The sequence below is a fragment of the Podarcis liolepis genome (genome assembly GCF_965112155.1).
Source record: "Podarcis liolepis genome assembly, chromosome: 18".
NCBI classification, from domain to species: domain Eukaryota; kingdom Metazoa; phylum Chordata; class Lepidosauria; order Squamata; family Lacertidae; genus Podarcis; species Podarcis liolepis.
The window spans coordinates 1,583,073-1,714,398 of record NC_139572.1 but is presented as its reverse complement, the minus strand read 5'-3'; the positions used below and the strand labels follow the sequence as shown (position 1 = coordinate 1,714,398).

Below are 131,326 nucleotides of genomic sequence, written 5' to 3'. Positions count from 1 at the left end.
AAATAGGGGAGAGTGGGGCAGCTGCCATTGGTGGCTGGCACTCATTGGTCCTTGATGGGCTGGGAGGCAGGGAGCTGGACAGCAGGTGGCGCTAGAGCAATGAAAATTGGAACCACAGGCTGCTACCTTGGTCCCCATCCTCCTCCTTCCTTCTGTTGAGGTCTGCAAAGGCAAAACTTAGACTAAGGAGGAAGGGTGTGTCAGGGCTGACCCTGGACTGCTTGCCGGTAGGGAGGAAGGCAGGCAACAGCTGTCAGGCAAAGGTTGCTGGGACAGGGCACAGTTTGCCCTCATAGATTGATTATCCATTGTTTTCTGCTTTCATTAAATGGATCGCTGGTCTCGATAGATAGCAAAATTCATCTCAGACTGCTCAAACCCACAGCGCCACCCGTGTCCCTCAAACTGCTGTTTTAGGGGTTGTTTTTCAAAGTCTGGAATGGATTAATCCATTTTGCATTGCTTTCCATGGGAAAGCAGCACGCCTTGGTTTTGGAACGCTTTGGTTTTGGAACGGAATTTCCGGAACGGATTACGTTTGAGAACCAAGGCACCACTGTAGTGATCTCCCCCCATGAATAAACAAATAATATGTGCCAGCAATAAATAAGCAAACCAACGAATAAGGTGTGCCAGCAATTTCCACCAAATTAATTCGTCTTTCTACACACTCCATCGCAAAATTCAGAGCAGTGCAAATTTAAAAGGCGGCTGCCGTGTTTCGGTTTGCAAAGGGTGAACAGAGCGGTTTCTGATTAAAAGGGAAATGAGGTAGAGAAATAGAGTTTCTGCCTGCAGCCCCAGTCTTCTGGGTCTAAAGACGGACGGCTCTCCCTGTTCCAAAGTTTGAAACTTTGGGGGAAGTTTTCTAATCTACACTGGCTCCCAGTACGTTTCCAGGCACAATTCAAAGTATTGGTGCTGACCTTGAAAGCCCTAAATGGCCCAGTATCCCTGAAGGAGCGTCTCCACCCCAGACACCGGGGTCCATCTCCTGAGGGTCTTCTCCCTGTGAGAAGCGAAGTTACAGGGAACCAGGCAGAGGGCCTTCTCGGTGGTGGCGCCCGCCCTGTGGAACGCCCTCCCACCAGATGTCAAGGAAATAAACAACTACCTGACTTTTAGAAGACATCTGAAGGCAGCCCTGTTTAGGGAAGCTTTTAATATTTGATGAATTATTGTATTTTAATATTTTGCTGGAAGCCGCCCAGAGTGGCTGGGGAAACCCAGCCAGATGGGCAGGGAATAAATTATTATTATTATTATCATCGTAGCATCAGTGGCAAAAGTCAACGACACGGGTGAACTGCAGGAGCTTAGTTGAATGACCAAAAAATAATTTATTGAAGGAACCCAAAAGCTGTAGGAACATACAAACACACATGGAACAGCAGATAGCAATAAAAAAAACAAATAGAATTATTTTCTCTCTCTCTTAGTTTTTTTTTCTTTTTTGGTTTCCTTTCAAAAATCGGTCGAGAAGTTTCACGCAGGGTTCTTGAATGCTGAAAACCAGCTCCAAGCAACATTGTTATTTCCCCTCATAATGGTGGTGTTTTGGTTTTGGGTTTCTTTTGGATAAAGTGCCAACAAATAAGACTTTTTTTATAAAAAAAAAGAGAGCTAAAGATTAAACTGACATCTTGAAAAGAACCGAAGTATAGAATGGCAAAGACACAGAAGGAAGAGCGAATAAGTATGTGTTACCCATAACGTTAAAAACAAAAAACGAGTTTCCTAAGCCACCTGGGTAAAGAGAAGCAGGAATGAAACACAGGAGCTTAAACCGGCACTGGAATTTTGAAACAGGGCCGTTTACGTTGCTACGAAACAACCTTCCTCGCCCACTTGTTAACAAAACCCCAAATACTTGGTAGATTTGGTGGGCAAGGCATGGTACCCGTGCCAAAGTTCCAGGTCATGCCAATGTTGGTGAACAGAGCTACAACCTCCAGGCTTCTCGCTGCCCGATTTGAAATTATATTATGAAGCCTCTTGCATTTGCTGGATTCGAGACTGGATAAAATTAAAAAATACAGATTTATTAGATTTGGAAGGCAATGGTGGCTGGGTCTGATTGGGCAAAAGGCAAGGAGGCCAACAATAGGTGGCGCTACAGCCAATAATGGGATGGAGGCAGAGCCAGTGAGAAATGTAGCCACCCCCTGATTGATTTGTGAGTACAGTGGAACCTTGGTTCTCGAACTTAATTCGTTCCAGAAGTCTGTTCGACTCCCAAAACTGTTCGAAAACCAAGGAGCTCAAGCGGAAGCCATGTCAGATGTTTGGCTTCCAAAAAACATTCGAAAACTGGAACACTTACTTCCGGGTTTTCGGCATTCGGGAGCCGACTTGTTTGGCAGCCAAGGTACCACTGTATTATTATGTTTCATTTTGTCAAAATTCCCGGCATGGCAGCCTTGTTACTTTCTTGCAGCGAAACTGCAGTGCCTTAAATTTCTTGTGCGGTAAGCTTTGTGGACTTTCAAACCCACCTTGTCAGATGTAGAAAGTGAAATCTGAATTGGCAGGCATTTGAAGTGTGTGCTGAATAGCAATGGAATATGGCAACATTCAGGGACAGGGACGCAGGTGGCACTGTAGGTTAAACCACAGGGCCTAGGACTTGCCGATCAGAAGGTCGGCAGTTCGAATCCCCGCGACGGGGTGAGCTCCTGTTGCTCGGTCCCTGCTCCTGCCAATATAGCAGTTCAAAAGCACGTCAAAGTGCAAGTAGATAAATAGGTACCACTCCAGTGGGAAGGTAAACGGCGTTTCCGTGCGCTGCTCTGGTTCACCAGAAGCGGCTTAGTCATGCTGGCCACATGACCTGGAAGCTGTACACCAGCTCCCTTGGCCAGTAAAGTGAGATGAGCGCCGCAACCCCAGAGTCGGCCACGACTGGACCTAATGTTCAGGGGTCCCTTTACCTTTACCTATGGCAACATTACAGCTGGTGACCATTTGTTTAGGCCGACATTAAAACCCCTGCCCTAACACAGGTCATCTCAGCCATGTGGAGTAAATTATCACCAATCTCCTACTCCAAGATGTATCCTTCCTCTATGCCTTTATGTCCCGGCTATCGCTGACTCTCCCCTTGCTCTCTGTTCAACTCTCAGCTTACAATTTTATCCTTCATATCTTCACCAGCCTGCTAAGGTCTGGTGAGGCAGGATCCAGCCCACAAAAGCTCATGCCGTTAAAAATATACATCGTTTGGGGGACCTGTTCGTACCCGGAGGAGGCCCACTCAAATCGATAGTCATGATAGCTCGTTTCAATGGGTCCAACTCTGAGAACGACTAACATTGAATATCACCCTTACCTGCCATTGAGGAGATGCCAGGCACCTTCTTTTGGGTCAAATTAAAACAGCTTGGTGGCAATCAGCAAGAAAACCATGCCATTAAGCTAAACCATTGGACATGGATAAGACATGGTGATTATATTAACTCTGCTTCACTGGCTAAATTAACAGGAGAGGCTGGCTGGTTCGTGTGTGTCTTCCTTGCTAGAACAACCTTCTATATCTCCAATGTATCTTGACCTGCTATATGGTTTTCCATTAAGGCAAATGACCCATTCAGCCAAGAATTGGTTGCCCCTCCTGGCTAGCTCGACGTGTCAAGTGTCACCCGTTCAGAAAGATTGCATTTGAGAGATGAATGCCCCACCTGTGACATTTGACGTCCACCAATTCACCCTGTTTCCTGACCCATTCCGCCATTAAAGCAGACTGTCAATATTATGATACAATCATAGAGTGCGAAGGGAGCCCAGAGGTCATCAGCCTTGCAGGAATCTCAGCTAAAGCATTCATGACAGATGGCCACCCAACCTCTGCTTAAAAAGCTCCAAGGAAGGAGAGGTCACAACCTCCCAAGGGAGACCGTTCCACTGTCAAACAGCTCTTACCATCGGAACGTTTTCCCGTATATGTTAAGTCTGAATCTCCTTCCTTGTAACTTGAAGCCATTGGTTCGAGTCCTGCCCTCCGGAGCAGGAGAAAGCAAGCTTTCTCCATCTTTCCAGGCTAAACACACCAGGCTCCTTCGACCGTTCCTCATCAGGCTTGGTTTCCAGACCCTTGGTCATCTTGGTCGCCCTCCTCGGCTTGTCAATGTCCTTCTTAAACTCTGTGGTGCCCAGAACTGGACACAGTCTTCTAAGTGAGTGGTAGGACAGAGTGGTACTATGACTTCCCTTGATACGGACACTAGACTTCTTTTGATACAGCCTAGATGAACATTAGTTTCTTCTTCTTCTTCTTCGGCGCATAAGAGCCTATGAAAGAGCCTTGATGACTCAAGACAGTCACCCATAAAGTCCATCAACTTGCTTCCCACAGTGGCCCATCAGAGCCTGCTGGGTAACTCAGCAATATCAAAAGCAACACAATGGCCATAAACAATAACAACGTGAAAAACTTTATGGAATAATTCAAAACATCAAAACTAACAAACTGAAGTCTCTGGAAAAAGTCCTTAAATGAATCACGGTTCCAGACTTTACCTGGCAGAGAGCAAGCTGTGAAGCTTTGTATGTCCAATTCTGTTACAGTTTATAATTTCTACGCTATTTGAAGTTGTTGTTATGTGCAGGTCATCGTTTGAATATTTTATTTTCAGTTAATGAAGAAATGACATATCTTTCGACTTACAAGTGTGGAACTAATTGGCTGATGAGGAATTCAGCGAAACAGGAGCTGTTATCCGGAAACACCGTTCAGCAGAGTTCAGAGCTTGACATCAGAATTGGATGTTTGCTGATCATAGAAAGGTTCACAGCTTGCTCTCTGCCGGGTAAAGTCTGGAACCGTGATTCATTTAAGGACGTTCAGAGACTTTGGCTTGTTAGTTCTGATGTTTTGAATTATTCCATAAAGATCATGGGCTCCATGATCACTGCAGTCATGAAATTTAAAGACGCCTGCTCCTTGGGAGAAAGGCGATGGCAAACCTAGACAGCATCTTAAAAAGCAGAGACATCACCTTGCCAACAAAGGTCTGTATAGTTCAAGCTCTGGTTTTCCCAGTAGTGATGTATGGAAGTGAGAGCTGGACCATAAAGAAGGCTGATCGCCGGAGAATGGATGCTTTTGAATTCTGGTGCTGGAGGAGACTCTTGAGAGTCCCATGGACTGCAAGAAGATCAAACCTCTCCATTCGGAAGGAAATCAGCCCTGAGTGCTCACTGGAAGGACAGAACGTGAAGCTGAGGCTCCAAGACTTTGGCCACCTCAGGAGAAGAGAAGACTCCCTGGAAAAGACTCTGATGTTGAGAAAGATGGAGGGCACAAGGAGAAGGGGATGACGGAGGACGAGATGGTGGGACAGTGTGGTTGAAGCTACCAAGATGAGTTTGACCAAACAGTGGGAGGCAGTGGAAGACAGGAGGGCCTGGCGTGCTCTGGTCCAGGGGGTCACGAAGAAGCGGACATGACTAAATGACTAAACAACAACATAAAGTGTTTCACATTGTTACTGTTTCTGGCCATCGTGTTGCTTTTGGTATTGCTGACTCATATTTTGCAACACTGGGGTTCGCTTGGGTAACTCCAAAGACTTATCACGCCTGTTCTCAAAGCAGTTCATCAGATGCCTCTTTCGTGGTGCTCACGAGCAGGAACTGAATGCAACCTCCCCACACGTAATTTCGAGCAACTGGTATTCAGAGGCTTTTACTGCCCCCCAACAGTGGAAACGGGACACAGGTGGTGCTGTGTGTTGAACCACAGAGCCTAGGACTTGCCGGTCAGAAGGTCGGCGGTTCGAATCCCCGCGATGGACAGGGTGAGCTCCTGTTGCTCGGTCCCTGCTCCTGCCAACCTAGCAGTTCGAAAGCACGTCAAAGTGCCAAGTAGATAAATAGGTACCACTCCGGTGGGAAGGTCAATGGCGTTTCCGTGTGCTGCTCTGGTTCGCCAGAAGCGGCTTCGTCCTGCTGGCCACATGACCCGGAAGCTGTACGCAGGCTCCCTTGGCCAGTAAAGCAAGATGAGCACCGCAACCCCAGAGTCGGCCACGACTGGACCTAATGGTCAGGGGTCCCTTTACCTTTACTTTAACAGTGGAAACAGCTAGTTGCCATTGAGAGCCTTTTTCTCCAGGAATTTACCCCGTCCTCTTTCAGAACTATCCAAGGTTGTTGCCATCACTGCCTCCTGTAACTCTAGGTTCTGTGTGAGTAAGTCCTTTCTTTTCTCTCTCCTGAACCTTCTCACATTCAGCATCATTTGATAGCCAGAAGTTATAGCGTTATGAGAGAGAGAGAGAGAGAGAGAGAGCTTTCCTCCATCTGCTTTCTTCTCCTCTGCCTGTTTCCTCATCTTTTTGGTTTGTTTGTTTTTTAAGTCTAAGAAAAATTTCAAAAAATCCCGGGTGCTGGTTGGACTACAACTCCCATCACCCCCAGCCAGCTCAGGGTTGGTTGGATTTGTAGTCCAGCAGGATTCGGGGACCCAAGGTTGATCAACACTGATGCAGACCAGTAATATCTGGAGGAGACTCCATCGCCTAGCCTGCGGATCTCAGGTAGCAAGGCGTGTGGAAATGGTCCCAACTCCTGAGGAACTTTGCTTCTTTTATTCTTACCTGTCTTGCAGTTTCTCGTGGTGTGTGTAGACCAGATTTGCATCCAAAATATTGCTTTGATAATGGTATAAAAATCATTGCACTCCTAGGAGTTGCATGTGAGACACTTATGGACTTCCTGTGGACACCTGACGAACGCTTCACAGAAGGAGCAATTTTGCAGGGGTGGAGAAGCAAATCTGGGTCAAAGATCAGAGGCAGGGCCTTCACCTTCCCTCAAATGCAATGCTTGCTTGATAGAGTCCACTTACGCATTCATTCGACAGGTGGCTTGCTGTCTCAGGCTACTATAGGAAGCTGCCTATACCAGCTCAGATCCTTGGTCCCTCTAGTTCAGTGCTGTCTACACTGACTGCCAGAGGCTCTCTCAGGAAGGAGCTGAACTAGAACCCACAGCACCGAGGTTCAAAAACCTTTCCCTCTGCCTCCCAAGCTAACTAGCTGGCCCGATGGTTCAGGGATAGGAGGAGGACAGAAGAAGTGCTTGTTTGCCTTAATAGACTGAAATTCTCAAGAGGGATGAAGGCCAGGTGAGGTGGACTGGAGGCAGATGTTCAAAGGCCGTAGTCTACCTCTGACATTTGCCACCGAGAGCTGTCCATAGTGCTGACCTGGAGCACATTTCTCACTGGGAGCTGTCCATGGTCTGGCTAGGGGCACGTTTCTCACTGGGAGCTGTCCATGGTCTGGCTAGGGGCACGTTTCTCACTGGGAGCTGTCTGTGGTCCTGCCTCACCCCACTCCAAAGGCTCTCCCGCCACATCCAAACAGGAGGCTCTGGATCAAAACACACATCCAGCCAACTCCAAAGGGCCCTGATGAAGAACCTTAAACAAACGTATCCCCGTCCACATTGGCTGTGCCCGGTGAAACCAGCATTGGTTCAGAGCACATGCACAAAATATCCCACCTACCGTTAATGGATAGTCTGCAATGTCATAATGCAATCGTTAGGTGAGACAAGGTTGGGTAGGTATGGGAAAACATACTGTATTAGCTTTCCATTAACAACAACAAAAAGTAATGAAAGAAAGGGTGGAAGTCTGTTATTGCCTTGAAAGTCTGTCTTCTAAACCATTGATATGCTCCTGCCTCCTGTCAGATGGTGGCATATTCCATCCTGCTCTCCTTGATGGCTGTGGACAAAACCATTTCTAATAAAAAGGGGGGGGGGAAACGATTCCCTCTTCCTCCTCACAGTTCCCAAAATTTATACCTGAGGAACCCCCACCACCACCCTTCTTGTGGTAGAGAGAATTGTCTTTATGACAAGTTTGGATTGTCGATACCTCCATAAGGAAGGAAGGAAGGGAATGAAGATCTTTGGTATCCTGGAAAGATTGTTCCTGAAATGATTTGAGAACTGAGTGAACGATGGAGCAGGTGTTGATAGGCAGGATGGCAGAAAGGAGGAGAGACAAAAGGATGTTTGTTTTGGTGTCGGGTCTTACAAGTCTTCCATCTACTTCACTTCAGGGATAAAAGGCCAAAGTCAGAACTTCTAGAAGTTGACCAGGCTTTGGGGGAAATGGATCTAACCCCCTATGCGCTCAAAGTAAAATCTATCCAGACCAACTGAAATCAATGGCCTCACATATGTCATGTCCTTTACTGGTCCCATTCAGGACAGCCCCATTGAAAGTAATGGGCGCAAGTAACTCAGGCCCATTAATCTCAATGGGTTTGCCCTGCACAGAGAACTTAGCTGGCCATAAACTCGACTGGTTCATTCTGAGCACGGCTTAGTCAGAGACATTCCTGTTCCCACATTATTCATGGTAAACTTTAAAAAAACTTGGCTGGGCTCTTGGACCACTTATTGCTCACGTGTGGAGCAACCTATGTTATCTCGTGACCCTTTGGGCTTATGAGGTCAACGAGATGGCTCAGAAGAGGGCCTCTTTGTCTCAAGGCTGAAAGCCAATTTGGGGTGGTCTGTGACCGGGCAGCCCTTATTGTACAAGGGCCAATCTAAATGTGGTCATCATCCGAGGACAGAAATTAAGAAATAATTTGGCTCCTAGCGCTTATTACAGACATAAATATCTGGGATACTTTGAGTATGACTAATGTTGGCTACAGCCCATAGGGCTGCAGTCAGTGTTTGCCCTACCCAGAGAAGACCTATTGAAATTAATGGGTGTGACTTGGTCAGGTCCATTAATTTTAGTGGGTCTGTTCTGAGCATACATGAATTGGATATAACCCTGTCTGGATACTAACCCTGTCTGGAGACAGACTAACAGCTGGCTTTCAGATTGATGGGTTTGTTTTCATTCTGAACTTACATATGGACCACTTTTCTGGCAAGCATTAAGCACCCTCTCAATTACATTCAAATTCTCTTTGTTTAAGACCACCATTAATTTTTTTTAGAACTTCTTATGACCCTCCTGGATTTGATATTTCTGGTGGTGGGTCCTTTAAACATCGGAGCATGGAAATGCAGAAGGTGTTCTATGTCACATCAGACCATTGGTCCATCTAGGTCAGCACTGTCCACACCAGTGTGTTCTTCCACCTTGGGTCTCTAGATGATGCTGGACTCCACAACTCCCACCATCCTTGACCACTGGCTAAACAGCCTGGGGGTGATGTCCCAACAACAGCTAGGGACCTGAGGCTGAAGAACCCTGGTCGACAAGAAACTTGCAGCCTTGCAGATGTTACTGGATGACAGCTCCCATCATCCCCAGAGGGGAGAAATCCTCTCCCAAACCCTGGTTAGCTGCTGGGACCTGACTCAACAACATCTGGAGGACTTCAGGTCTTTGTCATCACCGGTCTACACTGACTGACTATCCAGGGTTTTGGAGATGATTCTTTGCCAGCTGTAGCTGAAGATAACAGGGATTGAACCTGTGACCTTCTGCATGGAAAGCAGATGACCTTCCACTGTGCTACAGGTCCCGTCGAATTGGAAGGCCTCAGAGACCTGTAAGACACTTTGTTCCTCAGAGATGGAAGAGGTGTGGACACTCATCCTTTAGAACAACAAAAACTTTACGGACACCCACTTCTCCCCATGCCCTGGTTGCAACTTTCCAAACTATAGAAAGAGGACCTAGAAGCATCGATTCCTGGAGATATTTCTGCCCTGATCTGAGCTTGATTTTGGTCCAAGAGCCCAATGCGCCGTGGTCAGAGGACAAGCACGTCCATGGTGCGTGGTTCCCCTTGACCCAAAATTCACAGTGGGAGAGGTCTATCCTAAAAACTTGATATTGGAAGCGCCCCGGAAGATCAGGCCAAAGACCCATCAGGTGCAGCGTCCTGTTCTCACAGGGCATGAAGGGAAGAATTCGTCTCTCATGCTGTTCCTTAGAGGATGAGCTGAGCTCTGCTGGATCAAGGAGGCCCATGTGGTCACAGAAGCCAACCAGATGTCCCAACGGGAAGCTCGCAATTGGGACCTCAGCTCAACAGCAACCCTCGCTCCCTGCCGTTTCCAGCAACCGGTATCAATGCGGTTACGGGTTCAGTGGAACTTTACTTGTTATTTTGGGCAGATGATTGTCTCTTTCTCTTTATAAAGACACTTGTGATTGGATGCTTAAAGGGGCACGGGCAGAGCAGGGTGGAGGAGCTGATGTTTGCTTGCTGGAAAGGCAGGGACCGTGTTGGGTTGACGTTGGCTGAGGCACCATTCCTTCGTTGTAGCCAGCTCCAGCCCTCTTGCCCTCACTCTGCTCCCAAGCTGTTGGGGCCAGTTGGTCCAGCTAGCCCAGTAGCGCTGACACCGACTGTCAGAGGACCTCCAGGGTTTCAGAAATGGTGTCTATCCGCAGCTGTACCTGGATCAAACCAGGGGGGCTTCTACATGCGAAGCTTGGTGTCCCACCACTAAGTTGAAGATTGCATAAGGATTCTGGTCCTCATGATCTCGAATGAGAAGTTGGATTTCAACAGGGGACCTAGGAAGCTGCCTTGTACAGAGTAGGGCCACTGGTTCCATCTAGCTGAGCGCTGCTTTCCTGGATTTCGGGCGTGGGGGGAGATCCCCGGCCCTGCCAGGGGTCTCCTACACATGAGGAGCTCCAGCCTTTCCCCCTCACCTCGGATAAGCATCGTCCTCGTTGTCATTCGAGAACGCGCAGACAGACAACACGGAAGAAGAAGAGATGGCGGGATAAACGAGAAAGGAGGGGGGGAAAGGAAGAGGGTCAACGGTCACATGAAACGGATCCGGCCCATGCACAGACCTTTTGTCAAGTCGAAATGAAATCTTTTGTCAGACAAACAACACATCAATTCCCTCCTCCCCCGCCCGCCCCGCCCACCCTCCCACCCCCTCAATAATTATTACGTTACTTCAAGAAAGAGTATATTTTTTTTCCATGCATAAATCAAATTTCCATTTCATCTCTCTTTTTTTTTTTTTGTCTTTTTCTTCTTCTTCTTCTTAAATTACAATTTAACACATAAACACATATAATAAATACTCTCGTAAGACATGACTCAGCAGGAGAGGAGAAGAAAAGAATAACATCCCCGAAAGCAACAGGTATTAGTATTATTTGTGATTTTTTTTTCTTTTAAAGGACTCGTTTAAATATGAAATCTGTAAACGCCAAGGAACCTTCGCTTCCCTCTCTTCGTCTCTCTCCCTCTTTAAAAAATCATGAAACGAACCAGTTTTCCCTTTCCCTTTTCTTAACATTCAATACGTCTCCCAATGAGGATCTTAACATAATTACAACATGCCGCCCTCTGCAAAAAAATTATAATTTAACAGTATAAAGCTTCAAGTTGCAAATTCCAAAAACTAGCTAAGTAATTATTATTATTATCATCATCATCATTATTTTTTTTGTCACATAAACTATACATTAAATATTTATTTTATTTTATTTTTTGAGGTATTTCAGAGAACATTGTCAAAAGTCTTGCCAGGTTTGTGATGGAGAGAGAGGCGGTGGGTTGGGTCGATTTGGCTGGGTTTATGTAAAGGGTTGTTATTTTTTCCTCCTGAGCGGAGAATTTCTTTGGTATCAACAAGGCTATTTGGGTGTTGGGTCAAAAGATGGAGGGGGTGTGATTTAGCTTGGGAAAGAGGGGTCTTGGGAGAGAAGGTGGGTCGGTCGCTTGTGTTCTGGGGGGTCTGGCACCTGCAACCCACAGAAGGTGATGATAATGCGAGAAAAAACGTCAATTTCCTTCTCAGGTGGAGAGAGGTTCTGGAGAACCTCAAACGAGACCTGCTGGGTGAAGCCAAATTCCCATCAGGTCCAGCCACCTGTTCTCTTGGTAACCAATCAAGATTCCTTCAGGAAACACATGGGAACAGCTGTTCTGTCTCTCTTTCTCTCTCTGTTATTCATAAGAACATCTGGAGAGCCCTGGACAACAATTGCGCACTGGCAACAGCGAACAGGTTTCAGCTCCTGCTCATTCGCCAACTTCCAAGGTGTTTTGAAGACCCAAACTTTGGAGCTTCAAAGCACCTTGAACCAGGCGATTGGCAGGTGGGAGACCCCACGAGGCTCTCCAGGGTCCCACAGAACGTGACAGAGAGATGATTTCCTCCTCACTGGCTGTGTGAAATACGCTTCAAATCAGAGATGTTTGGGACCGGACCTACAAGCTGATCATGTTCTCTGCCACTGAGCTATGGAGTCTCTTCTCACCCGATCCATTGGTACAGACAAAGTTCCAGAACATTAATATCCATGAACGTTAAGAGCCCACTAAGCACATTTTGGTTCTCGTGCGCATTCGCAGGCACTCCAGTTGGGGAGGAAGAATAAGTCTCTTTGGTGGTTGGGCGAGAAGGGAGGGACAAGGAGGGAGCAAGGGGTAGACTGGGCTTGTGCCCCATCACCCAAAAGCAAACGAGAGTATCCGGGATCCGTCCGATTAAGAGAACTGAGGTAAGTTACTGTGTGAGTTTATAGGACAAAGAAACGTGGACTACCACCTTTGGTACAGGAAAAGGCACTCTATCACTCTAAAGATCATGTTCTCTCTCTCTCTCTCCTCTCTCTCTCTTTGTCTCTGTCTGTCTGTCTTTCTCTCTGGGGGGAGCAATGGAAAGAGCAAGGAAGGTATGGGGGTCTTGGGAAGGAAGAAGGTTGGCTATAACATCTATGGGTCATGGTGGGTGACATAACCATCTAGGAACGGTTATGGCGGTAGCATGGGAACGAGGATAAGGAAGGTTGGGGGTGGGGGTGTTTAGATTCCACCACAAACCAGGCAAGGGGAACAAATCTTTGGTATCAGGTGTGATTCTCAAATCACGAAAAACTCGAAAACTCAAGTGAGGTAGCCTATATTTTTTTGGGTCTCACTACAAACGTCTTTTTTTTTTTCACGCTCGGGGGGCCAGTCGCTCGTCGACAGCTTCCTTGTCCTTGTCCTTGGGGTGCTCTCTTTATTTATTTTTTAGCCAAGGTCAGCCCCCCGTTTATTACCTTTCTTCTTTTATTTTCTGGCGTGGCTTCTCAGCCCTTTAAATACTCCACAAAATCAGGTACGGAAATCCACTGTCTTCGCCCTCCATCGTCCGTTAGCGTCGACACGTCACGACAAAGACAAGACAGGATGGGGGGGGGGAATTGGGGGCGCTTGGAGAGGCGGGTGGACACTGGGCGGAGAGAGAAATATATATATATTTGCTTCCCTTCCCTTTCGCACCCTCTCTTTTTCCTTTGGCAAAACACAGCTCGGCATTTGCTACATTCCCCTCCTTCCGTCGTCTGTTTGGGTTGGTTCAATCATCTCTCCCCTTCTGGCACCCTGATGGTTACACCCGCTCAATAGATCGGGGCATAATCTTGGGTTTCTGGTTAAAGTTTCTTCTCTCTTTTCTTTTCAAAGTTCATCCTCCTTTCGAATCAAATAATGTTATCCGATGGCGTGGCTTTCCTTCTTCTCTTCCTCGTCGTTCCAGAAGTCGCCTAACCGTGGATTCAACACTTCGCCTTCAACGTAAAGTGAACAGGGGGGAAAAGACCTCCACACAGACCGTGCTATTTGTACCCGCATCAATTTGGTATTGTCCCATTAAAAATCAAAAAACAAGAAGACACACAGACACACGGACGCACAGACACACAAAGAAACCCCACGTTTACTGGGGAGGTGGCGAGGGTGAGATTCTCTCGCCCCCCTGGGCTTTCTCAACGTCGTCTCCTCTTCGGCCCTTTGGGTTCAAACGTTTGGGAGGCTTGGCTCGCGAAAGCGTCCCTCATCCTCTTTTGACCCCGCCATTGTCTCGTTTTATTTAGCCTTTGCAAGTCACTCGTGATTCGTGGTGCCGGCCCCTGTTGAGGACACCGGTCCTTCCAGGAATGAGGAAGAGAATAGTGGTGTATCTATCTTGTAATTATTATTTTTTTAAGGCAGGCTGTTAATTGGCACACATTCACCCATGCACACACTCAAATAGTCAGTTATATTTCATACGTTGCCAGAGATCCATTATTATTATTTTTGAGCTTGCTGTAGAGTTTTTCTTTTTCCAGGAGCAGAGGGGTGGAATGGGGACAGAGGGTGGTTGAGAAGGAAGTTTACATTCCTCGCCACCCACAACGTCAATCCGTACTTAAATATATCTCTATCTCTGTTCTGCAAGCAGATTCACAATTGGGGCCTCCGTCCACCAGTCCAGTTCTTATCATATCGGTCAATTCTCATTCCCCACCCCTCTCTGTTGACAGCAGGATAAAGGAGGTGGGGGGCTTGTGGGTACTCTGCGAGGAGATGGACAGAATCGGTCCAGTCTGGGGCTGTCTTCTGGAATGAAACCAAGGTCAAGACAGAAGGCGAGACGGCGGCCCAGCGTCCGGAAAAAAGAACGGAAATCCTGTCCTCTCCTTTCCTTTGGTTTCGTTAAAGCTTTTCGCTTCTCTCTCTCTCTTGTTAAATACCCGAATTATGTACCTAAAATGTGCTTCGTGACCCGCTTATATTTTCTCTCTCTCGAGGTGACACAGTGCAACTTAGCTTTAGACCCCCTTGCACGACTGATTCCAGGGGGGAGGAAGGGGGTATTTTTTCGTGTGAGTTGCTACTCTCCCTCTTCCTTTCCATACTTTGGCTTGGAATTCCTTTGAGAGGAATCATTGATAGAACAAGAAGTCTTCTCTTCGGCTGATTCTCCTACACTTTTTGGTTGCTCTTTTTTTTCTTCTTTTTGGTAGACGTGAATCATGTTGTTGTGCAGTTGACCATTAGTTTTAGGGTGTATATTCATGGAGGGGTTGGTTTGGAGAGTAACGCCTTCTGTACATGAGCTGCGTAGACGATGGGATGCAAGGAACGGTGTTGAGCAGGTGAGTGGGGAACAAATGTGCATGAGGACAGCATGGTAATGTTTTGGTGATGTTTGCAAATATGGTTCTCCATGCTTTCCCCTTGTTGGTCCTACGAATGCCATGCTCATTACTGGTTTTATTATTATTTTTAAAAACTTCTCAGCCCCCTTTTGGTTTGCAAATTGAGAAACACCCCATAAACACCATTCATGCAGGCCGCCATTGATTCCACTCGCCATTGCCTAGGATGCAACAGCTTGTCCCCAAACGAATTGCAAACCGTCCCCACGCGACACGGTCGTTTGCCTTTTCCCTGCCCCGCATCCAAAAGGGCTGTTATCAGCTTCGCAACAATGACCCTCGTTTGAAATGGAGCTGTGGGGGCAGGGGTCTGGAAACTTGGGGGCTCAGCTGTGTCCTAGAACGCAAGACCATTGCTGGTGCCAAGGTAGCCATGGTAGGAAAATAGAAAGCTACCTAATACTGAGACAGACCATAGGTCCATTTCACTCAGCACTGTATACACTGACTGGCAGCAGCTCTCTGGGGATTTCAGGCTGGGCATTTTCCCCAGCCATACCTGCAGGTGCCTGGTATTTATTTATTTTTTGCATGCAAAGTGGATGCTTTACTACTGAAAGGTGAATGGTCTAGGGGTTGAAACCCAGGGACAGGGAAAGGGCAGAAGGAAGGTGTACCAGTTTGACATGGTTACATGGTTACTTGCCCTCCCAACAATTGCCCAGCGCTGGCCTGTGTTTAAGGCATCCAGCACACACTCAGTTGGCCAAGGCACCCACCGCCCCTCAGCGATATGGCTTTTGCCTCCCCCATAACGGGGACTTCCTTGAAAACGTCTGCAATTAAACCAGCCCCTTAATCCCCTTGCCCAGCCATCAGAATGGCACAACACCCTCTGGGCTGTTTGTTTGTTTGTTTGTTTATGGGGCAAGTGGCGTCTCTCACCTAAGCCAAAGATTTTGGGGGCTGCTTGTGAGATGGCGCCAAGCAAGTAACTCTCTGCAAATCAGGCACCAGTTTTTAGATGGCGGCCGGAGGCAAGGGCTCTTGTGTATCTAAGACGCATGGCAGTTGTGCATCTAAGATGCATGGATGCTCCCAGAGCTCTAGCAGCATTCCAATTGCACCTGGTGCGGATGGCTATGCTTGAGGGATGAGTGGCTGGTTGCTCAAGGCGTGCGCATGGCGGTGAGGAGAAGGAAAGCCAGCATGGAGAAGGCAATGAGTTTTTTGGCTGCTGTGTGGTGTTGGACAGGAGGGGGGAGATGTAGGGAGAGGGTGAGAAGAAGGAGGAGGAGATCATGCTTTGGAAAAAGTGCTTGTAGATGAAGAGGGAACGCCGGGGTTGGCGCCCGGGTCTTCCTGCCAACGGTTCATGCATCTCCGGCGAGCGTTCATGAAGAAGTTGCTAACGGTGTTGAGTTCCAGGCCCAGCTGCTGAGAGATGGTCATCTGCATCTCCTTGGAAGGCCGCTTGTTCTCCTTGAAGATGGCGATCAGGGTGCGGCGCTGGAGGTCCGTGAAGACGAGGCGCTGCTTCTTCGGCTGTAGGTTCCGGTCCTTCTGCTGCTCCTGCTCTTTACGTTTGCATGCTATATGTCGTCGTCGGAGGAGGAAGGGGAGGAGGAGGAGGAGGAGACAAAAAGAACACAGCCATCAAACAAGATGCAGAACAAGGCTTCTTCCAACTTTTCGGGTGGCCCTCCCCAATACAGAGGACAACAAATCTGCTCTGACCTTTCCTCTGGCAAGAGACCCCACCCCATTAATTGGTACTTCTGTGGTCCTTCAATAAGGCTACAGTGGAACCTTGGTTTTCAAACATCTCGGAAGTCAAACACTTTGGCTTTTGGACGCCGAAAACCCGGAAGCGACTGCGGTTTCCGAACGCTTTTCTGAAGCCGAATGTGACACGCGGCTCCCGTTTTGAGTTTTCCGTCAGCAAACACTTCCGGAATCGAAGCTGCTTCGGTTTTTGAACGTTTCAGAAGTCGGGCGGTCGTTTGGTATGGGTTACGTCCGAAAACCGAGGTTCCAGTGTATCTGTGTTCTGTATTCCTTTTTTTTTTAATATAGAAAAAAGATTCACCCAGTTTCCCCCACTTCTGCACCCTTGCCTACAGATGGTGCAAATCTTACATTTGGACAAAACCTCCTGCTTCTTTTGCAAACGGAGGACCACAATTCAAGAAGGACACTGGCAAACTGGAACGTGTCCAGAGGAGGGCAACCAAAATGGTCAAAGGCCTGGAAACGATGCCTTATGAGGAACGGCTAAGGGAGCTGGGCATGTTTAGCCTGGAGAAGAGGAGGTTAAGGGGTGATATGATAGCCATGTTCAAATATATAAAAGGATGTCATATAGAGGAGGGAGAAAGGTTGTTTTCTGCTGCTCCAGAGAAGCGGACACGGAGCAATGGAGCCAAACTACAAGAAAGAAGATTCTACCTAAACATTAGGAAGAACTTCCTGACAGTAAGAGCTGTTGGACAGTGGAATTTGCTGCCAAGGAGTGTGGTGGAGTCTCCTGCTTTGGAGGTCTTTAAGCAGAGGCTTGACAACCATATGTCAGGAGTGCTCTGATGGTGTTTCCTGCTTGGCAGGGGGTTGGACTCGATGGCCCTTGGGGTCTCTTCCAACTCTAGGATTCTATGATTCTAGGACTAGGCGCCAACCTCTGAACGGTTATCAAACCCCTTGCTCAGAAGCCCGTACCGTTTAACAATCCATCCCTCTTCTCAGAGATCTCGGGGAATTGTAGTTCTGTAAGGGGGATAGGAGGCGGGTCTTGATAAACTCTCTGCACCCTTAAACAAACTACCGCTCCCAGGATTCATTGGAGGAGGAGGAGGCCATGGCTGCTAAAGGGATATTATATAGTGCTTCAAGGGTTATCGATTCCAACCCCTCTGCAAAGAAGAAACCACATCTAAAGATTCCCTGACAGATGACCACCCAACCTCTGTCTTAAGACCTCCAAGGATGGAGAGTCTATCTTCCTAGAGAGTCCATTCCTAATGTTTCGCTGGAATATCCTTGCTTATCATTTGAACCCAGTGGTTGGGGTCCTACCCCCTGGGGCAGCAGAAAATGAGCTTGCTCCGTCTTCCAAGTCTCCCCCTTCAGATACAGTGGTACCTCGGGTTACATACGCTTCAGGTTACAGACTCCGCTAACCCAGAAATAGTACCTCGGGTTAAGAACTTTGCTTCAGGATGAGAACAGAAATTGCGCGGCGTCAGCAGGAGGCCCCATTAGCTAAAGTGGTGCTTCAGGTTAAGAACAGTTTCAGGTTAAGAACGGACCTCCGGAACGAATTAAGTACTTAACCCGAGGTACCACTGTATTGGAAGACGGCTATCAAATCTTTGCCAGGCTAAATGTACCCACCTCCCTCAACCGTTCCTTAGGACTTGGTTCCCAAACCTTTCTGGTGTGTAGTGCTGATGCGTCCTCTGTCCCCAAATATCATTAGTTATTAGAATTAGTATGAATTTTAATTATTAGTATTTCTCTCTCTCCCTCTCTCTCTCTCTCTCTCTCACTTCCTTTTTTTTTTAAGGTTGGGCGACTCTCTCTCTCTCTCTCTCTCTCTCTCTCTCTCTCTTCCTTTTTTTATTTTTTAAAGATTGGGCGAAGCTTTGGGTGTTTCTCCATCCAAAAACCCCCAGCAGAGGAATTAAAAAACCTACCCTATGACCATCAGATGCTTGCAAGGAAAACAAATAAAAGATATAAACCTTTTTGGCACATCAACAGGTAATATTTACTCATTATTTAAAAGAAGTCATCTTTTTAAAAGTCATTTTTTAATTGAAAAACACACACACACACGAAAATTTCAGAAAGCTTAAAAAAGGAAAGGGAGGAGGGGGGAAAACAAGATTCGCAAAATTAGAAGCTGGGTCAAAGCATTTGCGACAGGCAGAACACCCGCCACCAATTCCTTCATCCCTTCTCCCCAGCCCACAACCTCCCCCCCCCCCAGCAGCTTTCCCATCAACTCCCAACAGACAAAATCGATTTGGTCATTTTCCATGTATGCATTGGTACTTAACCTGAGGTACCACTGCGCTCCTTGTTGCCTTGGAGCTCTCCGTGGTCCTGAAACACCAGACCTGCCTTGGAGCTCTCCGTGGTCCTGAAACACCAGACCTGCCTTGGAGCTCTCCGTGGTGCTGCCTCAGGAGCAAGCGGCTCACTTGGAGCTCTCCGTGGTCCTGAAACGCCCAACTTGTCTTGCTGCAGGAGCTTCTCCATGGGGCCAGAACAGGAGATGCCAGCCCTCCAAGCTGGATGCTTCCTGAGATGTTTCTTACTGATCATGCCGAAGATCAGACTTAGAACATTCTGCATGCAAAGCCTGTGTTCTGCCACCGAGCTATGGGTGCTCCTAGTGAACAAGGGGTATGTGGCTATGTATGCATTGGCGTCATCAGTGATCCCCAACCTGGGGCTGGGTGCCCCCAAGATATTCCAAGGGGGCCACAGGTGAAAATGTGTAATGGGGGGGACGACAGCATGCTAGGGGGCCGCAGAAGGAAGTGAGAAATGCAGGGGGGGAAGCATTTTTTTAAAAAAAATCCTCAATGGCTGGTTATCCCCTTGGCCAGTCATAAGCAGTTAAGGGCAGTGGCGTAGCGTGGGTTGTCAGCACCCGGGGCAAGGCAAGCAATTTGCGCCCCCTAACCTGGTAGGGGCAGAGAGCTGCGAGTGCGAGCGCGCCACCCAGATGTTGCGCCCGGTGCGGCCGGCCCCCCTGCACCCCCCACGCTACACCACTGGGTAAGGGGGCGGCCCACCAAGGCCTAGCGCTCTTTTTTTTGCCACGCGCACTTCCTTGGAGCACTCCTGGTTTGTTTCTGGCAAGAGAGGGCGATCGCTGAGGCTCCTGTTTTGACCAGTAGAGTGCGTGATCTAGAACCGCCAGTTCAGGTAAGTGCGGTTGGTTGGCAATAGGTAGGGCTGGGCGAGCCAGAACTCCTTGTTGCTGCTGTCAGTACTGGGCCCGGGGGCAGCTTGGGCCTAACTCTGCAATCCACCCCAGCGCCTACTGGATCACAGCCTTCGGATGGTGCCAAGGGGCGCAGGGCCCGCCGGCAGCGTCAGCCCAGCTCTACGAGGCACAGGGTGAAACCCACCCCAGTGCCGCTCCCAGTGGGGTCGTCTGCTGTCAGAGAGCGGGCAGGCTGCCCACCGAACCAGCAAAAAGAAATACAGTGGTGCCTCACGTTACATACGCTTCAGGTTACATACGCTTCAGGTTACAGACTCCGCTAACCCAGGAATAATGCCTCAGGTTAAGAACTTTGCTTCAGGATAAGAACAGAAATCGGGCTCTGGAGGCATGGCAGCAGCGGGAGGCCCCATTAGCTAAAGTGGTGCTTCAGATTAAGAACAGTTTCAGGTTAAGTACAGACCTCCGGAACGAATTAAGTACTTAAGCTGAGATACCACCGCACTCCTTGTTGCCTTGGAGCTCTCCGTGGTGCTGAAACACCAGACCTGCCTTGGAGCTCTCCGTGGTGCTGCCTCAGGAGCAAGCGGCTCACTTGGAGCTCTCCGTGGTTCTGAAATGCCCAACTTGTCTTGCTGCATGAGCTTCTCCATGGGGCCAGAACAGGAGATGCCAGCCCTCCAAGCTGGATGCTTCCTGAGATGTTTCTTACTGATCATGCCTTAGAACATTCTGCATGCAAAGCCTGTGTTCTGCCACTGAGCTATGGGTGCTCCTAGTGAACAAGGGTATGTGGCTATGGGGGTGTGGATCCGGTGGCCTTGCCACTACCTGTGCTCAAGAGCCCTTTTCATGCTTTAGCCACGCCTAGGTGCCAGAATCAAGACCTAGCCCAGTCAAACCATTTCGGCCTTTTTATTTTAGTATTTATTGAATTAATATACCATCCTTCATTGAAAGATCTCGGGGCATTTCACGGAATAAAACACATGCTAAAGCACAAGTAAATAAAGTAATATAACAAACCCACCCCCTTCACACAGACATATTTAAAAGGATGTAAGAATATTGATTAGCCTGGAGGAAGAGTAACATTTTCGCCAGGCACCTAAAATATACCGTATTTCTTGCTCTATAAGACTCACATTCTCCTTCCTAAAAAGTAAGGGGAAATGTGTGTGCATCTTATGGAGCGAATGCAGGCTGCGCAGCTATCCCAGAAGCCAGAACAGCAAGAGGGGTTGCTGCTTTCCCTGCGCAGTGATCCCTCTTGCTGTTCTGGCTTCTGAGATTCAGAATATTTTTTTTTTCTTGTTTTCCTCCTCCAAAAACTAGGTGCGTCTTGTGGTCTGGTGCGTCTTATAGAGCGGAAAATACGGTATGTAATGAAGGCACCAGGCGAACCTTCTGAACATGTGCAGAGTGCGTCCCCTTTTACAGCTGACGAAACCACCACCCTTCTTCATGGGGTTACTCTCTGGACAGAGTGAATCCCAGCATCTCTCATCTTAAGCACAGATGCCAGTAAATCTCAAATAGATTATTCCCTTCCTTTTGGAGGGGGGTTGGGGTGTGATCTCTCTCTCTCCCCCTCCGAGAGGCGGCTTAACATGTCCCTTTGCAATTCAATATAATTACAGCTCAGCAGAGCTGGAATCAATAGCTGCTAGTGTCGGATCTATACACAAGAGCACCACCAAAGCCTCTGTTCATATTTCTCATTCTTTGTGTATGACGGTCTAGGCAGCCTTTGGTCTAGCCGCTCACGGGCTCCAGGGGGCATTTGTGTCGAAGGCCACTATGTTCCTTTGCTCCACAGACTCGCCGGGGTCTTCCCTCTTCAGCAAAAGGTAGGATTAAATAACACGGTGAAGCTTCGCTTACAGCTCCAGCTGCATGCGATTCTACTTAGAGTAGACTGATTGAAAACAATGGTGAACCTGGGCCCAGTCATTTCAGTGGGTCTGCTGCTGCAAATAGGACTTAGTTGGCTAAGTCTATATCTATCTATCATCTATCATTCATCTATATCTATCTATCTATCTATCTATCTATCTATCTATCTATCTATCTATCTATCATCTATCATCTATCATCTATCATCTATCATCTATCATCTATCATCTACATCTATCATCTATCATCTATCTATCATCTATCTATCTATCTATCTATCTATCTATCTATCTATCTATCATCTATCTATCTATCTATCTATCTATCATCTATCATCATCTATCATCTATCATCTATCATCTATCATCTATCATCTATCATCTCTCTATCTATCTATCTATCATCTATCTATCTATCTATCCATCTATCTATCTATCTATCTATCTATCTATCTATCTATCAATCATCTATCATCTATCTATATCTATCTATATCTATCTATCTATCTATCTATCTATCTATCATCTATCATCTATCATCTATCATCTCTCTATCTACTATCTATCATCTATCTATCTATCTATCTATCTATCTATCTATCTATCTATCATCTATCATCTATCATCTATCATCTATCATCTATCATCTATCTATCTATCTATCTATCTATCTATCTATCTATCTATCATCTATCTATCTATCTATCATCTATCATCTATCATCTATCATCTATCTATCTCTATCCTCTCTTTCTCTCTGCTCCTGCCCACCTAGCAGTTTGAAAGCACGACAAAGTGCAAGTAGATAAATAGGTACCGCTCCGGCGGGAAGGTAAATGGCATTTCCATGCGCTGCTCTGTTTCACCAGAAGTGGCTTAGTCCTGCTGGCCACATGACCCGGAAGCTGTACACAGGCTCCCTCGGCCAGTAAAGCGAGATGACCACCGCAACCCCAGAGTCGGCCGCGACTGGACCTAATGGTCAGGGGTCCCTTTACCCTTTTTACCAGGAACGTACAATTCAATCTGAGACAGATTGAATTGTATCATAGTGAGAGGCTCACACGAGCCTGCAACCAGCTCTCTGCTGTGCATGTAAAAAGGGGGGTGTAACTCTGCTACATAAAGGAACTTGCTGGCACAAGTTAGGAAGGATATTAATAAACAATATATCCACTCCGGCCACCCTGAACATTCCCACAACTGGCAGTGACTATCCAGCCGGGGACTGACTCTGACACCGTCTGTGTGTAACAAGCAGGCTCTACCGTGAAGCCAACCTCCCTCTACTCTCCAGAAACCTGCCTTGCACAAAACAACGGTCTGCTGTCCTCCATCTCCCTCCGTTCTTTCTTCTGCAAGTCTCCGGGCGAAGAAGAGAAAGAAGAAAAGTAAAGGGGGAGCGGAGAGGAGAAGAATTGTTCCTAAAAAGAAGAGGGTATGTAATGGGGGAATGGAGGGGGCCAGCCATTGATAGGCGGCGATTATCTCTCCCTGTGGGAGCTCCTCTCAGCATTTCGGCGACTAAATATACCTGATGCCTCCCTGCAGGGCGAACGTGCTGAGAGACCCAGCACCAGTTTCCCCATTGTACCCCTAAATGCATACGTTTATCTTCAGCCCCGTTTGCAACGCAGCCTGCAGTTTTCTTCCCTGCACACAGACACACACACATGCATGCAATTGCATGGCTATTACTCAAGCGCCGGCAATTTAGGCAAACGACAAAAGGTTGGCGATACGAGGTGGGCTGGCTCTGGTTGTTTGTTAACAAGAGGGGGTGTTTTTTTGTTCCGTGTGTTGACAGCAACAACACAGTGGTTTTGGCGCAAGGGCGAAGACTCCTGCAAGCGATGGGTGTGCGTGGCGGATCAATGACGGCGAGACCGAGGCCCGGTCATAGAATAGTAGAGCTGTAGACTTGGAAGAGACACACACACACACACACCTCCAGGGTCATTTAGACCCTGAAATGCAGGAATCACAGCTAGAAAATGCTCTGACGTAAACAGGACCCCTGGACGGTTAAGTCCAGTCAAAGGCGACTCTGGGGTTGCAGCGCTCATCTCGCTTTCAGGCCGAGGGAGAAGACGTTTGTCCACAGGCAGCTTTCCGGGTCATGTGGCCAGCAGGACTAAACCGCTTCTGGCGCATGGCGGAAAACAGAGCGCACGGAAACGCCGTTTACCTTCCCGCCGCAGTGGTACCTATTTATCTACTTGCGCTGGCGTGCTTTTGAACTGCTAGGTTGGCAGAAGCTGGGGCAGAGCAACGGGAGCTCACCCCGTGGCGGGGATTCGAACCGCTGACCTGCCGATCAGCAAGCTCAAGAGAGATTCCTGTAAGCCCATCTCAACTGAAAGCATTTTGTTGCAATGTATTCTGCTGGCCACCAGGTGGAACTATGGCTTCGTCTGCAAACTAGGCTCTTTCACCTAGAGCTATTCACAAACTGACCTCTCAAAATCCACCAGCCATAAAAAAATTGGGAAAACAGAGGAGGTGTGAGTAACAATTTCTCAGGGCCATTGGGAGTGTGGTAAATGCACAGATTATTTTTTCCTTCCACCCTAAGAATTCTTATTTTTTGCTACACGAGTGCATCACGGGAGAAATATTGGAAGGGATGGAATAGGACGTCCCTCTTTTCAGGGGAGAAACATTGGAGGGGATGGAGTTATGCAACCCTTGAGCCAAGGAGATAGGTAACTGTTTACGAGACATCTGAAAGCAGCCCTATAGAAAATGTTCGATGTTTTATTACATTTTTATATATTTTGGAAGCCACACAGAGTGGCTGGGGCAACCCAGTTAGATGGACGGGGTATAAATAATAATAAAAATTATTATTATTATTGAATAGGACGTCCCTATTTTCATCAGAGAAATGTTGGCGGTTATGCTACTGCGGGATAGATAGGTGATAGAATATCTGGGTTCTGTTCCCTCAACTCTACTTCCTTTTACCATCCTCTGTCAGAGACAGGGTACTGGGTTAGAGAGACCTGCAAGCCATGCTTTCAGGATTGGTTCCCTTAGAGAAGTGGGAGCAGTTTGTGATTCGTATGCAGCCGGCATGCCCTGAGCTCCCGCGCTCTCCCAAGCAGACTGTCTGCAGCGACGCAAATTAAATCTTCCTCTGAACTCTGCAAATTAGGATGTAAGACAATACAAAAGGCTTCTGAGCTTTGCTGCGGAATCTATTTTCGCCTCTCTCTTTTTTGGGGTGGGCTGGGGTGGGATAACTTAGTCATCTAAGGAAAGGGGAGGGAGGGAGGGAGGAAGGAAGGAAGGAAAAGAAAGAGGAAGGAAGGAAGGAAGGAAGGAAGGAAGGAAGGAAGGAAGGAAGGAAGGAAAAGAAAGAGGAAGGAAGGGAAAGAAAGAGGAAGGAAGGAAGGAAGGAAGGAAGGGAGGGAGGGAGGGAGGGAGGGAGGGAGGGAGGGAAAGAAAGAGGAAGGGAGGAAGGGAGGAAGGGAGGAAAGGAGGAAGGAAGGAAGGAAGGAAGGAAGGAAGGAAGGAAGGAAGGAGGAAGGAAGGAAGAAAGAAGGAAAGGGAAAGAAAAAGGAAGGAAGGAAGGAAGGAAGGAAGGAAGGAAGGAAGGAAGGAAGGAAGGAAGGAAAAGAAAGAGGAAGGAAGGAAGGAAGGAAGGAAGGAAGGAAGGAAGGAGGAAGGGAGGAAGGGAGGAGGAAGGAAGGAAGGAAGGAAGGAAGGAAGGAAGGAAGGAAGGAAGGAAGGAAGGAAGGAAGGACTTCTGTAGCCAAGTTTGGCACAATATTCACATGGCTGAGTATCATTCCGCACGATGCATTTTGTATGATACCCAGTGCCGTATTTACAAATAAGCTAAACAAGCCATAGCTTAGGGCCCCACTCTCTTGGAGGGGCTCCCCCAAAATAAAGGAAAATAACCTGGATGTACATTTCCAAAATATAAGATAACAAACAAATAAAATAAAACCTACATATAGTGATAGTGTTTTGTAGGCTCCTATTTGTTGTGTGCAAATGGCTTTAGATACCTGTTAGGTCCATAAATTACCGAGCACAATTCAAAGCGTTGGTGCTGACCTTTAAAGCCTTAAACGGCCTTGGCCCAGTATATCTGAAGGAGCGTCTCCACCCCCATCGTTCTGCCCGGACACTGAGGTCCAGCACCGAGGGCCTTCTGGTGGTTCCCTCGCTGCGAGAAGTGAGGTTACAGGGAACCAGGCACAGGGCCTTCTCGGTGGTGGCACCCTACCATCAGATGTCAAGGAAATAAACAACTACCTGACTTTTAGAAGACATCTGAAGGCAGCCCTGTTTAGGGAAGTTTTTAAATGTTTGATGTTTTATCGTGTTTTTTAGTGTTTTTAATATTCTGTTGGGAGCTGCCCAGAGTGGCTGGGGAAGCCCAGCCAGATGGGTGGGGTATTAATAATAATAATAATAATAATAATAATAATAATAATAATAATAATAATGTTATTTGCCCTGTGTCAGTTTCAGTTTATTGGTTAATTTTCTCAGTAAGGCTGTTTCCCATACTATTCGGTACCATTGTTGTTGTTTAGTCGTTTAGTCGTGTCCGGCTCTTCGTGACCCCCTGGACCAGAGCACACCAGGCACTCCTGTCTTCCACTGCCTCCTGCAGTTTGGTCAAACTCATGCTGGTAGCTTCAAGAACGCTGTCCCACCATCTCGTCCTCTGTCATCCCCTTCTCCTTCTGCCCTCCATCTTTCCCAACATCAGGGTCTTATTCGGTACCATTGGTCCATGGTTACTCCTGACAGCTCTCTGCAGTGTCTCGTTCTTTTCTTCACTCCAGTCGTTCTCCTTTCCCTCCCTCGCCTCCTTTCACTCTCAATCTCTTCTTCTGAACCAGCCCCAGCTAATGCGACGGGAGCCAATTGCTCCTAATAAACTGCCACAGTAACACAACCTGGCAAGAGAGAGTCTGCGACGGTGCCAGAGGGTACCTGGAGAAACCAAGTGACAGCTCAATTTGTACCTGGTGTGAGGAGGAGGAGGAGAGACGCTAGGAGAAGGATAGATGGAGACACAGACGAGGCTCTCTAAATGGAAAGAAGTTGGAAAGAACCACCAGGAATAACAGTCCCCAATTTTCAGGGATAGATCACACACCCGCCTACTATTAAAAACAACAAAGTACGGGCAATCAACTAGGTTTTACTCACAGAATCGTAGAATTGCACAGCTATAATAATAATAATTTATTATTTATACCCCGCCCATCTGGCTGGGTTTCCCCAGCCACTCTGGGCAGCTCCCAATAGAATATTAAAGACACCATAAAACATCAAACATTTAAAAACTTCCCTAAACAGGGCTGCCTTCAGATGTCTTCTAAAAGTCAGGTAGTTGTTTATTTCCTTGACATTTGATGGGAGGGTGTTCCATAGGGCGGGCGCCACTACCAAGAAGGCCCTCTGCCTGGTTCCCTGCAACCTCGCTTTTCGAAGGGAGGGAACTGCCAGAAGGCCCTCAGGAGGGGGACCCCAGTGTCCGGGGTGGAGACGCTCCTTCAGGCCTACTAGGCAGTTGAGGGCTTTCAAGGTCAGCACCAACACTTTGAATTGTGCTTGGAAACGTCCTGGGAGCCAATGTAGGTCTTTCAGGAGCGGTGTTATGTGGTCTCAGTGGCCATTCCCAGTCCCCAGTCTGGCTGCCGCATTCTGGATTAGTTGCAGTTTCTGGGTCACCTTCAAAGGCAGCCCCATGTAGAGCACATGGCAATAGTACAAGCGGGAGATAACCAGAGCATGCACCACTCTGACCAGACAGTCTGCAGACAAGGTGAGGCACCTGGGACATAAAATAGTCAAATGGCATGGTCACCCCAAGTTGGAAGTAGATAGCAGGAAGACGCCAGAAGTGTTTTCTGTTTCGTGACCTTTCTTTGTGGGCAGGAAGGATCTCATCCTGCGTACCAGATGGAGCTGGCAGACAGCCAGCCGCCCTGGACAGAGAATTGACCTGCACCTCCATGGACATCTGTGAGTCCAAGATGACTTCCAGGCTGCGCACCTGGTCCTTTGGGGGGCACAGTTGCCCTATTCAAGACCAGGGAGTCCCCCACACCCGCCCTCCCCCTGTCCCCCCAAAACAGTGCTTCTGTCTTGTCAGGATTCAACCTCAATCTGATTGCAACTTCCGGACCAGCTGCAAAGGGCAGCCCCACGAAAAGCACATTACAGGAGTCAAGATTGTCGTGGGGTGCAGAGAGATAGAGACAGAGAGAGAAGGAAAGAACGCTCCTTTCTTCTATCAAATGGACAGATCGTGCAGCGCTTGGGAGCTGGAAAACTTCCTGGCATTGCCCTTTAAAAAATGACCCCCATCTGGGGCTGCTTCTGCTGGCAAAGAACCCATAAATCACAAGAAGGAGCTGATAGATTTCCAATCAAATTTCTCTTCCCACAAGCAGCCTCGCTGCAGCTGCAGGACTCCTCCTGCTCCCCCTCCAAACATCGTTTCTCCACCCCCCCAACCCCCCCAACTGCTGCCATCCCAATTTCTCTGGGCACTCTGGTGGGCGGAGAAAGGGGGTGGGACGACGGAGAACCCTGGATGGACCATTGATTCCCCTGAACCTGTCAATTTTATTGAAACCCCCAGGAGCAGCTTTAAGAACAAAAGAGGTTGGGGCCAGAATGCCTTGATGACGACATGAAGCGCTCTTCGTTCTCGTTGGGCTGTGCAAACTCCCCTTAAAATCTTGGTCAATCTGTACCCCTGCCATTTGGGGGGGGGGTGTACTGAACATGCTCCTTGCAATGCCTTTGTTATTGTTTGTATGGTTGCATTTTTTGCAGGGAAAAAGAGGTGCCAGAACTCACCACGAACCCTTAAAGACCTACGTTGGCTCCCGAGACGTTTCCGAGCACAATTCAAAGGGTTGGTGTTGAGCTTGAAAGCCCTAAATGGCCCAGTATCCCTGAAGGAGCGTCTCCACCCCCATCGTCCAGCCCGGACACCTGGGTCCATCTCCCGAGGGCCTTCTGGCGGTTCCCTCCCTGCGAGAAGCGAGGTTACAGGGAACCGGGCAGAGGGCCTTCTTGGTGGTGGCACCCACTCATTCTACTCATTTAAAACACCAGGCAGGCCCCACAAATAACCCAGAGATGCCTTTGAAATAAAAGGACACATTCTACTCATGTAAAAACACGCTGATTCCCGGACTGTCCGTGGGCCGGATTGAGAAGGCAATTGGGCCGGATCCGGCCCCCGGGCCTTAGTTTGCCTTCCCATGTTCTAGTAGCAGGTGGTTCCCCAGCCCTCTTGCCCGAACTGAAGTTCAATACAGATAAGACAGAGAGGTTCTAATAGAGGGGTCAGCAAACTTTTTCAGCAGGGGGCCGGTCCCCTGTCCCTCAGACCTTGTGGGGGGCCGGGCTGTATTGGGGTGGGGAATGAACGAATTCCTATGTCCCACAAATAACCCAGAGATGCATTTGAAATAAAAGCACACATTCTACCCATGTAAAAAAACGCTGATTCGCAGACCGTCCGCGGGCCGGATTGAGAAGGCAATTGGGCCGCATCCGGCCCCCGGGCCTTAAGTTGCGTACCATAGAACCATAGAATTGTAGAGTTGGAAGGGACCCCCCTAGCCCAACCCCCCATTGCAATGCAATAATAATAATAATAATAATAATAATAATAATAATAATAATAATAAAATTCCTTCCAGTAGCACCTTAAAGACCAACTAGGTTAGTTCTTGGTATGAGCTTTCGTGTGCATGCACACTTCTTCAGATACACGTGTGTATCTGAAGAAGTGTGCATGCACACGAAGAAGTGTATCCGAAGAAGTGTGCATGCACACGAAAGCTCATACCAAGAACTAACTTAGTTGGTCTTTAAGGTGCTACTGGAAGGAATTTTTTTATTTTGACTATGGCAGACCAACACGGCTACCTATCTGTAAAAATAATAATAATAATAATAATAATAATAATAATAATAATAATAATAATAATAATTTATTATTTGTACCCCGCCCATCTGGCTGGGTTTCCCCAGCCACTCTGGGCGGCTTCCACAGAGACCAAAAATACACTAAGAGGTCACACATTAAAAACTTCCCTGAACAGGGCTGCCTTAAGATGTCTCCTAAAGGGCAGATAGTTGTTTATTTCCTTGACATATGATGGGAAGGTGTTCCACGGGGCGGGCGCCACCACCGAGAAGGCCCTCTGCCTGGTTCCCTGTAGCTTTGCTTCTCGCAATGAGGGAACCGCTAGTAGGCCCTCGGCGCTGGACCTCAGTGTCCGGGCAGAACGATGGGGGTGGAGACGCTCCTTCAGGGATACTGGGCCTAGACAAGGCATCTCAGCTAAAGCATCCCTGACAGGTGTCCATCCAACCTCTGCTTAGAAACCTCCAAGGAAGGAGAGAGGAGAGAGAATAATTGGGCGCCGCTCTCACACACGCATGGCCTGTTCTTCCTGTGGGCGACAGTGCCTTTTGGGCAAGCTCTCTGCCCCCCTTGGTGCCAATCCCCACCCCATCGCTCCAGCCAGGCCCTGGCTTACCAAGGCCTTGACCTCAGCGCTCTCCCTTCTTTTCCTTTTTCTTTTTTCCTCTTTTCAAAGAACTTTATTTCACATACCACCATCACGCCCACAGCTATATGGAGCTATATGGCACGAAGACTTTAAGCAGAATGTACAACGCGGGTGGCGCTGTGGGTTAAACCACAGAGCCTAGGACTTGCCGGTCAGAAGGTTGGCGGTTCGAATCCCCACAATGACGGGGTGAGCTCCCATTGCTCGGTCCCTGCTCCTGCCCACCTAGCAGTTCAAAAGCACGTCAAAGTGCAAGTAGATAAATAGGTACCGCTCCGGCGGGAAGGTAAACGGCGTTTCCGTGCGCTGCTCTGGTTCGCCAGAAGCGGCTCAGTCCTGCTGGCCACAGGACCCGGAAGCTGTACGCCGGCTCCCTCGGCCAGTAAAGCGAGATGAGCGCCACAACCCCAGAGTCGGCCACGACTGGACCTAATGGTCAGGGGTCCCTTTACCTTTACCTTACAATGCATTCAAGGAGCCTCCAGCCTTCTTGTGACCCAGTATCAACACATGCGTACATAAAAGGTGCTTTGTTCCTGCACCCCAACTCTCCTTGAGTCCCCCACTCCCAAAGTCACAGAGTAACAAAAGCAGGAAGGTCAAATTCAGACGATCACAGGCTCCCGGACGCTGTTCTGCCTCTTCGCCACAAACAGCTTCTGACCAGAGATGGTCACAAGGAGGGAGTGCTTCTGGGGGGGACATCGGGGCAGCGGGAAGTGTAGGCCATGTTCACGCTTCTAAAGGAGAGCCTTCTTCTTCTGCCTTTCCACTGCGAAGACCTCTTTGCACCATCCCTCTCCCTTTGCTTGAGGTTCCTCCCTCTCTCTCCCCCTCCCCGCACCCATTAGCCGTAATATCTGTTAAATATTTCGACAGCTTAACAGGGGAATTGATTGCTTGTTACTCCAAGTCGGGGTTTTTTGATGGGGCTGGAGAGATGTCAGCAGCGCCACTGGGACGCTTGCCAGCGGAACCTGAGACGGGCAGATCAGAAGAATCTCTCTCTGGAATGCTGTTCCAAGTGTCGTGCCCACGCAGGAGATTCAAAACAGATTTCCCAGGGATTTCTCTCTCCTCTCCCGCCTCCCGCCAACCTTCATGGGTTATTTACATCACAGTAAAGGTGATGCGGGTGGCGCTGTGGGTTAAACCACAGAGCCTAGGACTTGCTGATCAGAAGGTCGGCGGTTTGAATCCCCATGACGGGGTGAGCTCCCGTTGCTCGGTCTCTGCTCCTGCCAACCTAGCAGTTCGAAAGCACACCAGTGCAAGTAGATAAATAGGTACCGCTCCGGCGGGAAGGTAAACGGCATTTCCGTGCGCTGCTCTGGTTCGCCAGAAGCGGCTTAGTCCTGCTGGCCACATGACCCGGAAGCTGCACGCCGGCTCCCTCGGCCAGTAAAGCGAGATGAGCACCGCAACCCCAGAGTCGGCCACGACTGGACCTAATGGTCAGGGGTCCTTTGCCTTTAAGGGTGATGAATGGATGTTCACAGAGGCGTAGGAAAGTCAGGTGGTACCCAGTGCGGAAAATTTCTTTTCAACACACCCCACATTTATTATTATTATTATTGCCTGCAAAAATGGTTTTACATTATTTCGTATTTTCTTACAAAGGAATGTGGATTCTGGGCCTCTCATCACAAGTAGGAGACTATGGACAGATTTCAGATGCTTCAGGTTTCGTTTTTTTGGGTTATGGACGCGCCGAAACCAGGAAGTACCGGAACAGGTGACAGCGGCTGCACATGCGCAGAAGCGCCAAATCGCAATCTGAGCATGCGCAGAAGTACCAAAACGCAATCTGAGCATGTGCAGACATGCTGCTGCAGGTGGCGGACATGCGTCCCGCACGGATCACGTCCGCAACTCAAGCGTCCGCTGTACTTAAATCTACAGGGTGGTTTGTGTTTTGGCTTGTGTTGTTTTATCTATATTTGCTGTTTATTTATTTAATAAAAATTATTTTTTAAAAAACCCTGCAAAGTGGTTTGCCAAAACAAACAAACAAACAAACAAAACACACCACAGCAGTAAAATCAAGAAAAATCGGCTGTGTGCAGGGGGCAGGGCGAAAGCAAGGCAAGGCCTAATCTACTCAGCCTAGTCTCATTTTCTTCACACAGGCCGACTTTCCAGGACCCGGGAACTCCAGCGGACGGTAGGGCAGTTCATAAATTTATTTATTTGTTTTTTAAAAAGCCTGCTCCAAAGGTCTTATCTTACTAAACGAGGGATTATATAGCTGTATCTGAAATTCCATGCATATCAGTTAATATCTTCACCCTGCTCCACTGAATTGAAACAGCTATTTTCATGGAGGAGGAACGCCCTCCCACCAGATGTCAAAGAGAACAACAACTACCAGATTTTTAGAAGACATCTGAAGGCAGCCCTGTTTAGGGAAGCTTTTAATGTTTGATGTATCACAGTATTTTAATATTTTGTTGGAAGCTGCCCAGAGTGGCTGGAGAAGCCCAGCCAGATGGGCAGGGTATAAATAATATATTATTATTATTATTATTATTATTATTATTATTATTATTATTATTATTATTATTATTATTTGGTGGAGGGGCTTATCTCTGCCCCCTGTGGGAGTGAGTTCTGCAGATTAATGATGTACTGCATGATGAAGAATAACCCACCCCCAAGAAAGATTATACTGTAATTACCTAGGCAAATCCAAGATGAGTTCAGCTGCCACAAACATTAGTTCAAAGGATTAGTTCTACGGTGAAACCAGGAAAGGAGAAGCCTTCGACTGTCATGGACGCTTAATCTGCGATTCCTGCATATCAGCGGGTGGGGCTAGAGGACCTTTGAGGGTCCCTCCAATGTCTACAGTTCCATGATTCTGCTTCTTAACGATCAAGCAGACACCAACATGCAGAATGAAATCTACCCGGGCGCGTCTCCTTGCCTCCAATTACGCTGACATATTTCCAAGCCCCGGCCTTGGAGCGCACGTGGTGCGGGGAGCATGAGAATAATCGTAAAAATAAAAAATAAAAAAACCACCACATCGATTGACGCCTCTAATGAATGTCTTTGGCTTAGGGTGATTCTAGCAGGAGAGCCAAGCTACGCGCAGGTTTATGGGGAAGCCAGGAGGAAATGTTTCCCCATCAATCTCGCCATCGGAGATGGGAGCCAGGAACCCAAGAATTTCGCCTGGTGGGCCAGGAGCTTGTTATACGCATCCGATACACTTGTTAAGAGGCGTGAATGGCAAGCGATGGGGATGGCTTTGCCAATCCTGTGTCAGGTTTATTGTTCCTGGACTGCTGGCTGACACCGACAGCTGCAATCGCCCTCTTTTCTAGCTCAGGGTGGCAACCTCACATACCCGCCGATATTTCTCTGATGAAAATAGGGGCGTCCTATTACATAAAGCTATGGTTTTCCCAGTAGTGATGTATGGAAGTGAGAGCTGGACCATCAAGAAGGCTGATCGCCGAAGAATGGATGCTTTTGAATTCTGGTGCTGGAGGAGACTCTTGAGAGTCCCATGGACTGCAAGAAGATCAAACCTCTCCATTCTGAAGGAAATCAGCCCTGAGTGCTCACTGGAAGGACAGATCCTGAAGCTGAGGCTCCAAGACTTTGGCCACCTCATGAGAAGAGAAGACTCCCTGGAAAAGAACCTGATGTTGGGGAAGATGGAGGGCGCAAGGAGAAGGGGACGACAGAGGAAGAGATGGTGGGACAATGTTCTCGAAGCGACCAGCATGAGTTTGACCAAACTGTGGGAGGCAGTGGAAGACAGGAGTGCCTGGCGTGCTCTGGTCCAGGGGGTCATGAAGAGGTGGACACAACTAATCGACTAAACAACAACAATCTGGGCTGGCCACTGGATGCCCCTGGCCTGATCTGGCAGAACCCTTATTGTGTCCTTCCGGCTTACAACTCCCATCATCCCTGAGCTCTGGCCTTGCTAGCTAGGGGTGACGGGAGTTGTAGTTCAACAACATCTGGGGACCCACAGGTTGAGAAAGGCTGGTCTAGGGCGATGTTGTCCGAAAACAGGTTAAAAATTGTTCAAATTTGCCTGGTGCCTCTAGGAATTTTGGACTTCAGTTCTCACCCAGCAATGAGAACCCGTGGCTTAACAGAGCTGCGTGACTCTGATTCCCATCAACCCCTGGCTCTTCACACCCAGTGGTCTTGGATGATGGGAGTTGTAGTCCAAAACCGGGTTGGGGAAGGCCCAGGCAGTTCATCCCCATTATGTCTGGACCCAGAGTTAGAGAGCTGGCCCCATCTGAAGGTCTCAAGCACATCGTCACGCACTCAACCTCTAACATCACCCTAGGCGAGACACGTCGCGTTTTGGGCTTTATGATAGATATAATTTAAAGATCCGAGAGGTGTTAAAACCCATCAGTCACTCCCGGGCTGAGCTTAAATCTTCTTCCAGATGATCTATATCGCTTGAGGTATTAACGAGTTTTCCAATTTTCATTCAATCAGCAGAACTTGCCTGTCTCCTGGCACACAGGCCCAGGTTGGGTCATTAATAACTGCGGTGGAAATCAGTAGCCACGGCAAAGCACACTTGCATATATATATATCCCGTCGTCTTTACGATGCAATTTCCCCATACAGGACCAGGTGAGCAGCCTGAGAGTCATTTTGGACTCACAGCTGTCCATGGAGGCGCAGGTCAATTCTGTGTTCCAGGGCGGCTGTCGGGCGGCTCCGTCTGGTATGCAGGATGAGACCCTCCCTGCACGCCACTCCAAACAGAATATTAAAAACATGATAAAACATCATACATTGAAAACTTCCCTGTACAGGGCTTCTTTCAGATGTCTTCTAAAAAACAGATAGTTATTTATCTCCTTGACATCTGATGGGAGGGCAGTCAACAGGGCAGGTGCCACCACCGAGAAGGCCCTTTGCCTGGTTCCCTGTAAGCTCACTAGGTCAGGCGGAGAGGCGGTGACTGGCCTAAAGTCACACCTGGTGAGCTTCAGGGCCAAGTGGAGATTTGAACCCAGGTCTCTCAGTTCCCAGTAGGTCACTCTCTAACCCCTACACCATATCAGCTCCCTGACTTTCCCGTCAGCCACTTTGGGCGGCTTCCAGTACATATAAAACAGAATAAAACTTCAAACATTAAAAACTTCCCTAAACAGGGCTGCCTTCAGATGTCTTATAAAAGTCAGATAGTTGTTTATCTCCTTGACATCTAATGGGAGGGCGTTCCACAGGGAGGGCGCCACCACCGAGAAGGCCCTCTGCCTGGTTCCCTGTAAGCTCGCTTCTCGCAAGGAGGGAACCGCCAGAAGGCCCTCGGAGCTGGACCCCGGTGTCCGGGTAGACACTACATCTGCAGCTTTCCCCTGATCCACCAATCTTGAAACTCTGAGGTCTGGGTCTGAGTAATCACAGCATCCTTTTTGAAGCGCTCGCAGACTGTTTAATTCAGGACCATGAGGACTTGTTGTTTAGTTGTTTAGTCGTTTCTGACTCTTCGTGACCCCCTGGACCAGAGCACACCAGGCCCTCCTGTCTTCCACTGCCTCCCGCAGTTTGGTCAAACTCATGCTGGTAGCTTCAAGAACACCGTCCCACCATCTCATCCTCCGTCGTCCCCTTCTCCTTGCGCCCTCCATCTTTCCCAACATCAGAGTCTTTTCCAGGGAGTCTTCTCTTTTCCTGAGGTGGCCAAAGTCTTGGAGCCTCAGCTTCAGGATCTGTCCTTCCAGTGAGCACTCAGGGCTGATTTCCTTCCGAATGGAGAGGTCTGATCTTCTTGCAGTCCATGGGACTCTCAAGAGTCTCCTCCAGCACCAGAATTTAAAAGCATCCATTCTTCGGCCATCAGCCTTCTTGATGGTCCAGCTCTCACTTCCATACATCACTACTGGGAAAACCACGGCTTTAACTATACAGACCATGAGGACTAGGGTCTTGCAATATATTTAAGGGAATCGCAGAGTTGTATTGCACTCGCTCTGCATGCAAACGACCCCAGGCTCAGTTCCCAGCATCATCGCCCAGTAGTGGTGGGAGAGAAGCTCTTTCAGAGACCCTGGAAAACCCTGCCGATCCGTGTGGACAGTACAGAGTTTGGCGGACCACTGGCCTGACTCCCTCTAAGCCAGCTTGCTATGTTGCTTATGACCCTTGAATCACCGCTTTCCAGCCTAACCGTTAAAACTGCGCCAAATTATAACATATTGGATTTACTTAAAATTCAATATTCTGTCTCCCTGGTTCCTGGGGGAAATGAATAGCTTTTGGCCCAGCCTATTCCATTAGGAAGGAGCAGCAGAGAGGAAGGAGCTGTATCCTTCGACCCTCATAATTCTTATTTTTTCCTTTCTTTCTTTCCCCAACGCTCCCCAGCAAAGGTATAATTTCTTTGTTGACCGTTTCTGCCCATGGGTCCAGGCAGACAGGGCGGCTGGGCCTTCGCCCTCTCAGGGCTCTCCCGGCCTCGCTCTGGCACCATCGATGGGATTTTAATAGGTGTATTTTCAAATTAGTTCTGGGGCTTTCAGGACTTATCAGTTAAATGAGCTTTTTCAAATTGATTCAGAGGTCACCCGGAGAAGTTTTCAGGCTCTGTTATCTCTCCCCCAGAAGGTTCCAGGGGCAACGGGGAGAAGAAGGAAGTCGGAGGGAAGAGGTTGGGTGGTGGTGGGGGGAGTGGAAGAGGCGGCTGGTGGTGGGAGGAAGGGAGGAGAAGAAAGAAAGAAAGAAAGAAAGAAAGAAAGAAAGAAAGAAAGAAAGAAAGAAAGAAAGAAAGAAAGAAGGAAAGAAAGAAGGAAAGAGGGAGGGAGGGAGGGAGGGAGGGAGGGAGAAAAGGAGCAAGAGAGAGAGAGGAAGGAAGGAAGGAAGGAAGGAAGGAAGGAAGGAAGGAAGGAAGGAAGGAAGGAGGGAGGGAGGGAGGGAGGGAGGGAGGGAGGGAGGGAGGGAGGGAGAAAAGAAGGAAGGAAGGAAGGAAGGAAGGAAGGAAGGAAGGGGGAAAGGAAGGAAGGAAGGGGGGAAGGAAGGAAGGAAGGAAGGAAGGAAGGAAGGAAGGAAGGAAGGAAGGGGGATAGGAAGGAAGGAGGAAAGAAAGGAAGGAGGGAAGGAGGGAAGGAAGGAAGGAAGGAAGGAAGGAAGGAAGGAAGGAAGGAAGGAAGGAAGGAAGGAAAGAAAGAAAGAAAGAAAGAAAGAAAGAAAGAAAGAGGAAGTAGCAGAGCAAGAGAAAGAAATCTTTCTTGAAACTAAGTGGCTCAAACCGGCGAGCGAGAAACGGCCTCTTACTTAGCTGCGAGGGAATTAAATGGAAATCCTGATATGAATTTGACAAGCCCTGTGGAACAGCAAGCAAAGATTTATCCGTTAATTATTTATCATAATTAAGTCCCGCTAATAGATTGGGAAAGCTGAGGTTCTGGGGGATATTTCTATTTATAATGAATGCACGGGGGAGCAAATTAGCCGAGGCTTAAGCCTATCCTCTCCCCTGCCCCCGCCCCCGCCCGCCCCCAAACGCTGGCAAGTCAAGATTTGGAGATATTTATCTATATTTCTTGAACAGGGGTGGGGAGAGAGAGAGAAAAAATCTGGTTCCCAAAGAAGATTTCGCCCGAAAGAGCGTCTCGCTCGGTTAATTTGGAACTTCCGAGCGGATCCGACGCCTGAACCTGTTTCCGTGTGAACGGAAAACGAATCCGGAGTGGCTCCTAGATTTGCACCTGGAGCGAGGTGGTTGGCGTGGGGGGACGTTTGAGAGAATCGAAACGGGGTTCTGTCACGGCTGGGGGAGTGGGACTCGTTAAAAGCAGTTCCGAAAGATTAAGTTGAAATTATTATTATTATTATTATTATTATTATTATTATTATTATTATTATTATTATTATTCGCCTTCAAGGTATATTCTACAAGCGATGTACAAAATATAAATTTTTAAAAGCTAAAATGAATCGTTGCACAATTACAAAATAACAGGATTTTTTATTTTTATTTTTTTGCAACACAGAGACACAGAAAATTCTCAACCTTTCTCAGTAAAAAACCCAAACGCGCCCAGTAAATAATCTCTAGATGAATATCCCGCCAACGCCCCTCGAACCCGGATTTACAGTTTCTGTGTTTTTTGTAGAGGGTATATGTGTATATATATATATATATATATACACATATATATATACACATATATATACACATATATATATATATACACATATATATACACATATATATATATATATATATATGCAGGTTTTGGTGTCCTCGGGTGTCTTCCCGTGTAAAAGTTGGGGTGTCTAGGCGACGTTTCGACGAGGTCTCACTCGTCATCTTCAGGCTGGTGCTTTCGGCTTCTTGTTACTGGAACAGAGCGGGATCTCAGTGTTTGAGTTCCTATAAATACTGTAGAGGGGTGTGGTGTATTGCCTCAAAAGTTCTGGGCAGAGGGGAAGTTCCCAGGCTAGTGTTCTTTTCTTCTTTTGTTCCTTAATTACTTGAGGGATATCTTGAGTGATTTCTTGAGTGATATTCTGAGTACCACTTAGGTGGGTCATTAGGTGTGGATTAGTTGCTAAAGCCTTCGTGTCTTGACCTCTTGAATTTGTGAAGAGTTTTTCTGGGAAGATGGCTGTACTGCACTTAGTTGTGCTTTGGCTTGGCTTCGTGTATAGGGGCGAGCTGTGGTTTTGTGCCCTGTGCCAGCCAGATCTGTGTAGGGATTGCAGGGGGGTGCAGCATCCGGAGGTGTCACTATGGTTTGGTTACTGGATGGTGTCTGTAATTTATCTGTGGAGAGGGTCTGGGTTTGGGTCTGGTGTGGTTGATTGGTGGTGGCGTTCTGTGTGCCTCTGGATCTGGTGTCGGTTTTTGTGGGGAGGGCTAATTTCCAGATGTCTGGCAGGCGGGACGTGTCGTCACGCTTGTTCATGTTGTGAGGGTGTTTCTCTATCTCGATGGCTTCCATGATTATTCTCTTGTGGTGATGTTCCATGTTAAAGAGCAATTTGGAATCTGCAAAATTAATTTCGTGTCCTGTTTCTTTCATGTGTTGGAAAAGAGAGGAAGATTTTTCTTCTTTTTTGACGGCATTCTTGTGTTCTGCGATACGTGCATTTATTCGTCTGTTTGTTTGTCCAATGTACGTGGCTGGGCAGACTTTGCAGGGTATTTCATAGACCCCTTGGTTTTCCAACTGGATTTTATCTTTGGGGTTTCTGAGGATATTGGCTATTTTTTGGTTGGTGCAAAAGGCTGTTTTGATATTGTGTTTATGGAGGATTTTGCTAATTTTATCTGTAGTGCCCTTGATATAAGGAAGGAGGGCCATGCCATTGTTTTCTTCCGTGTCTTGGTTTTTGGGGGGTGTTTCTTTTTGGATTAGCTTCTTAACCCTGTTTTGCTGGTATCCATTGGCGATTAACACATTTGAGAGATTCTGTAACTCAGTTGTCAAGTGGTCTTTGTCAGCCAGGCGTTTGGTTCTGGAGATGAGGGTCTTGGCTACGGAGTTTATTTGTGCAGGGTGGTGGTGTGATTGAGCATGTAAGTAGCGGTTGGTGTGTGTTTTTTTCCGGTAGATAGTGTGTCCTAGGGAGCCATCAGGTTTTTTGTAGATTAGGACGTCAAGGAAGGGAAGCTGGTTGTTGGCTTCTATTTCCATAGTGAATTGTATTTTGGGGTGTAGGCTGTTGAGATGTGTGAGGAAGCTATCTAGTTTTTCTTTCCCGTGTGGCCAAATTACAACGGTGTCGTCAACATATCTGAGCCAAAGTTTGGGTTTGTGTTCTGACTTGTCTAAAGCATTGGTTTCAAAGTGTTCCATGTACAGATTTGCGATGACCGGTGAGAGGGGTGATCCCATAGGTGCTCCTTCTATCTGTTTGTATCTTTGTCCATTGTGGATGAAGTACGTGTTGGTTAGGCAGTGGTTGGTCAGGTCCAGGATGTATTCGGGGGGATTGTATTTGTTTTGAATGGCTGTCAAGGCTTCATTAATGGGCACTTGTGTGAAGAGAGATACAACATCGAAGCTCACAAGTAGGTCATCGGGATGTAGGTCATCCCGATGACCTACTTGTGAGCTTCGATGTTGTATCTCTCTTCACACAAGTGCCCATTAATGAAGCCTTGACAGCCATTCAAAACAAATACAATCCCCCCGAATACATCCTGGACCTGACCAACCACTGCCTAACCAACACGTACTTCATCCACAATGGACAAAGATACAAACAGATAGAAGGAGCACCTATGGGATCACCCCTCTCACCGGTCATCGCAAATCTGTACATGGAACACTTTGAAACCAATGCTTTAGACAAGTCAGAACACAAACCCAAACTTTGGCTCAGATATGTTGACGACACCTTTGTAATTTGGCCACACGGGAAAGAAAAACTAGATAGCTTCCTCACACATCTCAACAGCCTACACCCCAAAATACAATTCACTATGGAAATAGAAGCCAACAACCAGCTTCCCTTCCTTGACGTCCTAATCTACAAAAAACCTGATGGCTCCCTAGGACACACTATCTACCGGAAAAAAACACACACCAACCGCTACTTACATGCTCAATCACACCACCACCCTGCACAAATAAACTCCGTAGCCAAGACCCTCATCTCCAGAACCAAACGCCTGGCTGACAAAGACCACTTGACAACTGAGTTACAGAATCTCTCAAATGTGTTAATCGCCAATGGATACCAGCAAAACAGGGTTAAGAAGCTAATCCAAAAAGAAACACCCCCCAAAAACCAAGACACGGAAGAAAACAATGGCATGGCCCTCCTTCCTTATATCAAGGGCACTACAGATAAAATTAGCAAAATCCTCCATAAACACAATATCAAAACAGCCTTTTGCACCAACCAAAAAATAGCCAATATCCTCAGAAACCCCAAAGATAAAATCCAGTTGGAAAACCAAGGGGTCTATGAAATACCCTGCAAAGTCTGCCCAGCCACGTACATTGGACAAACAAACAGACGAATAAATGCACGTATCGCAGAACACAAGAATGCCGTCAAAAAAGAAGAAAAATCTTCCTCTCTTTTCCAACACATGAAAGAAACAGGACACGAAATTAATTTTGCAGATTCCAAATTGCTCTTTAACATGGAACATCACCACAAGAGAATAATCATGGAAGCCATCGAGATAGAGAAACACCCTCACAACATGAACAAGCGTGACGACACGTCCCGCCTGCCAGACATCTGGAAATTAGCCCTCCCCACAAAAACCGACACCAGATCCAGAGGCACACAGAACGCCACCACCAATCAACCACACCAGACCCAAACCCAGACCCTCTCCACAGATAAATTACAGACACCATCCAGTAACCAAACCATAGTGACACCTCCGGATGCTGCACCCCCCTGCAATCCCTACACAGATCTGGCTGGCACAGGGCACAAAACCACAGCTCGCCCCTATACACGAAGCCAAGCCAAAGCACAACTAAGTGCAGTACAGCCATCTTCCCAGAAAAACTCTTCACAAATTCAAGAGGTCAAGACACGAAGGCTTTAGCAACTAATCCACACCTAATGACCCACCTAAGTGGTACTCAGAATATCACTCAAGAAATCACTCAAGATATCCCTCAAGTAATTAAGGAACAAAAGAAGAAAAGAACACTAGCCTGGGAACTTCCCCTCTGCCCAGAACTTTTGAGGCAATACACCACACCCCTCTACAGTATTTATAGGAACTCAAACACTGAGATCCCGCTCTGTTCCAGTAACAAGAAGCCGAAAGCACCAGCCTGAAGATGACGAGTGAGACCTCGTCGAAACGTCGCCTAGACACCCCAACTTTTACACGGGAAGACACCCGAGGACACCAAAACCTGCATTCCTGTACCCGTGAAAATCTACGAAAACATATATATATATATATATATATATATATATATATATTTGCTTTCGTAGATTTTCACGGGTACAGGAATGCAGGTTTTGGTGTCTTCGGGTGTCTTCCCGTGTAAGAGTTGGGGTGTCTAGGCGACGTTTCGACGAGGTCTCACTCGTCATCTTCAGGCTGGTGCTTTCGGCTTCTTGTTACTGGAACACTGAGATCCTGCTCTGTTCCAGTAACAAGAAGCCGAAAGCACCAGCCTGAAGATGACGAGTGAGACCTCGTCGAAACGTCGCCTAGACACCCCAACTCTTACACGGGAAGACACCCGAAGACACCAAAACCTGCATATATATATATATATATATATATATATATATATATATATATATGTATGTATGTATTTTTGGAAGAAAAGAAAAAATCCCAGACTTCCAAGGGAAACGGTACATCCGGATTAAACGAAAGTGGTTCCAATCCGATTCGCAGCACAAAATTATAAACGTGCACACAGGAGTAAGCTCCACTGAGTGTGGGACATTTACCCAGGAGTCAGCTCCACCGGACACAGTGAATTTTACTTCTGAGTAAATATCTATAGTCTCGCTCTGTCATTTGAGGAGACTTTTGCCACTAATGTGCGTGCGAAAAAGAATCACAGAATTCTCGTGAATTAAGTTTAATAATATTAAGTTTATACTAATAATATTAATTTATTAAAATTAATAATATTAATTTCTGTTGAACCCTTATGGTGTGAATTCAGTTTAGGAAGGGGTGATATTGCCCCTGTCTTTATTGAAATCATTTTGCCCCCCCCATCCCAGATAAAAATAGATTTATTTATTTTTTTACAGGGTGTGTGTTACTATGCGTGTTTTGTCTTTCAGAAGGAAAAGCGGGCTGGGAGGTGGGAGCAAAAAAATTATAAGAACCCATATATATATTTCACAGCTGGATTGGAACAAGGAAATAGGATCCCAATTATTGTAGTGGCAAAAGTCTCAAATGACAGAGCGAGACTATAGATATTTACTCAGAAGTAAAATTCACTGTGTCCGGTGGAGCTGACTCCTGGGTAAATGTCCAGGGGCAATGCGGGAATATTTTTGTCCGACGCGGGACTCGAACCCGCGACACCCAAATGAATGAATATCAAGCGGATGATGCAGTCGATTGGATAGGTGGTTCCAAGAAAGATTCCCTGAAGGTCTCCCTGTGTGGGAGAAGGTTGCGAAAAGAAGATCGACCGCCTCGTAAATTCTTCGCCTGACATCAAATGCTGCGTTTAATACCTCGCTTGGCTTAGCGGGATTGAGTAGTTGGGCGTCAATTCGATTTAAGGGCAGAGGCGACGCGGAGCCGGGTCATTTTCTCACGGGGTGGGGCTTGCGCGTTCGTGCGCAAGAGGCTGGGAAGGTGAACAACGCCGGTTTCCCAATCGGCTTTCAGACCTCCACCCTGTGTTAGAACGTTCACAGCCCGGCCAACACGCGTGTTTAGCCGCACGTGTGAAAGCAGGCTGGGCGAATGGGGGCCCGTTCTCCCGTGCAGCACAACTCCGCTCCCCTTTTAGCCTACTGGGGCAGAGATCTCACCAGTGCTAGCCACCCCCCACAAACCCCATATCTTTAAAGTATATGACTTCCCCTCAAAGAATCCTGGGAACTGTGGGTTCCCCCTCAAAGAACTACAATTCCCAACACCCTTCACATACCATAGTTCCCAGGATCCTTTGCAGGAAGCCGCTTGCTTCAAATGTATTGGGTTACCGGGGGTTAATGTTGTACTTTAATTTTGTTTTTAAGTTGTAATCATTCAACTTGTTTTTATTATTACTTGTAAGCCACTCTGAGCCCGGCCTTGGCTGGGGAGGGCGGGGTCTAAATAAAAATTATTATTATTATTTGGATTATATATGGATTTGAACTGATTTTACAATGAAATGATTTTAGCACATTGTATATTTTACTGTTGTTAGCCACTCTGAGCCTGGCTTCAGCTAGGTAGGGCGGGATATAAATAAATTTATTATTATTATTATTATTATTATTATTATTATTATTATTATTATTATTATTATTATCCAAAGGCCCAGGTTGGGGGGGGGGGCTTTCTGGCACTCCCTGAAGACCCCCAAGCATAGAACCTGCGACCTTTTGCATGCAAAAGAGAAGATCTACCATCGAGCTATAGATGCTCTCCTTAAAAAAAATTAAGCAATAAACTAGTCCTCATGAAGGAATGGCTGATCTAATAGGAAGCTAACAGGCTGTCTCATACCGAAGCAAACCGCTGGTTCATCTCACCACAGTTCAAGAAGGACACTGACAAACTGGAACGTGTCCAGAGGAGGGCAACCAAAATGGTCAAAGGCCTGGAAACGATGCCTTATGAGGAACGGCTAAGGGAGCTGGGCATGTTTAGCCTGGAGAAGAGGAGGTTAAGGGGTGATATGATAGCCATGTTCAAATATATTAAAGGATGTCACATAGAGGAGGGAGAAAGGTTGTTTTCTGCTGCTCCAGAGAAGCGGACACGGAGCAATGGATCCAAACTACAAGAAAGAAGATTCCACCTAAACATTAGGAAGAACTTCCTGACAGTCAGAGCTGTTCGGCAGTGGAATTTGCTGCCAAGGAGTTTGGTGGCGTCTCCTTCTTTGGAGGTCTTTAAGCAGAGGCATGACAACCATATGTCAGGAGTGCTCTGATGGTGTTTCCTGCTTGGCAGGGGGTTGGACTCGATGGCCCTTGGGGTCTCTTCCAACTCTAGGATTCTATGATTCTATGACAATGGAGGGCCTCAGGCTGCAGGATTTTCCCAGCCCTTCCTGCAAACTCCAGGAATCGCACCTGGAACCTTCTGCGTGCAAAGGAGGCTCGCCAACGCTCAGTCATAAAATGACCCCAGAGGTCATCCATCTCAACCCGCTTTGCAATGCAGGAATCGCAGCAAAAGCATCCATGGCAGAGGGCCGCCCAACCTCTGCTTGAAGACCTCCAAGGAAGGAGAGTCCACAACTCTCCGAGTTGGGTTGCCACGTCTGGAATTCAAACAGCGAATTTAGCGTCCGGGAGGAATTTCAGAAAACCGTCAAAACAACGTCCGGGTTGTTGCCAATAGAAGCAGGAACTGTGTTTTTGAGTATCACTATAAAAAAATTCCTTCCAGTAGCACCTTAAAGACCAACTAAGTTAGTTCTTGGTATGAGCTTTCGTGTGCATGCACACTTCTTCAGATACACTGAAACAGAAGTTGCCAGATCCTTCTATATAGTGAGAAGGTGGGGAGGGGTATTACTCAGAAGGGTGGTGGGAATGGGAGATTGGCAGATAGCTGAGATGAGCCTGTTGACGACTCTTAACGACTGTAATAGGTCTTACAGGAAAAGGCAAGGGGTGAGAAGGTGAGAAATGGCTTAGTCATGTATAATGAGATAAGAATCCAATGTCTTTGTTCAGACCAGGTCTCTCCATGGTTTTAAGTTTGGTAATAAGTTGCAATTCAGCAGCTTCTGAGTATCACTGTTTGTCTTTTATGGATGAATTCCTCCCCCCCCACACACACACCAAAAAAGCTCAACAACAATGGCCTGTCATGGGTTGTAAACCCCCTGTTGTAAACAAAATCTGCCCTTATGGGGTATCCAAGAACCTGTATAGAGTCCTTAAGTACGTTTTTCTATCAGTAGGAGAAAATATAGTGACATATGGAAGCGAGAGCTGGACCATCAAGAAGGCCGATCGCCGAAGAATGGATGCTTTTGAATTCTGGTGCTGGAGGAGACTCTTGAGAGTCCCATGGACTGCAAGAAGATCAAACCTCTTCATTCGGAAGGAAATCAGCCCTGAGTGCTCACTGGAAGGACAGATCCTGAAGCTGAGGCTCCAAGACTTTGGCCACCTCATGAGAAGAGAAGACTCCCTGGAAAAGACCCTGATGTTGGGGAAGATGGAGGGCGCAAGGAGAAGGGGACGATGGAGGACGAGATGGTGGGACAGTGTTCTCGAAGCTACCAGCATGAGTTTGACCAAACTGTGGGAGGCAGTGGAAGACAGGAGGGCCTGGCGTGCTCTGGTCCAGGGGGTCACGAAGAGGCGGACACCACTAAACGACTAAACAACAACCACAAGAGAAAATAACAGAGGCCAACCAGAGAATATTGAGAAGCAAAGCAGCTAGTAAGCCTGATCTTTATTAAACTGTTGCAACAGGGTCCCCTGCTCACTCCACGCAGGGAGGGAGGAGATGAACCGAGAACATAGGTGTGCAAGCTTTTATAGAGTGGTGCCCCGCAAGACGAATGCCTCGCAAGACAGAAAACCCGCTAGACAAAAGGGTTTTCCGTTTTTCAATGCGCTTTGCAGGACAAATTTCCCTATGGGCTTGCTTTGCAAGACGAAAATGTCTTGCGAGTCTTGAGATTTTTTTCCGATTTCCCCCCCTTTTTTCTAAGCCGCTAAGCCTTTAATAGCCGCTAAACCGCTAATAGCGCTAATCCGCTAATCCGCTAATAGGGTTGCTTCGCAAGATGAAAAAACCGCTAGACGAAGAGACTCGCGGAACGGATTAATTTCGTCTTGCGAGGCACCACTGTTTAGACTTTTAAAATTGCCTACTTGGTAGCTCAAGACCCCATCACAGAAGGGGTGTAACCTAAGACCACCACCACCAATTTCTGCCCTCCCTTCCCTACAAGTGGGCGGGGTTTGTGGCACCGAGAGGAGGGCTCACCTGGGCAGGTGCCTCCCACCTGCTTGGGCCGGCCTTTGACCCACCCTCGGCCAGGGAGGACAGTGAACGGACGGCCCGGGGTGGGGCTAAGGCCAAAGAAAAGAGGCTGACCCCTTTGTCCAAGCCTCACTTGGTTTTCTTCCTTCTACAAACATCATACCTACATCATGGAAAAGGCGGTCTACAACAGAAATTTGAGTGCTGTTGTTTTTCCTGTCTGCCAGATTATCGGATATTGCCTTATCATCTGATTGCCTTTCCTGGTAGTCTACCCATTCCTTTGAGATGGTGATCACCCAATTCATGAGACAATGGGAAGGTTCCCTCACCCCCTCCCTCCTTGCAGAGAAAACATCTGGTCAGTTTGGGAGTCAAAACGGTTTCAGGGCGGTCTTCCCATGCTGCTCCAGATATGTGGTCCACATATCTATGTACGTGCTTGGCTGGTACATTTATGAACATTTATTATATATATAATGGGACGCGGATGGTGCTGTGGGTTAAACCACAGAGCCTAGGGCTTGCTGATCAGAAGGTCGGCGGTTCGAATCCCCGCAATGATGGGGTGAGCTCCCGTTGCTCAGTCCCAGCTCCTGCCAACCTAGCAGTTCAAAAGTACGTCAAAGTGCAAGTAGATAAATAGGTACCGCTCCGGCGGGAAGGTAAACGGCGTTTCCGTGCGCTGCTCTGGTTCGCCAGAAGCGGCTTAGTCCTGCTGGCCACGTGACCCGGAAGCTGTACGCCGGCTCCCTCGGCCAGTAAAGCGAGATGAGCGCCACAACCCCAGAGTCGGTTACGATTGGACCTAACGGTCAGGGATCCCTTTACCCTTTACCTGCATGGCGATGAACTCGCTCATTTAATCCTCAGCAGGTGCCCTTCAGACAGACCTTTGGACCACATATACACCTGGCGAGTTGGGACCCGTAACTGGGGTTTTTTCAAAAGAAAGAAAAATGAAGAAATGTGTTCCCGAATGTATATTTGGGTATGAAAAGACCCAGATAGGTCTTGAAGACTTATCTCTAAGCAGCTGTTTCTTTTTTTTTTTTTTTTTACATTCCCCCTTTACTGCAGCCGCCCGCAGGCCCTTCGGTGTCTACCTTGCACAGATTTTTGCAGCGGATCTCCAGGCAAGCCATTTAAACTCCCTCCCCTTGTATACATCCTAAGCCCCCCCCCCTTCCTCGTGAGATTCTGTGTGTGGTGCACAGACATTCACAGACGCCCAGGGAGAGAGAGGATATTATGGGTTGGAGCCATCCCCATTCTAGAACCATTGACCTCAATGGGCTTGGTTTAGCCACGCCGGCCAGTTTCATAGAATCCTAGAGTTGGAAGAGACCACAAGGGCCATCGAGTCCAACCCCCTGCCAAGCAGGAAACACCATCAGAGCACTCCTGACATATGGTTGTCAAGCCTCTGCTTAAAGACCTCCAAAGTAGGAGACTCCACCACACTCCTTGGCAGCAAATTCCACTGTCGAACAGCTCTTACTGTCAGGAAGTTCTTCCTAATGTTTAGGTGGAATCTTCTTTCTTGTAGTTTGGCTCCATTGCTCCGTGTCCGCTTCTCTGGAGCAGCAGAAAACAACCTTTCTCCCTCCTCTATGTGACATCCTTTTATATATTTGAACATGGCTATCATATCACCCCTTAACCTCCTCTTCTCCAGGCTAAACATGCCCAGCTCCCTTAGCCGTTCCTCATAAGGCATCGTTTCCAGGCCTGCTCAGGATTAATTCTGGATAAAGCCCTTCCAGTGAGTCCTTGTGTGTATATATTTTCCATTCATGGCTCAGATTTCTACACTGTTCAGCTATACATACACAAAGGATACACACACACACACACACACACACACACACACACACACACAAACACAACACAACACAACACATGGATTTGTTTGCATGAAAACCCTCCCAGTTCAGACCTCTCTCTCTCCCTGCCTTATTTTTCGTTCCCTTTGTCCTTCCTTCCAACAGTTTTCTCCCTCCCCCTCCCTTCTCTCTCAACCACCCCCCCCACACATTTTCTTCCCTCCCAGATTGGGGGTCTAGGAGATGTGTTTGTCAATATCCCTGCTTGCTGTTTTGTGCCTGATATTGATTGAGCTTCGCTGATTTTTTTTTTTTTTAAGATTTCTGGCCTATTCATTTCATCTAGCAGTATACAGGCTTGAAAATTCCCCCCTTTCTTTCTTTCTTTCTTCCCCCTTTCCTTGATTTCATTTTCTCTCCCCCACACCCCTTGGCTCCGCCGCTGTAAAGAAGTTGCAGATCCGCAAGCAAACAACAGGGCCCACCCCCCAAAAAAGAATGCACCTTTAAAATAAAATAATCTCTGTTGGTGGGGAAATAACCTAACAGGGGAGGCGAATGGAACATAAAGCTGGTATCCTGCAGTTAAAATTGCGACATTGAGGGAGATCTGAAGAGCCATGTTGAGAAGCATTGAGGGATGACGGAAACACAGCTGGATGGAACCAGTCCTAGTTACAGTCACAAAATATTCTTCCACACTGTAGTAGAATGCAGGAAACTGCATTTTTCCTATTGAGCTATTGCTCCATCCCTTTCAAACAGAGCTGTTTCCCAAACTGGGGTCTCCAACCGGTGTTCGGAATTAGCCAGGCGCCAGGCTCGTTTTCACCTGGCTATCGGTTGCGTTAAGGTGCCCAAAGGTGTGGGATGTAACATCACAGAAAGCAGTCGAGTACAACACTTCCTGTTTGCCTAGAGTGGACTTCCTGTCACACCTGATCTATAGCATCCTCCCCTGTATGTGACCAGGTAGATGGGCGGGACCCTGTGAGTGTGGGAATGTTCAGGGAGGCAGGAGAGGATATATTGTTTATTAATATCCTTCCTAACTTGCGCTAGCAAGTTCCTTTACTTAGCAGAGTTACATTCCCCTTTTAAACGCACAGCGGATAACTGGTTGCAGGCTCGTGTGAGCCTCTTGCTATTAGGTTCCTGGTAAGTTCCCTTATAAGGAAACGGGTGGCGCTGTGGGTTAAACCACAGAGCCTAGGGCTTGCCGATCAGAAGATTGGCAGTTTGAATCCCCGCGACGGGGTGAACTCCTGTTGGAACCTGTTCCTGCCAACCTAGCAGTTCGAAAGCACGTCAAAGTGCAAGTAGATAAATAGGTATCGCTCCGGCGGGAAGGTAAACGGCATTTCCATGCGCTGCTCTGGTTTGCCAGAAGCGGCTTAGTCATGCTGGCCACATGACCCGGAAGCTGTACGCCGGCTCCCTCGGCCAGTAAAGTGAGATGAACGCCGCAACCCCAGAGTCGGCCGCGACTGGACCTAATGGTCAGGGGTCCCTTTACCTTAAGTTCTCTTATATCCCTCTTAAAAGAATAAACACGCCACAATCTTGTGTAAAGTATATAAAAGAAGTTTACTCACATCATCAGTTCACAGTTGGATCCCTGAAGGCAGACTTAGTTACAAAGTATATACATGTGGATCTATCCCGTATCGGCTGAGAGAACATTTCTAGCTAAAAGCTGCTCCTCCAACGACAGAGGAAGTCAAAAAGAGAAAGAGAGTGCTATGTGCCTCGTCCTTTTGTTACCTGGACAGGTAATGCCACACCCACCTCTAGCCACATGCAAAGGATCTATGTCCCAGCCAGGAGGAAACAGGAAGTTTTCGACTGGCTGGACCAAACATTTCCCAGCATGTCCACTCTAGGAAAACAAGGAATGTTGTACTTGACTGCTACTTACGTATCACATCCCACAGTGAGATGGCTAAAAGGGCTGGTCAAGCAGCCATCTTCCTCTCTTGACCCTTCTCCTTTTTCTGTTTTGCCTTGTTCCATTTTGATGTTCTTTTGCTGTCTGCCGGCTTTCAGCCAGCAGCATATGGGCTCATTCCCTATAATGAGATAAACCCACAATCTCTTCTGTAACTACAAGCTAAAGCCTGCCTTCAGGATCAAACTGTGAACTGAATGTAAGTAAACCTATTATTACTTTTAAGAGAAGGCTGTTGTGCCTTTATTCTTTTTAAGAGGGATTAAAGGGGAATTTACCAGGAACAATCCAATCTGGACAAGCTAGACTGGATTGCTTAACTCAAGAGATTCAAACGAATCTAACAACTAGCTTCCTGCAATATACAGGGGAATGTCAGGGACGCAAGGTGGTCTAAACCACAGAGCCTAGGACTTACCGATCAGAAGGTCAGCGGTTCGAATCCCCGCGACAGGGTGAGCTCCCGTTGCTCGGTCCCTGCTCCTGCCAATCTAGCAGTTCGAAAGCACCTTAAAGTGCAGGTAGATCAATAGGTACTGCTCCAGCGGGAAGGTAAACGGCGTTTCCGTGTGCTGATCTGGTTCGCCAGAAGCGGCTTAGTCCTGCTGGCCACATGACCCGGAAGCTGTACGCCGGCTCCCTTGGCCAATAAAGCGAGATGAGCGCCGCAACCCCAGAGTCGGCCACGACTGGACCTAACGGTCAGGGGTCCCTTTACCCTTACCTCCTACTATCCACAAGATTCCCACAAATGGAATGTCCAGTTGCCATTTTGGGGCAAGGTGGCTCTAAGGTTTTATTTTTCAAAGAACAGACTGGCTGTGATTGAATGGTGACATCGACCATTCATGACGTAAGAATATTCTTCACAACAGTGAGCAGAGCCAGTGCAGGATTTACGTATAACCTAAACAAGCTATAGCTTAGGGCCCCACTGTCTTGGGTCTCTACAAAAAATTAAAAGAAAAACACACTGGATGTACATTTCTAAAAAATAAGATAAAAAAACAAATTACTTTGATAAAATACATACCGTATTTTTTGCTCTATACGACTCACTTTTTCCCTCCTAAAAAGTAAGGGGAAATGTGTGTGCGTCTTATGGAGCGAATGCAGGCTGCGCAGCTATCCCAGAAGCCAGAACAGCAAGAGGGATCACTGCTTTCGCTGCGCAGCGATCCCTCTTGCTGTTCTGGCTTCTGGGATTCAGAATATTTTTTTCTTGTTGTCCTCCTCCAAAAACTAGGTGCGTCTCGTGGTCTGGTGCGTCTTATAGAGCGGAAAATACGGTAATTTGTTATGTGCAAATGGCTTTAGATACCTATTAAAGGTAAAGGGACCCCTGACCATTAGGTCCAGTCGTGGCCAACTCTGGGGTTGCGGTGCTCATCTCGTTTTATTGGCCGAGGGAGCTGGCATACAGCTTCCGGGTCATGTGGCCAGCAGGACTAAGCCGCTTCTGGCTAACCAGAGCAGCGCACGGAAACGCCCTTTACCTTCCTGCCGGAGCGGTACCTATTTATCTACTTGCACTTTGACGTGCTTTTGAACTGCCAGGTTGGCAGGAGCAGGGACTGAGCAACAGGAGCTCACCCCGGATTCGAACCGCTGACCTTTTGATCGGCAAGTCCTAGGCTCTGTGGTTTAACCCACAGCGCCACCTGCGTCCCTAAATACCTATTAGGTCCCTAAAATACCATATAGCATATATTCAACACAAAAAACAGCGACAATATGTTGTTGACAAAGGACAGCTGGACATATAAAGGGCCCCATTGCCTTCAGGAGCTGAGGGCCACATCAAACCTAAATCCAGTCCAACCCCCAGCCAAGCAGGAATCTTTTGCCCAACCTGGGCTTCGAACCTGCAACCCTGAGATTAAGAATCTCATGCTCTAGCAACTGAGCCAGCTGATATTTACGACGTCCAGATGCTCAGACCAGGGCAGACTGAAAGGCCTGCACATTTCCGAGCACAATTCAAAGTGTTGGTGCTGACCTTTCAAGCCCTAAACGGCCTCGGCCCAGTAGACCTGAAGGAGCATCTCCACCACCACCGTTCAGCCCGGACACCTGGGTCCATCTCCCGAGGGCCTTCTGGTGGTTCCCTCCCTGCAAGAAGCCAAGTTACAGGGGACCAGGCAGAGGGCTTTCTCGGTGGTGGCACCCTCCCTGTGGAACGCCCTCCCACCAGATGTCAAGGAGATAAACAAGTTTCTGACTTGTAGAAGGCATCTGAAGGCAGCTCTGTTCAGGGAGGCTTGCAACCCTGAGGAGGAGCAGTAAAACACGGCAGCTCCTTTTCCCAAAGCGGTCTCACTCCGGATTGGCCCCCGGCGCCACGTTGGGAGGCCCTGCGCGCTGAGAAGCTGGTGGTTGGGGTCGAAGCTGTATCTACGGCAGGCAGGCAGGGGCGGACGGATCGATCGGGGAGAGACGGTGATGAATTAGGGATAGGAATCGATGAGGATCGGAGCGGCCAGGGACGCCCCCCACCTCCGAGAGTCCTCGCTCTGGATAATGACGCGTTTAAATGCAATCAGGGAAATGGGAGCCGGGCCGAGAGGAGAGGTTGGACGGCCCCTCGCCGAGAGGGCTGGGCGCCAGCAAAAAAAAAAAAACCGGAGTGGATTGGGGGGGCGCACATTCGCTCCCCGCTTCTTCCTCTCTCTTTTACCATCATTTCTCTTCTTTATTTTACTTCTTTCTCTTTTCTCTCTCCTCTTCCGCTCCTCTCTTCCTTTCTCTTTTGTTTCTTAACTTCCTTTCGTTCCTCTCTCCTTCCTTCCTTTTTTCCCCTTCTCCACGCCCCCCCCCCGCCCCGTTCCTTTGAATCTCCTCCTGCCGTTCCCCCTCGGTTCGAAGGTTCTTCTCCTGTCTCATTTCCCATCTCTCCCCCCCCCCGAATTTCTTTCTAATTCCTTTCCCCACCCACCCCGTTTTTCCTGCTACTGTTTCCCCCCTCTCTGTGATTTCCCCCTCCCTCATACAGCGCCCTCATTTCGCTCCTTTCCTTTGCCAGCACTCCCCCCAATCTCTCTCTCTCTTTCATTCTCTCATTCTCTCTTTCTTTCATTCTCTCTATTCTCTTTCATTCTCTCTCTCTCCATTCTCTTTCTTTCATTCTCTCTCTCATTCTCTCTCTCTTTTCTCTTTCATTCTCTCCTCTCTTTCATTCTCTGTCTCCATTCTCTCTCTCCTTCTCTCTCTCACTCTCTCTCTTTCATTCTCTCTCTCTTTTCTCTTTCTTTCTCTCTCTCTCTCTCTCTCTCTCTCTCTCTCATTCTTTCTCTTTAATTCTCTCATTCTCTCTCTCTGTTCTCTTTCTCTCTCTCTCCATTCTTTTTCTTTCATTCTCTCTCTCTTTTCTCCTTCATTCTCTCCTTCTCTCTTTCATTCTCTCTCATTCTCTCATTCCCTCTTTCATTTCCCCTCTTCATTCTCTCATTTCCTCTCTCCATTCTCTCTCTCCATTCTGTCTCTCGTTCTCTCTCTTATTCTCTTTTTCATTCTCTCTCTCTCTCTCTTATTCTCTCTCTCCCTTTCTCTCTCTCTCACACACATTTTGCCCCTTCCTTTGCCAGCAACTTTCCCTCTCTAAGCTCCCCATCTCTTTCCCTTTCACCTTCCTTTCCCAGTCTTAAACCTGAAAATGAACATCTAAGAGTCGTCACAATTATCTGACTTCGTGGGCGAGGATCCCGTTTGGCTCCCGAAAACCTTTCCTCGTGTACTTCCCTAAATCCTGGCGCCTGTCTACCCAAAACCAACGAGTTCACTGAGACTTGCTCCCAAGTAAACGCGCCGAGGCTCGGACTCCACGAATTCCGGCTGAGCCGGTTTGTTAAATCCGGTTTTGCCCAGAAAAAATACCAGTCTCTCATTCCTAAAAGACATTTTTTAACCATTAGCCTTTCCGGTCTCTAGTAGTGGTGTTTGTGGTCAAAATGAACAAGCAAATAAAAAAATCTTATTTATATCTACCCGCCGGCCCTAAAGCAGAATAGTGGCGAGAAAACGCCAAAGTCTCTCTTTAATTTAATCGTATCTTAAATAAACAGATGCGAAGCACAGCACCCATTATTAATTGTGGCTGTTTTAACTTTTGGTTTTAATGTTGACCATCTTCCCTTCCCCTTCCCTTAAAATAGGGCGTTATATCGATTCCCCCACCCCCCGTGAATAAGCTGCGTCCAAGTAAAACCTAAGCCGAGTAGACCCGCTGAAACCAATCCACACGATAAACTTGATAAACTGCTGTTTTCACTGGGTAAAATTGAATTGGTCACGATCCACACGTTCCTCGGTCATTTTAGCTGCGATGTTCGGGTTAGGTCTTAGGCTGCTATTTTTTTTAAAGTTTTCAGGCAATACCTAGCCTCTAAATCAATAAACAGCCTGTGCAGATTTAATAATTGATTTTACTTGGGTTGGGGATTTAATGTTTTGTTTCACTTGTGGGGGAGGAAACGTGTCTGGGAACTAGGAATGGTTTCCCAATTTGCCTTAAAAACCCAATTTACGAATACCGCCCGGCCCCCGGCACACCCAAGAAAATTATTTCATCCGAAATGAAAATGGTTTTTATTCTAGATGGAAGCTCTGCATTCCCCAAACGCCAACGGCTGTCCTGACGCCTTTGGCAAGCGATTGGCTTGGTAACGACGGGCCTTTACTTCCGAGTAAACGCATCTAAAACCGTCTGTTAACAATTTCAGGGCAGGATTCCACCGGGTTTTTCCAGAGGGCGGCATGCAATAAAACGCAGCTAGGATAGGTCAACACGGATTCCCTAGATTAGAAACGGAAAGAACACCCACCCCATTCTCAAATTCAGTCGTCTCCAAGATAAATGACTCTGGAACCTACTAATTTCAAATATTATCATTTTCTTCCAGCGCCCCTGCCTTCCTCACCAGATTATATTTATTCCCAACCTTCCTTTCCACACAAACACGACTCCCATCATGTGCTCCTTCTCTCACCAAACAACCCGTTCCCTGATTTCTGTGTGCACATCGTACTATTCGAAAAAACACATTTCTTCCAAGAATCCTGTGAGCTGTAGTTTAACACACACACCGAAATTAAAGAACTACAGTTCCCAATATTTGAGGTGCGCGCTTTAAATGTATGTAAGGGCCTTCTCGGTGGTGGCGCCCTCCCTGTGGAACGCCCTCCCACCAGATGTCAAAGAGAACAACAACTACCAGACTTTGAGAAGACATCTGAAGGCAGCCCTGTTTAGGGAAGTTTTTAATGTTTGATGTATTACAGTATTTTAATATTTTTTTGGAAGCCGCCCAGAGTGGCTGGGGAAGCCCAGCCATATGGGCAGGGTATGATGATGATGATGATGATGATGATGTCGGGTGGACTACAACTTCCTCTGGGGGTAAGCTCGGTAGAATACACTTATTCCCAAGTAAATATGCATAGAAAGGGCTGTTAGGCGATATATGTATATTGATTACCAAACTATATCTATCTATCTATCTATCTATCTATCTATCTATCTATCTATCTATCTATCTATCTATCTATCTCTATCTAAAAACACTATATTCTTGGTGCTGTTAGCTTGCTGCGTGCAACAAAAATTCCCTTCCAATTCTACAGTTCTATGATACCATTAACATTGACCAAATTCAGAGCAGACCTACAGTATTGAAATTAATGGACCTGCCCTTTAATTTCAGTTTACCTGGCTCTAATCAGGACTTAGCCGCAACCCCGGGTCACCAATATTCAAGGCAAGCTGACTGTGTATAACCATATAAATAAATAATAATAATAAAAAAATAATAATTCATTGTTGTTGTTTTTTGCTTGTTCGAATTACAAGACCTCGACATCCAAACGGATGCAATTCAATTTATTTAAAACATCTGAGACCGTGCCTACCAAACGCGGAGGTTCGGTTTCACTCCGCTTAAGAGCGCGCGACAAGCTTCAAAACGATTATTCCTTTCCCTCCCGTCCCGGATTAAAAACACCCAAATATAATATTGCTGGCCCGCGATCGTCGCCAATTTTTGTGTCTCCCTCGATTTACGTTTTCGAGAGTCAATAGCGAAACACAACGATAATGAGACAAAGGCTGCGTTCTCTTCCACGTTCAGTTGCGTCGAAGAGGCGAAGACCGCGTTCCAGCACTTTCTTACTTAGGCGTAAGCCTCGTTACGCTCGGTAAGGCTTACTTGCGAGTAAGCAAGGCGTTGTGATCGGTCTGTTAAGACGCCCCCCCCTTTTAAAAAAAAGAAAATCAAGGCCATTGGGTTTCGAAAGGGCTTCATTTTGGTTGGATCGGGTCCTTCGCTACCGCACTGAAAGACCCCAACGCTTAACAGACTTTTATGGGATCTAAGATGCATTGCTTACTTGCGAGAAAACTGCGCTCTGTAAAGCACTGTCGACACTGAAGCTCTGATTATTATTATTATTATTATTATTATTATTATTATTATTATTAATCTCAGAGCAAGGGACGTAAATTAGGCTGTGCACACACCATATATTTAAATCCTGGAAAGTGTAGTTTGTCAATGGTGCTGGGAATTGTAGCACTCTGAAGAGTACGCTATAATTCCCAGGATTCTGGGAGAGGTGTGTGCTTTAAATATTCTTACATTTCTCTGAGTGTGACTAACACCGGGCACAACCACTGTTATTGGGAGGAGGGGTCGACCTCCACCGTCCTTTTCCTAGAACATCCTGTCTATTTCTGCTTAGACATCCGGCTCTCTAAAAACCGGAGCGCATTCCCTGGCGCCTGCTGGGCAGCGGTGCCCATGAGCGTGTGCAGAGCGCATTTATCACACACACACCCTCAGCTGGGACGGAGCAGAAGGGCTTCAGGAGAGCAGCGACGTGGTCCCACCCGGGCAGGAGTCATTCCCGACTTGCACTTACTCTGTTTTGCTTTTTCTCCTTAAAGGAATGATAAAAAGCTTCAGCTCAAGAGTCGGAAAACCAGAAGTTCTTCCTTCAAGGCGCAGCAGCGAGGAGCCTAACCTTAAGCCCTACACGGAGTAGACCGGCTGGCATGAAATGGGGCGAGCCTGATTTAGGCCTGTCGGTTTTTCAACGGGTCTACTCTAGAGTTGGTCAGTCAACCAGTAGGGCTGCTAGCTTGCTGGCAAGCTCTCCAAGGTGGCTTTCATTTTAATTACTTCACAGAATGGTAAGTTGGAAGGGGTTCCCCAGTGGTCATCTAGTCCAACCCACTGCAATGGATTTTAAAAATGCATTTGCATTGCATTTATATCCCACTGTGCACGGTTCTCCCGTCCCTCCAAACACAATCCCTCCAAACAACCCTGTGAGGGAGTGACTGGCCTAAAGTCACACCCGGTGAGCTTCAGGGCCAAGTGGAGATTTGAACCTGGGTCTTTCAGGTCCCAGTAGGTCGCTCTAACCTCCTCACCATACTGGCTCTCTGACTTTCCCATCTGGGCGACTTCCAGTACATAATAAAGACAGAATAAAACATCAGACATTAGAAACCTCCCCATACAGGCCTGCCTTCAGATGTCTTCTAAAAGTCAGACAGTTGTTTATTTCCTTGACATCTGACGGGAGGGCGCCACCACCGAGAAGGCCCTCTGCCTGGTTCCCTGTAACCTCACTTCTCGCAGGGAGGGAACCGCCAGAAGGCCCTCGGAGATGGACCCCAGTGTCCGGGCTGGACGATGGGGGTGGAGACGCTCCTTCAAGTAAACTGGGCCGTTTAGGGCTTTCAAGGTCAGCACCAGCCCTTTGAATTGTGCTCGGAAACGTCCTGGGAGCCAATGTAGGTCCTTTCAGGACCGGTGTTATAAATGGCCCCAGTCCCCAGTCTGGCTGCCGCATTCTGGATTAGTTGTAGCTTCCGAGTCACCTTCAAAGGGAGTCCCAGGGAGAGCGCATCGCAGTAGTCCAAGCGTTGATCTCCACCAGCATTGATCTCCACGGGCCTTTCCTCGGAGTAGGACTTGGCGTCGTCCGCCGCTCTATCTCCTCCTCCTTTTAAATTATTATTTATTTGTTGGGATGGGGAAATAAAACACCGACGGCTCAATTAGTGCGAACAACAGGGGTACTTAAGGAGCCAATTGTGGCCAGTGTTTAAATCTTTATTTACCAGAGCCTTGTAAAGACAGAGGGACAATTTGCATCGCTATTAACTGCTTTTCAATAGGGCATTGACTGGAACTAAAGGACGCCACTCGCCCTTCCTAATTAAACACTGGCGGAATTACTCTAAATACGTATGAATACCGCTTCGCCCCCCATAAATAATCCGCTCAGACACTTTGGGGAAGAGGGAGGCGGCGGGGAGGGGAGAAAGGCCAGGATCCGGGAGGGGCGCACAGCGCCGACTCTGCCTCCGCGCGTCCCCCGCGGCGGAGAAGGAACCGGGCTTCGGCGGAGAGGCTCGGGACCCCGGGGAGACAAAGGCCCGGGCGGAGGACGAGTAGGGAACAGGGCTCCGTGTGAAACCAAGGGCTCGCGTGAACACACACACACACACACACACACACACACACACACGCCCCCTAATTATAACCCCCCCTTCTTTTTATTTCCCCTTCTCTCTCTTTCCTGTTCCCTTTTTCTTCCTTCCTTTCTTTCTTTTCCGTTTTCCCCTCCATCTTCGTTCTTTTCCCTTTTTATTCTTTTTCGTCCCTCGCTTCTTTCTTTCTCTTCCTTTTTTCTTGCTACTTCCCCTTCCTTCCCTCTCCTTCCCTCCCTCCCTCCCCTCCTCCTGTCACGCTTTTTAGAGTTTTCTTCCGCTTTTCCTTTATTCTTTTTAATTTCCCCTTCTTCCTTCCTTCCTTTCTCTTTCTTTCTCTCTCGCTCCTTTTCTCCCCCCGTTTCCTTCCTTCCTTCCTTCCTTCCTTCCTTCCTTCCTTCCTTCCTTCCTTCCTTCCTTCCTTCCTTCCTTCCTTCCTCTCTCTCCTCCCGCTTTCTCCTTCCTTCCCCTCCCTCATTCCACAGCAAGCCTGCTACATTCCTTTCCCATCTTCGCCCTTGCGCGCAGAGAGTGACGGACATATACTCGCATCCATACGCTCTATAAAATAAAAAGGGCTTTCTGCGTCTTCCAGGCACCCCCCCCCCCCACGCGGCCTTCGCCCCCCCCCCCCCACGGGCTCCCCCCACGACGCCCGCCTGCAGAGTATCCTACCATTGTTGAAATTTCCCCTTCAAACCAATAAGGATCGCTTCTAAATAGACTGGTTCCCATAGATTCAGCGCTCTCTCTCCTTCCTTCCTTCCTTCCTTCCTTCCTTCCTTCCTTCCTTCCTTCCTTCCTTCCTTCCTTCCTCCATCTCTCTCATTGACTCCTTTCGCTCCCCTGCTATTGCCCGATCCAAATACGACCAGTGGCGTAGCGTGGGTTGTCAGCACCCGGGGCAAGGCAAGTAATTTGCGCCCCCTAACCCGTGGATTTGCGCCCCCTAACCCTAACCCCCAGATGTTGCGCCCGGTGCGGCCGGCCCCCCCTGCACCCCCACGCTACGCCACTGAATACGACTACTCAGAACAGGCTTTTGACGCTGATTCAAAAGCAGACCGGATCGAAGCTCAGTCAATCCGCTTGTTCCACATCGTATGGAAGTTAACCTTTGAGGGGAAAAATACACTCGTATTGTTTGTACAAATGTGCGTTATGTGTAGAGGCGTCACACACAGAGACACATAACGCAGGTCAAATATGTTTGCAACAGGAAACCCGATTTTAAGAAATCGTATTGAATTAAAGTGATCCGGTATGATTTGTAATAATTTGGAAAACTAATAAAAATAATTGGGGGGAGGAATCAAGTGTGTAAAACACACACAATATATCACATGCACAAAAAATAACTATTTGCAAATTAACTGGATAGCAATGTAACTATTTGTTAACTAGCATAGGTTGTACTCTACCAAAAACAGCTCAGGGTAGGTCCGTTGAAATTAATGGGTTTACTTTCACTGGCTTACGCTGCGACAAATGCTGGGTACATCCTAGTATACAGAATAGTAATTTTAAAAGTTGTATGTATATCCAGCCATAATAATAGAGGGAGCCGGCACACAGCGCACGGAGCTAACCGCTGCGTAAACCCAGGCACGGAGAGAGCGCGACTGTTCAGTCCTTTTAAAGGCATCAAACACAGCACTTGGGAAGACAGGCGAACGAATGCGAGTGAATTGGAAGAAGCAAAGATCTCCAGTGTCGAAGCGATGATTCTTCAACATCCACTTCGCTAGACTGGTCATGTTGTGCGGATGCCTGATGATCGTCTTCCAAAGCAACAACTCTATTCCAAACTTAAAAATGGAAAGCGTAATGCTGGTGGTCAACAAAAGAGGTTCAAAGACTCTCTCAAGGCAAATCTTAAAAAAATGTAGTATAAACACCGACAACTGGGAAACACTGGCCTGCGAGCGCTCCAGTTGGAGAACAGCCTTTCCCAAAGGTGTCGAGGGCTTTGGAGACACTCGAACTCAGGACGCGAGGGAGAAACGTGCCAAGAGGAAGGCACGCTTGGCAAACCCTCGCCATGATCAACTCCTGCGTGGAAACCTATGTCCCCACTGTGGAAGGACGTGGGGATCCAGAATTGGCCTCCGCAGTCACTTATGGACTCACTGTTAAAACCGTGTTTATGGAAGACAATCTTACTCGGCTATGAGGGCTCGCCAAAGAGGAGGAGGAGGAGGAGGAGGAGGAGGAAGAAGAGGAAGACGAGGAAGAAGAAGAAGAAGAAGAAGAAGAAGAAGAAGAAGAAGAAGAAGAAGAAGAAGAAGAAGAAGAAGAAGATCAAACAGAATACACGGAGGCTGTGCTCCTTCAAGCTTGAGCTGTTGCCCCGGGGTGGGCACCCCTCTCCCGTGACAATGACTTCCCACATGCCAGACCCCTCCTGCTGCCAAGGGAATGAATATGTCTGCCTCTGGCTTTCTGCTCTGAGAAAGGAAGGCAGCGCTTGGTTGGAGGAGCAGGAAGGGTTTCAAGCGACACGGGGTCTCCTATTTCTATCACTTCTGTCTCCTCTCTCTGGTCAGAAACAAGGCATCTGTTAGCTTCTTCCCTCCATTATTTCCCAGCTTTTTGCTTCCTCTTCTGGGGCGTCTCCTTGTCTCAAAACACCAGCGTCCTAGGTCCATCCTATCTCCATCTCTCTCCTGCCCTGAAGCGTCCTGGGGTGAAGGTCTCAACCACTCCTCATCCGGCCAGTCCCTGACAAGTAGACGTACTGAAGTCTACAACGAGTGTGGCTCCGCCCCCCTATTACCCTCGCTTTTTTGGGGGGGTACGCAGGGGTACGCGTGCTCCTAAACATTTTGTGAATCACTGTACTTTTGTCCATTTATTGTATTTCCTTTTCCCGATTTGAACTATAACATGGTGATTTTCTTGAGCCAAAATGAGAATAACACTGGATATCACCATGGAGCTATATAACACATTTTTTTTATTTTTTAATGCTTGATGTTTTTATTTTGTTTTTATATATGGTGCGAGCCGCCCAGAGTGGCTGGGGAAACACAGTCAGATGGGCAGGGTGTTAATAATAATAATAATAATAATAATAATAATAATAATAATAATAATAATAATAATAATAAACAGCATCAACAGTTCTGGAATAGGATGTCCCTATTTTCATCGGAGAAATGTTGGAGGGTATGTAAAAAAATCTTCCAGATTTTACTCGTATAGCAGGAATGAAGGGAGGAAGAAGAAATCATCATCATCATAAATAAAATATATTTGTGACTATCCTAGTGTGCAGCGAAATGTGCATTACAATTTTATAAACAACATTTTAAGAAAAACAGATCTTGCGTTATGGTGAATAGGGGACGCGAGGTAACGCTAAACCTTTATTAATCTAGTCAAAACTAAGCCTTTAATTCCTAATTCGTTTCACAATTCTGAAGGGTTTGGCGTGTGCTAAATCCACGCCCCGCCCCCAGTAGAGAGTTTAAAAATACCCTTTTTTACTGGATGATGCCTGGTTATATTTTAAATATATTTATATTTAAAATGCATATAAATATCTGCACACAGTGTGTCAGAGAGAGTATTCAAAAGGATCATTTCTGTTTCTCTCCTACTCGAATCCGTGGCAGACAACTTGAAACCAACTGCATCTGTTTTTAGTAATAATAATAATAATAAAATTTATCATTTATACCCCGCCCAACTGGCTGGATTTCCCAGCGCTCTCTCGCGCGTTCTCTCTCTCACACACACTTTCAATTGTTTTGTAAATCTTTAAAAATATGTGGAATTATCAGTGAGGACGGCTGGCTCGCTGAGTATAACCTCCCCACCCACCCCTTGACGGGAGATGACATTCGCGCAAGGGCGACACGTGTACGCCGCCACGTGCGAAAGAGCGCCGCCGGAAACCCGTGTCCTTCTGAACCCCGCCAGGGCTGCTGAGAGAGGCGCCTCTGAAGATCTACGCCAGGCAAGCGGCCTCGTGGATTGGAAGAACCACCTCGTTGGACCGCTGCCATTGGCACACGGTGGGAAGTGGACTCTGCCCAAGACGCTCATTAGGGAGGAGGTGTAAATGGCTTTTGGCAAATCCCTTTGGACTTTGTTTTTATTTTTATTTTTTTAAAGGAGAGTGTGTGCTCTTCGGCTCCAAGCGCTGAGGGCGACAGAAACCGGTTTGGAACCGGTTTGCGGGGAGAGGGGAGGGAGGTTCCGACGGAAACTGTCTCTGCTGGCTCCCTTGGAGGGCAGACTTGGTCATTCTGAATCTCCTGTAAGTCATAGAATCATAGAATAGAATCCTAGAGTTGGAAGAGACCCCAAGGGCCATCGAGTCCAACCCCCTGCCAAGCAGGAAACACCATCAGAGCACTCCTGACATATGGTTGTCAAGCCTCTGCTTAAAGACCTCCAAAGGAGGAGACTCCACCACACTCCTGGGCAGCAAATTCCACTGTCAAACAGCTCTTACTGCCAGGAAGTTCTTCCTAATGTTTAGGTGGAATCTTCTTTCTTGTAGTTTGGATCCATTGCTCCGTGTCCGCTTCTCTGGAGCAGCAGAAAACAACCTTTCTCCCTCCTCTAGGTGACATCCTTTTCTATATTTGAACATGGCTGTCATATCACCCCTTCACCTCCTCTTCTCCAGGCTAAACATGCCCAGCTCCCTTAGCCGTTCCTCATAAGGCATCGTTTCCAGGCCTTTGACTATGTTGGTTGCCCTCCTCTGGACACGTTCCAGTTTGTCAGTGTCCTTCTTGAATTGTGGTGCCCAGAACTGGACACAGTACTCCAGGTGAGGTCTGACCAGAGCAGAATACAGTGGCACTATTACTTCCCTTGATCTAGATGCTATACTCCTATTGATGCAGCCCAGAATTGCGTTGGTTTTTTTAGCTGCTGCGTCACACTGTTGGCTCATGTCAAGTTTGTGGTCAACAAGTCCGACAAGATGCAACCCTGCAAGAGTCCCTGTTCTCCAAGCTTCTCCCAAGGAGGCTGAACCGGAAGCAGCAGCGCCACGTGCCTTTGCCCCTTGTCGGGTTGGGGACCCGATCCCTCAGCCCCGCCCCCATGTTGGATTGCAGCGCTCAAAGAGTGGTTGCCCCACCACCGAACATCTCTGAATGAGTCCCCGTTCTGCCTGGGTCTCCTTTCCCCATTAGAACTCCAGACTTCTCAACATCATCTCCATGGGTAGTCCTCATAGGTTTTACACCTACGGAGGACCCAGAAGGCCTTTGGGATTTCTCAGGATTCCCAACAGGCCCCAAGGTGAAGGTTCAGGATGATAGGGTTGGGGGTTTCGGCTGTGGGGGTGTCACTGGTTCCCTTCATCCCTGCTGCACAAGTAAAATCTGAAAGAGCAGAGCACACCCTCTGACATTTCTCCGACGAAAATAGGGACGTCCTATTCCAGAACTGTTTTTATTTTATTTTATTTTATTTTATTTTATTTTATTTTATTTTATTTTATTTTATTTTATTTTATTTTATTTTATTTTATTTTATTTTATTTTATTATTAATACCCCGCCCATCTGACTGGTTTGCCCCAGCCACTCTGAACGGCTTCCAACATACAGTATATAAAAACGTAACAAAACATTTAAAAACTTCCCTATCCAGGACTGCGTTCAGATGTCTTCTAAAGGTCTAGTAATCAGGGGTCAGCAAACTTTTTCAGCAGGGGGCCGGTCCCTTGTCCCTCAGACCTTGAGGGGGCCAGACTATATTTTGAAAAAAAGAAGAACGAATTCCTATGCCCCACAAATAACCCAGAGATGCATTTTAAATAAAAGCACATATTCTACCCATGTAAAAACTAGGCAGACCCCACAAATAATCCAGAGATGCATTTTAAATAAAAGGACACATTCTACTCGTGTAAAAACATGCTGATTCCCGGACCATCCGTGGGCAGGATTTAGAAGGTGATTGGGCTGGATCCGGGCCCTGGGCCTTAGTTGGCCTGCCCATGGTCTAGTTACTTATCTCCTTGGCTCCAGGGTTGCATAACTCTATACGCTCCAACATTTCTCCGTTGAAAATAGGGACGTCCTAAGGAAAAGTGGGACATTCTGGGAATGCAAAGCCAGGATGTCTTCTGTAAATTTGGGACAGTTCCCGGGAAATGGGGACACCTGGAAGGTCTGGAATGGGCCTGTAATTGTCTTAGTTTGAAAATCTACGCAGACAGAACCATCTTGTAGACATGTTGGCTGGAGAGACTGTGGGCTCCAGTGAGTCTAGGGGTCTCCACACTAGGTGTAAGGAGATACTCTTGGTGCAAGGAAGAGATTGGAATAATGGCATTGCCGTTAAATGTTCCTGTCTGCAATCCACCTTCTGACCAAAACCACACAAATCACAGTTCCCCTGTCAGAAAGCAACACATCTCAAAAGGTTCGTCTCCAAAGCCCTCAGAACCTTGCTCCGAGGAATCCTTTAAAAGGCTGCTTTTATTTTTATGCAATCCCAGACACACCTCCCTGGGAGTCCCATTGGACTCAGGAAGGGTTACTTCTGGGTAGACATGGCATTATTGGGTTGTTGTTTTCATTTTGGTTATGTATTCTGTGTTTTCGTGACTTGTGAACTGCCCTCAGACCTGCAGGTATAGGGCGGTCTAATAATAATAATAATAATAATAATAATAATAATAATATGTATAGGACTGCACTGTCCACGTCTATCACTAGAAAGGGACATACACACATGCGTCAAGATTCAGGTTTTCGTAGGTGTGACGTTTTGCTGGGAGAAGTCCTCCTCTGAAATTCTTTAAGGACCTGCAACTTTGCTGGACCAGATGAAAAGCCTGTTCTCCTCATGTCTAGCAATCAGATTTCTTCATCGCGGTTCTCCAAATTGTTATTTGGAAGAAGACCGTCTGTGAACATGGTGCTGATATCCACCTGACCCTCTAAATTTGTCTAATAACACCCCCTTCTCTGCTGTAAGCCGCTTCCTCTTGCAATAATAATATTAGGTAAAGGTAAAGGGACCCCTGACCATTAGGTCCGGTCGTGGCCGACTCTGGGGTTGTGGCGCTCATCTCGCTTTATTGGCTGAGGGAGCCGGCGTACAGCTTCCGGGTCATGTGGCCAGCAGGACTAAGCCGCTTCTGGCGAACACCGTTTACCTTCCTGCCTATTTATCTACTTGCACTTTGAGGTGCTTTTGAACTGCTAGGTTGGCAGGAGCAGGGACCGAGCAACGGGAGCTCACCCTGTCATTGCGGGGATTCGAAGCGCCGACCTTCTGATCGGCAAGTCCTAGGCTCTGTGGTTTAACCCACAGTGCCACCCGTGTCCCAGCCAATAATAATATTAATCAATAATAATAATACATTATTTATACCCCGCTCTGGGTGGCTCCCAACCGAATATTAAAAACACGATAAATGCATCCCTCAAGCTGAATATTTTCTGGAACGAGGGAACCTGTGCGACTGGACCAGTGGCGTAGCGTGGGTTGTCAGCACCCGGGGCAAGGCAAGTAATTTGCGCCCCCTAACCCGTGGATTTGCGCCCCCTAACCCTAACCCCCAGATGTTGCGCCCGGTGCGGCCGGCCCCCCCCTGCACCCCCCACGCTACGCCACTGGACTGGACCGTTCAGATTCATGGAGAACTGCGGGAGAGGCCTCACGCTTAGGAGAGGGTGCCTCGTGTCTCAGAAGGAGTCCTTGTTCTCTCCTGGAATCCTGCCCAGACCAAGGAAGCCTGCAGTTTCGTGCGTCCAGCACTCTTGAGGACTATCCACATGACCTTCCTCTGATAACAAGGCTTTCTAATGATCCTGTCCACAGGCCTTCCGTCTGAATGTGGCAACTGTTATCCCAACCCGTCCACATACTTCCAACTGACTATTCTTTGAAAGGGGAGCCAGTGGATTCCAGAAACAGAAAGGGGAAGAAGGCCTCTATAAATATTCCATCCTACCTGTGACATTTCAAACACCTTTTAACCAGTGGAGCAGCGCTTCCCTAACTTGCGTCCCTGGCTGTTTTTGGGGACTACAACTCCCATCATCAGATAGCAAGACCAGTGGTCAGGAATGATGGGAATTGTAGTCTAAAAACAGCCAGAGACCCAGGTTTGGGAAACAGTGCAGTACTGTGACATACCGTATTTTTTGCTCTATAAGACCCCCTTTTTCCCTCCTAAAAAGTAAGGGGAAATGTGTGTGCGTCTTATGGGGTGAATGCAGGCTGCGCAGCTATCCCAGAAGCCAGAACAGCAAGAGGGATTGCTGCTTTCGCTGAGGCTACAACCTTTGTAAAGGGGAGTTGATTTTTGCTGTTTTGTTTTACTTATTCACTTGTTTTTCATCCTGTATTTTGTTCTGTGAGCCGCCCTGAGATCTTAAGATGAAGGGCGGTCTATCAATCAATCAATCAATCAATCAATCAATCAAACAAACAAAGTATATTAAGAGTAGCTCAAGTGTCATCAAATGTCCAGCTCTCCAAAACTCTTCATTGGAAAGATGGGACATGAAAGCAATATATAAAAAAACAATTGGTAGAGCATGATACTTCCTAATCTCACGCTCTTGGGTTTGAATCCCACTTCCATTTATTATTTATACCCTGCCCATCTGGCTGCGTTTCCCCAGCCACTCTGGGCAGCTCCCAACAGAATATTAAAAACACGATTAAAAACCTCCCTAAACAGGGCCGCCTTCAGATGTCTTCTAAAAGTCAGATAGTTGCTTATTTCCTTGACATCTGACAGGAGGGCGTTCCACAGGGCGGGCGCCACCACCGAGAAGGCTCTCCACCTGGTTCCCTGTAACCTCACTTCTCGCAGGGAGGGAACCGCCAGAAGGCCCTCAGGAGATGGACCGCGGTGTCCGGGCTGGATGATGGGGGTGGAGACGCTCCTTCAGGTATACTGGACCGAGGCTGTTTAGGGCTTTCAAGGTCAGCACCAACACTTTGAATTGTGCTCGGAAACGTCCTGGGAGCCAATGTAGGTCTTTCTGGACCGGTGTTATGTGGTCTCGGCGGCCGCTCCCAGTCCCCAGTCTAGCTGCCACATTCTGGATTAGTTGTAGTTTCCAGGTCACCTTCAAAGGCAGCCCCACGTAGAGCGCATGGCAGTAGTCCAAGCGGGAGATAACCAGAGCATGCACCACTCTGGCGAGACAGTCTGCAGGCAGGGATGGTCTCATCCTGCGTACCAGATGGAGCTGCCCTGGACACAGAACTGACCTGCACCTCCATGGACAGCTGTGAGTCCACAATGACTCCCAGGCTGCTTCCTGTTTCCCTCCTTTGAAATCAATGGAGCTCAGTTAGTGCTGCCCATTCACTCCAATGGGTCTTTGGTCAAGTTAGGTATTGCGGGTTGCATCCAGCATTCTCTGACATGGCTAACTGAGGTCCGCTCATTTCAATGGGTCCACTTTGAGTGGAGTTAAAGGTAAAGGTAAAGGGACCCCTGACCATTAGGTCCAGTCGTGGCCGACTCTGCGGTTGCAGCGCTCATCTCGCTTTATTGGCCGAGGGAGCCGGCGTCCAGCTTCCGGGTCATGTGGCCAGCAGGACTAAGCCACTTCTGGCGAACCAGAGCAGCGCACGGAAACGCCGTTTACCTTCCCGCCGGAGCGGTACCTATTTATCTACTTGCACTTTGACGTGCTTTCAAACTGCTAGGTTGGCAGGAGCAGGGACCGAGCAACGGGAGCTCACCCCGTCATTGCGGGGATTTGAACCACCGACCTTCTGGCAAGCCCTAGGCTCTGTGGTTTAACCCTCAGCGCCACCCACGTCCCTGAGTGGAGTTACTGGGCCATAATAACCCTTTGTCCTACTTGCTTGCTTACCTGGGAGCAGGCCCATTATATCCCAGAAGGCTTCCTTTAATATCTACGGGATTCCAAAGCAGTTTGCTTGAGCTGAATTATACTTGAACTCTCTCCCATGAACACAAACATTTTGGAAAAAGCAGCTGACTACATTAGCGCTGCAATACATTAGCAATAGTCTCTATAGATTTTAGCTCGGCGGAATTTTTTACATAGGTGGCATTTTTGCTGAGGTTATGATCTGTTTTTATCTTCCTGAGTTTATAATGTTTTAACAACTACCTCTTGTTGTTTTAATGGCGTTCTGGTTTATATTTCAATATCCTATGGCTTTTTTAAAAAAAAACCCCAACAATTCATCGTCAGTTCTTTGGGTCATCTTTCAGGTCTCAAAGGCAATATGCTAAATGCATTATTATGTCATGTGTTCCCAACTAAATCATACTCTTAAATATATATATATATGCTATATGCTAAAAGCATTATTATGATTGTGTTCCCAACTAAATCATACTCTTAAATATATATACATATTAAACACCTGGTGGGGTCTCAGGGCAGTTCACAGAATAAAACCAAGATATGTAAAACCACAAAATACATAATGAAAATAAAAATACGTTTTCGCTATCTTAACTCCAGTGTCGTTTAATTCTCTCACTAATCCACTGCTTATATCTCAAATCCTGCTAGCAACAGGCATGTCTAGGTGACAGGAGAACCCATCAGCGTTCTCCAATCCTCCTCGTCATTTCAGGGCCCTGGGTTCGAGTTCCGTGCTGGGCGAAATATTTCTGCATTTGCAAGGGGGTCGGATTAGATGGCCATCAGAAGGTGGGGTCCCTTCCAACTCTTGCCACCCTGTGATTCTGTGATAATCGCTGACTACCAATAGATTCAGCCACTGGGACCAAAGGTTGGAGTTGTAGTGCCTTCGCAACTTCTGGAGGGGCGCAGATTGTCTATCACCTAACTGCAACCTTGGACAACACTTGACTCGCAAACTGCAACAGTCTCTTGGATATGCATGTGTATGTTTTCGATTCATGGGCGCAGGGGGTGTATGTATACAGGCCCCCCCATCAAGCAAATAAATAAAAATACTTAACTAATCGGGACGTGGGTGGCACTGTGGGTTAAACCATAGAGCCTAGGACTTGCCGATCAGAAGGTCGGCGGTTCGAATCCCCGCAATGACGGGGTGAGCTCCCGTTGCTATTTCCAGGTTAGTGGAGTCTGTAACCTGAAGCGCATATAACCTGAAGCGTATGTAACCCGAGGTACCACTGTATATTTATCCGAAAGTCCTCAAGCTTACAAACTTCAAACTTAAAAATTAGCTGATGAAGATGAATACATCGAAACAGGGCCCTATCCTGGTTTATGCTCAACGATTGAGGTGCGTCTTATGGTCTGGTGCGTCTTATAGAGCAAAAAATACGGTAAATTACGATGGAAAACTAAAAGTGGTTCTTTCATCTCAAGCGAACGAGAATGAACCAGGCAGTAGCCAGGAAAGGCAAACGGGCGCTTCCTCGACTCATTAAACCGCAACACACGCACTCATTATCTGTGGAACTCACCGCCACGTGATGTTGGACTAAGCGGGAGAGGCCGGAAAGCAAAGTCACTGGACCTGCCCCAAGGTGAAAGACTTCTGGGAAAAGATTTATAATGAACTGAAAAAAATGTTGAAATATACATTTATAAAGAAACCAGAGGCCTTTCTTCTTGGAATAATAGGTTTGGAATTGCCCAAGAAAGATGTTAAATTGTTTTTGTATGCCACAACTGCTGCTCGAATTTTATTACCGTATTTTTTGCTCTATAAGACTCGCTTTTTCCCTCCAAAAAAGTAAGGGGAAATGTGTGTGCGTCTTATGGAGTGAATACAGGCTGCGCAGCTATCCCAGAAGCCAGAACAGCAAGAGGGATTGCTGCGCAGTGATCCCTCTTGCTGTTCTGGCTTCTGAGATTCAGAATATTATTTTTTCTTGTTTTCCTCCTCCAAAAATTAGGTGCGTCTTGTGGTCTGGTGCGTCTTATAGAGCGAAAAATACGGTAGCTAAAAAGTGGAAAACCCAGGAATTATCAACGGTGGAAGAATGGCAGATGAAGATGATGGAATTTTCGGAGCTGGCCGACCTAACCGGAAGAGTCCACGACCAGAAGGAGGAGGAGTATCAGGAAGAATGGACAAAATTCAACAATTATTTAGCTAAATTTGTTAAGTTAAGCTAATTGGAAATAGCTTGCAGGCAACAGATTGGCTTAGGGATTTATATAAGTTAAGTGATGTTTAACATGTACAATTTTGAATTGAAAAGATATAAGGATGTTAATGGACTAAGTTAAGTATATAAGAATTAGGATTTGGAAAGCCGCTATAAGGATACGTATGGAAATTCAACCAAGGGGAAGCGAGGAAGTCACTTAACAATGTTAATAAGTGTAATTTTAATAAGGTTATGATTTATGTTTGTTTGTGTGTTTTGTTCGCTTATAATTTTGTGAAAATTAATTTTGAAAATTGGGGGGAAAGAGAGAGAAAGCAAAGTCACGGAGGAGAAAGCAAAGGCGAAAAAGATGGAACCTCCCACTTCCACGGCGGTCTATCTTTGAACACAAGATAGAAGGGATAGTAAGAGAGAGAGAGAGACTGGGGGCTATTCGTTTCGTGTGCTTTCCAGATTGGCAACGGCCGGAGGGGGGTGGGTTGGACTTCGGTCTGGGTAAATAACAGGTAGCAAATGAAGTAATCTCCCTTCTACCCACGCTATTTTAAATGAAAACAAACACCGGATTGCGCGTAGTAGGATCAAGCTCCGTGTAAACGGAGTCGCTCCGGTGTGTCGAGTTTTCCCGAAAGCAGCGCGTTAGTAAGGTTTGGCTGACAATATTTTCGTATAGTCCTCATCAGAAAGCCTTGAAGGGGTGTGTTGTTTGTGCGCGTGCGTTTTTGCGCGCGATTCCATTCACACAGAGCCCTCTCCGAATCCGAATTAAGCCGGATGGGACAGGAAACAGAACCCTTCGCCCACCAAAGGGTCTGTTTACTCGGCTGGCCTCTCTCCCTCCCTATCTGAGCCGCGTTGCCTCGGTTATAGATAATTGATCCTCGCCGCCATTTGTAAAATGAAGGAGCTATATTATCGATCCGCCTGCGAGGGAGAGAGGGGGGGGGGAAGGAGGGGGTCGAGCGGCGATGGGGGGGAGAGGTCACTGAGATCAGCTGATTTTGACCTATTCAGCAACATCCAAGCCTTGGGAATAGGGGGCTGGGATAATAAAAATGGCTCCATCTTATATGCATATGAGTTTAGGAAGAGACGGATGGAGGGAGGTCGAGGAAGGAGAGACTGAGAAAGGAGGGAGGAAGGAGGAGAGAAATCGAGGGTTGGGTGGAAGGAAATAATGAAATATGGACTGGGAAAAGGAGGATTAAAAGCAGCAGAAATATGGGTAAGAGAAAGGGGGCGGGGGCAGGGAGGGGGCGGGTCGGGTCCCAAGCGCCTTGCGACCGACATCTCCCTCCGGCCTCAGGCCCGAGGACAGCGTCCTTCAACCGGGGAAGAGGCTGAGCCCGCGGGACTCGCGGCCACAAGATTCTGCGGAGCACTGGAAAAGGGGGCTAGGCAAACTCGAGGGGTTAAGGACGCAGCAGCGTTTAAAAAGCAGAGACATCACCTTGCCAACAAAGGTCCTTATAGTTCAAGCTATGGTTTTCCCAGTAGTGATGTATGGAAGTAAGAGCTGGACCATCAAGAATGGATGCTTTTGAATTCTGGTGCTGGAGGAGACTCTTGAGAGTCCCATGGACTGCAAGAAGATCAAACCTCTCCATTCGGAAGGAAATCAGCCCTGAGTGCTCACCGGAAGGGCAGATCCTGAAGCTGAGGCTCCAAGACTTTGGCCACCTCAGGAGAAGAGAAGACTCCCTGGAAAAGACCCTGATGCTGGGAAAGATGGAGGGTGCAAGGAGAAGGGGACGACGGAGGACGAGATGGTGGGACAGTGTTCTCGAAGTTACCAGCATGAGTTTGACCAAACTGGGGGAGGCAGTGGAAGACAGGAGTGCCTGGCGTGCTCTGGTCCGGGGGGTCACGAAGAGGCGGACACGACGAAACGACTAAACAACAATCTGGGCTCGCCACTGGCCTGATCCGGCAGAACCCTTATTGTCTTCTTCAGGCTTGTCAGTGGAAGGGGCCACCGTGTCCAAACTGGCGCACACGCGACAGTGTTCACTGGCGATTCCATGGTAGGTTTTGAGGAGTACCATCAATCAATCAATCAATCAATCAATCAAACTATGGCTGTCCCCCTAGACGTTCCCTGGTCGGAAGAATGCAGTGACCAGCGTTGGAAACAGGAAAGGGGGGGGGATAATGGGTTTCTGGGGCTGACTGTGCGCCCAAACCAGCCATTTATTTCCTCTGAAGTCACGGGTGGAAATTCCACACGGGGGTGGGGTACAGAGGTAGCCCTCCAAGCAAGGATGTCCCTCACCTCTGGGCTCACTGGCAAACCTTTCAAGGCCCTTAAATTCTCCCTCGCCTCTCCACGCCTATTGCTAAGCGTTCCTTAGGGCACCGATTCGGCTCGCCTCTCTAACCACAGATATTAAGATCCAGATTCCGCCGTCTCCATCTTCGAAGCTATCAACCTATTTCTCAATGTTTGGTTCCTTGTCTGTTTTTTAAAAAATGATGATTCCAGAATCCGCAAAGTGTTCAGCATTTGATCAATCCATGCGTTTATTTTTAAAACCATCGCTTTTTATTAGAAAAGCACATTATTATCTTTGCAGCTCCAGAGACCCTCTTGTTATTAAGTAAAGGAGTAGCGGCTAAAATGATTTGCCTAAATTCTGCTCAGAGTAGCCGGTAGACCCATTGACTTGACTGACTTCCTCTTCTCCCTCCGTTTCAATGGGTTTGCTATGCCCCAGGCCGCAGTTAGCGAAGGGAAGGGATGTCAAAATTGTCTATTTTTTTAAAAAAATTAATTTTTGATATTCTCATTTTTTAAAACAACCCTCCCACCCCAAATCTTTACATAATCAACCCTCGACTTTCCTCCCCTCCTTTCTGCGGTCACTTGGTTTATATCAGATGGGTGACCCATACAAATATTATTATTATTAATCCAGTTCAAGCCTAATTTCTAATTTCCTCTTTGTATTCCCTTTTCATTATTTCTTACTGGACAGGTTTATGTCGATCCTGCTAATGTTCTAAGTTGTCTACAATGCCTCTTCAGCTAGCTAGTAAATTTTCCCCCATTCTGATTTTTAAAAGTCTCTCTTCTTGGTTTCTTATTTCTTCCAGTAAGTTTCGCAATTTCTGCATTCTCCCATCAAGAAAAATTGCCTTATGGGTTGGCTCAGACTGAAATGGACGGGCGAAAAGATTTTAGGCCTATCGATTTCAAGAGTTCCTACTTTTAGTGTAATTTAGTTGGAGTTGACATTCGTTCTTCGTGTCCCTTAGGGTCTACTCTGAGCAGGGCGCAACACCAGATATTATTATTTGCGTTCCTTACTATATATAATGGTGAAGGAGCGGTAAGGAATGCAAATAATAATATCTAGTGTTGCGCCCTGCTCAGAGTAGACCCTATGAAAGTGAGTGTGTGTGTGTGTGTGTGTGTGTGTAATAAAAATATTAAAATCGTTTAAAACGAAACGGCATTTTAAAGACACCACACACGCCCACGTCCCTCTTTATACTCGTTGATCAGCGAAAATCTGCTGTGAATAAAACGCAGTTGCCAAGTTGTCAAGACCGCGTATAATCTGTCCACACGCGCGCGCGCGATTGACAAGTGTACAAGCAGACAAGAAGCTGCTACGGGTGAGCAAGGGGGATTCCGTTTCGGGATTCGTTTATTAATTAATAGGGCCAGTTAAAGAATCCATCTGTTTAAAAGCGAGCTTTCGGCTGGCGAGAGATGGATAGATAGAATAAACGTTCAGATGGATAAGGGGAAGGAGAGAATGAGAGAATGATAAGGCGGAGGAGAATTCCCTCTCTATAGGTTAAGCGTGCTCATTCATTTGAACATTATTAATATTAATTATGTTTTTTAATATTCTGTTGGGAGCAGCCCAGAGTGGCTGGGGCAATTAGTCAGATGGGCCTTATTATTATTATTATTATTATTATTATTATTATTATTATTACAGGATTATTATACCCAGCCACTCTAGGCGGCTTACAGCATATATAAAAATATAGTAAAATATCAAGCATTAAAAGCTTTCCGATACGGGGCTGCCTTCAGATTATTATTATTATTATTATTATTATTATTATTATTATTATTACATGCCCTTCATCAGCAAGTCCCATTCATCTACACGTATAGGGGATCACAGAGTAGTGTAAATAAGCGCATTCAACTGCATTCGATCCCTGAGGCAATTGCGGGTTTTAGACTTTGCAAGTTCCTTGCAGGCAGAGACCTGCGCGTCCTCTCTCGCCCCGCTTTCTCTCTTTTTCCTCCTTGAATCTCTCTGGGTTCTGAAACTGCCTATTCCCCCACCCGTCTGTGGGCATCGCAGGATGAGATCCTCGTCGCACAGCGGATCGCGCGCGCGTCTGGTGCGCCATAGAGCGCTCGGTCCTGCTCAGAGACTCATTGAGTCCAGTGGACCCCATGCGTTTTAGTAGGTTTTGCCTTCGACGGTTACGCACTGCTCAGGGTAGACTAATGGACACGGATAGACGTGCCTAGTTTAGGCCTTGGTTCGTTTCAACGGGTATCCTTATGAGCAGGACTTTTGCTCTCAGAAGCGGCCTACGTGGTTCTCTCTCCCGCCTCATTTAATCGTCAACGACAACCCCGTGAGGTAGAACGGTGGCGGCCCAGCGTCCTAAAACGTTTGGATAGATGGATGGACCGACGCGTGTCTCTCTATTTCTGTGTGTGTGTGTGTCTAACCGAAGTAGGAAACGGATCACGCTTCGCTCATGCCTTAGCTAGCACCCGGATTCTGCTCTTGCGCACGTCGGAACGCTGTGCCTGTGTGTGGCTCACACCAGGCATTATATTCACCTTCAGTTCTGGGATAAAATATTCAGGGTTGTAGCTGAATCACAGCAGAGGCGTTGAAATGAGGGCACCTAAATTGGTCGTGCCCTTTCAATTTCAACGGGTCTGTTCTGTCTCTTGCCCCGGGAGCAAGGCCCATTCAACCCAAGCGGGCTTACTCCTGAGTAGGCAGACACCCGAGGGCGCTGCGATTGTCCCCAGATGCTCCCTGCAGCCAGCGATCATAGACAGAAAGGAGAGAGGAATAGGCCCCAATGTATATTGTGCAGAAAACCGGGGGACTGAATAAACATCGATCTTCGTGTTGCCCTTGCGCATCTCCTCCCCCCCCCACCTTTTCCCTGGAACGCCGCCGCTCCCTTTCTCGACACGCGGCAACGGGCAGGGATGGAACGTGTGAACGGACTTTCCCCCCAATACCCTGGAAAGCGTAGCAAATTGAGGCGATTAAAAAGTTATGAGGATGAGGAGGGGGTGTCACCTCCGCCGGAGCTGATCCTCACACACGCCAGCCACTTCCCCTGAGGCTCGGGGCCGCGAATCAGCGTACACGCATCCTGACCCACACACCTGTAAATCACACTTTTCTTGCAGGGGCGGGAGTTCCTGTCTCATTCCATTCACAAGCACACCCCTCCCGCTCCCCAACGATTCCTCTGCTTCTTCCCCTAGACCCCCCCTTCCCTTCTTTCTCTCTCACCCCCACCCGCCTATGACATTCCCCGCGGGCGTTCAGACGACCGTGTTCCCTCTTCCAGAGAGGCGCGCGTCAAAGTGGAGAGTCCAGGCGGCCAAGTGTGTGTATGTGCGCGCGCGGGCGTGAAATTTACAGCTGTTTGGCTCCCGCCCCGCACCCCTCTCCGGACCCCACCACGCAGCCCCCCCCAAGTTTCTAGTCCCTAACGCGAAGCCACCTACCCGCCAGCCTCAACGCAGACATCCTCTGGAATTCCGGTTCCTGCAACCATTTCCACATCCGTCGGAAGGTCTCCCGCCCGGACTTCAGCTTACTCCACGGCTTGGGGTTCCTCAAGAGGTCGGAGAGGGTGCCCTGCGAGCGACACAGGATCCGCTGGGCGAAGATTGCCTGCGGGATGCTGTAGCGCTTCAGCTCCGCCGTGATCCTCTGCGCCACTTCCTTGGTGTTGATTTCTTCCACCTGCCCGGAGCCGCCGCCTTGCGAGCCCGACGCGGACGAGCCTTGCCGCTCCCGCTCGCCCAGCAGGGCGCCGTTGGCTTGCCCGTGGGGGTGCCCTCCGTGGGGGTGCATGCCGTTGAGGGAGGGCATCATGCCGGAGCCCGGAGCCCCCAGACCCCGCGCCAGGTGCTCCTCGCTCCTGGATAGCATGTGAGGGTCGAAGCCGTTGGGCGAAAGTAACTTGTCTCCAGCCAGGTGGGCGCCGGGGCCGTAGGGGGCCAGCGACTGCTGCCCGTTGTGTAGGCTCAGGCCGTTGGAGAGGGGCGACAGCGCCTGCCCCATAGACGGCATATCCTTCGGGTAGTGGCCGTACAAGTTCCCCATGGAGGCGGCCAAGCTGCGCTCCTCGCGCATGAGGGTGAAGCTGCCGCTGACGCTCCCGGAGAGCCGCTGGTGGTGCGGCGGGTGGTGCGGGTGGGGGTGCGGGTGGTGGTGAGGGTGGTGGTGGTGGTGGAACTTCTCGGAGACGGTGGAGATGGGCGGCAGGTGCTGCAGAGGCGTCAGAGTCGTGTAGGTGCTCATCCCCGAGGGCGACTCGCAAGCCATGCTCATAGCCGGGTGGAGAGGGCCGCCCAAGGTGTGCTCCGGCCGGTAGTCTCCCGCCCCGTCGAGGATAGACGCCATGCTGGAGACCATGGCCGGCCGGCCGTGCGAGGAGACGAGGTTGCGGTGCGCCGACGGGGGAGGAGGCGGAGGGGGAGGCGGCGGCGGAGGAGGCGGAGGCTGCCTGGCGTGCGCCCCGGCGGGGCTCAAGAGCTCCCCGGCCTGGTGGAGGCTGCCGAGCCCGTCGAGGCTCAACTCCATCGCTCGCTCGCTCTCCCCCGGCCAGGCGATCCCTCCTCCTCCTCCTCCTCCTCCTCCTCCTCCCCCTCCTGGATCTCCGCCTCCTCCTCCCTCCCTCCTCCTGTGTCCCCCGCCGCCTTAAGCCAGATCCATCTCAGGAGATCTCCATCCGGATCTCTTCTGGGCGCGCGCGCAGGCGGAGGAGCGGGTGGTGCTCAGGGGCCGCGGCGGCGGCAGCGGCGGCGGGTCCCCACCCCCCCCCCACCCCCTCCTGCCCAAAGCTGCGGGGATGGGCGCTCCTGTCCTCTCGGCGCTAGGCTCTGGCTGGTCTCGCTCGCTCGCTGGCTTTTCTCCTCCTCTTCTGTGCGCCGTGGCTGCGAATCGCGCGGCTCTGCTCCTCGGCTCAGCCTCCCTCTCGCCTTGACGTCACGGCGCCCAGCTACGGTCTGTCCGCCCCCCCCTCTCCACCGACACCACCCCCAAACACACACACACACACACACACACACACACAGACACACACAACCTGCCCAGCGTGCTCCTAACGAGCGCCCACCTGCCTGCCTCAGTGTGGCTTCTCTGGTTCCTATTATGAATGTGATTTCTGCCTCTCTCTGTGTAGAAGGCAACGACAAGGGTGTGTGCCCCCCTTTCTTTCTCTCTCCCTCTCCCCCCTTTCTTTCTCTCTCTCTCACACACACACCACAGGGAAAGGCGAGTGCTGGGAGGTGGGCGGGGGGGGGGAAGCGGGGGGTGAGGGGAGAGGCGGCAGCAGCAGCGGGGAGTAAGGGAGAATAGCGATATAAAATCAATTGCGGCTGGAGGGTGAGCGAGAGTTTCAGCTGGGCTGTAGTGCGGGCGGTGAGGGGGGAGAGTGTGAATCTGTGGGGAAGGCGAGAAGGAAGGAGGGAGGGATAGGGGTGAGATTGAGAGAGGGGGAGGGAGGAGGGGTGGGGGAAGGAAGGAAGGAAGGGTTGGAGGAAAGGAAAGGAATGAATGAAACAGGAAGCAACGAGAAGAAGGAAGGAAGGAAGGAAGGAAGGAAGGAAGGAAGAGAGAGAGGGGGGGTGAGATTGAGGGAGGGGGTGGAAAAGGAAGGAAGGAAGGAAAGAGAGAGAGGGAAGGAAGAAGGGAAAGAAAGAAAGAGCAGGGAAGGGTTGGAGGAAAGGAAAGGAATGAATGAAACAGGAAGCAATGAGAAGAAAGGAAGGAAGGAAAGGGTTAGAGCAAAGAAAGGAAGAAAGGAAGGAAAAAGGAAGGGAGGGAGGGTGAGATTGAGGGAGGGGGTGGAAAAGGAAGGAAGGAAGGAAGGAAGGAAAGAGAGGGGGAAGGAAGGAAGGAAATAAGAAGCAATTAGACGAAGGAAGGAAGGAAGGAAAGAAAAAGCAGGAAAGGGTTGCAGGAAAGGAAAGAAAGGAATGAAATAGGAAGGGAGGGAGGAAGGAGCATCGAAGGGTTGGAGGAAAGAAAGAAAATGAATGAAATAAGAAGGAATGAGACGAAGGAAGGAAAGAAGGAAAGAAGGAAAGAAGGAAAGAAGGAAAGAAAGAAAGAAAGAGGGGAGCAGTGGAAAGAGGGAGGAAAAAAAGGAAGGAAGGAAGGAAGGAAGGAAGGAAGGAGGGAAGGAAGGAAGGAAGGAGTACTTAGGCTATGTCTCTTGGGACAGGTTAGCTGAGCTCCTGAGCAAGCGCCCCGTGCCCCCCTGCCCTCTTCGCCCCTCGGCCCCGTCCGCCTCCGCCCCCGACTGTATCAGCGAGCCATACATCACGACACTCCATCGCGCCTAATCTCTGCCTCCATCTATCAGGGGCTTTTCTGCTCTATTGGTCTATCTATCCTCGCAGGGGAAGGCTAAGAGCGCGCTCTGGTTGTGTGTGTGCGCGCGCGTGTGGCGGGGGGGGGGGGTCCACACCGGAGGCCAGCCTTGCCCACCCCCCCTACTGCAACCGAGGCTTCTCATCTGCCTAACCTTTGTGGGGATCGCTCTACGCGCCCCACACAGTCCCAGGATGACCTCTCTCCTTCCTAGATCCCCACCGACACCACCGGCCCTTGGAGACGGCGTGGAAGGGGGGGGAGTGGCTCCGGCGCTCCGCTGTAGCACAGCCGCCCTCCCCGCGCTGTGCCCTTATCGATCACTTCAGATCACGGGGGAAGGGAGAGAGAAAGGATTTCGCAGATGGTCTGTGGGAAGTATTGGGGGGGAGGGGAGCGTTTCCTAATGGGCCCGGATTAAGGAGCTGGGGGCCCCCCTCCACAAAGGGTCTTCATTGACGCCTCAGGTCCAGCTATGCTCCAGAGACAGCCTCCTTAACCTACGTGGGGAGGGCGGACCACACCGAGAACAGAAGCTTAAACTAGATAGCCCTGGATTTAAGGATGGGTTTAGGAACAGCTCTTCGGGGTTTCGGACCAGGCGTCTCTCCCAGCCCCCTCCCCCCCCCGGGGGGGGAGGAGATATAGGCAATAGAACCTGGGGGTCTTCTGAATGCCATAAGTTCTGTTGTTGTTGTTGTTTAGTCGTGTCCGGCTCTTCGTGACCCCCTGGACAAGAGCTCGCCAGGCCCTCCTGTCTTCCACTGCCTCCCGCAGTTGGTCAGACTCATGCTGGTAGCTTCGAGAACACTGTCCCACCATCTCATCCTCTGTCGTCCTATTCTCCTTGGGCCCTCCATCTTTCCCAACATCAGGGTCTTATCCAGGGAGTCTTCTCTTCTCATGAGGTGGCCAGAGTCTTGGAGCCTCAGCTTCAGGATCTGTCCTTCCAGTGAGCACTCAGGGCTGATTTCCTTCCGAATGGAGAGGTTGGATCTTCTTGCAGTCCATGGGACTCTCAAGAGTCTCCTCCAGCACCAGAATCCAAAAGCATCCATTCTTCAGCGATCAGCCTTCTGGATGGTCTCAGTTCCCAGGCCTATCAGGCTTCAAGCAAGGTTACTGAGGGGCGTGGCTTGCTGAGAAGGGGCGTGGCCAGGCTACAGCTCTGAGGGCCAAGTAGAAGTGCTTCAAGGACCACATTCGTGAACAGAGTGTGGGGTGTGTCCCTGGGGAGAGGGTGTGCAGCCTGGGGGCAGCTCTGGGGCCCTGACAGATGGACCTGGAGGGCTGTTTTCAGTGGCTGGTCCTCACCTTCCCCACCCAGGTCCTTCTCCCCCATATCCAAAAACTCTTCTCCAGCTTCTCAGCTGAAGAATAAAGGCTGTTCTCTTTGGGCTGTTTCTAGCTACATTCTACTCAAAGTAAAGGTAAAGCGATCCCTGACCATTAGGTCCAGTCATGACCGACTCTGGGGTTGCGGCGCTCATCTCGCTTTATTGGCCAAGAGAGCCGGCGTACAGCTTCTGGGTCAAGTGGCCAGCAGGACTAAGCCGCTTCTGGCGAACCAGAGCAGCACACGGAAATGCCGTTTACCTTCCCACCAGAGAGGTACCCATTTATCTACTTGCACTTTGACGTGGTTTCGAACTGCTAGGTTGGCAGGAGCAGGGACCAAGCTATGGGAGCTCACCCCGTCACAGGGATTCAAACCGCCGACCTTCCGATCAGCAAGTTCTAGGTTCTGTGGTTTAACCCACAGCGCCACATGCGTCCCTTCTACTCAAAGTAGCCCCACTGAAATTAATAGAGCTACGTGACCCAGGTCTGTTCATTTTAATAGGTCCGCTCTGTGTACAGCCAACATTGGATTTTGTCCAATAATAAATGAATATAGTCCTAACCTGCCCTTCGTTGATACAAGCACAGCAGGGACTGGCCACTGACCTCAGAACCAATCAGATCAGTTTTCCTTTTCCTTGTTCCACCTGTGGACTCTTCAGGCTCTTTCAGGAGGGAAGCATCTCACCTGGAAAAGGACGAGTGTGGGCAGCTGTGAGTAAATGGTGTGTTAAAGCAGGGGGGGGCTTTCTTTGTCCCACCCTCCCTTGACTGGACTGTCACTATTGATTAGACCTGGTTCAGCACTATGCTCTCCTTGGGGATATAAGAACTCATTTTATGATCTAGCCCTGGGAGAATCCACCAGGGAACCCTCTGGGAGCTGTCCCAGGTCCTGAAGCATCTGACCTTTGGTCTAAGATGGGGTCTTCTTCTGCTTCTTCTCTGGCGATCCCTCGTAGCCGAGTAAGATTGTCTTCCATAAACACAGTTTTAGCAGTGAGTCTGTAAGTGTCTGTGGAGGCCAAGTCTGGATCCACACATCCTTCCACAGTGGGGACATTGGTTTCCGGGTGGGAGTTGATCCTGGTGAGGGTTTGCCAAGTGTGCTTTCCTCTTAGCACGTTTCTCCCTTTCGTCCTGAGTTCGAGCATCTTCAAAACCCACGACACCTTTGGTCAAGGCTGTTCTCCAACTGGAGCGCTCGCAGGCCAGTGTTTCCCAGTTGTCCGTGTTTATACTACTGTTTTGTTTTTTAGGTTTTCCTTGAGAGAGTCTTTGAACCTCTTTTGTTGACCACCAGCATTACGCTTTCCATTTTTAAGTTTGGAATAGAGTAGTTGCTTTGGAAGGCGTTAATCAGGCATCCGCACAACATGACCAGTCCAACGAAGTTGAAGTTGAAGACTCATTGCTTAGACACTGGTGATCGTTGGAAGACAGTAAGGAACCCAAGTCCCTGCAGACGTTGCTGGACTGCCGTTCTGTGGTGTCTTTATTCTTTTAAGAAGGATTAAAGGGAATTTACCAGGAACACACAATTCAGTCTGAGACAGATTGCGTTGTATAATAGTAAGAGGCTCACACGAGCCTGCAACCGGCTATCTGCTGTTCGTGTGAAAAGGAGAATGTAACTCTGCTACATAAAGGAACTTGCTAGTGCAAGTTAGGAAGGATATTAATAAACAATATATCCTCTCCTACCTTCATCACCTCGAACTCACCTCGAACTCCTTGGAAGGGGGAAAGCTGGGCTATAAATGCAATAAACCACGTGTGTGTTGAATAATAAATTAAAATAGCATCTCTTTTTCTCTATGTGTGCATAACAGTGATATCTATCTATCATCTATCTATCTATCTATCTATCTACAGTATCTATCTATATATCTATATCTATCCATCTCCATCTCCATCTCCATCTCCATCTCCATCTCCATCTCCATCTCCATCATCTCCATCTCCATCTCCATCTATCTCTATCTCTATCTATCTCTATCTCTATCTCTATCTCTATCTCTATCTCTATCTCTATCTCTATCTCTATCTCTATCTCTATCTCTATCTCTATCTCTATCTCTATCTCTATCTCTATCTCTATCTCTCTTCAGGTTACAGACTCTGCTAACCCAGAAATAGTTAAGAACTTTGCTTCAGGATGAGAACAGAAATCATGCTCCAGCGGCGCGGCGGTAGTGGGAGGCCCCATTAGCTAAAGTGGTGATTCAGGCTAAGAACAGTTTCAGGTTAAGTACGGACCTCCGGAACGAATTAAGTACTTAACCTGAGGTACCACTGTATATCATCTATCTATCTATCTATCTATCTATCTATCTATCTATCATCTATCTATCATCTATCTATCTATCTATCTATCTATCTATCTATCTATCTATCTATATCTATCCATCTATATATCATCTATCTATATCTATCTATCTATCTATCTATCTATCTATCTATCTATCATCTATCTATCTATCTATCTCTATCTATCATCATCATCTATCATCTATCATCTATCATCTATCATCTATCATCTATCATCTATCATCTATCATCTATCATCTATCATCTATCATCTATCATCTATCATCTATCATCTATATATCTATCATCTATCTATCTATCTATCTATCTATCTAGCTATCATCTAGCTATCATCTCCTTACTATTATCACAATCAGGAAAAAAGTATTTCGAAGCCGGGGAAATGAAGTCCCCCCCTGCCCTGTTTGGTTTTTCCCCCCAAGCGGCCTGGCTGAGGGTGCTTCGCGGTGCAATCTGTCTTCCTCCCCCACTCTCTCTCCGTGACGTTGGCCGGACTTTCTTCTCCCCAACCGCTCTGTAATTAATAAAATATAATTGAGCTATGCTGGCTTGTTCTCCTTTCCACTGGGCAGTGACACCCCGTTGCTAGAGCCTAATCAATACAATGTCATTAGGCAAAAGGCCAGAAAATGTGGTAAGGCAGCAAAGGGAGGAGGAGGACGAGGAGGAGGAGGAAGGAAGGAAGGAGGAAGAAGGAAAGGCTGTTTTAAGCCACCAGGGAAGATCTTTTGTAGAAAAAGCAAGGTAGAAGAACAATGGATGGAGCTCAGGTGCTAATTCGCATCCTCCGTAGAATTGAAAGTGTGTTTCACGTGGCAGATGAATATTACTGTATGGTCAACTCTTTCTGCTTCTCCACAGCCACCGATAATCCACTGGGAGATGGGAGGGTGTTCCCTGAAGCCAGGACCTTCTGTACACTAGCAATGTCCATCTTTATACCATCGAAGGCAGGACATTTAGCTTTTTGCACGATTTAGTGACCCCTCTCCCTCCACACACCCACAATATTTTATTAATTTATTTAAAGTCCTCCCCGAACCTAGAAAATTATGTCTGCTCTCTGTGTGTGTGTGTTTATGTAGGCTTCGAATCAGTGTCGGATTTTCGTATAAGCTAAATAAGCTATAGCTTAGGGCCCCACTTTCTTGGGGGCCCCCAAAATATTTAAAGGAGATGTACATTTCCAAAATATAAGATAAAAAACAAACCTACATACAGTTTGAGCTTCACAATTATTTTACTATTCATATACTTCTTCTTAATTGTATTTCACTATTAATATACTTCTTCTTAATTGCATTTCAGTTCAACAATGACTTGGATAAAATACATATTTTGTTACGTGCAAATGGCTTTAGATACCTATTAGGTCCATCAGTGACCTTATAGCATACATTCAACACAAAAAACAGTGGCCATTTGTTATTGACAAAGGACAGCTGGACATATAAAGGGCCCCATTACCTTCAGTAGCTGAGGGCCTCATCAAACCTAAACCCTGCTTCAAATAGACCCCCTTCTCCCTGAAATCCAGATTTACTGCTTAGAATGAGTCATTTCTTCACACACAGAGGAATACGAAGAACAAAGGAATAGCTCCGTTTGAATCGGGCAAGACCACACCTGGAACACTGTGTCCAGTTCTGGGCACCACAATTTAAGAAGGATGTTGACAAGCTGTAAGGTGTGCATGTGGGATGTGACCCATGAGAGGCAGTCAAGTACAACATTCCTTGCAATGCTAGAGAAGACATGCGAGGGAATGCTTGGTTCAGCCATTTCTTCCTGGCTGGAGCATCCGTCCTTTTGCATGAGATAGAAGGTGGACGTGACCTCACCTGTCCAGGTAACAAAAGGACGAGTCACACAGCACACCTCTCTCTTTTTGACTTCCTCCTTCGTTTGCTTTTAGCTAGGACTGCTCTGCTAGCTCTCAGCTAGCAGAGGCACTGGGACTATTCCCCCATATGGGGTAGACCCCCATGTATATATTTGTAACTAAGTCTGCCTTCAGGAATCCAACTGTGAACTGATGAGAGTAAACTTCTTCTATTGACTTTGAGTAAGATTGTGGCGTCTTTATTCTTTTAAGAGGGATTCAAGCAAACTTACCAGGAACGTACAATTCAATCCGAGACAGACTGAATTGTATAATAGCGAGAGACTCACACGAGCCTGCAACCAGCTATCTGCTGTGCATATAAAAAGGGGAATGTAACTCTGCTAAGTAAAGGAACTATGTGATATGATAGCCATGCTCAAATATATAAAAGGATGTCACATAGAGGAGGGAGAAAGGTTGTTTTCTGCTGCTCCAGAGAAGCGGACACGGAGCAATGGATCCAAACTACAAGAAAGAAGATTCCCCCTAAACATTAGGAAGAACTTCCTGACAGTAAGAGCTGTTTGACAGTGGAATTTGCTGCCAAGGAGTGTGGTGGAGTCTCCTACTTTGGAGGTCTTTAAGCAGAGGCTTGACAACCATATGTCAGGAGTGCTCTGATGGTGTTTCCTGCTTGGCAGGGGGTTGGACTCGATGGCCCTTGGGGTCTCTTCCAACTCTATGATTCTATGATTCTATGATTCTATGAACTTGCTGACGCAAGTTAGGAAGGATATTAATAAACTATATATCCTCTCCTGCCACCCTGAACATTTCCACAGTGCAGAGGAGGGCAACCAAGGTGATCAAGGGTCTTGAAACCAAGCCTGATGAGGAACAGTCGAAGGAGCTGGGTATTTTTAGCCAGGAAAAGAGGCGACTGAGAGGAGATATAATAGCCGTCTCCAGATATCAGGGCTGATTTCCCTAAGAATGGAGAGGTTTGATCTTCTTGCAGTCCATGGGACTCTCAAGAGTCTCCTCCAGCACCATAATTCAAAAGCATCAATTCTTCGGCAATCAGCCTTCTTTCTGGTTCCACCTGGAGGAGGAACCGGCAAGCCACTCCAGTTTCCCTGCCAAGAAAACTCCATGGACAAAGACAACAGCCCAGAGATGGAAAGAAGAAAAAGTCCCGACCAGAGAAGAATGGCAGATCAAGTTGATGGATTGTGCTGAAATGGCAAAAATGACCAGAAGAATCAGAAATCAGGAAGGCCAAAATTTTAATAAGGAATGGGGGAAATTTATAGCATCTTAAAAACCATTGTAAAACAGTTAAAAGCGTTAGTGGAATAACACTTGTAATTCAACGGTGGATTTTGGACGTAATGGAGATGCAAAAGATTTTGATTATTATAAAAGATGCAGGAGGAAATGATTAGGAGAATGGAAGGCCAGGAGAATCTGTGGAATCTTGTTTCTATATTGTATGTTGATATGCTATTGTAAAATTTTAATTTGAAAAAACCCAAATAAATAAATTTACCAAAAAAAGGTCCAACGTTAATCCTACTCCAGACCGACCCGAATGGACAAGACTAACTGCCAATGAATTTCAGTGTGTCTGCTTTTCATATAATGTAAATGCAACCCAAGACCTAGAACACCATTGAAGAAGCTGTGGTTCTTCAGATATGTAGCCCCAGTAATCCCAGAAGCGAGCGGAGCCAGTAGTCAGGGATTATGGGAATTGGAGTCCATAATAAATAATAAAGATATTATTATTATTATTGTTGTTGTTGTTGTTGTTGTTGTTGTTGTTGTTATTACATCCATTGGGTTATAGCAGGCATAGGCAAACTCGGCCCTCCATATGTTTTGGGACTACAACTCCCACGATCCCTAGCTAACAGGGCCAGTGGTCAGGGATGATGGGAATTGTAGTCCCAAAACATCTGGAGGGCCGAGTTTACCTATGCCTGGGTTCTAGGTCGTCCCACTCCCCACATCCCCTGATCTAAGTAGCAGCATTCACTGTTGCATGTAAGAGATGGAAAGAAGAATGACTCAGTTTAGAAGAAGCATTGGCCTCTCAAGAGAGGAGAATGCCTCTTAACAGAATAGGGATGAGGAAGCCACTGGTTCTCCAGATGTTGTTGGAGTCTCCTGGTAGAGAGGATAGCCGATAGCGAGGGATGTTGCGAGTTGTACTTCAAGAACATTTGGAGGGCCAAGAGTTCCTCACATCGTTTTAGACCCAAGGTAAGGGACGCGGGTGGCACTGTGGGTTAAACCACAGAGCCTAGGACTTGCCGATCATAAGGTTGGCGGTTCGAATCCCTGTGACAGGGTGGGCTCCCATTGCTCGGTCCCTGCTCCTGCCAACCTAGCAGTTCGAAAGCACGTCAAAGTGCAAGTAGATCAATAGGTACCGCTCCAGCGGGAAGGTAAACGGCGTTTCCGTGTGCTGCTCTGGTTCGCCAGAAGCGGCTTAGTCCTGCTGGCCACATGACCCGGAAGCTGTACGCCGGGTCCCTCGGCCAGTAAAGCGAGATGAGCGCCGCAACCCCAGAGTTGGCCACGACTGGACCTAATGGTCAGGGGTCCCTTTACCTTTACCTTTAAGGTTATTCAGGACCTGGGACAGCTCCCAGGAGATGCTGTTGTGGCTCCTCCTGGGGATGATGAGAATTGGAGCCCAGCAGCATCGAGAACAGAGGTTCTCAACCTGTGGGTCCCCAGATGTTGTTGGACTACAACTCCCATCACCCCTAGCTAGCATGATGGGAGTTGTAGTCCAACAACATCTGGGGACCCACAGGTTGAAAACCACTGCCATATAGGATAGTTCCACATGAATATACTTTGTAACTACAGTGGTACCTCGGGTTAAGTACTTAATTCATTCCGGAGGTCCGTTCTTAACTTGAAACCGTTCTTAACCTGAAGCACCACTTTTGCTCATGGGGCCTCCTGCTGACGCCGTGCCGCCAGAGCACGATTTCTGTTCTCATCCTGAAGCAAAGTTCTTAACCTGAAGCACTATTTCTGGGTTAGCGGAGTCTGTAACCTGAAGTGTATGTAACCTGAGGTACCACTGTAAGTCTGCCTTCAGGGATCCAACTGTGAATTGATGATGTGAGTAAACTTCTTTTATATACTTTACACAAGATTATGGCGTGTTTATTCTTTTAAGAGGGATATAAGGGAACTTAGTAAAGGTAAAGGGACCCCTAACCAATAGGTCCAGTTGCGGACGACTCTGGGGTTGCGGCGTTCATCTCGCTTTACTGGCCGAGGGAGCCGGCGTCCAGCTTCCGGGTCATGTGGCCAGCAGGACTAAGCCGCTTCTGGCGAACCAGAGCAGTGCACGGAAATGCCGTTTACCTTCCCACCGGAGCGGTACCTATTTATCTACTTGCACTTTGACGTGCTTTCAAACTGCTAGGTTGGCAGGAGCAGGGACTGAGCAATGGGAGCTCACCCCGTCATTGCGGGGAATCGAACCGCCGACCTTCCGATCGGCAAGCCCTAGGCTCTGTGATTTAACCCACAGCGCCACCCGCGTCCCTAACAACCCCTTAGGAGAGCATATTAGAGCTAAGGAAGGAAGGAGAAAAGAAACTGAAAGAAAAGTGAGGAGGATGGAAAGAAAGAAAACAGGAAAAAACAAAGGGAAGGAGGGAGGAGGTGGGGTGTCAAAAAAAGGACACCAGGGCTTTTAAATTTCATTTGTGTGTGTGTGTGTGTGTGTGTGTGTGTGTGTGTGTGTGTGTGTTGGGTTTTTTGGGGGGGGGCGGCAGCTCCTCCTTCCTCCTTCCCCGCAGATCTATCATAAACACTTCAGCCCTCGACACATAAAGATTTGTTTTCTCTGCTGGGGCAATCGATAGATATACCCTGGGAAAAATATTTCCTGGCGCCTCGGCTCGCCCGCAGTTGTCCAGAGGCGACCGCAAGCCAGCTTTCCGTGGGTGGGTGGGGCGGTGGGAGAGGCGCCCTGGTTGGCTGGGGGATAATAAAGGAAAGATTTCCATTTTGGGGAGGGGTCGGCGGTGGAACAGAAAGCGCACCTTGGGCAATTCATTTGGGGGGTGGGGGGTGAGGGCGAGGGACTTTCCCCATGCTCCTTTCCCCCCCCCTCGGAATGGGGGCGCGCGCGCGCGCGCGCTGCAGGCTTAAAGAAGAAGGGGGGAAAAGGTCTCTGCCCTCGCGGCGCTTACAGTCCTCATCGATCTCAGTGCGGAATATTTTCTCCCCAAGAAACGACTCGGCTTTCAGGGAATCGAGGAATGAGCTACGAGAGCGAAGGGGGTAATATGTTCACCTTCCAAGGATCCGCAATATATTGAAAACACGCGCAAAAAACCGTTATCGTTTTTTGTGTAGACCTCGGGGCAGAGATCCGGCGTCTTCCTTTCCTTCGTTTGAAGCGTCCCAGGCAGGCCAGTCATAGCAATATCAGCATTATATTTTATAATAATTGAGTGTATTATTCAGGGGCTCCCAAGCTATTATTATTATAAAATGTTGGTGGTTCTTTACTGTTACGCTGTCTGCCTAGTATACTTTTTGACACACACACACACACACACACACACACACACACAGAGCTCTGCCCCGAAGACCTTGCAATCGCGATAATATTTCTATATGTTCAGAACCCTGATGCCCGGAACACCAAGAAGGCATTTTGTCAGATACGCGGCATATAAATGAATTAATTCAAAGTCTTAATTTAATTTACCTAGGTCTTCCTTTCTTGGGGGTGGGGAGGGGGCGGGTTGGCAGTCGACAACCAACCACCCCTAGAAAATCCCTAAAAGAACTAAGTTCGGGTTCCTTCTCATCTCTCCAGAAATAAAGTGGAATTGCGTTCCACCAAACCCGACCTATGGAAAGCGATGGAACTAAGTTAGGCTGGGGGGCGGTGGCGGAGGGAGGCAGTTGCCCCCCCTCCAAATCAAGTAAATAAAGAAAAAATACTTAACTGACCAACTGTGTCGCAGATAACTAGGTTCTCCCCCCCCCCAAAAAAAACCGTGCCCCCTCAAATAAATCAAGGCTACGGCCATGGGTGCGTGTTATTAGTTCCTTTCTGTTTTCACTTTCAAACTTGCTTTTATCTCGTGAACCGCCCTGATATCCTTTGACAAAGGGCGGTGTATATAAATCTAATAATAAAAATAACACTCAAAACCGCTGGGTTTAAAGGAGGTGTCTCTGCCCCGTGGCGCCTACAATCAACATTCGGATCATCACGCCGAAAATTCTCCCCCGAGGACACGACTTTCCAGGTTATTTTTGTTTATTTCTTTGGGTGGGGTTTTTTTGGGGGGGGGTGTTGCTTGTTTTTGTTTTGTCAAACGTGGATATTTTCATATATTGGCGGCGTGGGCTGGCAAGCCAAGTGGTTAGAGCATCTCTGGCGTTGCTGACGCAAGGTCCCAGGTTCAGTTCCTGCCATCTTCAGGTAGGACTGGGAGTGTCCTACCTGGAGAGCAGCTTCCAGTCAGTGCAGGCTCTACTGAGAGAGATAGACCGAAGCTCAAGACTCCGTAGAAACCTGCTTCCTGTGTCCTGTTTCTCTGCCCTTTTTGAACAGAACAATGAGGACTGGCGCCTTGCGCTGTTTTTAGAGGACGTGCCGCAGCTCAATGATAGAGCGCCTCCTTTGCGCACAGCGTCCCAGGTTCGGTTCTCGGCATTCCTCGGGGGGAAAACCCCTTCCTGGAACCCTGGAGGGCCGCTGCTGCCAGTCCGTGTCGGCAACGCTGGGTGGACCTTCGGTATAAGGCAACTAGCTGTCTTGGAAAGCAAGTGGCCAAACGCGCTCCCTTCGGAACCCAGGGTTGGCTAGCAAACCGTGTTCTCCGCGGTGGGAGGCAGCGATGCTTCTCAATCCAAGATGCTGGGAATCGCAGGAGTGGGGGGTGGGTGGGGGAGGGAGAGAAGGCTCTTGGGATCGGGTCCTGCTTGCGGGTTTCCCACTGAGGCGCCACAAGAACCGCATGCCGGATTAGACGCTTGGACTACTGCCATGCGCTCTCCGTGGGGCTACCTTTGAAGGCGACCCGGAAACTACAACTAATCCAGAATGTGGCAGCCAGACTGGGGACTGGGAGTGGCCGCCGGGACCACATAACACCGGTCCTGAAATACCTACATTGGCTCCCAGGACGTTTCCGAGCACAATTCAAAGGGTTGGTGCTGACATTTAAAGCCCTAAACGGCCCAGTAGACCTGAAGGAGCATCTCCACCCCTATCGTCCAGCCCGGACACCTGGGTCCATCTCCCGAGGGCCTTCTGGCGGTTCCCTCCCTGCCAGAAGTGAGGTTACAGGGAACCAGGCAGAGGGCCTTCTCGGTGGTGGCGCCTGCCCTGTGGAACACCCTCCCGTCAGATGTCAAGGAAATAAACAACTACCAGACTTTTAGAAGACATCTGAAGACATCCCTGTTTAGGGAAGCTTTTAATGTTTGATGCATTACTGTATTTTAATATTTTGTTGGAAGCCGCCCAGAGTGGCTGGGGAAGCCCAGCCAGATGGGGAGCGGGGGTATAAATAATAAATTATTATTATTATTATTATTATTATTATTATTATTATTATTATTAGCATGCTGGCGGATCCAGCTCGGGAAGAGGCAGGCGGAAGGAGAGTGCCCAGGGTCTCTTAAATCCCATTCAGAGGAAGGCCTAAGGAACTCTTCCCACTCACACACACCACATCTGCCTTAAGGGGATTGCCATTTGCATTCCGTCTCTAACTTTCTCCGCCTTCCTCTCCCAAACGTTGGGATCTGGGCTCCCTTGGCCAAAAAAGTGTGTGAGTGTGAAAGAGAAAAAAAAGGGCAGTGAGAGAAAGAGGGAGAGAGAGAGAAAGGAAGAGAGAGAAGATTTAACTTTGAATTAATTCAACTTGCTGCATTATAACATAGCACATGTGGATAGTATGGCACGTATCAGAGTGTGTGTGTGTGTGTGTGTGTGTGTGTGTGTGTGTTACAAAAATATCTAACATGGACGAGCGATCTTCTTTTCTTACCGGCGTCTGTACCTAACTTAGCGATCATGCTCGTTTTGCTTCTCATAATAATAATAATAATAATAATAATAATAATAATAATAATAATAATAATTTATTATTTATACTCCGCCCATCTGGCTGAGTTTCCCCAGCCGCTCTGGGAGGCTCCCAATCAGTGTTAAAAACAGTACAGCGTTACATATTAAAAACTTCCCTGAACAGGGCTGCCTTAAGATATCTTCTGAATATCAGGTAATTATTTATCTCTTTGACATCTGATGGGAGGGCGTTCCACAGGGTGGGCGCCACTACCGAGAAGGCCCTCTGTCTGGTTCCCTGTAGTTAAGGAATATTAAAAAGGACGACGCATTTGGGGGCCGAATTTCTGAAGGGATCCAAGATGCGGGGGAACCTGCGGCCCGTCCAATTGACCCTCGTTTGCCTTCCCTCCTCCAAACTTTTCCTAGACCGCCCCCCCTCCTTCCCCCCCCCCCGCCCTACCCCCAAAGAAAGGAAAACCCATCGCATAATAAAACTCATTTTTTTAGTTCAGACTCCCAGCGTTTCTAGGGCTTAAACAGGAGGATGGGAGAAAAGGGCCGCGCCCGGCTAAGTCCCACTCAGAGTAGACCCATTGAAAATCAATGGGCTTCAAAGGCAGGCGCGCCCATTGATTTTAATGAGTCTTTGGACACATGAAGAAAGAAAGAAAGAAAGGAAAAAAGCGAACGGGCTGTATCCAAGAGATTTATATTGGAGTGATTTAATTTTTTTTTAAAAGGATCGCAGAGTTTTTATTTGTTTATATTTGAAGGAACACATTAGTAATAGTAATAGCAATAAAACAACAAAAATAATAATTCATAGTTGGAGAATAGGCATTTCAAATTCCTCGGATTCTTCTACAATCCGCTTGGTTTGTTTTCCTTCATTTCAGGGGATGAGATCTGAAAAACACATTTGCTTAGGACTGGTCGCAATGGGATAGTCCTACTCCGAGTAGATTGATTTGGATTCAGCGAGACTGACTTTTTAAAATAAATAATAATAATAATAATAATAATAATAATAATAAACAACTTTTTGCAAAGGAGAACCGTACAGATCTGCTAACTCGGCAAGGCTGCAATCCGAGAAGCGCTTCAGCCGGAGCAAAACGCGCGGAGCGCAGCGAGGTTTACTTCAGGGGAAACCACGCTTAGGGAATCGGTTTACGGAGCTGCTGCCTCCCCGCTTTTTACACTCAGCGACTAGGGACGGAATCTTGCGCATCTCTACTCAAAAGTAAGCCTCGCTGTCTTCACTAGCGCGCAGCGCCAAAAACCGCCGGGTAGGTCCTTTTAAAAAAATAAATAAAAAGGGAATCCTACTTAGAGTAAGTCCATTGAAATTGACGGAGCCAAGCAAGCAATTTCTTTTTATTTAATGGGTCCGCTCTGAATACGGCTAAACGCGAGATACTTCTGAATAAACCTGACCACGGATCTGCTTTTGGAAGTTGCGCACGGGCGCCATAGTTTAATACTCAAAAGTCATTTGGCACGGAAGAGGCGGGTCTAGAGAAATAAGCTATAATCCTTACAAAAACCAAAAGCCTTTTACTTTGGAGTAAAGCCCAATTCAACATATTGGGACTTCTGGAAACTGGAAAACGCCATTCATCCTTTTAAACTTAAACAAACCTTGCAAGGTGATGTCGAAGCGTTTATCGTTACCATCGCCATTAATACGAAAAACAGGTGGCGTGCGTCCAGTTACATTCTGAGTAGACCCACTGGAATTAATGAACCTTAGTGGGGAGGGGTCATGCTCTTTGATTCCAGCGGGTCTTCTCTGAGGAAGAGTAATGTTGGGTACAAATTCTTTCGTCATCTCCATCTGAACACAGAGTAAGGACTTTGGCGCAATGAGTTCAAGTGGCGGCGATAGGATCACCCACAGTCGGGCAGCGCCTTTTATCGGGGGGCCCTCATCCGCCACAGAAGTGTGGCAAGCTTCCAGCTCCGGCAGAGCTGTTCCTCAGGCTCAGCGTTGCGCCAAGAGGGAGTTGCGCTGCTGCGGCCTTGAGCGCAGACTGCCTTGTCTCTCCATCCCTAAACTGGTCTCAATAACTTCAACAATCAGTCTGATTATTATTTGCGCTTCTTCCCTCTGGTTTCTTTTAAAGATTATTTTTCTTCTCCCTTCCTCCCTGCTCGCCTGAGGAAGAACTCTGTAGAACCCGAAAGCCCTCCGCACTTCCTGTGACGTTTTGGAGGGTCGCAATAAATATTAAACTCCTCCGCGCAGCGCCTGGTTTTCTGTCGCGCATCCAAAAATACCGAGAAACTTAAAGTCCAGGAAGGTCTAGCTAGGAAGTTTTGCGATCACCGCGGAGGTGGGGGGGTGAGGTTGGAAATTCGACAATATTTTGGAAGGAAAGGGAGATCTGTTCCTAACAAGCCCTGCTTTGTAAAAGAAAGAAAGAAAGAAAGAAAGAAAGAAAGAAAGAAAGAAAGAAAGAAAGAAAGAGAAAATAAAAGAAAGAAAGAAAGTTTGGGTGCCTGTGTTGAGATTTGTGCTTGCAAGTAACTCTAGTCGTGCCGAGACCAGACGCCTTGAAATTAAAGGGCAAGCCTCATTTAAGCCCATTAACGTAAATAGGCCTACTCTGAGTAGGGCTTAGTTAGCCATAACCCACTCTATGTATCTACGAGCACAGGGTATATATATCTATATTCCCCGATACATGACACTGCAGGAAAGCTTTGCCATTGGGCGCCCAGTTTCCTTAAACTGTAACCTCCTCGAGTGCAGAGACCCTTCCCTCTTTCTCCAACGCTTCCCCAGCCCCTTACAGATAAAGCCAACCCTGTACATGAAGAAATAGATCCTACGGTTCATATTAAATCTATCTAATTTAGAATACAGCAAAGGCCGGGACACGATCCAGCAGCTCCTTTGCTCCTAGACACGCTTCCCTCATTACCACTGAGTTTCACCAGGCTCGCTTCCGGTGGGAAAGTTAACCGTGTCTACTCTGAAGCAAGCCCAGTTGAATCCAACGGGCCTTACTCCCAGGTACGGGGGAGAGGGGAGAGTTAGGACAGCAGCCTTCAAGCCCCATTTAAAGCAGAAATCCTCTGCTTAAATCTGAACAGGATCCTTCCCTAAATCACCAGCCAGGTACCGGCTTATTCCATCTTAAAAGGGAACAGAACGGCAAATTCCCTTCTCTCAGGTATACAAATTGGGAAGCGGGTTAAGTTCGGCTGGAATCTGTTACGTGCAAAATTATATTGTAGTTCTCAAGTGGTCCGGGGGTGGGGTGGGAGAATTGTCAGAAGTTCAGCTTACACTCGAGTAGGACCCTGACAGGGGCCTTCCAGTTTTCAAACGTGGGGAGAAAAAAACATTTCAATGTCTCCAATTCTCCTCCTCACATGTTAAAAGGGCATCTTATAGGAACCCTATGTGGATTTAAGATTTTATATCTTCTTGGGAAGAAATATGGTCTAAAGTTTGCAATCCTTACCTCCCCACACCCCCTTGAACCTGGGAGTAAGCTCCCTTGAATTAGTTGGGCTTACTTCTGAGTAGACCGGCTTAGACTTGCGCTGTATACCCGGACGTCTTCCAGCAAACCTTAAGGAGACAGGAAGGACTGATTCCCCCCCATTCAGTGTAAATAATATCATAACTCTTCACTACTGTCGCGCTTGGAAACGCTACCCTCCATGTTCGTGCCAGTGACAATCGCAGACTCGGGGCCCTGGCGCCCAAACAAAAAGTTTAAAGTAATCTAATTAAATAATATTTTTTTAAAAAAATTGCAAAAGAAATCAAGAAACCCCGTGCATTAATGTTGGGTATTTTTTAATTGTCCAACGCGGGGATTTGGGGGCGATCGTTGCTGTTGCAAAATTTCCATATTTCCATATATTACCATTATTGCCCAGATTTCCATATAATACACACCAACGCGGGGAGGATGTCTCGGAAGTGATTCTGTCGTGAGTGGACGACTCGGAAATGTGTGTTAAACTCTAGCTATGCGAGTAATTTTTTTATCTAACGACAGAATCCGGGCGCCTTGCAAGACACCGGCGACTTATACTTCCAAGTAAATTCGCCTTTGATTAATCCGGGAGTGAATATAGAACTTTAATCAAACACCAATAACCGTCTCCAGATTTCTGGTCTGGACGGGAGAATTGCAAACATTTTGGGGTACACTTTGAGGGGGTTCCACCCCTTAAATTAGATATCTGCACAGATATATAGAAACACATACACACATAGAGTCGCCTATGGAGATGTTTGCGTTTCTGACTTCGTGTATGTGTTACCCTGATTTTCTCTCCCCTTTCAGCTTTTCAGCCCTCGGAGATCTTAAATCATCCCAGGCCTTTGCAACAGAGCAAGTTGATTCTACTCAGAAGTAAAGCCCATTGTTTCCAGTGGACTTTCCTTGCTCCCTGGTGATTGTGTTCCTTGCTCCTCCTCGGTGAAGGATTGCGAGGCGAGTCGGCCTAAGGTTTAGGAAGGAAGCGGCGGCGGGGTGAGGGTGCGCGGAGGAAAAAGAGATCCCTCCTGCGCTGGGAATCTGCGATCTGGCCTTGACTGATCCTGCGAGGGCAATTCCGTCCCTCCGTTTTAAAACCCCAGACCTTGGAATGACGATCCATTGATGTTGGGGGTTGTTTTTGCGGGTGGGGGCGGGGACTAGTCTAAAATAAAATAAAATAAAATAAAATAAAATAAAATAAAATAAAATAAAATAAAATAAATCGTTCTGTCCTGGCCCCTGGATAAATCTTTCCTATAGTCTTGCTTCGCTCTGGGAAAACTCTTAAGTCTTGCGAGCGGCGATTTTTTTACGGATAGATGATCCGTTTTATATAAATGCAGGTGTGTGTAGATCAAAAGGTACCCTCTCGGAACATATTTTTCCCGCTTCAGGAACAACAAGGATTCGTCTTTTTATTATTCATTATGATCCGGGGGTTGCAAATGGGACGGTTCAAGTTGCCATCCCATCACACACACGTTTCCTCGAGAGTAAGCCCCTGTCCAACTTACTTCTGTGACTAGACGGGTCTAAATTTGCACGGTTTGCCGAGGACAAGGGGCTTCCGGCTAAAATCCCCATTGAAAGCAACGGATATGCATAAGACTATTTTAATATACTCCTCTATTTTCGCAGGGCGACAACAAGTCTGGAACCGGCTTGTCCAACAAGTTGGGAAAGCCAAGATGCTATATTTAAAAAAATGTCCAAAGCAATCAAACCACGAGAAGTTCTAAAAGTGTTTAAGTCCCCCCCCGCCCCCCACAACAAATCAGTAGGTCTAAAAATATCCTTCTACAACCAACTAAAAAAAAGAAAAAAGAACCACAAATAAGCCAGGCCAAAAATCAGGCATACTCTAGAATACAACAATAATGATGAGCGTATTTGAATACGGCCCATGATTTAGCTGGCTTCACGCAGCCCATAATAATACCAGTGGCTTGTTGTTGAGCAACAGAATAGAGTAGACCCATTGGAATTGATGGGCATGCCTGACTTAGGCCCACTAACTTTATTTTATTATTTAGTTGGAATAATATGATGATGATGATGGCACGCCCCAAAATTACTTCTCCTTCTATCTCTTTCTCTCTGATTCGCTTTTTCCTTTCAGATCCCCTCTCCGGTCAAAACTTAATTTTTTTTAAAAGGGAAATTTGGTAACAAGGAACCGGGGCGCGTATGTGTGTATATATTGTATATTTTGCCTTCTTTTTTCAATTTCCGGGAAAAGGTGCTTCCGATGCGCGCTGACGGCTTCTTAAGCAACCCTCAACCCCCATCTGTTTTAGCTATCTCCCCCAAATTTATTTTTAAAAGCGCGACATGTATCTTTGCCACCAGAAAGCAGATTTTAAAAGCGAGGCTGTAAATCCCTCTGCGCGGCTTCGCCAACAGCCCAGAGGAAAACCGGATTGAAACCGGATTGGACTGACTTCAGAGTAAACGCGCCTTGAATCGGATCACACACACGTTCCTTCCCTCTGGAGTAGCAGACCTCGCTGCCTCCTCTTCCGTTCTCTCTAAACGCCCCTTTCTGTCCCCTCCCTCCAGCTAAATCGGGCTGTAACCCCCCCCCCAAAACCCCATTTATCTAGGAGGTAAGTCCCCATTCAACCCAACACGGTTTACTCCTGTGCAAACTTAAGAAAGACCTGGCTGGGAGTTGAGTGCGCTGTCAATCATTACCTCGCCAAAGGCGCCCTTACATCATTTTCCTTTTGTACTTTGTGCAGTTAGAAACCAAAGTCCAAAGAAACCTTTCAGGCTTGGCGATCTTGCAGATTATTCCACACACACACACACACCCCGCCGCCTCCCAGCTGCACAAATTCCCCTCTTCCAAACCTCGTGCGCGCGCACAAACTTCAGGGCAAGCCAGGCTAGATTTCTGAGCATCACTTTATTCAACGTTCTGCGCTAGCCCAGAAAAACTTGAGGTTTGGGGAGAGAAGAGGTTTAAGAGAGCCTCTGGGGGCCGGAACTTGATAGGCTCAGGAATTAGCTGTCGTTTCCTCTCCCCCCCCCCGCGCCCCCTTGTGCAGTGCAAGTAATCTAAAAACAGCAGCCACCACCCCCAAAACACGACCCATCGATCGCTTCCCTACAATCTGGAAAGGGCTGCTGGCGCACTCAGAGGGAAGTAACAACCGTCCGAGACGCCACACACACACACACACAAACATAACACACCCCACCATTTCTTAAAAATTATCCATCTGCAAACAGAAAAAAAGAAAAACGGGATTTCTGCAACCTCACTATCAATTTTACTGCGGCATTGATTTTATTTCTTCGTCTCCCACCTCACCAGTCTGCTTTCCCCGGAAACATTTGAACCACAATTTATTTATTTTTTTGAACCGCAATATTAGCCATTATTTTCCCCACTTGGCTGTTCAGTGCGGATAGAGGGCTTAAGTTTAGAGGACCCATAGAGTTAAAAGGTAGCGCTTTCTTTCTTTCTTTCTTTCTTTCTTTCTTTCTTTCTTTCTTTCTTTCTTTCTTTCTTTCTTTTCTCTCTCTCTCACACCTACAATTATACAAACAAAAAAATAATTTCCACCCAGTTCCACCAGAGTATTAGGGCCCTGCTGTTCCTCCGGTTTAAGATTCTCAATCTGGCTTGATGATTTAACTGTTAGTATTTATAATAATAGTAATAATAATAATAAACCGCGCGCGCGCAGTCTTAGCGAAACTGACAAGGCCTTGCAGATTTCACTGGGGGGCGGGGGGGGCTGCATCGCTTCGCTCTTTTTTAAAAGAGAGAGAGAGAGAGAGAGAGAGAGAGAGAGAGAGAGAGAGAGAGAGAGAGAGAGAGAGGAGAGGGGGAAAAAATCTCTCCCCCTCTCTGCGTGAAACAGACAAGGGGCTGGTAAATTTCCTCCCGAACAGGCAAGATCCTGCGCCAAATTGATCGGAATGGGAGTTTAATCGATCGGGCTCCGCATCGATCCGCATCGATCCCCTTCCCGTCGCTTAGCAAGCCTGGTGAGCGCGCGCGCACCCAGCCCCACTGCAGCAAAAACCAAGGAAAGAATCAATCGGTGGGGTTTATGACGTGTGTTTATGTGTGTATGTGGCTTAACTTCCTTGGTTCTTTTAAAAAAAAACTTTTTAAATTATTCTTTTAACAGCAGAAAGACCCCTAATATGGGGAGGTGTTCGCGCGTCCCGCCTTCTTAAATTGAAGTTGTTGGGCAGTTGACCGGGAGCATCCTTGTTGGTTTCGATGGGAATATTCTGGAGGAAATCGGCCTGTTGGTTTCAACCTTGTGCTTGCAGATAAAAAAAAATCTTTGCAATTAAAAAAAAAGAATAAGAGAGAAAGAAAGGTGGGGGGAGGAGAATGCAATATCCTTTCAACAGTGCCCTGGTTTCAGTTTTGCTTCTCAGACAAGGTATCACAAACGACGCTTTTTGAAGCAGAGCGCGGGCGCGCGCGCCTCGATTTATCCACGCGCCCACGCGTAAAAAAGTGCACACTCGAAGTTTCTCTGCAACACAGCGTCCCTGAACTTGCAAACCGCCTCCTTCCTTTCCTCTCTTCCTCTTCTGCCTGCCTCTCTCTAACGGATGATGCCCAAACGCGCATCTTTTGGCTGTGTGTGTGAAACAAGCGGCTTCTGTTGCCTACGCTACTCTTTTTTTGCGTGTAGGGGAATGGAGAACGGCAGGAGGAATGTTAAAGAACGTGGGCTTTATACTAATAGAGGTTGCTTCTTGTTGCATTATCGAGAGCAACAATAACTGGCGTCGTATAAGTCCTGCTCAGAGTAGACCCATTGGGATGAACGGACTTCTCTAATGGTCTCAGTTTCAATGGGTTTGGTCTGATGGGTGGCCCCTAAAATTTTGCCCTACTCAGAGTAGACCCACTGAAGTTAGGTTCATTCATTCCTTTTTCCCTCATATCATAGAATCATAGAATCCTAGAGTTGGAAGAGACCACAAGGGCCATCGAGTCCAACCCCCTGCCAAGCAGGAAACACCATCAGAGCACTCCTGACATATGGTTGTCAAGCCTCTGCTTAAAGACCTCCAAAGTAGGAGACTCCACCACACTCCTGGGCAGCAAATTCCACTGTCGAACAGCTCTTACTGTCAGGAAGTTCTTCCTAATGTTTAGGGGGAATCTTCTTTCTTGTAGTTTGGATCCATTGCTCCGTGTCCGCTTCTCTGGAGCAGCAGAAAACAACCTTTCTCCCTCCTCTATGTGACATCCTTTTATATATTTGAACATGGCTATCATATCGTTTTTATTAGTTTTACAATAATACTTTCCATTGGCATATCTCCTCTTATATTACACATTTTGGCTCTTCAGGGCCCTGACTTCCTTCAAACCTTCCTTATGATTTTCTATCTTTCATTTCAAATTTCTGCATTTTCACTATTTAACCATTGCCTTAAAATAAAATAAAAAACATCATACATTCCTATTCTTATCTGCAGTGGTTTTTGCACCTTTCCTTACAAAGCTTCTTGCAATCGTATCAATGTATTTGATTGACTACAATTGTCTTTCAAATAATTTACAAATTTGGTCCAGTACTTGATGAACTTATGGTCCCGATGTTTTCAGATTCTTCCCGTCATTTTGGCCATTTTCGCATATTCCGTTAGCTTCAATTGCCATTCTTCCTTTATTGGTAGTTCCTCTTGTTTCCACTAGGATCATTCATTCCGATGCCCCTTCTCTGAGTAAGGCTGCTTTGGGTACAACTTCTTCTTAATTCTAATTAATTAATTCATATTGACACAATGAATAATAATTGCAATTAAAGTTAAATGTTGGAATATTCAGGGCACAAAACAGAAAGCACTTCTTCACATAGCGTTATGGAACAGCTGGTTGCAGGCTTGCATAAGCCTCTCAGTATTAGATTCCTGGTAAGTTCCCTTTAAAAAAAGGTAAAGGACCCCTGACAGTTAAGTCCAGTCGTGTACGACTCTGGGGTTGTGGCGCTCATCTAGCTTTACAGACCGAGGGAGCTGATGTTTGTCCTCAGACAGTTTTTCCGGGTCATGTGGCCAGCATGACTAAGCCACTTCTGGCGAAACCAGAGCAGCGCACAGAATCGCCGTTTATCTTCCCGCCAGAGCAGTACCTATTTATCTACTTGCACTTTGCCGTGCTTTCGAACTGCTAGGTTGGCAGGAGCTGGGACGGAGCAATGGGAGCTCACCCCGTCGCAGGGATTTGAACCGCCAACCATCTGATCGGCAAGTCCAGAGGCTCAGTGGTTTAGACCACAGCACCACCTCCGTCCCAAGTGCCACCCCTGTCCCAAGTTCCTTTACATCCCTCTGAAAAGAATAAACACGCCATAATCTTGTGTAAAGTATATAAGTAGTTTACTCACATCATCATCAGTTCACAGTTGGATCCCTAAAGTCAGACTTAGATACAAAGTATATACATGTGGACAGGGACGCGGGTGGCGCTGTGGGTAAAACCTCAGTGCCTAGGATTTGCTGATCGTAAGGTCAGCGGTTCGAATCCCCGCGGCGGGGTGAGCTCCCGTCGTTCGGTCCCAGCTCCTGCCCACCTAGCAGTTCGAAAGCACCCCTAAGTGCAAGTAGATAAATAGGTACCGCTTTATAGCGGGAAGGTAAGCGGCGTTCCCGTGTGTGGCACTGGTGCTGGCTCGCCAGTTGCAGCTTCGTCACACTGGCCACGTGACCCAGAAGTGTCTTCGGACGGCACCAGCTCCCAGCCTCTTGAGTGAGATGAGTGCGCAACCCTAGAGTCGGTCACGACTGGCCCGTATGGGCAGGAGTACCTTTACCTTTACCTTTATATACATGTGGATCTCTCCCATATGGAGATAGTCCAAGTGTCCTCTGTTGGCTTGAATCCCTAGCTAAAAAGCTGCTGTTCCAACGGTGGAGGAAGTCAGAGAGAGAGAGAGAGAGAGAGAGAGAGAGAGAGAGAGAGTTAGTTGCGTGCCTTGTCCTATTCTTACCTGAACAGGTAAGATCACACCCACCTCTAGTCCCATGCAAAGGAAGGATGTCCTAGCCAGGAGGAAACAGGAAGTTTTCAACTGGCTGAACCAGACATTCCATTGCATGTCCACTCTAGGAAAACAAGGAATGTTGTACTTGACTGCTACTTATGTATCACATCCCACAAGTCCAACCCTGCTGGAATGCAAGCATCTCAGCTAAAGCATCCATGACAGATGACCATCCAACCTCTGCTGAAAAACCTTCAAGGAAGGAGAAGTCCCCCAGCTCTTGAGGGAGTCTGTTCCATTGTTGAGCAGCTCTCAGCAGCAGAACGTTCTTCCTTTCTTGCAACTCAAAGCTGTTGGTTCAGACTCTACCCTCTGAGGCAGGAGGAAACAAGCTCACTCCATCTTCCATGGGACAGCTCTTGAGATATTTGAAGACGGCTATCCTAGGCTAGTGGAAGTGAGAGATGGACCATCAAGAAGGCTGATTGCCGAAGAATGGATGCTTTTGAATTCTGGTGCTGGAGGAGACTCTTGAGAGTCCCATGGACTGCAAGAAGATCAAACCTCTCCATTCGGAAGGAAATCAGCCCTGAGTGCTCACTGGAAGGACAGATCCTGAAGCTGAGGCTCCAATATTTTGGCCACCTCATGAGAAGAGAAGACTCCCTGGAAAAGACCCTGATGTTGGGAAAGATGGAGGGCACAAGGAGAAGGGGACGACGGATGACGAGATGGTGGGACAGTGTTCTCGAAGCTACCAGCATGAGTTTGACCAAACTGCGGGAGGCAGTGGAAGACAGGAGAGTCTGGCGTGCTCTGGTCCATGAGGTCACAAAGAGTCGGACACGACCAAACGACTAAACAACAACAACGTCCTAGGCTATCCTGTCTCCTCCCGCTCTCAACCAGGCTCAACATACCTGGATCCTAGTCCTGGTGGTTCCATGTACTTGACAAAATTGATGACCATTACAATACCTTGCGGGAGCAAATTCCAGTAGTTTAACTGCTCTTAGGACACAGATTCCATGTACACACACACCCTCAATTTAAAGCACATTTAAAGCGCGCACACAGTGCTCCCAGAAAGAGAGTATCCCAAGAACTGCAGTTTACTCCTCAAAGAACTACAATTTCTGAAATCTACTACATACGACAGTTCCCATAATTCTTTGCTTTACATTCTTGGGCTGCATGCAGGTAAAGTCTATGATCATTCATCAACTGGTTACGTGAAGATCAGACTGTGAGTTCCACAAGCCCAGGATTCCTGATGCTTTTGAAAATCACAACTTCCTTCCTTCCTTCCTTCCTTCCTTCCTTCCTTCCTTCCTTCCTTCCTTCCTTCCTTCCTTCCTTCCTTCTTTCTCCCTCTTTCTTTCTTTCTTTCTTTCTTTCATAAATCCTTTCGGTCGTCTTTTCCTTAGTATCGAAAACTAATTAAATAATCTGTTAGCTAACACGTTAAATTGAGATCCACTGCTAGCTTTAATGATGTCAACAGTGGAATTGACAGAGAGATGGAGACCAGCCTGTCAATATCATCCATCTCTGGTTGTGGCTGGGGAGGGGGAGGGAAAGGAAAGGGAGGGTTTCTCATCATGCTAGACCTCAGGGACTTCCAACAACCCTGAATGTCAGAAGGAAGCAGGACAGGCCTTGCTCACACAACGCAGAGTCAAACAACGGGAATTTGTTCCCACAAAATGTTGGGCAGGGAAGACTTGGGTTCAAATTCAGACATGAAGTTCACTAGGTGAGGTCTTGGGGGTCAATCGCTGCCTCTCAGCCTAATCTGCCTCACAGGGTTGTTGTGAAGGTAGAATTAGGGGTGAGGGTATAAAACCATGTAGACCACCTTGAATTTTGAAGGATAAGTCTAGTTTCCTTCCTGTTTTCCCAGTGGCCAACCAGATGTCCTAATGGGAAACCATGAATGGAACTAAAATATTTATTTATTGCATTTATAACACAGGTCCTAAAGAATCTACATCAGCTCCCAGTACATTTCCAGGCACAATTCAAAATATTGGTGGTGACCTTCAAAGCCCTAAACGGCCCAGTAGACCTGAAGGACCGTCTCCACCCCCATCGTCCAGCCTGGACACTGAGGTCCAGCCCTGAGGGCCTTCTGGCGGTTCCCTCCCTGTGAGAAGTGAGGTTGCAGGGAACCAGGCAGAGGGCCTTCTCGGTGGTGGCGCCCGCCCTGTGGACAAGGCAATAAACAACGATCTGACTTTTAGAAGACATCTGAAAGCAGCCCTGTTTAGGGAAGATTTTAACGTCTGATGTTTTATTGTGTTTTTAATATTCTGTTGGGAGCCGCCCAGAATGGCTGGGGCAGCCAGCCAACCACCAAATGTTGTGGTTTTTAATGTCTAATGTTTTATTGTGTTTCTCCACTATGGAACCATTGGCATCTAGTTAGTGATGCTCATATAACGGGTCTACTCGTGTTGTACGATTAATGTTGGCTACAGCGCCCTGATCAGTTGAGCTAGCCACGGGTTTTTCCCGGGCCACCTGGAAGATATGGAAGAGAACATCTATCGCTTTCAGAGAAAGGTTACCTTTGAGATCCGTCTGTGGAGAAGGGAGGGAGGGAGGGAGAGAGAAATCAATGCACGCTATAGTGTGAGATTGAGAACGACAACATCCATCTATCACTTAGAGCTTCGATGGGATTAGAATAGTCTTGTCAACAACCGATGGCTTAAAGAGACCATCTCAACAGCTTCTCCCTCTTCTGCATTTGAGCTCTCACACACAAACAAACCTATCCCCTTTCTCGATTCGTCATCACTGCCACAATAACGGCTTGGGTACCCTAATGGCCAGAATCAGAAAGGGGAGCAATTATTTGCTGTGATTCTGCACGGTGCAGGATGTCACAAAACCATAAGAATGTGAGAAAAGTCTGCTGGATCAGGGCCTGTTGAGGGAGTCTGTTGGTTCAGACTCTACCCTCTGAGGCAGGAGGAAACAAGCTCACTCCATCTTCCATGGGACAGCTCTTGAGATATTTGAAGACGGCTATCCTAGGCTAGTGGAAGTGAGAGATGGACCATCAAGAAGGCTGATTGCCGAAGAATGGATGCTTTTGAATTCTGGTGCTGGAGGAGACTCTTGAGAGTCTCATGGACTGCAAGAAGATCAAACCTCTCCATTCGGAAGGAAATCAGCCCTGAGTGCTCACTGGAAGGACAGATCCTGAAGCTGAGGCTTCAAGACTTTGGCCACCTCATGAGAAGAGAAGACTCCCGGGAAAAGACCTTGATGTTGGGAAAGATGGAGGGCACAAGGTGAAGGGGACGACGGAGGACGAGATGGTGGGACAGTGTTCTCGAAGCTACCAGCATGAGTTTGACCAAACTGTGGGAGGCAGTGGAATATGCAAGTTAGGAGCTAAAAGGCACCTTAAACCTAGGTTACGGGCGTAACGACAGAATGCCGAGATGCTTTTTAAATATGATAATAAGGATACAAAGCTGAAAATGAATTAACTGCAGCTGAAATATTATGTTCCTTTTTCACATGGTCTAGTCCAGGGGTCAGCAAACCTTTTCAGCAGGGGGCCGGTCCACTGTCCCTCAGACCTTGTGGGGGTTGGACTATATTTTTTTTGGGGGGGGGGGAATGAACGAATTCCTATGCCCCACAAATAACCCAGAGATGCGTTTTAAATAAAAGGACACATTCTACTCATGTAAAAACACGCTGATTCCCAGACCATCCATGGGCTGGATTGAGAAGGCAATTGGGCAGGATCCGGCCCCCGGGCCTTAGTTTGCCTACCCATGGCCTTCAGTGTAGGACTCTGTGTAGAACTCCATACTCTTCAACATTTCACTGATAGAAATAGGGACATTCTTCTTCTTCCTCTTCTTCTTCTTCTTCCTCCTCCTCCTCCTCCTCCTCTTCTTCTTCTTCTTCCTCCTCCTCCTCCTCCTCCCCACCCATCTGACTAGATTGCCCCAGCCACTCTTGGCAGCTTCCAACATATATAACATATATAACATGAAACATTAAAAAGCTTCCCTATACAGAGCTGTCTTCAGATGTTTTCTAAAGGTTGGTTCAAGGTTGGATAACTCCATCCTCTCCAAAGTTTCTCCTGTGAAAATAGGGACGTCCTATTCCATCCCCTCCAACATTTCTCCTGTGAAAATAGAGACATCCTATTCCATCCCCTCCAACGTTTCTCCCATGGAAATAGGGACGTCCTATTCCACGACCTAGGGATGCGGGTGGCGCTGTGGGTTAAACCACAGAGTCTAGGACTTGCCGATCAGAAGGTTGGCGGTTCAAATCCCCATGACGGGGTGAGCTCCCGTTGCTCGGCCCTGCTCCTGCCAACCTAGCAGTTCAAAAGCACGTCAAAGTGCAAGTAGATAAATAGGTACCGCTCTGGCGGGAAGGTAAACGGCGTTTCCGTGCGCTGCTCTGGTTCGCCAGAAGCGGCTTAGTCCTGCTGGCCACATGACCTGGAAGCTGTACGCCGGCTCCCTCGGCCAGTAAAGCGAGATGAGCACTGCAACCCCAGAGTCAGTCACGACTGGACTTAATGGTCAGGGGTCCCTTTACCTTTTAAGGAAAAATGGGATATTCCTGGATCAAATCAGAAACCTGGGCAGCTTCTGTAAATCTGGGTCTGTCCCTGGAAAACAGAGACACTTGGAGTGTCTGGGACGCTCTCCCAAATCAGGGCAAATGGAGATGGTTGTTCGTTTGTTCCTTTTTTTGGCTGGGGAGGAGAGGAAAACATTTGCCTTGCGGTCCGACTGCAGAAGCTGTTGTTTGTTTTTAAAAAGCCACGATCAGGGCAGAGTTATGGCATTAAGCAGATTACAAAAGAAACCTCTGGGAGGACGGAGAAGCAAGATGGAGATGGACAGAGGGGGGGAGGGGAACTGAGGAAGGAGCAGGCAAGCAATTGAGTGCCTTTATCAATATTTCTCCCGAAAATGTATAATGCATTTTCTTTTCTGAAAAATTAATAACCTTGCTTTGTCTCTATCGACGTTTTCCTCCGGCTCGCGGTGGACGTCCAGTGGAAATCGAGCAGGGAGGGAGAACGCGCTGGCTGACCCCCAGAAAGTCCAGTTTGGGTAGCCTTTCAGGGCTGGCAGCAGAAAATGGACCTCGTTTCCAGACATCAAATCTCATTTGGGTGTCTGGGAGCTGAAGTCTCGCAGCGAACCCTGCTGTTCTAGCCAGTTGCAAGCTCAGTGTTGCAGCCGGCGTTTATCCTACCCAGAGTAGGCCCATTGAAACCAAAGGACGTGGCTTACTTCCTTTAGTTGGTACTACATCACTTTTTCTCCAGTTTTGGGCAATTAATATTCTTGCTGCCGTGGTTGCGTATAAGAACATTTTCGTATTTTCATTTAAGATATATGATTCTTGTTGTTGTTGAGTCGTGTCGGCCTCTTTGTGACCCCCTGGACCAGAGCACGCCAGGCCCTCCTGTCTTCCACTGCCTCCCGCAGTTTGGTCAGACTCATGCTGGTAGCTTCGAGAACACTGTCCCACCATCTCGTCCTCCGTCGTCCCCTTCTCCTTGTGCCCTCCATCTTTCCCAGTCAGGCCATCAGTGAGGAGCATCATCCCGGTTTCTATGAATTGCTGATCTCCAGCTCGTAGACTTCCCACAGGGATCTGGTCAACCACTGTGAGGACAGAATGATGGATCAGATACATCTCTGGCCTGATCCAGCTATTTTCTTGGTGCATCTAGCTGATTACTTGCCTGCCAGGTCTTCTCCTTGCACCGTCAGCACTGATATTGGTAATATTGGTAAATAAAGGTAATATTTACATGAATTACTCCATCCACTTTCCTCTTTGGATTGTGGCCCCAGAAGGGAACGTGGCAAAGATGGTGAGATGTGATCCACGAGAGTACAACATTCCTTATAATGTTAGAGAAGACATGCGAGGGAATGTCAGGTCCAGCCAGTCGAAACTTCCTGTTCCTCCTGGCTGGAGCATCCTTCCTTTTGCATGTGACAGAAGGTGGGCGTGACCTCACCTGTCCAGGTAACAAAAGGACGAGTCACGCAGCACACCTCTCTCTTTTTGACTTCCTTCTTCGTTTGACCAGCTTTAAGCTAGGACTGCTCTGCTAGCTCTCAGCTGCCAACCTAGCAGTTTGAAAGCAGGTCAAAGTGCAAGTAGATAAATAGGTACCGCTCTGGCGGGAAGGTCAATGGCCTTTCCATGCGCTGCTCTGGTTTGCCAGAAGCGGCTTAAGTCATGCTGGCCACATGACCCGGAAGCTGTACGCCGGCTCCCTCGGCCAGTAAAGTGAGATGAGTGCCGCAACCCCAGAGTTGTCCGCGACTGGACCTAATGGTCAGGGGTCCCTTTCCCTTTTGCCTGCCTTCAGGAATCCAACTGTGAACTGATGTGAGTAAACTTATTCTATTGACTTTGAACAAGATTGTGGCATCTTTATACTTTTAAGAGGGATTCAAGGGAACTTACCAGGAACGTACAATTCAGTCTGAGACAGAGTGAATTGTATAATAGCGAGACGCTCACATGAGCCTGCAACCAGCTATCTGCTAGGCATGTAAGAAGGGGGAATGTAACTCTGCCACGAAAAAAGAACTTGCTAGCGCAAGTTAGGAAGGATATTAATAAACAAGATATCCTTGAGAGCTTGTGTGGTGTAGTGGTTAAGAGTGGTAGTCTCGTAATTTGGTGAACCGGGTTCGCATCTCCGCTCCTCCACATGCAGCTGCTGGGTGACCTTGGGCCAGTCACACTTCTCTGAAGTCTCTCAGCCCCACTCACCTCACAGAGTGTTTGTTGTGGGGGAGGAAGGGAAAGGAGAATGTTAGCCGCTTTGAGACTCCTTAAAGGGAGTGAAAGGCGGGATATCAAATCCAAACTCTTCTTCTCTTCTGCCACCTGAACATTCCCACAAAGATTCCCTGCCACCCTACTCTAACCACTGCACAACACAGCCATCCTTCTGTGGTGCAAAGTCCTAGTTCTCACCACTGATTCGTACACGAGGAATATTCCTCCGGATGGCTGTGGATCAAGAGTTCTGCACATCAGTACATCACTCGGCCATGAGTAATGTTCGTACCAGGTACCGCTCGGGCCAGCTTTGCCAAGAGGATGTCTCAAGAAGACCATTAACTGCTCTCTTTTCCCCCCTCTTGGCTGTTTGTTTTCACTTAGGGCTAACATCATTGACGTTGAGCTAACATCTGCTCAATATTTGACGGGCAATCCACTGACCCTGTCAGCCGCATCTCAGCCAGACATCCCCGTGTTCTTAAACCTCAGCATAAATCTTTGGTCTGATCCCGAGACTCTGCCATCAAACTCCTCCTAATGAGGCTGGTCGTGGGCTGCCAAGATTCGTGGGGGTGGGGGGGGAAGGAGGTTTGGAGACTCAGTCCTGGGCATAGCGAAGTTGCCAGGCTTCTCCTGGCAGTTTTAGGAAGGCCTTGAAGAGGCGTTGGACAAGGAAGCCCCCCCCCACATACCTTCCAACTTTTCTCTGACGGAATTGGGATGGGTGGCGCTGTGGTCTAAACCACCGAGCCTCTTGGGCTTGCCAATCGGAAGGTCAGTGGTTCGAATCCCCACGACGGGGTGAGCTCCTGTTGCTCGGTCCCTGCTCCTGCCAACCTAGCAGTTCGAAAGCACAAAGTGCAAGTAGATAAATAGGTACCGCTCCGGCGGGAAGGTCAACGGCATTTCCGTGCGCTGCTCTGGTTTGCCAGAAGCGGCTTAGTCCTGCTGGCCACATGACCCGGAAGCTGGACGCCGGCTCCCTCGGCCAGTAAAGCGAGATGAGCGGTGCAACCCCAGAGTCGGTCACGACTGGACCTAATGGTCAGGGGTCCCTTTACCTTTATTCTCTGTTGGCTGAAAGCTGAAAGCCTACAGAGCAGCTCTAGCTAAAAAGCTGCTCCAACGACAGAGGAAGTCAAAGAGAGAGAGAGATGGTTGCGTGACTCGTCCTTTTGTTACCTGGACAGGTAAGGCCACGCCCACCTCTTGTCATATGCAAGAGGAAGGATGCTCCAGACCAGGAGGAAACAGGAAGTTTTCAACTGGCTGGACCAAACATTCCATTGCATGTCCACTCTAGGAAAACAAGCAATGTTGTCCTTGACTGCTACTTATGTACCACATCCCACAGCAATGAGGTGGAGGGAATGTTCTTTCTTATGTGGTCGACCTGTAAAAGCGTAAAAGAGTATTGGGAAATAATCCATAATGAATTGAAAAAAAATGTTTAAAAGTACTCCCCCCCAAAAAAAACACCACACACACACCAGAGAGTCCTTTCTGGTGGGGATAATTCAGACAGAAATTCCCAGGTGTCAAAAAAGGTTATTTATGTATGTTGCTACGGAGGCCTGTGTTTCGTTAGGTTATTAAAAGGGGAAGATGTCAGGAGGAAGAGAAAAGAAAGAGGGAGGGAATTATAGATGGATGGGGAGGGGAGGAAAGGAAGGAAGGAAGGAAGGAAGGAAGGAATTATAGATGGAAGGAGAGGGGGGAGGAAGGAAGGAAGGAAGGAAGGAAGGAAGGAAGGAAGGAAGGAAATTAGAGATGGAAGAGGGAGAGGAGGGAGGCAGGGAAGGAAGGAAGGAAGGAAGGAAGGAAGGAAGGAAGGAAGGAAGGAAGGCAATTATAGATGGAAGGGACTGGAGGGAGGAAGAAAGGTGAAGGATGGATGAAAGGGAAGGAAAGAACGGGTGAAGGACACAAGAAAAAATAAAAAAGAAGAGAAGGAAAATGGATAAAAAAGGAGGGAGGGAGGGAGGGAGGGAGGGAGGGAGGGAGGGAGGAAGGAAGGAAGGAAGGAAGGAAGGAAGGAAGGAAGGAAGGAAGGAAGGAAAGAGACAGCAGAAAACAACAAAAAGGAAGGAAGGAAGAAAGAAAAAGAAATAAAGAGAGAGAGAGATATTACTTTTTTCTCTCCTCAATCTAGCCTAGTGGTCGCTTTCTCTTTCCCGAACCCCAGGCATAGAAACCAGGCTTATTTCCCACGTTTCCTGGGGAACTTTCCCCTCTCTCTCCTGGAAGGTTCTCAGGCCTGCCAGGGAGCAGAAGGCAGCGACATATGCCAATCCTTGTCCCAAAGCGAGCTTGCCAGCGGCAGCTTGGCACAGACGACCCCTCGCCAAACCCCTTGCCCAAGCCGCTTCGGTGCTCCCCCCCCCCTCCCTAGGGATAAGGGCGAAGAAGTCAATATAGTTTTCGAGAAGTGCGCGCGCGCCCCCCCGCCCCCACTCTCTCCCTCCCCCCCCCCCACTTTTCAGAGAGGAGAAGAGGAAGAAAGGTTAAATGTGAGCTGCTATCGATTTCTCTCTTCTCTCTCTCTCTCCCTACTCCCTCCAACCCCTGGAGCCAGCCTGGAGGACAGATTGCGGCCCAAACTGACCAACTGACCACAGAGGGGGACATCAGAGACCGATGCTGAGATGCGGAGCCAATGGCTACCCACACGGAGGCCCGTTGCCTGGCAACCTGGCTTTGTGGGGAAGTGGGGGGGGGCTGGTTAAAAAAGAGAGAGAGGGGGAGAGAGAGAAGAGAGAGAGAGAGATGGATTTTTTCCCGAATGCGGCAGCCGTGCCGGATCAATTCTGCAACACAGGCTACAGTGACCAAACAGAGTCGTTTTTGCTCGGAGCACCTATCGATCTCACCCAGCTATGGCCATTGAATGGGGTTTAATAAGCCCCGAGTAAGCAGGAACAAGCGTCTAAGTGATAGCCAGAAGTCAAACATCAACTCCTTTTCTCTCTCCTTTTCCCTTTCCTCCTTCTTTCCTTCTCCCTTCCTCTCTCTTTTTTAATTGCTGAAGGATCTGCAACGAAAGAAGAAGCCATAAAAGGACAAGGAGAGGGGGGCGGATATAACGAAGCAGTCACAAATCACATTGCCATCATACATGGGGTTTTGTATTTGAAAAGAAAGCCCCAAACGAGCCTGGGCAAGCCGATATTCCCAGCAGGTGTGCAGCTTGTGGGATCTATCGGTTCATTAAATGACGCAGCCCAGAGGACTCTGAAGAGGACTTTGCTAGCTGCATCTCTGAATGAGTCTCTGGTCTGGCTGTAACAGAAGCAGTCAAGTACAACACTTCCTGCTTGCCCAGAGTGGCTCCAGCCAGGAGGACTTCCTGCCACACCTGGTGTGTAGCATCCTCCTTCTGCGTGTGACCAGGTAGATGGGCGCGACCCAAGGTAAAGGTAAAGGGACCGCTGACCATTAGCTCCAGTTGTGGCCGACTCTGGGGTCGCGGTGCTCATCTCGCTTTACTGGCCGAGGGAGCCGGCGTACAGCTTCCGGGTCATGTGGCCAGCAGGACTAAGCCGCTTCTGGCGAAGCAGAGCAGCGCACGGAAACGCCGTTGACCTTCCCGCTGGAGCGGTACCTATTTATCTACTTGCGCTGGTGTGCTTTCAAACTGCTAGGCTGGCAGGAGCAGGGACCGAGCAACGGGAGCTCACCCCGTCATTGCAGGGATTCGAACCGCCGACCTTCTGATCGGCAAGTCCTAGGCTCAGTGGTTTAGACCACAACACCACCCATCCCTACGCAAACTGTGACACAACATTGCAATGCCCCACTCAGAAGATGTCTCATCTAAAGCACATCTCTTAATTTCACAAACACAAATTAGTTGTTGTTGTTGTTTAGTTGTTTAGTCGTGTCCGACTCTTCGTGACCCCATAGACCAGAGCACGCCAGGCCCTCCTGTCTTCAAAATTAGGAGGTAGATGTCAGGAATAACACGAGCGAGCTTTTTGGAATGGAATTAAAAATACAAGCTTCCATCTCTGGAAGATACCGGTGGAATTCCTTCATCGTTCTCCCTGCTTTTCAAAGTCATATCAGAACGCTTTTCTGTTTAATCTTTATTCCTCAGGAGGCTGCGAGATTGAGGCAAGTTGCATTGGGGATGGGGGTCATGCAAGAATAACAATCAAATCAATATCAGGGTATGATTTTACTCTCCACAGGGGCCTAGGCACCAATATTCTGTCTCTCCCCCCTTCCCCCCATTAAAGAGACAGCATCAATTTTAAGCCTGAAATCTGTTAATTACCACCATTAAATGGCTGAAATCCCCTTTGCTTTGTGGGTGACACACTTCATTATGAAAGAGGAGAGTGTGTTCTTTTAAAAAACAACAGGGGTCATTGTTTTTATTTTAAAATACAAATCCACTCCCCCCCCCCCCACAACATCTTATTTCTGCTAGTTTTAATCTAAGTTGTTCCGCCAGGCCTTTGGTCAGGGCACAGCCTGACTCCCTCCTCTGGCAACCTGCACAGAATTTTGCTTAATCGGTTGCCATCAATTTGATTTTAACTAATTTTTATAATGAAATATTTTTAGAATGTGTGATTATTTGATTGTTTATTTGGTTGTTGTTAGCCGCCCTGAGCCCGGTTCAGCTGGGGAGGGCGGGATATAAATGAAATTTATTATTATTATTATTATTATTATTATTATTATTATTATTATTAAGTTGTGAGGCGATGTGGGGACCTCAAGTTGTAAGCAGGGTAACCTATTAGACACAGGTTGGATGGCCACCAGTCAGCAATTCTTTAGCTGAGTTTTCTGCATTTCTTGGGGCTGGACTAAAATAATGAGCATAATTAATAATAATGTTATTATTTATACCCCGCCCATCTGGCTGGGTTTCCCCAGCCACTCTGGGTGGCTCCCAACAGAATTAAAAGCACAATAAAACATCAAATATTAAAAGCTTCCCCAAACAGGGCCGCCTTCAGATGTCTTCTAAAAGTCAGATAGTTGTTTATTTCCTTGACATCCGAAGGGAGGGCGCCACCACCAAGAAGGCCCTCTGCCCAGTTCCCTGTAACCTCGCTTCTTGCAGTGAGAGAACTGCCAGAAGGCCCTCGGAGCTGGACCCCGGGGTCCGGGGTGGAGACGCTCCTTCAGGTCTACTGGGCCGTTTAGGGCTTTCAAGGTCAGCCCCAACACTTGGAATTGTGCTCGGAAACGTCCTGGGAGCCAATGTAGGTCTTTCAGGACTGGTGTTATATGGTCTCCACTCCCAGTCCCCAGTCTGGCTGCCGCATTCTGGATTAGTTGTAGTTTCCGGGTCACCTTCAAAGGTAGCCCCACGGAGAGCGCATTGCAGTAGTCCAAGCGGGAGATAACCAGAGCATGCACCACTCTGGACAGACAGTCTGCGGACAGGGAGGGTCTCATCCTGCGTACCAGATGGAGCTGCCCTGGACACAGAACTGACCTGTGCCTCCATGGACAGCTGTGAGTCCAAAATGACCCCCAGGCTGCGCACCTGGTCCTTCGGGGGGCACAGTGACCCCATTCAGGACCAGGGAGTCCCCCACCCACCGTATTAAGCTCCCTCTTCTCTCCCTTTCAGCTCCTGCCCCCTTTTAAGGAACAGCCGCTGCTGTTTCCCACCCCCACCCCCCAAAAAACTCCACCCATGACCCCCACCCTCAGTCGTCGGTTGCATGAGTTTGGGATTTCGACGCAGGGAACGGCCAAATCAATTAATCAATCATAATCGAGATTCCAAGGTGTAGTCATAATTAATTTTCAAGACCTGATTGATCATGTCATGTTTCCTACCACCACCACCCCTTTCCCTCCCCCTCTGTGTATTTGCAGGAGCTGGGATGATGAAGTGGTGTTTTCGAAGGGAGCCATTTCCGCTTGCTGACCCTTCCCTTGGGTAAACCCTCCCCCCCCCCCCGGTCCTTCTTCAGGAGAGGAGGTGGGGAAGGAGGCAAAAACCACCAATCTGCTGAAAAAGTTAAAATTTTAAAAGCCTATCAATACAAAGCTGACATCTTCAGCTTTGCAACATGTGCAGAGAACGACCGAGATGTTATACTCCCAATTTATTCTGCCACCAACCTTACTGTATGCTTGTGAAACACGGACCACTTCATCTCCAACTCCTTGAAAGATTCCATCAACTTGGACTACTGCAATGCGCTCTATGTGGGGCTGCCTTTGAAGGTGACCCACAAACTGCAATTAATCCAGAATGTGACAGCTAGACTGGGGACTGGGAGTGGAGACCACATAACACTGGTCCTGAGAGATCTGCATTGGCTCCCAGTACGTTTCCGATCACAATTCAAAGTGTTGGTGCTGACCTTGAAAGCCCTAAACAGCCTCGGTCCAGTATACCTGAAGGAGCGTCTCCACCCCCATCGTCCAGCCCGGACACGGGGGTCCAGCTCCCGAGGGCCTTCTGGCGGTTCCCTCCCTGCGAGAAGCGAGGTTACAGGGAACCAAGCAGAGGGCCTTCTCGGTAGTGGCGCCCACCCTGTGGAACATCCTCCCTTCAGATGTGAAGGAAATAAGCGGCTATCCTATCTTTAAAAGAAATCTGACAGCAGCCCTGTTTAGGGAAGTTTTTAATATTTAATGCTGTACTGTTTTTAACATTCGATTGGGAGCCGCACAGAGTGGCTGGGGAGAGACAGCCAGATGGGCGGGGTATAAATAATAAATTATTATTATTATCAACGGTGTCTCTGAAAATTTTTACACATCACTTGGGAAGACAGACGAACTAATGCCAGTCGCTTCCCTGTGAGAAGTGAGGTTACAGGGAACCAGGCAGAGGGCCTTCTTGGTGGTGGCGCCCTCCCATCAGATGTCAAGGAAATAAACAACTACCTGTTCCCTCTTCCATGTGGCAGCCCTATAAATATCTGAAGATGGCTCTCATCTCTCCTCTCAGTTTCCTCTTTCCCAGACTAAACGTACCCAGCTCCTTCGACTGTTCCTCATCAGGCTTAGTTCCCACACCCTTGATCATCTTGGTTGCCCCTCCTCTGCCCACCTTCCAGCTTGTCAGCATCCTTCTTAAATTGTGGTACCCAGAAATGGACACAGAATTCCAGGTGTGGTCTGGCGGTTGGAGGATGGATGGCGGCTAACAGATGGAGGCTGAATCCTGACAAGACAGAAGTCCTGTTTTGGGGGGGGACAGGGTGGGACTCCCTGGTCCTGAATGGGGGCAGCTGTACTCTTTGGGTTCAGTCAGTCATCCTTCTTAAATGGTGGCGCCCGATTTATAACGTTGATGCCCAGCTTCCCGGCATTTAGGTATTGATGACATTCAACGCTCAAAACCTACATTGGCTCCCAGGCCTTCTGGCGGTTCCCTCCCTGCGAGAAGCAAGGTTGCAGGGAACCAGGCAGAGGGCCTTCTCGGTGGTGGCGCCGTCCCATCAGATGTCAAGGAAACAAACAGCTATCTGACTTCTAGAAGACATCTGAAGGCAGCCCTGTTTAGGGAAGCTTTTAATGTCTGTTGTTTTACTGTGTTTTTAATATTCTGTTGGGAGCCGCCCAGAGTGGCTGGGGAAACCCAGCCAGATGGGCGGGTTATAAATAATAAATTGTTGTTATTGTTAAGCTTAGTATTGCATGCACTGACTGGCAGCATCTCTCCCAGGTTTCAGGCTGCTCTCCTCAAAGATGGCAGGAATCGAACCTTTCCCTCGGGCTCAGTCGCGACGCCTTTAGCGCTTCTTCATTTTTCATTTATGCTGCAGCGGAAAAAGAAATATATTTTCTTCAATTATTAATCAGCCATGTGTGAGAGAGCCGTGCGGAGAGGAGATTAACTCTGTGACCTTTTTCTACCACCCTTCCCCAGTTGCGATTCTCTCCCACCCTCTTTTTTCCATGACACCACACAAGCACCCCCCCCCCAATGGTCAGGATTTTGGCATCCCAAAATCCAAGCACCGCCACAGAAGAGATCGCAACGCTCACTTTCCAGGAGTTCTTCCTTGTCAAACACTGCAAAGAACTCATTCCAAAGTCTTTCTTTGGTGATGATGATTTACCGTATTTTTCGCTCTGTAAGACGCACCAGACCACAAGACGCACCTAGTTTTTGGAGGAGGAAAACAAGAAAAAAAGACATTCTGAATCTCAGAAGCCAGAACAGCAAGAGGGATCGCTGCGCAGTGAAAGCAGCAATCCCTCTTGCTGTTCTGGCTTCTGGGATAGCTGCGCAGCCTGCATTCGCTCCATAAGACGCACACACATTTCCCCTTACTTTTTAGGAGGGGAAAAGTGAGTCTTATAGAGCCAAAAATACGGTATTTGCCGAGCCTTCAAGGGCAGCCCCACATAGCGCTACTGATGGCGACTAGCCATGATGGCTATATTTTGCCTCCAATGTCAGAAGTGTTATGACCTCTGAACATCAGTTGCTGGGAGAAGCACTGTTGCACTCAGGTCTTGCTAGGGTAATATTATCAGGCGTCCCCGTTTCCCGGGAACAGTCCCTGGATTTACAAACCAGTCCTCATACATGGGTGGCACTGTGGGTTAAACCACAGAGGCTAGGACTTGCCTATCGGAAGGTCAGCGGTTCGAATCCCCGCAATGATGGGGTGATCTCCCGTTGCTCAGTCCCTGCTCCTGCCAACCTAGCAGTTCGAAAGCACGTCAAAGTGCAAGTAGATAAATAGGTACCGCTCCAGCGGGAAGGGGAACGGTGCTTCCGTGCGCTGCTCTGGTTTGCCAGAAGCGGCTTAGTCCTGCTGGCCACATGACCCGGAAGCTGTACGCCGGCTCCCTGGGCCAGTAAAGCGAGATGAGCGCCGCAACCCCAGAGTCGGCCTCGACTGGACCTAATGGTCAGGGGTCCCTTTACCTCATTCAAAAGCCATTGAGGTTGAAAAGTGTTCCCGGATTCATTGAAAAAAAATGCTAGGCGGCTCTCCAGAAAATGCATTGAGTTGTCCACGGCAAAGACAGGCTGCCGGATGGGCCCCCTATGGCCGGATCCAGCTGTGCTGTTCTGATGTTCTTCTGTTCTTTAAACACACACACACACCATGCTTCCTGTCCTTCCCTGCTGGCCCAGCGACGCAAGACTGCAGCAGCAGCTCACACTGGCAAAAAAAAAAGAAAAAAGAAAAAACCGATCGAGGAGAAATGGTTGATCAATAAGCGTATTGAGCACCTCTTCAAGCTACGCTGCTTTTTGCGGATTCAGAACAGGGCTCGCGTTGCAGACTCAAAGATGCACCCCTAAGGCCCAATCAAAAGCCAGCGACAACGGGGACTGCACAGAGCACAGCGGGGGCCTTCTTGTCTGGAGGGAGAACCCAGCTCAAAAGCCCAGATAGGACTCGGCACTGGAAGGACAGATCCTGAAGCTGAGGCTCCAAGACTTTGACCACCTCATGAGAAGAGAAGACTCCCTGGAAAAGACCCTGATGCTGGGAAAGATGGAGGGCACAAGGAGAAGGGGACGACGGAGGACGAGATGGTGGGACAGTGTTCTCCAAGCTGCCAGCATGAGTCTGACCAAACTGTGGGAGGCAGTGGAAGACAGGAGGGCCTGGCGTGCTCTGGTCCAGGGGGTCACGAAGAGGCGGACACGACTAAACAACTCAACAACAACAACAGGAGAAAATAACAGGCCAACCAGAGAATATTGAGAAGGAAAGTTTAGTCATATCCGCCTCTTCATGACCCCCTGGACCAGAGTACGCAAGACACTCCTGTCTCCCACTACCTCCCGCAGTTTGGTCAAACTCATGCTGGAAGCTTCGAGAACACCGTCCCACCATCTCGTCCTCCGTCGTCCCCTTCTCCTTGCGCCCTCCATCTTTCCCAACATCAGGGCTTTTCCAGGGAGTCTTCTCTTCTCATGAGGTGGCCAAAGTCTTGGAGCCTCAACTTCAGGATCTGTCCTTCCAGTGAGCCCTCAGGGCTGATTTCCTTCCGAATGGAGAGGTTTGATCTTCTTGCAGTCCATGGGACTCTCAAGAGTCTCCTCCAGCACCAGAATTCAGAAGCATCCATTCTTTGGCGATCAGCCTTCTTTATGGTCCAGCTCCCACTTCCATACATCACTACTGGGAAAACCATAGCTTGAACTATAGGGACTTTTGTTGGCAAGCTGATGTCTCTGCTTTTTAAGATGCTGTCTAGGTTTGTCATAGGAAGTCATAGCGCTGCTCTATTTTGCCTTGGTCAAACCACACCTGGAAAACTGGGTCCAGTTCTGGACACCACGATTTGAGGAAGATATTGACAAGGTGGAGCAATGCGTAGAAGAGGACAACAATCTACTTGCACGATCAAGGGTCTGGCAACCAGGCCTTATGAGGAACGGTTGAAGGAGCTGGGCATGTTGGTACCAGATGGAGAGGCCTGGGTCAGGGCCACATACGTCCTTCAAACCTGATGTTCTAGAAGAATAGGATAATGATGGCATCGAAAAACAAAGGTTGTAAGGGGGGGGGGCGAGGAACTACATGGCTTAAAGGGCTTTCTGGCAGATTCATTCACTGGGACTGAATAAAGGAGACTGCTTTGTAGTGTGCCAATAACTGTAATTGGCCGTCCCCGTTCGAGCAGCTTGTGTGTGGGGCAGGGGGAGGGAAGAAGGGGGCTGAGAGTGGAAAAGGGGGGAAGGAGCCTCTGATAGCCACCTGAGTTATATTTAGGATGACAAGAAGAAAGGCACCTCTAGGCTCTAAGTAGCCAGTAAGTGTGAAATTGATCCAGCAATTATTGTAAATATAGAGTGGGAATTTTTTTTTGTGAGGTTTTACAGGGAATCTAAGTGCTGTCAACGAGCAGGCGGTTTTAAGGAGATTGGGGGCGGGAAAGGAGGGGGGCGGGAATCCAAACCCCATATCTGCACAGGGTCCCTTTCGGCAGAGGTGTGCGCCCCCACCAGCACAACAAAATTGGCAAATGGCTCGAGATTGTAAAGATAAATTGCAGGGGAACGGAGAGAACAAGGCAAGACCGTTTCCTCCTGATGTGAGCGGATGGTGGATAGGACCATCTGCAAGAGAGTCACGCCCCATAGCTGGCAGCCTCGAGCCGGCGATGGAAAATTCCCTTTCATAATTAATAAATGAAGAATATTGCTATTCATTAACGCGGCTGCAAAGGAAGTATTGATCTCTGTCCGGCTGCTGTTCTGTGCGTGTTTGTGCGTGTGTGTGTGTGTGTGTGTGTGTGCATCTCGCCTCACACACACACACACATTCCCACCGCCCCCCAAAATGGCCTCTCCAAGGAAAGCTCTAAAAAGGCCAAAAGAACGCAACAAAATTGGTAAAAGAATCCACGGAGGGGGGCTTGGAGCGAAGGGAAAGGTGCAATTTAAAGCAGGGAGGGCGGCGTAACGGGAGAATCGCAGTCCCATCTCGCGCCGTTGGTTCCCATTTGAATATTCGGTTAATAATAGATTACAGCAAGCATCGAGAAAATCTCCTGCTGCCAGTCATTTTTATTTTATTTTTAAGCAGGTGAAAAGTCAGGAAAAGTAGGCAGAAAACGAGAAAGTGCAGGATAGCAGCGCAGTTTGCGTTATTAAAACATAAAAATACATACCATAATACTAAAACAATAACATTCACCTCGCTCTCACACGCACAGTTTAAAAGGCCATGGGTTGTTTAATTAAGCAATGGCCAGGGAGAAGACGGATGTTTTTGCCTTGTGTAACGAAGGCGCCAGGCAAACTTCCCTGGGGAGAGAATCCCACAAATGGGAGCCACTGCACAGAAGGCCCCGTTGTCGTGTTGCCACCATCCACAGTGCTGCATTTACGTATAAGCTAAACAAGCTATAGCTTAGGGCCCCACTCTCTTGGGGCCCCCAAAAAAAAATTAAAGAGAAAAAAAACCTGGGTGTACATTTCCAAAATATAAGATAAAAAAAAATAAACTAAACCTACCTACAGCAACAGGGATGCGGATGGCACTGTGGGTTAAACCACAGAGCCTAGGACTTGCCGATCAGAAGGTCGGCGGTTCGAATCCCCGCAATGACGGGGTGAGCTCCCGTTGCTCGGTCCCTGCTCCTGCCAACCTAGTAGTTTGAAAGCAGGTCAAAGTGCAAGTAGATAAATAGGTACCACTCCGGCGGGAAGGTAAATGGCATTTCCGTGCGCTGCTCCGGTTCGCCAGAAGCAGCTTAGTCATGCTGGCCACATGACCCGGAAACTGTATGCCGACTCCCTCGGCCAATAAAGTGAGATGAGCGTCGCAACCCCAGAATTGGCCACGACTAGACCTAATGGTCAGGGGTCCCTTTATCTTTACCTTTTACCTACAGCAACAGTGTTTTGTGTTGTGTAGGCTCCAATGATGTAAGTCATGGGCCCCGTCTGCTCACCTGCTCCCTAAAATATCACTTCTATGTACAGTGGTACCTTGATTCTCAAACTTAATCCGTTCCAGAAGTCCATTCCAAAACCAAAACAGCAACCATTTGTTTTTGACAAACGACAGCTGGACATATAAAGGGTCCCATTACCTTCAGTAGCTGATGGCCTCACCAAACCTAAATCTCGCTTTACTGGCCGAGGGAGCCGGCGTTTATCCACAGACATTTTTCCGGGTCATGTGGCCAGCAGGACGAAGCCGCTTCTGGCGAACCAGAGCAGTGCACGGAAACGCCGTTTACCTTCCTGCCGGAGCGGTACCTATTTATCTACTTGCACTTTGACGTGCTTTCGAACTGCTAGGTTAGCAGGAGCTGCGACCGAAAAATGGGAGCTCACCCCGTTGCGGGGATTCGAACCACCGACCTGCCAATCGGCAAGCCCTAGGCTCTGTGGCTTAGACCACACCGCCTCCCGCGTCCCTTAATAGGTATCTAACCAGTGATATTTTAGGGAGCAGGCGGGGCCCATGACTTACATCCTAGGAGCCTACACAACACAAAACACTGTTTCAATAGGTAGATTTTATTTTATTTGCTTTTTATCTTATATTTTGGAAATGTACATCCAGGTGGTTTTTTCCCTTTAGTTTTTTTGGGGGCCCCCAAGAGAGTGAGGCCCTAAACTATAGCTTGTTCAGCTTATACGTAAATCCGGCACGGAGTACCATACAAAATGTATTGTGCGGAATGGTATACAGCCATGTGAATATTGCGCCAAATGTGTCTACAGAAATGCAAAAAAAAACCAGAAATAACCTAGGGGAAATGCAAACGAATTTTCAATTTTTTTTCAAGACCAAAATCTGATATTGGAGAGAGCAGTGGGGGAAACAAGAAAACGAATTTGATAAGATTTGCCCATCTCGAATCTCCCTCCACCATCTGTAGCCGCTCTCCCCTCACTTCCTCCAGAGTAAACTCTCTCTCTGTGCCATGCCACCCCCCCCCACTTCCCCGGACAGCCTTCCTCCAGCAGATCCGTGTAGATCAATGCAAAATTAATTAGAGTAATCAACTCGGCTGCGCCGCGGAGATCATACGTGCAGGCTTTTCGGTGACTAATTGGTGATAACTGACAGCTCGCATCCCTAGTGTCTTAGGGGTATTAACACTCCACCCCCCACCCCCCGCTTTCCCAGATTAATTACCTTTTCCCACCATCAGCCCCTTAGGTGTGGGGCAGGAAAGGGGAGGAGACTACAGCTGCCAATCAGAGGGGCTTTGCTGAGCATGGTTGAGGGAGGAGTGGGTTTGGGGGGAGGCTGGGGGGGGGAATCAAGATTAATCTTTTAAAGGGGCAGGGAGATGACTTTCGTACCCATTCAAATCCGGAAAATGACCATTGCTGTTGTGTTATCGGTTTGCAGAGAACACTGGTCAGACTCAGAGCAGCCAGTGTCTAAATTAATGAGCCTAAGTTAGCGGAGTCCATTGATTGCCATGGGTCTACTCTGAGCATTACTAACGCTGGGTACAACCCCATAAAACACTGCGCGCGTGCGTCTCTCTAGAATATTTCTCTCCTTCTTTCTTTTTAAAAAATCAATTTTAATTAAGAATACAGACCGCTCTCGCCTCTTGTTCCAGATACGTAATAATACGTGCGCTGTTCTTACTGGGTTGCGTCCTGCTCAGAGTAGACCCACTGAGATTGCATAGATGAAACTCGCTTCAGAAGACATCGATGGGAACCGATTCAAATCCAGTTCAGAGCATATCTGCACCCAGCTCAATTCTCTACTCAGAGTAGACCTATTGAAAATAATGGAGCTGCGCCAGTCATGGCCTTTAATTTGAGCGGGTCTGCTAATGTTGGGGGGAACCCAATATTTGCCCTCCCTGCTCACAGAATTTCCATCTTTGGGGTGTTGCGCAGATTGATCCTGAGAAAAATAATATAACAACAATTTACAGTATTATTTATACAAGCTCAGAGTTGGAAAGATACCATGCTTATGTCTGAACCCTGCTCAAGGCAAGGATCCTGTCAAGGTGGCCGTCCATCCATAATAATAATAATAATAATAATAATAATAATAATAATAATAATACATTATTTATACCCCGCCCATCTGGTTGGGCTCCCAACAGAATACTAAAAACATAATAAAACATCAAACATTAAAAACTTCCCTAAACAGGGCTGCCTTCAGATGTCTTCTAAAAGTCAGAGGGTTGAGAAACTGCTGCTTGCCTTCTTCTATCACTGTGCCATTGAGAGCGTGCTCGCTTATGGCTTATGTGTGTGGTACGGAAGCTGTACTGCCCAGGACAGGATGGGGTTGTGCAGGGTTGTTAAGGCAGCAGAGAGCATTGTTGGCTGCCCACTCTCCACCTTAGAGCAGATTTATGCCACAAGGTGCCATAGGAAGGCACTGGACATAGTCAAAGATCCATCGCATCCTGGTCACTGTCTCTTCGAGCTCCTGCCGTCGGGACGGAGATACAGGACGATGAAGACAAGAACGAGCCGTCTTAAGAACAGCTTCTTCTCCAGAGCGATCTCGGCCCTGAATGGGAAGCCCGGACTTTGAAAGTCATCTAATCTCCCTTGCTGTATTATACTGTATTGTTTAATTAGTGTTTTTATGGAGCAGTCAAGTAATTTCGTTGTCCCCGAAGGGGGCAATGACAATAAAGTTGTTATTATTATTATTATTATTATTATTATTATTATTATTATTATTATTTCCTCGACATCTGATGGGAGGGCGTTCCACAAAGCTCCGAGGATCTCTGCTAAGGCAACTACCCAAGATGATATATAGGACCTCGGGCAGCTCTAAAGATTCCTTCTATAGCAAACGACTGGAGGTGTTGTCTCTGTGAGGAGCTGGAGCAAAGAGCAGATTCAAGACCTTGGACAAGTCCAAGAATTCTTGCTGAGGAAACGACTGGAGATGTTGTCTCTGCAGAGAGCTGGAGCAAAGAGCAGATTCAGGACCTTAAAGATAAAGGTAAAGGGACCCCTGACCATTAGGTCCAGTCGTGGCCGACTCTGGGGTTATGGCGCTCATCACGCTTTATTGGCTGAGGGAGCCGGCGTACAGCTTCCGGGTCATGTGGCCAGCAGGACTAAGCCGCTTCTGGCGAACCAGAGCAGCACATGGAAATGCCGTTTACCTTCCCGCAGGAGCAGTACCTATTTATCTACTTGCACTTTGAGGTGCTTTCGAACTGCTAGGTTGGCAGGAGCAGGGACCGAGCAACGGGAGCTCACCCCGTCATTGCGGGGATTTGAACCGCCGACCTTCTGATCGGCATGTCCTAGGCTCTGTGGTTTAACCCACAGCGCCACCCAAGTCCCTATTCAGGACCTTGGAGAGCTCTAATCTCACCAAAGCATCTATTTTAATAATGTTGTCTCTGCAGGGAGCTGGAATCAGCTGCTGCCACATCTAGGGTGACCAGGCTTGAATTGTGGCAGGCTCTGAGGGCCTTCTGGCAGTTCCCTCCCTGCGAGAAGTGAGGTTACAGGGAACCAGGCAGAGGGCCTTCTCGGTGGTGGCACCCTCCCATCAGATGTCAAGAAGCTAAAGGACTATACAACTCTGAGAAGAAATCTGAAGGCAGCCCTGTTTAGGGAAGTTTTGGATGTTTAATGTTTTGTTTTTATATCTGTTTGGAAGCCGCCCAGAGTGGATGGGAAAACCGAGCCAGATGGGCCGGGTATAAATAATAAAATGGTGATGGCGATGACATCAGGTGATTGACAGGTGGGTCAAACATGGCACATGGGGTGTGGGAGAGATTAGGACCCAGCCGGCTGACCGGATCCCAATCCTACAGGCAAAGCTGCCCCTCCCTGGCCACATTGACCATTAAACCTTTCTGATACCACATTCAGACCGATTCCCTGGGAGAGTTTCACAGCTGCCTGGGGCCCAAGACCCATTCTTGCCTTGGAAACTATATAGACCAGCATCGCAGAGCCTGGGCAGTACCAGAGGTGATCCGAACCCAGCCCTGATCCCACACCAACCTCTGGGTTCCTCTCTCTCTCTCTCTCTCTCTCTCTCTCTCTCTCTCTCGTCCTTAATAATTACAGCTGCGAGTCAATAGCAATTAGGGCTAACAGCCACTCAACGGAATTGACGCAAATTATTTTAATTTTATGTTTTCATTGACCAGCCTTTTCCAGGTTGTTGCCCTGCTTCCTCGCTCTTTTCCCTGTCCCCATTTGGAGCAGGGGGGGGGGTTAGGAGGAGGAGGAGGAGGAGGATGGAGTTGGGGTGGCAGAGAAAACCCCGGCGTAATTAATTACCCGTCCGCAACCCCCACCCCAATCTGACTAGCTGGACACCTCCTTAAGGATAATTAATTCTCGGCGAATGGAGGCTGCCACACCTTTCTTTGCTGCTTGCCAGAAAACAAACCCCACAGCCTCACATGTCTATAGGAATTTCTGAAGTTTTCCCAGTGAGCCAGTACATAGAGACATTGATCAGTGAATTCTTACAAGAAAGAAGATTCCACCTAAACATGAGGAAGAACTTCCTGACAGTAAGAGCTGTTGGACAGTGGAATTTGCTGGCAAGGAGTGTGGTGGAGTCTCCTTCTTTGGAGGTCTTTAAGCAGAGGCTTGACAACCATATGTCAGGAGTGCTCTGATGGTGTTTCCTGCTTGGCAGGGGGTTGGACTCGATGGCCCTGGTGGTCTCTTCCAACTCTATGATTCTATGATTCTATGATTTGGTATTGTGCAGCAAAGGCCCTTTGCATAGATAGGAAGAAACTGTGACAAAGTGTATTGTGGGGACAAATCACAAAAGTCACAAAAGCGATTGTGCTGGATTTGGTAGTGGGCTGCATGTGCATGATATCTGCTGGAGGGGCAACCCCCCCCCAACCTATACATAAATTCCTGCAGCACAGCCCCAGCTGCTTTAGCTGAGATTCCTGCATTAGATTAGATTACTCTGGGGGGTCCCTCCCAACTATACAATTCCACAATTTCTACGATTCTAAGTCTGGACTGCTGCAACAGGGGCAGTAATTGAGCGATCGGTGTGAGCGTGATTCTTGTGGCGTGTGGTTTTGCAGTTTTGAGACCACACCTGACGCTGATCTGCCGTGAAACCAGCCCTAACCCTTTTCGCAAGCTTCGAATGATTAATATCCAGTACAGCAAAAAAACCCCGCATTTTCCCACCCTAAAGCAATTACAGTGGTACCTCTAGTTAAGAACTTAATTCATTCTGGAGGTCCGTTCTTAACCTGAAACTGTTCTTAATCTGAAGTACCACTTTAGCTAATGGGGCCTCCTGCTGCCGCTGCACAATTTCTGTTCTCATCCTGAAGCAAAGTTCCTAACCCAAGGTACTATTTCTGGTTAGCGGAGTCTGTAACCTGAAGTGTCTGTAACCTGAAGCGTCTGTAACCCGAGGGACCACATAACACTGGTCCTGAGAGATCTGCAATGGCTCCCAGTACGTTTCCCAGCACCATTCAAAGTGTTGGTGCTGACCTTGAAAGCCCTAAACAGCCCAGTATACCTGAAGGAGCGTCTCCACGCCCATCGTCCAGCCCGGACACTGAGGTCTAGCTCTGAGGGCCTTCTGGCGGTTCCCTCCCTGCGAGAAGTGAGGTTACAGGGAACCAGGCAGAGGGCCTTCTCGGTGGTGGCGCCCTCTGCCATCAGACGTCAAGGAAATAAACAACTCTCTGACTTTTAGAAGACATCTGAAGGCAGCCCTCTTTAGGAAAGCTTTAAATGTTTGATAGTGTTTTTAATATTCTGTTGGGAGCCGCCCAGAGTGCCTGGGGAAACCCAGCCAGATGGGTGGGGTATAAATAAAAAGTGGTGGTGGTGGTGACCATACTGAGCTTAGGTGTACCAATTGTTTGACCCAGTATCAGGCCATCATCCTACGTTCCTTTTTGCAGATGTCTTGGGGAGGGTGGGCGAGGAACAGACGGGAGTCTCGCTCCTTACAGCTGCCCGGCCTCCTCGCTTTCTGATTACTGACGTTCATCGATGGTTTGGTGTTAATTCGCCAAAGGGGTTTGCTTCCTGCCTTCAGCTGGGAGCAACCCTCCTGGAGACGTCTAGAGGTAAATAACAAAGAAGCCCACAAGAGCCGGCTAGCATTAATTTTGACCAGTTGCTGCGGATGTGTCTGAAAAAAGGCAAGAACAGCAGACAAAGGGGTGGAGAGGGGTGGGTTTGTTGTTGTGGGTTTTTTGGAGGGGGGGGGTCTTATGCAGCCGACCATCTTGTTGCTCAGATCTGGGACAGACACCTCGCCTGCCTTCATCGCTCTCTCTCTCTCTCTCTCTCTCGTTTCTAAGGAAGGTGATCTCCGAGCCATGCAACAGCCGGATCAATAGGCCCACAGCCTTTCTATGGATCATACATGCAGAGAGAAGATTTCTGGAATCGATGAAGAGGAGGGGAGGGAGATGCTGCCCCTGTTTCGCGGGCTGTTTCCACGGCAACGGGGCCGATTCTTCCCCACCTCCGGCTCCCCCCACCCGAAACCCTTTTTTTTGAACACACAAAGCCGACTCAGCCTTGGGAGAAGAACGCAGCTGAAATTACGATATTCACTCCCGCGAGAAGCAGGGCCGACCATTAAATTGGATGGAGGCTTCGTCAAAACCATTGATATGGAGGGTGCTCTCAAAGGCTGCTAGCCGTAGTGGCCTGTCTTCTGCCTCCAAATACCAGTGGCTGAGAATCATTAGGGCTGAGAGTGGCTGTCGTACCCTCCAATGTTTCTCCCGTGAAAATAGGGACGTCCTATTCCATCCCCTCCAACGTTTCTCCCCTGAAAATAGGGACGTCCTATTCCATCCCCTCCAACATTTCTCCCCTGAAAATAGGGACGTCCTATTCCATCCCCTCCAATGTTTCTCCCGTGAAAATAGGGACGTCCTATTCCATCCCCTCCAACGTTTCTCCCCTGAAAATAGGGACGTCCTATTCCATCCCCTCCAACATTTCTCCCCTGAAAATAGGGACGTCCTATTCCATCCCCTCCAACGTTTCTCCCCTGAAAATAGGGGCGTCCTATTCCATCCCCTCCAACGTTTCTCTCCTGCAAAGAGGGACGTCCTATTCCATCCCCTCCAACGTTTCTCCCCTGAAAATAGGGACGTCCTATTCCATCCCCTCCAACATTTCTCCCCTGAAAATAGGGACGTCCTATTCCATCCCCTCCAACGTTTCTCTCCTGAAAATAGGGACGTCCTATTCCATCCCCTCCAACGTTTCTCCCCTGAAAAGAGGGACGTCCTATTCCATCCCCTCCAACGTTTCTCCCCTGAAAATAGGGACGTCCTATTCCATCCCCTCCAACGTTTCTCCTGTGAAAACAGAGAAGTCCTATTCCATGATGATAATAATAATAATTTTATCATTTCTGACTGGGTTGCCCCGGCCACTCTGGGCAGCTTCCAACATATATAAACACATAATAAAACACTTTGTAACGTAGCTTCAACTGCACAACAAAACCACAACATTGTTCCTCTCGTGATGCTTCCATTTTGGTGTGTGGAGGCCACATAACTGTTGCTTTAAATGTGGCCTGCATGTCGTAATCTATTTCTTTGGTGGGGGGGGGGTCTGCCTCACCCCAACCCATCTATTCTACCTCCCTGACTTTTCTTGCAGGAGATTTGGCGGTTTAAGGAGTTGGCTGAGCAAGGGGGAGAGGGATCTTTGTTGCTAAATCCATATTTGTGTGTGTGTGTGTGTGTGAAGAATTTTTTTAAAGAAAAATCAAGCCTCTCCTTCTGAAATTAGATTCGGCGGGGAGCCTGGCTGCTCTATCTCGCGGGGACCGGCTCTGCCTGTCGATGAAATCGATAGCTGATTGCGGCAAGCTGGAAGGACTCTGAAAGGAGGTGGAGAGACCGAGGTTTCTCTGGGTGGACCGGCAGAGGAAGGGAAGGAGGGCAGAAGGAGGCAAATGTCACCTTGAAGCCTTCCCTGTGAGAAACACTGGCCTGCGAGCACTCCGGTTGGAGAACAGCCTTGACCAAAGATGTCCTGGGTTTTGAAAATAAAAAAAATTCCTTCTAGTAGCACCTTAAAGACCAACTAAGTTAGTTCTTGGTATGAGCTTTCGTGTGCATGCACACTTCTACAGATACACTGAAACAGAAGTTGCCAGATCCTTCTATATAGTGATAAGAATCCAATGTCTCTGTTCAGACCAGGTCTCTCCATGGTTTTAAGTTTGGTAATGAGTTGCAATTCAGCAGCTTCTCTTTCCAGTCTATTTCTGAAATTCCTTTGTAGTAAAACAGCTACTTTGAGATCTTGTATAGAATGTCCTGGGAGATTGAAAAATGGCTTAGTCATGTATAATGAGATAAGAATCCAAAGTCTCTGTTCACTTATCTCATTGGATTCTTATCTCATTATACATGACTAAGCCATTTTTCACCTTCTCACCCCTTGCCTTTTCTTGTAAGACCTATTGCAGTCGTTAAGAGTCGTCAGCAGGCTCATCTCAGCTATCTGCCAATCTCCCATTCCCACCACCCTTCTGAGTAATACCCCTCCCCACCTTCTCACTATATAGAAGGATCTGGCAACTTCTGTTTCAGTGTATCTGAAGAAGTGTGCATGCACACGAAAGCTCATACCAAGAACTAACTTAGTTGGTCTTTAAGGTGCTACTAGAAGGAATTTTTTTATTTTGACTATGGCAGACCAACAGGGCTACCTATCTTTGTAACTGGGTTTTGAAGGCACTCGAACTCAGGACGCAAGGGAGAAACGTGCTAAGAGGAAGGCACGCTTGGCAAACCCTCACCGGGATCAACTCCTGCCCGGAAACCAATGTCCCCACTGTGGAAGGACGTGGGGATCCAGAACTGGCCTCCACAGTTGCTTACGGACTCACTGTTAAAACTGTGTTTATGGAAGACAATCTTGCTTGGCTACGAAGAAGAAGAAGATGATGATTATTATTAATTCAATTTATGCACTGGCCTATACCCTGCCAACCTAGCAGTTTGAAAGCACACCAGTGCAAGTAGATAAATAGGTACTGCTGCGGCGGGAAGGTAAATGGTGTTTCTGTGCGCTCTAGTTTCTGTCACGGTTTTCCATTGCGCCAGAAGCGGTTTAGTCCTGCTGGCCACATGACCCGGAAAGCTGTCTGTGCACAAACGCCAGTTCCCTCGGCCTGAAAGCGAGATGAGTGCCACAACCCCATAGTCGCCTTTGACTGGACGTAACCATCCAGGGGTCCTTTATCCTTTTTTACCTTTAACTAAGGGAATTATTTTTACGTC

General features: G+C 48.0%; 2 protein-coding genes and 1 long non-coding RNA gene across 3 annotated transcripts in view; 1 reads left to right on the top strand and 2 right to left on the bottom strand.

The window, feature by feature from the left end:
• Positions 1-13,379: 13,379 nt before the first annotated feature.
• Positions 13,380-78,095, bottom strand: ONECUT3 (one cut homeobox 3). The gene is made up of 2 exons (XM_083483973.1): positions 76,924-78,095; positions 13,380-16,467 (listed from the first exon to the last, which is right to left on the bottom strand). Exons 1-2 carry the CDS (start codon positions 78,005-78,007, stop codon positions 16,175-16,177), a joined length of 1,377 nt encoding a protein of 458 aa, XP_083340099.1. The 5' UTR covers positions 78,008-78,095; the 3' UTR covers positions 13,380-16,174.
• Positions 78,096-82,096: 4,001 nt separating this feature from the next.
• On the top strand, positions 82,097-109,301 carry LOC310697641. Its single transcript, XR_014521128.1, has 3 exons — positions 82,097-82,584; positions 84,782-85,245; positions 108,800-109,301. It is a non-coding gene; the product is annotated as an uncharacterized lncRNA (long non-coding RNA).
• Positions 109,302-122,511: 13,210 nt separating this feature from the next.
• Positions 122,512-131,326, bottom strand: part of KISS1R (KISS1 receptor) — a 290,916-nt gene continuing 282,101 nt past the window's right edge. The window contains exon 6 of the transcript XR_014521021.1: positions 122,512-122,545. The gene's annotated coding sequence lies outside the window, so the exon portion shown is untranslated. The remainder of the gene's footprint in view (positions 122,546-131,326) is intronic.

Bases quoted from the DNA above. Each gene is read 5' to 3' on its own strand.
- ONECUT3 (XM_083483973.1), bottom strand. From the start codon at position 78,007: ATGGAGTTGAGCCTCGACGGGCTCGGCAGCCTCCACCAGGCCGGGGAG. The intron at 16,468-76,923 runs GTAGGTGGCTTC...GACGACATATAG, and splicing joins GTCTGCGTTGAGGCTGGCGG to CATGCAAACGTAAAGAGCAG.